Source organism: Rhinolophus ferrumequinum, chromosome 16 (assembly GCF_004115265.2).
Source record: "Rhinolophus ferrumequinum isolate MPI-CBG mRhiFer1 chromosome 16, mRhiFer1_v1.p, whole genome shotgun sequence".
Classification (NCBI taxonomy): Eukaryota; Metazoa; Chordata; class Mammalia; order Chiroptera; family Rhinolophidae; genus Rhinolophus; species Rhinolophus ferrumequinum.
In genome coordinates, this window is record NC_046299.1 from 33,069,258 (window position 1) to 33,194,012 (window position 124,755).

At 35.0% G+C, this 124,755-nt stretch overlaps 1 protein-coding gene across 2 annotated transcripts; it reads right to left on the minus strand.

Moving 5' to 3' along the window:
• Positions 1 to 18,581: 18,581 nt before the first annotated feature.
• Positions 18,582 to 102,126, minus strand: PTEN (phosphatase and tensin homolog). Of its 2 annotated transcripts, XM_033129773.1 has the most exons (9): positions 101,032 to 102,126; positions 78,199 to 78,283; positions 55,474 to 55,518; positions 49,737 to 49,780; positions 47,744 to 47,982; positions 32,893 to 33,034; positions 28,161 to 28,327; positions 25,372 to 25,596; positions 18,582 to 22,329 (listed from the first exon to the last, which is right to left on the minus strand). In XM_033129773.1, the coding sequence occupies exons 1-9, from the start codon at positions 101,108 to 101,110 to the stop codon at positions 22,144 to 22,146; spliced, it is 1,212 nt and encodes a 403-aa protein (XP_032985664.1). In that variant the 5' UTR covers positions 101,111 to 102,126; the 3' UTR covers positions 18,582 to 22,143. The 2 variants fall into 2 exon arrangements, with proteins under 2 accessions (XP_032985664.1, XP_032985663.1); XM_033129772.1 differs by lacking the exon at positions 55,474 to 55,518 and having other exon boundaries at positions 101,032 to 101,713.
• Positions 102,127 to 124,755: the final 22,629 nt, after the last annotated feature.

Consider the following 124,755-nt stretch of genomic DNA (forward strand, 5'->3'; position numbering starts at 1 on the left):
GTTTAAAAAAAAGGGGAGGGGGGAAGGATTGGAAGAGAAAGCCAAGAAAATATCACAGAAAATAGAACAAGGAGAGAAAAGAGTTTTCAAAATCAAATATGAATTTAGAAGTTCACATATGACTAAGAGGAGTTCCAGAAAGGGAGAACAGAGAAAACAGTGGGAGGGAAATTATCAAACACACACACACACACACACACACACACACAGAGATACACTTAATTCCCAGGATTAAAAACCATAAAACTATAAAGTAAAAGGGTCTACTATCACACAAAATGAATAAAACAAGGTTCTTGGGACACATGATCATGAAATTTTAGAACACCAAAATAAAAAGAAGATCTTAAAATCTTCCAGAGACAAGAAACAGGTTTCATAAAAGGAACAGAAATACAAACGCTATTGAACTTTATAACAGTTACATCAGATGTGGTGACGTAGTGTAAAAGCTGGGAATCTGATGCCTGAGTTTCAGTCCTGGCTCTGCTCTCGACTTGCAGTGTGATCTTGCCCAGGTTATTAATCTCTCTGTGCCTCAGTTTCCTCATCTGAAAGATGGCATTAATAATGGATCCACCTCATAGGGTTAGGATGAGGATTAGATGAGTTAATATTTATAAGTGCTCAGAATAATGTCTGGCACCTAAATATTTCCTATTTAACTATTTTCCAAATAAATTTAAAAAAGACAAATTGACCAAGACTACAGAATTCTAAGGGAAAATGAGTGGCCAACTTGAAGTCAATACCTAATTAGAACTCTTAAAGTAGTATGAGAATAGAGAAACCACCTTTTCAGACAAGCAAAATCTCAAAAAATTTTACTTCCTCTGCACCTTTTTTGTGGAGCTCCAAAATTATGAGCATCACTAAAAGAAGGATTAAACCAGGAAAGAGGAAGACACAGTAGCCAGGAAATAGGGAATCAAACACAAGAGAAAGGTCCCAGGATCACAGGAGCATAGCAGCAGGCCTAGAAGGCAACCAGTGAAGATCAAAGAAACGTGTCCAGGAAAATAAATGGAATGGGTAGGTTATGGCCACATTGGACCATGCGGAACATTATATTGAAAGGAAGAAGAAAAATTAACAAAGGGTACAAGGTACAAGGAAATGGACAAATGAAAATAAATTGGGCAATTACAAACTACAGGAAAACCCAAAAGTTATATAAGAAACAATCCGTATACTGCTTGGCAAAACAGAGAACAATATTTATCTAGTCCAGTGATGTAAACACTATATCGTAATTTAACTAAAAACTGTGACGTAACTGTACCTGGAGGATTGGAAAAGAATAAGAATTATAGGTTGGGGGACATGTGCACTAAATACAATTTCTAAAATTAAAAAATAAAGAGGTTGAGTATTGACATATTATTTAGAAATGTGGAAGTAAATCCCAGACCAGATATTTGCCCCAGATAGTTAGTACCTGAAGTCTCCTTGAGTCTCCTCACTGATCCTGGGCACCCTTTAAACTTCCTCTTAGATCCAACTGGAAGGCTGATGATACATGTTCTCGTAACCATTCCAAACGGAATCTACAGAAGGCTGGAGAGAACTGAGGCCAGAGGTCAGATTAGACTGGGTGTATTTGTGTTTGTTGTTTGACTTCCATTTTTTATTGTCATAAGAAGGCGATTTTCCATGTCTAGTTTATTGTTTGGCTTGGTAGCCACTCTTAGTACATCCACTTATTTGGAACAGTCTCTCATCTATCCTCTTGCTGAGAAAAATAGGCATTGATACTATTCCTGTTTGGGAAAGTCCTGATCTGCCTTGATGTGAAAGGCCTATATTACTGAAAAGATGGATTGAAGAAAATTCCCAACTTGCTTTTTGTTGCTATAAGCTGTGCATCATATTCTTATTATAGCTACATCTCCCACCCTCACTCTTAACCTTGATCACTTTAAGGGGTTGCCAATCGGGTTTCCAGGATTTCCTTTCTTCTCTGTCATTTCAGTCTGTCCCCGTTGCACCTTATCTAATAGAAATTCTTTGAATTTTGTGGAATTTCTTTGGCACTATTCCCTGGTTTCAAAACAAATTAGTTGGAGGTATTTTGCTTTTGTTTCTTTAATGTCTCTTGGCTATTTCCAATTCTGAGAAAACTTCAGAAACTTATACATAAGCTACCATCTTTCCCAGGAGTCTGTGGCAACTGGCAAGGTCTCTTGATTCTCCTAAACATGCTTAATTCATATCTAAATATTCTTGTAAAATGTATTAAAAATTGACCTTTTCAAATTCACAACCTAAAAACGAATTATGTTTTAATGTATACTAGTTCACACCACCTGGTCCTGTATTGATTTAGGAATCGCAGCAGAATTAAGAGGTGGGTAGGAAAACAGTAAGCCAGACACTAAAGTCATTAGAGAAAAACAGATAACAAGAAACGGCAGTAAGGAGTATTGGATTGTAAAGTCTAATGGCATAAACTCCAGAGGAGATGGACATGTGGGGTGTGTGTGTGTGTGTGTGTGTGTGTGTGTGTGTGTGTGTGTGTTATTTTTGTTTTTTATTTTTTGGACAAGAGAGGTAATAATGAAGAGCAAGATCTATACCTATTCCACCACTCCACCCTACCAAACCTTGAATTATCTGAAATGCAAAGGTAAAATCAGTTTCCACTTGAGAGGGCTACTAGGGAAGCAGTACATTTGGGGGGCAGCCAGATATCCTCTATAGAGTACTAATAACAGAGAATATCATGAAATAGAGGAAATCATCCAATTCGGTTGTGAAGGAAGAAGGAGAGGGTTACAATTGTGGAGAACACTGACATCAAAATCTTATGCCTAATTTGTAATTATTTTGTATTAAAACTACACATGTACCTAATTTTAAACTTCATATAATGCTAAAAGTTTTGTGATGACGAAGAACAGATTTCTATCTCTACCTGTCTCCATGCTCTGGCCCTACAATCCAAAGGCAATGTCTCAACTCATTCTCTACTATTCTAGTTTTTCTTGGTATTTGCTTTTGTATATTTAACTGAAAATTGTGCTTCTATCTCTTTATTCGTGAATTTTAGATTTTAGGTATTAGCTGTTGACTTCGTATTATGGTGGGTGAGGACTTACCTCTTCCACTTTACACTTCTCCTCACTTCACCACCCCACACTGACCATGTCAACAATTTTTGGTAAAATCATTCATCAGTGTTTAAATTATAACAATGTACAGTGATGCTTCTAAGGAACCAAAGAGTCTTTTGTAACCATACACCTTGTCTTGTTCAACCCTTCATTTTTCTCAGAGTTGATAATTACCCCATCTTTTCATTTGTTTGATTTAATGTACCTCTAACACTAACATGTTTTTCCAAAATGCTCCAACATCTCTGTCAACCACTTATTGATAAATTTTTGTATACACTCAAACACATGGATTCCATTTTTTCCCCCTGGAGGCCTTTCTTCCAGGACTCCATGTATCTGCTTCAATTGGGACTGGTTTTTCTCTAGGCCTGCTGCATAGCTTTTATTTTTAGGACTTCCCTTTGCTGCTCCCCCTCCCCTTTCCCAGATCCCATGTCTTCCTCTTTCTTGGTTTACTTCTGCATTTTGCTAGAACATATTCTCCCATACCTTCCCAAGAAAGATTACATAGAAAATGAAGTTTCTGAATCCCTAAATATCTGAAAATTTGTATATTCTACCTTTATACTTGATTGACAATTTGATGAGGTCTAGAATATTTCTAAGTTAATATAATATTTTACATATGTGATTTTTGAATATGCATTTGTAACTAAATCAATATAGTAAATATTATAAATAAAAAAAAGAGTGAATGAAATGTGAGGAAGTAGAGAAAGGGTGGATATTTTCTTCTTGAACTTGATTTTAAAAAGAGAGTAGTGATAACTAAATAGAATGCAAGACAGAAAAGGCTTTCTTTTTTTTCCCTCCCTTTCCAAAAAAGAAAAAAAAAAGAGGGATTAAAGAATATTAATAGACTCCAAGAAATGATCCAAAAGAGACTAAAATGTTAAATGTCAAAAATAGGAAGAAAAGGAGATAATTCTATAAAACATGATCTTGGTCGCAGGAAAGAGAGGAATAGAAAATTAGCTTTAAACAAAAGGGGAAATATTTCTCCTTTAAAATGAAAGACAGGCAGATTGAAGGAGGTAGACGGTTGGTTGATGATAGAAATAAGAAGGACAGGAAGTCCATGCAGTATGATAGCTTTTATTTCCTCTATTCAGTAGAAGGCAAGGGGCAAGGGCCGGTTCTGAGAGAGAACAGAGGAGGTGGAATGGATGCATTGAGCAGGGCAGTGACGGTCTGGAGAATGAGAGAGCGAGCCGGACAGAGGAGTATAATGGGATTGCCAATAAATAATCATGACTCACCATCCAGCCCTAACTTTTAGAATCCTAAGTGTCAGATAGAAGGCACATGAGATCAACACTTTACTTCCTTTTTCCATGCTGCCAGGATGGTCAGGGTCAGGTTTGGGAAATGCAGAAATAGAGAGAGAGCACCTTGGGTTGCCTTGCACCTAACAGGTCTTTAATGAGTATGAAGTTTCCACTTCCCCACAAAGGGCCCTCCCACCAGAAAATCAAGTTCCCAAGGGTGTCTGGGTAGTGTACAAATCTGCTTTCATCACAAGCACTGGGGAATTGCTTCAAAAACGTGCTGCACAGGTGGTGACAGAGGCAAGGAAGTGAGAACATGTTTAACAACTTGTTTACAGGCAAGATATTTTTTAAAAGGTTTTTTGTTTTGTGTGTTGTTTTCTAGTGAAAGATGTGATTTACATGACAGCATTGACAAACATGTTCAGTAGCATGCCAAGCTTCCAGGGAAATCTACTATGCTCTATTCAAAATTGCACATGCAAACTCCGTGTTTTACGTATGGAGAAACTGAGGCACAGAGTGGGTAAGTAGAGTCACAGAGCTAGCAAACAGTAGCATTGAGAATCAAACTGGTGGCCTGACCTGGTCCAAAGCCTGAACTGTTTTACCTGAAATACACACATATATTTGTTACGCGAATACATTCACTCAATTAATACATATTGAACCATTTTCTACTTGAATAAAGGAAGGGAGGAGAGAAAGTCCCTCATGCTCCATATCAGATCTCTCTCTTGGTCCTTTTCCTTACTCGCCACTGACAAATCCTGGGAGGAGAGCTGGTGGAGCTCTAGCATTCATCTGAACACAGACTGAGAACACGATATAGACCAAATGCATAGCAAATTGAGTCTTCTGCGAGGTTCTACTGTTGAAACTGTGACTTATGTACCTCTGCTTATGTACGTCAAAAATTAAAATTAAAAGAAAATTTAGTTTTTATTCAAGTTATTATTCTTTGTTGAAAACTCTCTTAGCTGGAACAGCACTGTCCAGTAGAAATATAATGTAAGCTATATATGTAATTTAAAATTTTCCAGTAGCCATATCTTTTAAAAAGTACAAAGACACAGGTGAAATTAATTTAATAATAATTTAACCCAATATACCCCCAAATGATCATTTAGCATGTAGTCAATATAAAAATCATTGATGAGATATATCATATTCTTTTTCATGCTAAGTGTTCAAAATCTGGTGATATATACTTATAGCACTTCTCAATTTGGACTAGTCACATGTCAAGTGCTCAATAGCCCCGGGAGCTAGTGGCTACAGTATTGGACAGTGCAGAGCTAGAAAGTTACTTATTGTGAGGCAAACTTGGCCTCTCCAAAATTCCTCCCATAAACTCAGCATATGCTCCATTGGATTGAGAGAGTACAACCCCATCCCTTTCGGGGGACTTAGCCTCTTTAATATTACAGGTATGGAACATAGGTCTAGAATTGAAGTAACTTGTCCAAGGTCATCCATTAAATTGGTGATAAAGCCAGGATGAGCACTCCAATGTTTTAACTCGTATACTGTGCTCTTCCCATAGCGCCATGTTACTTTCTCTCACTAGGCAGACTTCAAATATTTTATATTTGAAAATACCCTGGGGCTTCTGTTTTCAGTTTTCTTCATGTGTGCTTCTCAGACCTGCCATTTACCTAAAAAAGCATTTTGCATATGGTAGGTACTCTATAAATGGTTTTTAATCAAATGAGATTTGTATAGTTGGCATAAGCAGTACCTATACAAATTATTATTCAATTGTGTTTGTGTAGTTATTCAAACATTTTAGTATGTATACCATGTAAAGCATTGTGTCAGATGATCAAAAAGGAAAAATGAACTTTGAGATAACCTACCTAGCCTTCATGACATCTGGTGGTAATTGCTACATTATTTTCTAATGTCCTTAAACTACCTACTACAGAACAAAATATAGTCTTTTTCTGGGAATCAGTGTTAAACATACTGGCCTTTGTTACCCAGAATACATCCCTCTGGGGAATTAAGGCAATCTTTTCTCATTTCTGTGTGTCTGAACTCTCTCCCATTTCCCCTAATTTATCATAGATTACTACCAGTGATTCTGAGACCTCATTCTCAAGTACCTTCGGCTCCCTGAAAATTTTGTTTGGACCTTGTAGGTAAATGTTCTCTTACTTGTTTATTCCCCATCTAAACTCTTATACTAGTCACCCTCAAAGTGTGGCCTGCAGCTCCTGTAACATGTTGAGACCCTTTCAGGAAAACAACTAACAGTATTTGTTGTTAGTAATAAAATTCAAGGAAGACACAGGATGGCAGAAGAGATAAACACTGTGCTTGCTTCATGTGGTGAACACATCAAAATTACAACTACATTATAGAACAATCAACCTGAAGAACCATCTGAAGTCTGGCTGGACAGAAGTTTTATAACTAAGGATATAAAGACAAGCCACGACGAGACTGGTAGGAGGGGCAGAGATGAGGAACAGGCCCCACACCTGTATGAGGCAGATGAGAATCGGGAGGGATATTTCAGTCGCAGAGATTCCCCCTAGAAGAGCTAGGGATGCCAGCCCACAACAGGCTCCCCAGCCTGGAGTACTGGTTCCGTGAAGACAAGCCCCCATGACATCTGACCGTGAAAAACAGTGGGGATTCTGATGATCTGGAACCCTGTGGGAAGGCTACAGGAAACCCAGACATCTTCTTAAAGGGCCGGCACAGGTACTTACCCTGGGCTCCGGCGGATGGTCAGTGATTCTGGGGCGTTGGAAACAGATGGGGAGAGACTGAGTTGTGTAACTTTGTGGGGAGGACAGGAGGGGCAGTTGCCATTTTCCCTGTGTGGGGCCCTTCTTCCATGGAGCTGGCAGGCAGGCGCCATTTTTCTTGTGTCGAGCCCGCCCCCACAGGCCAAATCTGAATCTGATTGCCTTGGTGAGCTCCGCTGCTCCACCCTGCTGACTCATTGAGACCCCCCCCCACAACCAACTCCTTACCACAGGAGGTTTTTATCAGCGGCTGAACCTTGAGGGAGCTGGCAGGTGGTAGCAGGCCTTGGAATGCCCTGGCTTTTTGTGGAGCTAACCCAGAACTAGTACTGGTGGCAGCCATCCTCAGTTCTCAGCATGGCCTCTCTCACTCACCTCCAGGTACAGCACAGGCAGTGACCAACTGTGGAACGCTTTGTAATTGCTTTCGATGTAAATGGATTAAATGCTCCAATCAAAAATATAGGGTGGCTGAATGGATAAGAAAACAAGGCCCTTACATATGCTGCCTACAAGAGACTCACTTTAGATTGAAAGACACACACAGATAGAAAGTAAAGGGATGGAAAAAGTTATTTCATGAAAATGGAAACAAAACATCTGAAGTAGCAATACTTATACCAAAGAGACTTTAAAACAAAGGGTATAAGAGACAAAGAAAGACCCAGTAATCCCACTTCCTGGGATTTATCCAAAGAAACCCAAAACTCTATTTTGAGGAGACATGTGCATCCATATGTACACTGCAGCATTGTTTACTATGGCCAAGATGTGGAGGCAGCCTGGGTATCTGTCAATGGATGAATGGATAGAGGAGGTGGCACATATATTCAGTGGACTATTGTTCTGTCATGGAAGGGAATGGGTTCTTGCCATCTGTAGCAGCATAGATGGACCTGGAGGGTATTGTGCTGAGTGGAGTATGTCAGACAGACAAAGATAGATGCAATGTGATTTCACTCATATGTGGAATCTAAGAACAAAGTGAACAAACAAGACAGAAACAAAGTCATAGAAACAGAGAACATTTTGATGGTTTCCAGATGGGAGGGGAGTTGGGGTGGTGGGTGAAAAAGGGGAAAGGATTAAGAAGTACAGATTGGTTTTTACAAAGTAGTCATGGGATGTAGAGTATAGCATAAGGATTATAGTCAGTGATATTGTAATAACTATGTATGGTATCATATGGGTACTGGATTTGTTGGGGTGATAGATGGGAGGGAGGTAGGGGGCAGGGTGAAAAAGGTAAAGGGATTAAGCAGTACAAATTGGTAGTTACAAAATAGTCATGGGGATATAAAGTACAGCATAAGGAATATAGTCAATAATATGGTAGTAACTATGTATGGTGCCAAGTGGGTACTAGTCAGGGGGATCACTTCTTAAATTATATAAATGTCTAACCACTGTGCTGTACACCTAAAATAAATATAAAATATTGAATGTCAACTGTCCCTGAAAAATTAAAAAGAAAGGGAAAAGGTGAAGGGAAATAAGAAGTCTAAATTTCCAGGTATAAAACAAATAAGTTATGGGGATGTAACATACAGCATAGGGAATATGACTAATTATTGACTAATAAAATTGTGATAGCGTGGTACAGTGTCAGATGGCTGCTGGACTTACCATGGTGATCACTTCTTTAGATATATAATTGTTGAATAACTATGGTGTACATCTGAAACTAATATAATATTGTATGTTAACCATATTTTAATAAAAATCTTAAAAATAAAATTCAAGCTTATAAGTAAAAATTAACATTTTTAAAAACTTGCATCTGCCACCAGGAACTTGACAGCTTCCCAATATATAAAGATTTATCTGCTGAGCTCAGGGTGATATTAACAGACATGACTTTTTTTATTTTACATTTTATAATGAAATATGTCAACATTTGGAAGATCTACATAAGTCAGTGATCCAATATTTTCCAAATAACCCATGTGTGATGTTACAAAATCATGCATGGGTAAAAATTCCATTCAAAGACAACATAAATCAATGGATTCGAATTAAACAGAGTACAGAAAGTCCATTGAGGGTTTAAAATTCCACACTTTAAGAATTACAACTTGATGAGTTTGGTCGTATCAAATAAAATTATCTACAATTATCTGAAAATGCTGTTAAAATACTTCTCCCTTTTCTAAATACATCTCTCTGCAAGGCCATATTTTCTTCATATACTACAACAAAGACAACACATCACAACAAATTAAATGCAAGAGCTTATATCAGAACTCACTGTTTTTCACTAAGTGTTTAAGAGATGAAAAAATGTAAAAAACAAAGCCACCCTTATCACTAAAATTTTTTGTTTTGGAAAGTATAGTTATTTTTATTAAAAATGTTATTTATGTTAATATGTAATGAGTTTATTATTGTTATTTTTTAATTAATAGATATTTGTCAGGTAATAAGAAATGTCTCCATTTTAATTTTAAATATGGTAAATATCAATAGGTATAACCCGCACAAACAAAGGCTGTTTGAGGTCCTCAATACATTTTAAAAGTGTGAAGAAATCCTTGAGAACTGCTTTTTATACCACTGTTTGAAGACTATGTTCTTTAAAGAAAATGAAAGGTCTCATTAAGTTGTTATAGGAAGTAACATATATAACACTCTAGTTAATGGCCTAGGCTTGGCAATCAGTTTGACTTGGATTTAAATTCTGGCTCTACAACTTACTAGTTTTGCTATGTTCAACAAGTTACCGAACTTTTTTGTACCTCAATTCCTCATATATCAGATGGATATAATTGTACTTACTACCTTATGAAAATTAAATGGCAATGCTTGTCAAACTCTTAAATCCAGAATTATCATCACCACTATAATAATTTTTATTACCTTTTAAGAGTAACGTGCTACTATAAAAATAAGAGGTATTCTAAAGTCTTGAATTTCTTTTCTTTCATCAGAAAGTCATTTCTCCAAACATATTACCAGTTCAGTTTTTCCCCAAACTTACCTTAATGATTTCTCATAACAGATTTCTAGGTATTAGTGGCATTAAACATTGCATTTCCTGTTATAAAATTGAAAAACATGTATTGTGCTTACATGAAAGGTTGATTTTGGTATGGCATCTCTCTAATAATGTCATATCTGGGCTGATTGCAAAGGCTGAATCAAAGTATTAACATGAGCAGGCGAGCAAAGCAATTATCAGGCACTGACTCGGAGGATGAGCTTAGCATTCATTATCTAGTGATAAGTCTATTATGTGTCAAAATTGCTTTTACTGCAGGTACACAAGTTAATGGACCTGATCAGAAAACTTTTCTTTGTCAATGCATTCTTCACCTTGGACATTGTAAATCGCAGACCATTTGAAACACGTTTTTTACATATTATGCCTGTATAAAACACTGTAATAGAAAATTCTCATAATCCTCATGGTTGGACCTGTGATAATGCTAATTCTTCACTCAATGTAATTGACAAATAGCAGAAACTTCTTCATATATATCTGAGGGAGCCACATGAATGTACTTGGATTAATATCTTATTAAGCTTCCTGTAGCTGATTAAAATCAAATACATTTTGCTTTTCAAAGCCTCATCCACCTTTAAGACTTTAAAGTCATCATTGAAATTGGACATTAATATATATTTTTTTGGATTCTTTTCTGTCACCTCTTTTTCTATTGCCCATGTAGTGATTTTTATTTTTAATTTCAGACGTTGTACTTTGCTATAAAATTTCCATTTTTTTTTTTTATAATTTGTTTCTCTGCTGAAAATTTCTATCTTTTCATTCACTTCAAGTGTGTTTACTTTTATCTCATGGAGCGTAATTATAATGGGTGCTTTAACATTTGATAATTCTACATCTGGGTTATTTGTTGTCTGTAAAAGACCTGTATCTCGTCTTTTCCCTTATGGATTGGTCACATTTTCCTGGTTCTTCCTAGAAGTAATTTTAGATACTAAGTTGTATCAATTCTGAGTCTTGTTAAAATTTTCTAGGAAATATTTTTTGTTTGTTTTTGTTGTTGTTGTTGTTGTTTAAGCAGGCAATCAACCCAGTAAGGCTCAAACTGCAAATTCTGTCTCACCTTCTATGAATGGTGACTCTGATGCATTTCATTTCATTTTCTAGGACTTTGCTATGGGGCATGCCTGCTCAGGAGTGAGCCCAGAACTTTTGGAAGTTCACACACAGAATTACAGGATCCCTGTTTTCCAGCTCTCTCCTCTTCAGAATTTTCCCATACCCTCCAACCTCTGTTCTCTGGCCCCCAGAAAATTTTTTCCTGGTTCTTCTGGCCAGAAAGCTGGATTTCTCTCTGAGTTTCAGCTACTCATGTTCTCCACTGCTGTGCAGCTCTACAAGTGGGGCCCACCCTCGAGGCAAAGCCATAAGAGATAAGGGGGGAAAATGGAGAACATCCTTATGTGACTTTTCAAAGTTTTGACTCTGCTTCACAATCTGCCTGCTTCTGTTTACTTTTCGGAGTTCTTAGGTACTTGCTTTTTGTTTTGGGTCCAGACATTTTTGGTTGTCATCAGCAAAAGAGATGGGCTTGAGTGGTTTTATTCCACTTTTGCTAGAATCAGAGATCCCCTGCCTACTTCAAATTTTATCTTCCACCACTGTCCCGTCACTCTGCTCTAGCCTTTTTCTCTTACAGTTTCCTAAATGGCCAAGTTTATTCCTATACCAACCCATTGCACTTGCTCTCTCTGTGTAAAATCTGTTTCCCCAGAAACGTAAGCGCTATGACATTTTCTGACTTCTACACTACTGTCCAGTAATGTCAACTGGACACAGGAGGTAGGCAACAACATACTGGTTGGGTGGCTGTTTGGCTTAATTGAGAACCAATTACTTAAAACAGTATTCTTTCTAGTTCAAGCAAAGATAAAGTACAAGTTCATTCAATGGATTTAACACTAAACTAGCAAATAAAAGAGCTCTCATGCTGAGCCTTGATATAAAAATATGTGCCAACATCTTATCATCTTACCTGTCAAGAACTTTGCAAGATACAGAGTTGTTTTCTCTTTTATGGCTCGAACAATTGTTAAATACTTCTCTTTGCTTTTCATTTTGCAGGACTTATGCCTTGTACTAAAGTTTGTGTTTCTTCTGTCAGTAATAAAGAACATTGGTATGATTTCATTATCCATTAATTGTTTAGGCTTTTACTTTTTGTTTGCTTTGTAAATTTGATTCTGCTTAAGAGGTAGCAGACTGCCCTGGATTCAAATCCAGTTCCCCACTTACTGGTTGTGAGACCTGGGTAATTTAAGTACTTTCAGTTTTTGTGCATAAAATGAGATAAAACCACCTCCCTTGAAGGGGGTGGTAAATCATGTGAAATGTCTATCAGGGTCTAGCATAAACTGCAGGCTCAAAATGATTATTATTTTCCTATCCCTCTAGTATCTAGAGTTAGTTTGAGCTCTCCCCATGTTTCTTTTCTTACTCCAGCTTTCTTTCTCTCTGTGCTTTATTTTGGTCTCTAGGTAGCTGACTTATCACAGAATTCCCATGAATTTTAAGTATGCGTATTCAGGCTTTCTGAGGTAGAACTATGTTCAATTTTCTTGAGAAAGATTCAGATTGCTTGAGGCTTTCAAGCACCTCTTAGCCAAGATTTTACCTCAGTAAATCATGTTCATAGTGATATCTTTGTTTTAACCTTATTGGATTTTTTTTTATAGAAACAATTGACTTCAATCTTCTCCAAGGACAGCTAAACACATTACATGGTGTCTGCTGAGTCTGGCAAAAGGGAAATTTTACCTTATGCCTACTTTTTTACTACAGATTAGTTATTTTCCTCTGTAATAATCATTTAATACATAATACTATTAATCTTAAGAAGCTCAGGCATTATTCATATGAATTGTGATGACTGTACACAGTCAACAAAATATTAGCTAATTACTTAAATAATAGAGATCCCTTGTTGAGAATTAATGATGTAAAATGTTGGGCTTTCTTGCCAATGATATCTTCAATGGAATTATTGAATAAACTAAGAAGTTTGCTAATTTTCACATCCACTTGTGAAATTTTAATACATTTCTTTATAGATAAGGACTAGACAATTATATCTTTAATTTCAAAAACATGATTAAAATTGAAGCATAAACATGACTCTAATTTGCTATTTCCTCCTAATTTACATGTCATGAAGTGTTCTAATGTCAGTGAATTGAACTAGTTTAGCTCTCTAGAAGTTTTACTACATAGATAGTATTGCCATACTTAGCATTTTTATAGATATTTTTGATAAGTTTCACACTATTTACAGGTCACGTTTAACTGCAAATATTAAATCAAAAAGTATAATTCACTAAATTTTTTCCAAGTGTCAGGTATTTCAAGAAAAGTAAACACTACTGTAAAAACGTGCTTATTCTCTTTAAAATTAGGTTTGAGGCTTATTTATCAATGTTTAAAGGAGCAATCACAATACTATTGGAAAATATTTTCAAATTCCAATGAGGTAAGTTCAGGAGAAATTCCCAGTAAGTGGAGTTTAACCCTTAGGCCAAGACCAAAGGAAATTCACAGTATTTTTTTGTAAATTTACATGACAATTAATCTCACTTGAGGGAAACCCATTGAGCAATCTTAAATTTTTCCTGAAGCAAAGTAAAATGCAAAAAAAAAAAAAAAAAAAGCTTCATGAAACACAGAATTTTGAAAAATTGCCAAGGAAAATGTCTTAAAACCATCTAGAATCCTACTTTAAAATTAAGGAAAAGCTAATAGTTAACATTTTCTTTCAAAATTTAATGTCCAATTCTAAGTACCTGCTCTGATGGGAGGAAGAAACTGATTACTAGTAAATACCAGTAATGAAGACCTGAAAGTTGTAAATTTCTACTGTATCAAATTAATTCACTTATACTATTTTCCCTTGATCACAAAGTTAAACTGCTTGAATCTTAAAATGAGGTAGAAGGTGATGAGTTCTTCTTTGTGGGGGAAAAAAAATTATTTTACTATTTAGATGTTGGTACTTTCACAGAGGTTTTTGCTTATGAGTTAAGAATTAAAACATATAGCACTAGGCCATAAATTTCACCTCTCTTGTTTTTCAAGTAACTCCAAATTTATAACTTGTTTCCCATCAATAAATCATAAATGACATTTCCTTTGAGCTTTACAGAAATGATTCAGGCTGTAACATAACTTCTACTGAAAAGCAGTTATTATATATTTTCAAAACACAAACACATACATTTAGCAAGAGTATAAGAAAAACTGAAAAATGAACTTAACTCTGACAATCAGGAGGGACAAATTAACATTTTGTCAAACCAACTTAGAAAAAATGATTTAGAACATTCTATTTGGGGTGATATTCTTAAAATTTTTCCTTAGGTATCCCAGTAATAGTCTCATAAAGTCAGGAATTAATATAGAGTTGTAAAAGATGAGAAATTTTATAGGGGATAATGAGTGCTTCTTGCTAATTGAAAGGATCAAAAAATTCTACCAGCACCGTTTCAGGGGTCTGCTCAATTCTCAGCTTCCCAGTGAGGCCTATCCCAGACTTCCCGATCCAGCACGCACGCTCTGCACCTCTGCAAACCGGAGCTTCCTACTGTCCTCCATTTTCTCCCCCATAGCACTTACTACCTTATGTATGCTATGTTTATTATCATTACCCCTTACTAGAATGTAAGCTCCATGAGACCAGGATCTGCTTTTCACCCATTTGTATCCCAAGCGTCCAGAACCGTGTCTGACATATATCAAGTGTCAATAACGACTGAGTGATTTATAGTTTCTTTATTGCATCATGTTGTTTACAGATGTCACTTTTTGTTTTGCTTCATTCTTACCTCCCTGTTGGTGGCTCAAGAAATCATTCCCTGATCCCTCCAAAGAATGAGTCAGAATATAATTAATTATGCTATGGTAACAAATTATTCCAGAATCTGTGTAAATTAATTGTTTCTTGCTTATGCTAACGTCTAACACATTCAGGGGGAAGAAATGGAGGGAGTTCTGCTCCATATAGTTGCTCAAGACCCAGGCTGACAGAGCCGCACCATGCAGAACACGTCAAGTCCTTTTGTTACCACTGTAGGGAAAGAGAGAAGCTGGGTACAAGGGATTTCATTTTTAATACCTTTCCTCAGAAATGCCACATAACTTTCACTGTTATTTCACTGGAATAAACTAGTTACAATGGTCCCATTTAACCTCAAGGGGGTAGAAATTTCAGAGAGCATATGGAATGTTTGGTGATAATTACTGTAACACATGCATCTCATATTTCACAGCACATACCACAGTTTATAATTATTTTAATAAAGTATTTCCTCTACTAGAGTGGACACTCCTTAAGGGCAAGAGGTGTCTGCTTTGATCACTAATATATTCCAAGCATCTGTTATATATAGCAGGGACTTGATATCAATACTTGTTGAATAAAAAGTTTAAAACCAATTATTCAAAAATTATCCATTTTAATTTTTTTAAAGAAAAAAATACTCTCCAAAGGAAAGCATTTCTATTTTTATGTCCATCATTAGCCAAATGGAACTTGGTCTAAACATTTCCAATACACCAACTTTTGTTAAATGCACAACTTTGAAAATAATTCATTAATGTACACATCAAGGTGCTACTAACAAATTCATTAATATCCAAGATTCATTACTGCATGTCAAAGGTCATCCAGGGTTAACATTTTCATTACAATGAACTGTGAAGTTCCAGTGAGAAATGGTTGCATGAATCGAACTATTTTAATCTCTACAGGTGGAGTCTAGCACTCTCAAAAATCTAATTCTCTTTCTCTGTCACACGCACACACACACTTATAAACTGCCCGTTAGGGCATTAGGGCAATTTAATGGTAAAAGAGAAACTTAAAGCGTATTTGTAAATATGGGATATCATCTGGACAACTGTATGGAGCAGGCAGAAAATCCTAAAGATGCACATAAATAAAATCCCAAAAAATGATAGGCTACAGGAAGCCATACCTAAACATTTTGAGAATTTTCACTACAGTAAACGAATTTCACAAACTGAAACACGAGAGCCATGATTACAAGGCTCCACTCCAAACAAAATCTCTTAACCATTTTGACAGATGAAAATTCACATGCAACAAAGGAGATATAAATTATTTTTAATTAAAAAAAATCAAAAATATAAATCCTTGTTAAACATTTCATTTAAAAATATGCAGCTTTATTTTAAAATGTGGTAATGCTCAAAGATGGCAGTTGACTTCACTCATGTATGTAGAAATGTTCTTAAAATATCAATACATTGGCTTATAAGTTATGTACTGCCCTCCAGCTAAATTATTTTTCACCAAAATTCTCAAATAACTGTCATAAATTGAATATTCTGTTATAAGCCCACCATTATCCTAAACACGGTAAGGTCTAGAGCTAAAGGTAAAATATTCGTGTTATTTTTGATGCGATGGAGTCACACAAGCACACAGATTTAAAGACAACTAAGTGATGAACCAGCAGCTTTTTTTTTTTTTTTTAAACTAAAACTAACTGAATTAACTCACTCTAAGCAACTGGGAATTGTACAAACTAAAATCTCATCCTTTTCCAACCTATAAGGGAAATAGAAACGTGATGAAGTTAACTACTAGTAGTGTTTCACACAATGTTTTAACTATTTAACATATAATTCCAAAATGCAAATGTTTAAAATGGTGTTTGAAGAGAACTATCTACAATGTTAAGCTTGTCTGTGCTAAGTAAATGTAACGGTTTTATTTACTGAGACATATCATCCTGATGCCAACAATATTTAAACACTCATGATTAACCCACTTAATTGGAAAGGGCTCTCAATAACTACACATAATCTGCATCTGTAGCATTAGAATCAAACCACTGTCCATTTTCTGACATAATTGAAGAGTCTACAAACCTATGAGAGAAATGCTAAGCTTAAAGGCTTTGAGAGTACGCATGGTACAAATTATATTTTTAAAGAAAATATATACACCAATATACAAAAAAAAAAATGATTGTATAGTCACTAAAGTATTAATAATGGCTATGTCTCCAGGTGATGGGATTATGAGTGATTATTTTGTTATGGGAAAGTATTCTCAAAACAACTTAAGAACAAAAGGTTTTACCACCAATGAAACTATTTTGTTCTTTCCTGTCTTCAAGTTACAAACTTTTAAAGCTGCCAACCAATATGAATTTGTCAGAGTGGCTACCTATATTTGTAAGACTCTTGAAAGAGGAAAAATAGTAAGATCATGGCCATAAAATAATCAATTTGGTCTAAAGTTGAAAACAACTGATAAGCAACTTATTCATTAGGCTTCCTACAGTTATATAATCCTATAGGAAAATCAGTCTAACATTTCATCTTTAAAAGTTTAAAAATATTTTTCTCTATTTTTTTGCTAGTTTTTAGGTACTCCACCAGTTAAGGCTGAGTATTTATTACTGTTTCCATTCACAAACCTTTTTCTCTGTACTAGTAACAGCACTGCTAATCAAAACTTATACTTAAGTTTGCTTAGCCATTGGATAAATTTGTTAGTGGAGACTGGAAAATTTGTGAAATTCTGCAAAATTCATTTTACTCTTTCCAGTATTTGCCGAAGCTAAATAAAAAATTTCAAACCACTGATGTACTAAAATATGAAACAAAACCAACAAAAAACATACTTAAGTCATTTAAGAGTATGTTTTAGATGTGTTGTTAATTATCTGGTAATAAAAAAAAAACAAAAAAGTTTCACGTTAGCAGCAAATTAACTAGATTTAAGGGTCTTGATTTTTTTTGGAAACCTTTGGAAGCCTGCATGTTCAACACTGGTGATTTTTAAAATTCTCAATGGAAATGGTGATGGCATTCACTTAACCAAGCTAGCTCAAATTACAGCGAAGTGACAGCATGAATAAAATCAAAATTGCCAGTAAATTCCTATTTTTCAGAAATCACCTCGATCTTATAAATCATAGTTTTCAACTATACTTAAAAGAAATGTGTGTATATACTTTTCATACTTCTTTACAATATTACACATTATTCACATTTATTTTTAAAAAGTCACATGGAGAAAATGTAAACTTGAAATAACATTAAATTCCACTTTACATAAATGATCTGCTTTATTTTCAAAACATTTGTACAGCTACACTTTATTACCTTACTAATGCTTTGTTAAAAGGATATGCCTTAGTCTTTAAGCTTTTAAGAATATTAGAAATAAGATTGAATTCAAGTACACAAAGTCCTTTAAACTATTCTGGAATATCAAATTTTAAATGGCACAAGTCACAATGACTAAATGAAGTTTTCCATATGTTGATGGCAAACTACAGAATCATAAAGAATGGAAAAGCCAGAAAAGTGAAATCTGAAGTATCAAATCCGTTCTGGGGAATTATCTTTAGACATCTGGCTTAGCTAAAAAAAAAAAAAAAGAAAAAAAAAGCACAATTTTTCAAGATTAGAATGTTACGTAACATGCTGGAAACAATTTATTAAGTGTTGACTAAAGCCCTAAGAAGTGTCTTTCTCAAATACAAGTAGACTGATACTCTACTCCCAAGCTGACAAAAGCCCACCCATGTTTTAATTGTAGGCTTTGAAGGACAGTAGGGGGAAAAAAACCCCAACAACTTATTAATCACATTTGGCTGCCCATTATTTAAAATTTCAACAAATTTAAGCAATTTAAATTATAAATATTCTCATTTAATAAAACACCCACACAATGACAAGAATGAGACTTTAATCAGTTTTAAGTGGAGTTTATAACACTAAGAGATAAAGGGTTGTTAACAAACACAATAACAAATGGACATCTGATTGATATGAGGCATTATCCTGTACACATTTTTTGTGTATCCTCAGTGCATAGCATTTACACACAGAGCCACTGCTGCACAGCACAAGAGTATCTGAAGAGGCTGAATCAGAGTAAGGCTGTTTAACAGACTGAAATTTTTTAGTATATATATTCTATATGAAAACAGATTGAACTTTTGAACCGGCAGGGTAGAAGGCAACTCTGCCAAACACTGCAGTTAAAGCCCCCACTTAGTGCACAGTTCCACCCCTTCCATCTGCATGCATGACACATTAACAGTATTTAAAGGTAAACGAGGCACTTTGTGGCAACCACAGCCATCGTTATGAACATATTGCACAAATTTTCTAGAACTAAACATGTAACTTGTACCCTACTTTTATTTTTTAAAGCTGAAACATTTGATGCTGCCGGTAAACTCCACTTAAGTTTATAACCTGTGCCACAGCAAAGAATGGTGATGCTATTTATTCAACTATCCTTTAATAATTATGGCAAAAAATGTTCAAGAGGAGCTACAGAGGACTTGGGATGGTACAGGGCCCAATTGTAAGCTTCCTTAAAAGTGATGCCTTCAAGTAACTTCAGACATGTAAGCGGCTGCACATCCAAAAGGTCTAAGAAAACATTCCAGAAACTCAAAGAGATTACCTACAGAGTGCATTTCAGGCGAATTGTGAATACTGTCATAAATAAGGTTTTAATTAGGACTCGGAAACTTTCAGTCATAGCAATTCTTGTCAAATTCTATGGGGATGGTAACTGAAATAAAGAAGAGTAGTATGTATAATATATATTTATATATATATAATATATATATATAATGCCATTTTTCCATTTCCAATGACTACACCATAAAATGTAAGCAAGGCTTCTCAAAAATATTGAAACATTCAAAATCAAAACCCTCATTCAGACCTTCACATTCCAAAGGAAAAATAATAACAGTGCAAAAGCCCATTATAATGTCATTATTTATGACCTGGCCCTCCATGTTACATATTGGAACAATACAAGTGTTTTAATATACTGTGCCCAAAAACTGTAACAAATAACAGTATTAATAACTATCTTCAAAACATGAATAGTTGATTTTCATTTTAGTCAACAATTTTCAGCTTTTATGAAAGACAAGATGGCATATAAATTTCAATGGTGAGATCTTAGGAATACTTGTCGCTATCCTTACCAACTTAATTTATGAGCAGTCAATCAATTCTCTATGTATCAATGTTTAAATATAAATGTGTAATTCCTAAGAACTTTAAAAATTTAAAAATTTTATTTGTTGAATGAAACTGACGAGGTATGGAAAACATGTCAACATTATTTAGTAAGAACATTTTAGATGAAGTTCTGCCTAATCTATTTACCATCAAACTCTATAAATGCTGCTCTAATAGATCCTATGCAACCTGTATTTGTAAATTAACTAGGTCAGACCACAGCTAGTGAACAATTTCAGCACCAATAAGTTATTGAAAATGAGATTTTACACCATTAAGAAATAAATTGGTTGGATATTCAAATGTTTCAAGGTCAAGGTATAATTTGAAAGACACTAAATTTCTGGGGGAAAAATTGTTTTTAATATCTTCACATTAGCTTTATAATAGTAGCTGTACTCTGCTTAAAATCATATGCAGTCTGGGCATATCAAATATATGACATTTAAGAAGTGAAACTGAAGCCCTAGTCCTAACTCAAGCACTATGAAGAAATAATTCAACACTGCACATTAAAAAAAAAAAAATCTATTCTTTCAATAGCAAATTGATAAACGCATTATGTGGGACAATTTCTACTGAAAAAGTAAATGCCTTATTTGTGCAGTGTTGAAAATTTACTGCAACTCTAATTTCCTTTTTAACACAAATAATGTCCTTTTAAATATAAACATTATATGTATTCAGTATTCAAGTAAAATTCCCTAACAGTTAATGACATTTAAAAAATGTGCAAAACTGCAAAACTCATTGTAATAGAATGTGTAAGGTCAAAAGGGTGGAACGGCTGACAGCTATTGGATTGAGTAAGTGCATCATAAATCTTTAAAGAAAAAAACTGCTTACTGTAGAATCTCAAATTGAAATTTCCTGTGCAGCATTACAAAATATTTTATATTTAATGAGAAAAAAGAAGCTTGCAGGCAGCACATGAAGCATCCACAGCAGGTATATGATTGAAAACTAGTAAATATGTGTAAGTTGTTGACTGATGTAGGTACTAATAGCATCTGACTTTTAGCACTGGCCTTGATTACACAGGAGATGGAGCAGTCATTACAATTGAGAAAACATATTTAATAAATCATTGTCAATTTTTATGTTTCAAGCCCATTCTTTGTTGATAGCCTCCACATTTATATGGTTAAGTCATTGTTGCTGTGTTTCTTATCTATGACCACATTACTTTTATATCCCTTCATTTGTGGATTTTTAAGATGTTGTGGAAGGTTCATTCCTGTACCCCAATACAGATTCACTCCCTCTAGCTGCCTTTTCTAGCACCAATATGCTTAAAAAAAAATAAAATGCACAAACAACAAGCAGTGACAGCGGCCAATTCCTCAAATATCCAGATTAATAACTGTAGCATGCTAAAGAAAGGTGCGTGTAAATAGCTGGAGATGGTATATGGTCCAGAGTCCAGCATAAAATATATTCCTTTCTGAGCATTCCCTCCATTCCCCTAACCCGAATACATGCATTAGAATGTAGCAAAACCCTTTAGAAACTCCTCCAGCCAACTGCAAACTTATCTGTTGCCACAAGTGCAAAGGGGTAGGATGTGAACCTGTATATCATCACAAAGCTCTTTAGCCACTTCAGTTGGTGACAGAACACAAAATGAGAAATTCCTACGTATACACATCAGTCTGTCTCCACTTTTTATAAAACTGGAATAAAATGGGAAAGTGCCATTTTTATTTATCCTAATTGAATTTTAAATTTAAATGTCCTTTTGACACAAAAAGGTATATACATGACACAGCTACACAACCTTTTTTCAACTGGACAACAAGTGTCAAAACCCTGTGGATGTACAGGGTGTAAAACAAGATTGGTCAGGAAAAGAGAATTGTTCCTATAACTGGTAATCTGACACAATGTCCTATTGCCATTAAAAAAAAAAGGTCCATTTTCAGTTTATTCAAGTTTGTTTTCATGTTATTTTATCCCACTTGATAAAAAAAAATTCAAACTTTAGTAATTTGTGTATGCTGATCTTCATCAAAAGGTTCATTCTCTGGATCAGAGTCAGTGGTGTCAGAATATCTATAATGATCGGGTTCATTGTCACTAACATCTGGTGTTACAGAAGTCGAACTGCTAGCCTCTGGATTTGATGGCTCCTCTACTGTTTTTGTGAAGTACAGCTTTACCTAGAGAAAAAGGAGAAAATTTAAATGGAAAACCCATAAATCTGACTAATCTTAAATTCCTTAGTCAATATATATTTTTAGCAGATTCATTGTTAAGTACTATGACAAACATGATATTTAAAAGGCAGTAACCTTTTAAATGACACCTATCTTAAGATTTCCTACATTGTCTTTCTTGCTACATGCTGAAAAGATAAACTGGGATATTAACATATTTTTTAATAAGCATAAGCTGCAAGCATTAACTAAATATACAAAAGAAATACACTGAGACTGAAGTTCATCAATAGTTCACCAATAGTTCACATAATATATTTTCAATAAAAAAATTCAATTCACAAATAGTTGAGTTCCAAAAGAATGCTGCACTTACTACCTTTCTAAAACTCAATGTATTCTCTGATACAAACACTAAACAAATACAAATACAAATACTAAACAAATACAAATACTATATTATACTATATAAAATACTAGCTCTAAACACTTGAAGGAAGAAAAGTTGTCTAAACAGTGGATCAAGAGCCTTTATAGGCTTAGCTGAAATAATTGTCAAAACAATTCTACAAGGCAGGTAGTTCCATTTTAAATGAGACGAAGCTAAGAACTAGAAAGGTCAGGAAACTTGCTGAAGGTCACCTATGTAATAGGTAGTAGATGTGGGACTTGAATCAGATCTGACTTAAAATCCCTTGCTTGTTCTATTATATCTACAGCCCTTCCCCAATTACCTACGAGTCATTATCAATTTTTCTCCTCTTACATCCAACATCTAATCCATCAGTAAATCCGTTTAGTTCTACTTTTAAAATACCATAAACAGTTCACTCTGGTACAACACAGGAGTTAGGGGTGCCAACCCCCACGTAGTAGAAAATCTGTGTGACTTTTGATGCCTCAAAAACTTAACTATAGTTGTCCCCCACTATTTGTGGAGGATTGGTTCCAGGACCCTCTGCTGGATACCAAAACCCATGAATGCTCAAGTCCCCTATGTAAAATAGCACAGAAAAATGCATACTGTTGGTCCTGTTAGTTGAATCCATGGGTGCGAAACCTGGAGATGTGGAGGGCCAACTGTACCTTTGTTGAAAAAAATCTGCATATAAGTGGACTGGTGCAGTTCCAACCCATGTCACTAAGGGGTCAACTGTACACCTAATCTGACCACTTCTCATTACTTCTCACTGCCACTACTCTAGTCCAATCAACCACTATTTCTCATCTGAACTAAACCACTGCAAAAGCCTCTTAACTAATCTCCCAGTTTCCATTCTTATCTCCTTTCTCTACTTTCCTCTGCAGTCTATATTTTAAGAGAGTGAACAGAGTGAACTTTTCAGACAAAATTCAGATTACATCTTTTCTGTGCTGAAAACACTCTCTCTTCATATTCCGACTGGTGTGCTTTAGTCAAAATGACTTCTTATCTATCACTCCTCAAATATACCAAGCTCATTCCTGTCTCAGAGCGTCTGCATCTGCTCTTCCCTCTTTACCCATATATTTGTATAGCTCACTCATTTCACTTAGGCCTCTAATTAAATGTCACCTGCTTGGAGAGGCCGTCTCTAATCATCCAGGTAAAAAATACACCAAGATCATTCTCTATCCCACCTCTGCTTTATTTTTCATAGCACTTACCATTATATGATACTGTATTTATTTACTGGTAATTAAAAGCTTTTATTTGTAATAATAAATATAAACCTCTTGCAACATTAAAATAGAAAACAATAAAACTAGAAGTCACACTTTAAAAGCTAGGGACTGAGGAATATGCAGACTTAAAGAAAGTAAATGGAAACCTGTTGATTCTAAAAGACACTTCAACAGGTTTTAGAAACCTGTTGATTCTAAAAGAAATATAAGCTCTAAAGGTACTTAATATTGGATCTATTTTCGTTTAAAACATATAGCCCTCCCCTTTATTTTTATTATTGCAATGTTCTTATACTTACAAGCTACGGTTAGGTTATGTTATAAAAATGGAATGAAGCAAAAAAGAGAATTTTTAAAAAGAGAAAGAAGGAGGGTATGGTGAAAGTAAAGGGGAGGGAATCAAGTAGAGTAAGAAATAGGAAAGGGAAAGAAAAAAATGTCAAACCTACATTTAGGAATCTTCCTAAGTCAGATTTTTAAACCTGGAGAATTCTTACCTACACATAGAAAAAAACACACACACACACACACACACACACACACACACTCTCCCTCTCTCCCCTCTCCCCTCTCCCCTCTCCCTCTCTCCCTCTCTCTCTCTCTCTCAAATAATTCCATAACAGGAGGAAAGATTTTTAGAAAGGCAATAACAGGGGAGGATGATCAAAGAATGCCGTTCAGACCACATGATATCGAAGCTAAGGCTAGAATATGAGATGGGTACCCATGGGAAGGATACAGGAAAGGATGAGGGTGGAGAGGTAAAGGGAGAAGGAAAAGAATGGGAAAGACCAGAGGCAGAAGAGCTTAGCATTTTGAAGAAATGAAGAAAGACCAGTATGGGTTCATCTCCAGGAACAGGGAGAGAATGTGGCTAGAGCTGACGTAGGAAGTAGGCCTGTGCTAAATTATGCAAGTTCTTGCAGGTCGTATTAAAAACCACAATATCTTTAAAAACTGTCAATAGGAGTGACACAATCAAGTCTATTTGCAAGATGACTTTGAGGGGCTGAGAATAAATTGGAGGGGTGTAAGAGTAAAACTACTGAGAACATTCCGTGTGACTCATTCCCAAATGATTTAATTCTCTTCTACCTTCCCCCCCCCATTTCTATTTCATATCCTACTTATTTAACTCCCCTCCCCAACGTCTGCCCCAAATCTTACCAAACAACAACAAAGAATAAAGAAAGGAAAATGCTGTTTTCATGACTTATATCCTGGATTTCGTTAGAAACTTTCAGATTGCTGCTACATAAGTATTACTTGTAAATAATGCTTAATTTAAAAATTAGTCAAGTCCTTCATCAGCTATGTACCTAGAATAACACACACACACACACAGCCACCCACCAACTCCTCAAGATGTTTTAAACTGACCTTAAAATTTGGAGAAAAATATCGATTGGCCTTGTCTTTATTTGCTTTGTCGAGATCATTTTTTGTTAAAGTGAGTACTAGATATTCCTTGTCGTTATCTGCACGCTCTATACTGCAAATACTATCAATTTCTTGATCACATAGACTTCCATTTTCTACTTTTTCTGAGGTTTCCTCTGGTCCTGGTATGAAGAATGTATTCACCCAAAAATGAAACATTTTGTCCTAAAAAAATAAAAATGACATATTTTTAATTTTTTTAAAAAGAAAATACGTTACCTGTATTCAACATTTGCCACAAGAAGTCAAAAAAATAAGCCACGTGTCATTTCATATTTTAAATAAACATAAACACAAGGACTAGTACTTGGCAATATGTGGGTTATCTGTTACATCTAATTTACGCATGATTTTTCTTTTATTCAAATTTTAAACCAAAAATATAATTCCACAAGTTCTAAGATAACTTACTTTTGTTTTAAAACCTTAATTAAAATATCTCCTTTCTGGACTAATATTAGCTTTGAAAAATGTTGAGTTTATATGTATGTGTGTATTTAAAAAGTCAGAAAATGGATTTAATTTTCTCTATGTTTCAAGAAGTTACCTATTAACAAAATTTACTTTAACAAAAGTTCTTGAAATGTCAGTACAACTTCGTGATGAAGCAAGGCAAATGTATTTTTACTCTTGCAGTAATACAAACATTAAGTGGCTCTAGTTTCTTAAATGCCAATGTATGTTTGAAAACATTCATAATAAAATATGGTGGGGGGGGAAGAAGGTAAGTAATTGACTTTTTTCTTGTTATAGATGTCCATTTTTAAAAATCACTTATTAAATAATATGAGGTCTTGTTAACCAAAAACAATGGAAGTTCGTAACTTCAAACCTTTCTTGACCAAAAAAGAAAACGTTCTCTCTTAATTAATGGACTTTGGTTAGTATAGATCATTTGACAATAATGTATAGCCCTATGACATCTTATCTGGTGCCGATACTGCCATTTAAATCTTTTAATTTATCTTCAAGTTATATTTTTTCCCCCAGGAAGATGGTAAAACCCTTAAATATCTTATATCTTAAATGTCTTTATATCTTTTAAGAGTACCTACCTATCAAAGCAATCTTATATGTATCTTTTAAAAAATATTTAATTTTAATTATTTTAGCAAAGACACTGAATTAGTAACCACACACATATTTTACTTAGAGTCAGAAGAAAGTAAGTTAATATTTAAATTTCTAAAAATGTGGCTTCTGTATATATACATATTATACTAAAACTGTTGTTTAAATCATAGTAAACATTTATAAAAGGGCAAAAAAAAATCACATAAAATGGAAATATATGCAAAGTAATCCAAGATACACAAATATATTATAAATACTTAATCTAATCTTCAGTTTTTACATGTGTTAATGTAATATACAGATGGTAACAACTGAAATGATAAGAATTAGTACACTCCTAAAGGTACAGGGAAATAGTGATTTAAGTGCCTGTTTTAAAGAGCAAAATATAAATTTTTATGTGTACCAATCTTACAATGAATAGGAGAGAAAAAAAACTACTCACCTCAATTTTACAACATTTGCTAACATGTCTTAGATTACTCAAAAATAATTTTTCAAAGTTACTGAGATATATTAGGTTGGTGCAAAAGTAATTGCGGTTTTTGCAATTAAATTTTTACCACAATTACTTTAAACCACAATTACTTTTGTACCAACCTAATATTTATACAGACCAGGTAGGAAATGGAGGGGAAAAATCAGTTTAAAATTTTGTGATTTTCCAGCTATTTGAATTCTAAATAAAGGGAATCATGTTGCTTCTAATAAGTCAAAGTAAAGTTTAAAATTTTTGTAGTAAATGAAACTTCCTCCCCTTTTCTTTCAAAACTAAAAGCTAAAGATCAATACTATTACTGAGAATGTCTAAAGACTGGCAATACGCTATTACTATGCTTAATGAGGCAGTGACAATATACCAGAACTAGTGTTTTTACTCATTACCACCTATAAATTTTGTACCTTAGGTTCACCTTAAATGTTCACTTCATATTTTAAAACAAGATAGTTTTGTTTCGAAATGAGCCCTTGCGTTCTCTAAATATAGATCAGTTAAGAAGCAAACCTCACTAACTTTTCTAAACCTGCGTATTTAAATACCACATTTTTTCATTCTTTATTACTTCCTCTTCATACCTATTTCTCTCCTAGCTAAAAATCAAAATACTCAGTAAATTTAAGGCAACTAAATATAGAATGACCCAGTTGCAAGAAACATAAACCAAAACGGGGGAAAGTGGTTTGTGTCATTACACAAGACTATGAAACAGAGCTTATTTATACATATAGACCAAAGCTTTTTGAAACTTATGTCCCATGCCAACTTCTCAGTTAATTAATCATCCCTTCTAAGAGAATTATAACTGATTTCATTGGGTATGTATACAATATTTAAAATTTTTACAAAATTTCTTTGCATAACCTAAGTTAAGGAAAATTCATCTCAAATTAACAGTGCTATATGGCCTTTTCTTTCTTATCGGATTATTTACCATTATGATGGCTCCTAAATGCCACAGTAAGCAAAGCATGTACAAATTTAACAGAAAAAATAATTATATAATTAGGTATCAGTCTTAAAATAAAACATACCTTTTAATCACTACTTACAGATTGATTTCTGCCTAACCAAATGCCTTAAGTAAAAGATCTGAGATTACGATGAAAGGTATGGCTATTTTGGATATTTTTCCCAATAAAAGTAAAGTGCAAACCTTTTTCATCATCTTGTTCTGTTTGTGGAAGAACTCTACTTTGATGTCACCACACACAGGCAACGGCTGAGGGAACTCAAAGTACATGAACTTGTCTTCTCGTCGTGTGGGTCCTGAATTGGAGGAATATATCTTCACCTTTAGCTGGCAGACCACAAAATGAGGATCTGCATGGTTAAATACATATAAGTATCATTTCACAGGAAATGCCTTTGACTGTCAAACTGTCAAAAACTATTTTATGATTAATATTAGCAATACATACAAAACAGTAATTCTGCTTTTGTAACCCTGATCTAAAACAAATCAACGGAAATAAATTAGGTCAAAAATACAATCAATACAAGATATTCCCTAATTTGAACCTTCAACATAAGGTTCTACTACTGGTATGAAAGTCAATTCTATTTCATAAATAGTAAGTCCCAAGATTAGACTTCCAGCATTATAATAACATAAAAACTTTATCATTAAAATGAAGTTAAAATCTAATATAAATTATTTTAAGCATTAAAATGCTACAATAATTTTCTGGCACGTCTATGAACTGCCTAAAAGGTAACTTTTTAAAACAGTTATTTGCTGCAGTGTTTTAAAGTCTCTACCATGTAACAAAATACACAAAATACAAATCATTACATGTTCACAAGAGGAAAGACATATAATCCTATAACAAAACAACAGTAAATTTCATAAATGTAAGTCTCAATATTTATAAAAATATTACCATCATTCATTTTACCTATAGCTCACATTTTATTTTTAAAGATACATAAAGCCACCATGATGAGAAACAGGAAGAGACTTGAAATGTCTGCAAAGAAATGTGACAGACATCAAGTACAAACTGTAGCACACCTCCCTCTCTCTAAAATACACTCCATATTCATTCATAAGTATTTTAGCTTTGGCCTATGTTTGTTTTAAAATAACCAGTGAAATATGACCTCTCAAAATATATCATGCTTATATATATTAGCAGTGCAACTAAAATGTAGTGTGAAAAGGGAAGGATTATATTGCTTTTTAAATCTACTCAAATACATTTATACTTAATGACATTAATGATGGAAATTAGTTTAAGACATGAATGTTAAGATCCTAGGACTTTAAAAACTTTATCTAAATAACTGGACAAAATATAATTCATTTGTAGTACACTTAATTCAAAAACAGAAGTTCATTAAAAAGAAAGTGACTAAGCTTAGGAAGGTTAGAAGTGGGTCTTGAAGGTAACATGCCAAGATAATCAAGAAATAAAAAGAAGCTTGCATAAAGTGCTTGAGAAATATATATATATGTATGTATATATATATATACACACACATACACACATATGTATACATACATACATACACACACAGAGACATAAAATTCTCAGCACCAAAAGGCATCAGCCTTAAAGATGAAAAAAAAAGTATCACATTCTTTATCAATGTGACCCACAACTGAGAACAAGGCAAAAAGCTTATCCAAGCTAAATTAATTTTCCAGTTTATATAAACATCTATTGGCTCATCTATGCAATATCTGAAACAATCAATAATTACATAATAAATAGTGGGTTTGATAAAAGCATGTGGGGCTATTCTAATATGGATTTGTGAGACATTTATCATGAGAAAAAGATTCCTTAAAAAAGGGAAATATGACACTAACAATCTGTCAATAATTTTCACTTCCTTGTTAGATTCAAAGAACAATGAGCCATTTTACATGATAAAGATTATATGAGATTGAATATTTTACCAGGAAGTCTAGCTTGAAAAAACACACAAGGTATGATTTCAAAGTTATGATAAAAATCAACCAGAATGAAAATGCTTTCTAACCTTATTAATTCAAACTGCACTAATTCAGATTCTGATAATCCTGACTTTAGAACTTTAAAAAGCAAATTAACTATATAAGCCAGATTCAGTTTAACTACATCTAAAATATGTATCTACAAAAATTTTAGAATTATATAAATAATCCACAAACCAATTACAAATCATTGTTACTTAGAATTTCCCTCAAAAATTAAACTAAAAAGTTTTAATAAAAATAAGTGGAAAAGATTTCCTCAAATCACTAAAGAAAATAATTCTCTTTACAATATGAATTTCACATTTTAGATCTACAAAAAAAGTCCAACATTAGTATAGTTCTGTTGACTTCTAGATACAATTCTGATATATAGTAATATCATTTGATACAATTGACTATGCTCTAAATATTGATAACTAGTAAAAAAAATCAGAATTAAATTTTCTTGAATATATGTATATTGAGAGTATTGACAGAAAATCAGTTATCATCTTTTATTAACATTCTTAACTCTTTAAGATGTACAGAATATAGTAACTTTTCCTTTATTTAGAAACACCAAGACAATAATCAAATAAGAAAAAAGTTAACTCCTGACAACTTTGCAGAAGACACAATTTTCACAAGTTTTTCTTTCTTCCCTGATACTATCTTATTTCTCCTGAAACCACACTGTTGCAACTCCCCTTGTTCCAGTCCTCACCCTGCTTCCCTCTGAGGTGTTCCATCCTACAGCCCCACATCACATTTACATGAAAGGCTTAACTACTATGTCTCTTTCCTGATTCTTCCCCAAATAGCTGATGTATCTCTCATCTCAAGATTCAAATCCATACTTTCAAGTACTCACTGAATATCTTTATGTAAACAGCTCACCTTCAACTGATTTAAAACATGTTTAAACCAAAATATCAACATTCATGTCTCTAAGACGCAGATACACTTTTCTTTCCTTTCTTCTGTAAATTATTCACCTGACCAGTATCAGGTGACAAAAGTTCGACAAAATCTTCAGCTATAAATGGCAAAATCTCACCCCATTTGCCCTAGCAAAGCACATGTGAATTAGAGCAAGTCACATAACTGGTTTCCTTTCCACCATTTTTTTCCTCTTGTAAACATCACTTGCTATACCACTTGACTTAAAACACAGCTTAAGCCTCCAGTATTATTACTGGCACCACACTCTTTGGCAAGTCTGATATCCCCATTCAGGGTCCTCTAACAGTCAACCACACATTCCATTCCTGTCCTATTCTCTGTCTCTAGATTTCTTGTCCTTCTGTTGTACTTCAATTCAAGTTATTTCTCATTGGCTGTAATACTTCCTTCAGTTATAATGCCAGTCTAAACTGTGTTCAGTAAAGAGTTGACACTATTTGACAACCCCTAAAACTTTTTCTGGATCATTTATAATTTATATATACAACCCCCCATTATATATTACTTATAAACGGCTTCACTACATACCGTTTCCCCAAAAATAAGACCTAGCTGGATCATCAGCTCTAATGCGTCTTTTGGAGCAAAAATTAACATAAGACCCAGTCTTATTTTAATGTAATATAAGACCGGGTCTAATATAATATAATCAAATACCGGGTCTTATATTAATTTTTGCTCCAAAAGATGCATTAGAGCTGATGGTCCGGCTAGGTCTTATTTTCGGGGAAATACCGTAGTATTAAATCACAGTGCATTGAAAACTCGTAAAGCTTGAAAGATTTCAGTAGTCAGTTTAACTATAATACTGAGACCAATACAAAAACAAAAAAACCACAACATTTAAATGTAGGCAAGCAGACCAACAGATGAGATTTTTACTAGTGAAAAAAATTATACAAAATAAGATCACTGAAATGAACGATTGTTCTCTTTCCCTAATATGTTATACCTTTCTTATGGCTCTTATACTGACATCTATACTACAGGAAGAGCATGAGTTTTTTTCTTCCTTTTTCTTCTCCTCTATGAATCTGTTAAGTTCCTACGTCAATCACCTCTGACAGCCTAGTGCCTTGCACTCAGCAGTTTTTAAAATTGTACTGAGATGACAAAAGCATCAATGAGGTCTCTCAGAAGCCTTTAACATGCTACATTAATAAAACTGTGGTCTTTGATAAAGTTGCCTTGCTCTAAGAATACAGGAAATATCTGATGAAGGTGACCACACTTATCTGACAAAGATAACATCAAATAATTAATTTCCTAGATATAAATTAAATTAAGGATAGAAATTGTTTTAAATCACACCAATATTTTCAAGAAGCAATACTTAAAGCTAAAAACAAAAACCACGAATGAATTGTAGAATATCACTGAGATGTTATTAGAGGTGTTAAAAGAAATAATGCAGTAGTATCTTATCTAGAGTCTACAAAATTGCACTCTAAATACTCGGATCTAAATCTCGGTTTTCTCTAATACTTCACACTTTGACTCAGCTCTATTTAGTCAATATATTTCAGCTTGTTGCCATGTCTTATCATTTTTCCTTTGCTCTTTATTGCCCTTGTCACTATTATTATCAGTATCTGTCTTCCTAAGATATGAAGAAATTCACCTCCACCCCAGTAAACTGATGATACCTACTGCTACTCTCAAGCTGGATCTGATGGGACAGATTTTTTAGTCATCTGCTCAGACTTTAGGCTGTATTTGGTCATTGCAATACAGATTCACACCCCCCCCCCCCCATAAATACAATTTGGCTTTAAAGACATTAAAACCCATTGCTCTTGGTTTCCTTAGCCCAATGGACTGAACAACTGAGCTAATTAATTAGTTTGGATGCTTCAGAAATACATACACTACTGCATAAATTTACATGTGGTAAATATCATTCTACATTTTTATATAAACTTCTAAGTACGTTAAGGAAGGTGTTCCAATACATGGAAGAATGAGAATTTAGAGCACTTACTGCAAGTTCCGCCACTGAACATTGGAATAGTTTCAAACATCATCTTGTGAAACAACAGTGCCACTGGTCTATAATCCAGATGATTCTTTAACAGGTAGCTATAATAATACACATAGCGCCTCTGGCTGGGAATAGTTACTCCCTGGTGGACAGAAAAAAAAGAAAAGAAAAAAGAAAAGCCAAATTCAAAAGAAAAGTTCCATTATAGTTATTTCACTAAATTGTTATGGTAAGTGGGTTGTAGTCACTGAAGAACATATATACATTAGATATTTGACTTTAAATGATTAATATTTTAATCCAGCTCGATAATAGGGTAAATCAGAGTAACATCAATACAAAGGAAAATATCAAAATAACTTTTGTCCCTTAAAATACAATGATCGTAACACCGTAACACCCCCATTTGGTCAATGCTCACAACCATGCTCTGATCCATGAACCCAATAAGCAAAGGCCACTACATATCCAAAGTAACTGTCAAAGGCCTCTGCACTACACCCGTACACACAGGTTCCCCACAAGGATTTATGGGCTCAGTTCCTCACAAACTTAGTTACCTATCTTCCAGGCAAAAGCAAATCAGAATCAGCAAACCAGATAAAGGTATACTGCCTTTAAAAGGTAAAAAGAGCAGCAGCAAAAAGTAATGCTGGCCTTAGAGCCCAACAAAAACAGGAGTATGTGGTTAACATAAATGTATGAAATAGATTAACACAGGTACTTGGAAATGTCCCTGATCTACATATTATACATGTGTTTGTTGAAGAAATCGGGAAATAGGTAATGTTTTTTAGAAAATTTAAGTATTACAAAAGCTAAAAATATATATATAATTCATGTAGTATCCAAAAGGTGACTTATCTAAAGAAAAAAATCTTAGGTGTGCAGCAATGCATTCACTAACAATAGTGAATAAATGAATGAGGTTTTAGGCCATTTATCTAAGGTTTCTTTCCTATTATACAATGTGACTTTAGGAAAATTCAAGCATTTAACCCAGAAATATAAGGTAAATAAAAACATTAAGAAGTCTGACAGTTAAAAGTGACTTCCAAAAACTTAAAGTATACTCAAGAGAAAAAAGAACTTGCAATATTTCTCTTTAAGTTAGTATTGGAATCTAAATCTCCCAGTGTGTTAAAAACTCTGAACACAAATACTTTTCTTCCCTCTAATGAAAAGTACATTTATGTTAATTTAAAGACAGGTATGTTGAATGACAGGTATGTACGTATTCACTGTAGTATTCTCTTAAAGGTTAGCATAAATTTTATTACAGACAACTGAAAATATATAAAATGTCAAAAAATGGCCATTTCAAATCAGGACAAGTGCTTTAAGATTTTGGTTATGGTGCAAAGCCCATACATAAAATCAGAAGACTTGGATTTGAATGCTGACAGTTAAAACACAAACTCTGATTTGTTTCCTCAGGAAAATGAAAACAATAAGATGTACCCTACTTTCTTCAGAATATTCTTGTAAGGATTAAACACTAAATGAAGTTACACAAAACATGCTGAAACTACAAAATATTACACAAATCCTAATATTTTAGAAATTCTACCCATATTTAAGGTATCATTTTGTAATTGCAAGAATTTTAGTTGTGTATTTTCTTAAAGAAATAGTGTGAAGTAATATTACTTTGAAGAGCTGCTACAAAAATTAATGTAAAATTTATTAATTTGAAAATATCTTAAAGTTTAAAAAGTATTTATACTTAAAATAGTTTACATTATTTAATGCCACTTTAGCCAAGAACTTATCATTCATACCATCAAGATAAAATACTTGGAACTGCACAATAGGTTGGGGGAAAATAGCAGACGAAAGACGGGTGGAAGGGAATCTTTTTTGAGTCATGTAAATTTAATATCTAGTCTAAAAATTAAATAAAATTAAATACAATTTTTGAAGATTTAAACCAATCTAAGAAGACCAAGTTATTTTGGGAGGTTTAATTAAATTACAGATATTTTTCTCTTTATCTCCATTCTTTGCATAAGTTTGTATGCAATAATTAAAAAGTTCTCAAGTAGCAAATGACGGGTAGCGTATCTATAATGTAGATGTTTTTGCACCCAGTTAATCCTTACCAGTAAGAACTAGGTAAATGTGTAGAGTAAGAATATATAAATCTACTAGTTGTCAACACTGGATAAATAATTTATATGTAAGTACAAGCTGAACCAAAATTACTGACACAATTCAAAGAAAAACTCTGAGAAGGCACAACTGTAAATTTCATTCATTTTTTATTTGACTATACTATGCATAATTAGGCTTCTGTATTCTAACTTTGCAATTCTTATCTACTTGTTAGCTTCCAAGACCTCAATGTGTCCAGATTAAGAGAAATATAGTAGGAAAGTCCAAACGTGTATAGACCAGAGAGGAGAACCATGTGTCCTCCTCACTCTTTTCTTATCTCTCATAGCCACGATGTATACTTATTAACATTTGGTTAATAATATAATGAATCATGCTGTAATCTAGGATTTGAAATAAAATGAATAAAACTTCCACACTAAATTCACAATGAATTTGTAATACTTCAAATAACCCATTTCCTGCATGCATAAACGGAAAACAATGATTTATGTGCATGTTTTACCTATAACATCTTGAATATGAAGATTTAATTTTAAATATGTATCTTTTTAAAAACCTAAGTTATGTACATTTTACTCATCTTCAAAAATTTGTTTTATGCATTATGAAAAGAGGGCTGACCTTTAAAGTTCTTGAAAATTAAAAACACATTTTCAAAATTTCCATGTTTCATTTCAATTAAGACTAGTAAAAATCTGTTTTATTTTCTAACCAAGAACTTTTAAGCTAAACTGGTCTATAACTATATCCCAAAAGTATATAGTTCAACTCTCTTCTACTAATCACTCTCCTTTTCCACTCTAATTGTGAAGAAAATGACTTATATTCTTAACCTTTTTTCCTCAACTATAACTTTCAGAACATTCTAATTTTAGCTAAACTTAGCATTCTTCAGGTCGATTTAGCACCACATTCCTGGCCATCATCTCAAAAGGCAGCCACTGCTTCTTCAATTCCCTTATGTTCACAGACCAGGAGGGAGGACTCAGGAGGAGAGAGTGGGCCCTCCATATCCACGAATACAGAACCAGAGATCCAGAAGCCTGACTAAGGGACTTGAGCATCTGCAGATTTCAGTATCCACGGGGATTCCTGCAACCAATCCCCCAGGGATACCAGGGACAACTGTATTTGGTGTTCCTCCTTCTATCCCTTCCATCCCACTTTTTCACTGCCTTTACTCTCACCTATTCCAAATCTTGATGATTCCATAACTCTTCTGGTATGCACTTATTAAACTCTTGACTACAATGATTTTAGCACTTTGTTCAGCCCACCTTTCTATCTGGTCTCAGACATAATCCTCAGTGAATTCAGCTCCTACCTTACTTGGGAACCCTGAGGTCATCCAATGTGAGCACTCTCCAAATTTTCTTCTCCCCTCTTAAAATCTTTTCATTCCTGATTATTTTGTAAAAGTACCTCTTCATATTCACATAAGTTCCATTTTGGCAAGCACTCTATTAATTATCTCCTTTCTGGCATTTGCCTTTATTCTCTCCTCCTAATAATCAGCTCAGGTAACCCTTAACCTTTACTCAAAACACAGCAATAATTCAAAGACCCAAATCCCACATTCTCCCCATATCTTGTATTTCTCTCAAACTATCATCCTCTTTCTCTATCTAAACTCTTGAGAAGAAACCTCTACTCTTTAACCCATAGAAATCTGTTATTATGAGGCTTTCTTAATGGTTAATCAGTGATCATTTCCTACTGTTTTCCTATTCCCATCCTGGCTTTTTTTGGCTGCCATTTTGAAAATTCCCTGCGTCTGTCATAGGATATACTCTCTAAAGCTTTTCTCCTGTCCTTACCGGCTGCCTCTTGTTTTCTTTTCCCTAAATATAGGCATATCTCAAAAATTTGATCTTAGCTGTCCCTTCTTTATGCCAATCCTAACTACTGCAGTAGTATAATTATCAATTTCAAGCATTAACTTCAAAACCTGTGTCTCTCAATATGACTTATTCCCAACTCACAGTCCAGAATTTCCAACACTTTGCTGGACATTTCTAGCTGGAAATCGCAGAAGCACTTAAAACACATGTCCAAAAATTGAAGCTTTCATACTCTTGCATAGACCAACTTCTTTCTGTAAATGATATTCACTATTTTCTTCAGCACCTGATCCCAAAACTTCTTCTAACATCACTGCCACTGCTGCTTATTGAACCCTCATCTCAATTCTCTGCATCGCTCTAAATGCTTACATAAATGTGTAATTTAATACTCATAAAGTGAGTATTATTGGCAATACTACTTAGACAAGATGAGGTCATACATCTTATAAGTAATGACACTGGATTTCAACATAGCACTCCAACTCGAGTTTGCAAACACTATACTGTTCTGCCATCTTCTTCCTGCTATAGTGAAACAGATAGTCTGAGAGACAGTGGTGACATATATAGGGTTATAGAAAAGAGAAGTGAGGGAACCCCAGCAATATGGCAACGATCTAGACAGAGTGGAAGCAGAGATTGGTCTATCAGTGAGCACATAACTATCTGGCATACACACACTACACCCAAAATAGAAGGCAAACAAGAGGTTAAGCTTATTTAAAATATTCGTATCTGATTCCTACACATCTATTCAGATGCTAAAATCCAGATTTTTGATTCTGAAATACATTAACTCTCAAAATATGAGTTTTGGTTTTCTGTGGCTATTCTAGTTCAGTCACCTCCTGCAATTTTGTAATAGCCAACTGATGATCAGTCTTTGATTTATCTATTCTCCAATCTTTTATTTATACCACTCTTCGATTAATTTTACAAAAATAAATCATATTACCAATTAATTCAAAATGTTAAAGGTTTCCCTGTGTCTACCCAAATAAGAACAAATTTTTCACACATGGTAATTCCATTACAACATAAAAACACAGCCCAACCTCTTTTACCACTCTCTCTCTTTATTTATTTTTTTATTGGGGAATATTGGGGAACATTGTGTTTCTCCAGGGCCCATCAGCTCCAAGTCGTACTCCTTCAATCTAGTTGTGGAGGGCACAGCTCAGCTCCAAGTCCAGTCTAAGTTTTCAATCTTAGTTGCAGGCGGCGCAGCCCACCATTCCACATGGGAATTGAACTGGCAACCCTGTTGAGAACTTGCCGTTCTAACCAACTGAGCCATCTGGCTGCCCCTCCGTAAGCTCAGCAACGGCTCATTGTCTTCTATCTAGTTGTGGAGGGCGCAGTTCACTGGCCCACATGGGAATCAAACCGGCTACCCTGTTGTTCAGAGCTCATGCTCTAACCAACTGAGCCATCCCGCCACCCCTTTTATCACTCTTAACTCTCACAACTTCCTTGTGTGTACTCTTGCTTTTGGCAGAACTGAAGTATTTAATTTCCCCCATACTGTACTTTCTGGTTTTTTAAATATACTATCTTATTGGATATAAGGTAGAAGGACTACGCAAGGAGTCACCTGGGAAGTTTTACATATTTTCTAACACCTGGATGAATTCAGATAATATAATTATTTGAAGCTTCCAGGTTTGATAGGAGCCACCTGAAATGCAATTCAGACCAGGTAGTGGGGGGGTCCTAAACATTTTCATTCTTAGATGGTCTATTCAGATTTTGTATATCATCTAGAAGCATTTATGATAATTTTTTCAGTGAAAATTGCTCTCTTCCCATTGAAATTTTCAAACTCATTAGCATAGACTTAAATATAATTTTTAATTTTACCTCTAAACTGTAGTTATATCTCCTTTCTCAAATTTAACGTCTAGTATTTGTTTTCCCTCTTCACTTTTTTTCCTTTGATTGGCTTTAGAAGAGATACATTGATTTTATTGGCATTGTCGATGTGTTCAGATTTATTAGTTGAAATGGTTTACTGTTTATTAATTTACATATTTATATTTTTATCTTAATACTTCTCTCCTAATTATATTAATAATCTCTAATATGTATCTGTATTTCCTCATTAACCCAAAATTATTTAAATGATTTTAAATTTCCAAATGGTTGATTCAGTTTGGTTAAACTTTAAAAAATAAAAAAAAAGAAATAATCTCGGGGCAGCCAGATGGCTCAGTTGGTTAGAGCACGAGCTCTTAACATGAAGGTCACTGGTTCGATTCCCAAATGGGCCAGTGGGAAACAACGGCTTGAGCTTAGATCTGAGCCGTTGGTGGCGGCCAGCTGGCTCAGTGGTTAGAGCCCGGTGCTCATAACACCAATGTCGCCGGTTCGAGTCCCACATGGGCCAGTGAGCTACTCCCTCCAACTAGATTGAAAAAAAAAACAACTTGACTTGGAACTGAGCTGCGCTCCCCCAACCCCCACCCGCCACAACTAGACTGAAAAACAACAACTTAACATCCTGGGAAAACACACAGTTCCCCAATTACAAACAAAACAAAACAAAACAAAACAAAACTCTAGTTCTATTGAATTGTAACCAAGGAATGGGGTTTATATATTTCTACTAGGAGGTGAGATTATCTTTGTGGTTGGCCTAGTGAATTATTAATCTTGGTAACTGTTTTATGGGTGACAAAAAAACAACAACAACAAAAATTTTATGGGCTACATTTTTATTATATTAATCAAGCTATTTATATATCTTATTGTGTGCCTTCTTGATGTTAAAGTGTATTAAAGATTTCTACTATAGCTGCTTTTCTATCAGTATTTCCTTCATTTCTTCTAGCTTTTGCTTAATATATTTTGATGCTATGTTTAGCACATAAGAGTTCTTAATTTCTAAGTCTTCATTGTGGCGTGGACCCTCTATTAATATAAAGTGACATTCTTGATCCAGTTTTATGCATTTTGGCTGTGACTGTACTCCAATACTGATATCCTGTCATCTGCTTTGGAATTTACATTTAATTGATGTATCTTTAATGAACTATTTATTTTTTTAACCTGAGTTATTTTATGCAAATCTCTTGTATATGATTAATCTCTTAAAAAACAGAGACTTAAAAGTACAGGTTGTGCACATCTTTCAAACCTACAATACTGCCATAATATTACCAGACCAGAATACCACCCAGATACCACAGCACAAGATATGTAATGTTTTGTTCATATTCTGTGTATCAATACTCTCAGATCATCTTCTCTACGATGAATTCACAATCTAGATTCCTCAGTAAAGAAGTAATTTTCTATTTCAGTAGACTTTTCAATGGCACTTCTAAACTTAGAAATAATGTAGATGTTTTAACATAATAGTGTTTGCTTGAAGCTTGGAAATTTGTTTTTCAGAATGATCACAGTAAAATTATTACAGTAAAGTAATTCAACAAATGAAGAAATATGGCTCTGAAGAATGGCTATTATTAAGATGACAGCATATAACAGTAGTTATTGTATCTTAAGCTACATGCCAAACATTTTACATATATCCCAACTACAATTTTACAAGATAGATATACTCATCTCTATTTTAAGGACAAGAAAACAGTCCCAGTGCATATAACTATCCTGTTAAAAACCATAACCTGAACCTAAGTGTGAATCTGATTCTAAAACTTTTTAGTCCCATGTCCTGAATTTACTAATACCATCCCTACTAACTACGTCTAAAATTAAGACCTCTTTGAGCTCTTATTTTTCCTATCTATGAAGAATATCCGAAGTGGAGTACTATAGAACTTCAATTCCATGAAACTAATTAAAGTAATGTACTAAATAGTGGTGCATGAACCACAGAATCCTTGAAAATAATACGAAGCAGACAACTGGTATTTTTCTCTCTACACAGCAGCCTTTCCCCTTTGGGAAGCTATCAAGCTCCCTGTGGTTTGGGAGTGGGGGTGGGGTTCCTTCAGCTTCAGATGTATGCCCCAAGCCTCTGGCCAGAATGGTTAAGGGATGAGTACATACCCTAATCCAGGTAAATCAGGCCCTAATCGAGGCATTTTTGAGCAGACTGTAGCTCTCTTCCCACCGCAATTGCTAACGCAGTCAGAATGTAAACCTGGAGCTACTAGGAGTCATACTTTGCCATTACATTAGAGAGCCTGTCTGAAAATAAAGTATATAGAGAGCAAAGAAGAGTTGAGATTCTTGACATCGGTTAATCACCTAGATTCAGGCCAGAGCTTTTTTAGTGTTACATAAACCAACAAATGTCTCCTTTTGTTTAAGCTACTTTGAGGTGGGTTTCTGTGACTTGAACTGAAAGAGTTCTAATACATTATAATACAACTGCTTGTCCCTCCCCACCCCCTTCGAGTTTCTACTTTGGGAATCAAAATAATAAAGAAAAATAATTTGGACAGGAGAATATAGTACAGGAGAAAGAATACTGGATTTGAGGTTAGGAGGTGTGGTTTTGAGTTATTACAGAGATCAAATGACCGAGGACAACTTGATTTTTGCAAATCTGTTTTATCATTCACATTAGAACGAGTCTGAATTTAACAATTACTAAGGTCCTTCAACGTATAAAATATCTTACAATTTTATGAATATATAAATTGGATAACAGGCTTACATACCATGTATTAGATAAACAATTTAGCCCAGGAGAATTAATGTTAGAAAAAATAAAAATGTTATATTGTTTTTTAAAGTTGAAAAAGAGCATAATTATAGCTTCTTTTGTTTTAAGTGAAGAAAATGAGAAAATTTCATTAGGTAACCACATGGGAAAATTTAGTAGTAAATAGACTAGAAAAAAATAACCTGATAACCTGATTATATATAAAAGGACATGAAAATTTATTCCTCAGAGAAACCAGAAAGTCCATCTTCTTGGGATCACATAACATTAGTATTTATTATTACTAGAAGACTTAAGTCTTCATTAATGATAAGCTAATGAACTCACAGAGATCATAATATATAGCAACTTTATCTGTAATAATTGCTTTGGGAAAAAAAATCAAAAGCTCAAGTGTTTTTCCTAAAAGTTTAATCAAAAAAATAAATGTTAATGATTACATTACCTGCCACCATCTAGAAGGGGGAAGGCAAGGGAAAGAGAGAGGGATAAAAAAGATTCTGGGTAAGTTTGTCACATAATAAAAGCTTGCCTTTTGAAATTCAGAAAATTTGGGAATCTTTTCAAAATACATACTTACCAGCACTCACAGGATGTCTTAACTCTTTATTCATAGTTTACAATAAATATTGAATTATGGATTATAATTCTGAAACATTAAGTGCAAATGCAGACTGAGAGGCATAGGACTAGATGGGAACCATGCCCAGGAGTTGCCCTGTAACCACACTTTCTTGTGGGGGTGGGGGTGGGGGTCAAGAAACTTTTGACAGCTTGTTTGGGAATAATTTGCCACATGCTCAAAAAGCAAAAGGATAAACTATGCAAAAGAAGCATGACATAGTTGCATTCATATAAATTACTGAATAAAAGATAGGAGTCTTCCTTCCCTCAAGAAGTTAATCCCACTCTCAGAAAACATTTTTCTTTATAGGAGGTATTAGTTGTACTTTGACTTTTACAAGACATTCAAAACCTGAAATATTATTTGGGCATTACTAACACAATGGCACATTTTACGGTAAGCTGGAACCCACCACTCTGCCACCTAATTTGCACCAAGTCTGCCGAGGAAATGTGTAGACTGCTAGATTATTCTGAGCAAGTCTCTGCAAAGTCTACGAATTCTTCACCAAAACATGACAACTGGCTCCTTTTTCTTCAAAACAAAGGGGAGAGGGAGAAAGAGGGTGATGGAGAGGAGAAAGATGAGGGAGAGGAAGAGGGGGAGAGGGAGGGGAAAAGAAAGGAGGGAGAGAAGAAACATTTTGCTCCTACATAAATGTCCAAAGAATACAATTTTCTTCAGCTTCTTAATGTTTCTCTATAATTAAAATTAATGATACAAGCAAAACAACATTAAAGACAGTTCTAATAAAATTAATCACACACAAATTGAAAATTGATAAAATGCATGTATTTCCTATAATAGTGGTTCACAATTACAAAAATGCAAACCTACAGACTCAACCTAAAAGGAAATACTTGAAAGAGGATAAATCTATTAGCAGATGTTTCAAGAATAAAACTACTTTGGATATTTAATTATTATAAGATACTTCTCTGGAAGAATTCCACAGTTGTATATCAACAGCTTTAACATGCTCAGCTGAATTTTCTTATGATGAAATTACAGTCTTTAAAGGTTAAAAATATATTATTTCACTAATACTCCAACCATTAGGTAAACATGTAATATATTTGAATGTTTTTAACTACTTAAATCAGTGGTCATTAAGAACCTTAGCTTCTTTATAAAGAAGGGTATAAACAGAGGAGCCTTGTCAAAATGGGTCAATTTCATCAGAATTTACATGACCTTTCAGGAGAGCTTGACCCCGTACAAAAATAAATTCTGAACCTCAAAATTCTTTTGCTGTTCCAGGATTTGTGGATTTAACAGTGTAGAAAGAAATCAACAGTGTGCCAAGCTCAAATTTTACTCTGAATGCTGTCACTGACTGGATAATCTTAATCAAAGCACCCAGTTTTATCATTTATAAAATAAGCAACATTCCTGGGGGGAAAAATCCTATGACTTTTATCCACTGTATCTAGCTTTCTAATGCTCTTGCAACCTAAAATCAAATGGCACTATTTAGTAAAATAAATCTTCGTCAAGAGCATTTGTTCATAAATTTCTCTTTGTCTTTTTAAATATACACAGGGATAAAGGTAGGAACACATTAGCATACTCCTTTAGACCCTGTGAATAATACACCCAAGAAATGGTGTAGGTATATTAATTAATCATGAGCTAAGCATAGATCTCAATGATTTATTTTGATTCCAAGATGCTAAAAGTGATCAATTTTGGCTAAATCATTCAACTCTGAATCTTAACACCATGTAACAGCTATACATAAGAATTGTACTGAATCCATCCTCAACAGTATGTACAAACTCTATTTTCTATTAGCCCATCAACTTTCACTTGAAGCACAGTCCAACCTGTAAGAGGGTGAAGAATATACTATGCTTAGAGCAGTTCTGCTGATGATGTAGATACTCCTACATTCTTCCACATGATACTAAAAACTTTACATTTTATTTTCATCTTTTCCTTCTGGCCCCTGTTTCACAACTAGGGTTTCCAAGAGGGAGTTACCGCCCCTTCTCAGGAATTTTCTCCGCTTTCCCGTTTACGAATCCTGAGATATAAACTGTTTTCTGTTTTCCACGACGAATAGTTTCCACAAAGTGACGGCCGATACTACCAACCACCTGCTCTCAAGGAGCTGATTTTCCCCTTTCCCAACCAACTTTTCTCGGGATTCGGGAACAGGAAAACAAAAACATTTCACGAGAAGGGGAATTCCCGCCTGGAAACCCAATTCACAACAATATCCCATGGGTCTTGCTATTTCATCAAATCTCTCCTCACCTCTACAGAGAAACAGAAATGACAATATTGCCAGATTGTGATCATTAAAATATCTTCTAACTGACAAATTAAAATATATCCTCACTTTTTGACTATGGAGACTTCTCTTGGATCTAAGTTAAACTGGAAACAGAGAAAATAACGTATAATCAAGGTTAAGTATACTTGGGTTTTACTTTTCTCTCTCAACATGATGGATTGAAATATCCCAAGTGCTTATGTGGTTAGTTCTATCAGAAGCATTTAGTCAACCATCCTGAAAAAGTACCTACATCAGAAAGGCTGCATACGCCTATGCGTGTGGGTGGGTATGTTTAAGAGGGAAGAAGGGGAAAAAAAGAGACTGCATGAGAGAACAGTTTAGTTAAAAAAGGCTAGACCATTACAAAACCTTTATTTGTCCCCAACTCAAAATCCTTGATTAAAACACCATAAAAGGCTGTTGTTGGCTATAATGCCAAACAAACAAAAAAGTCACAGTTGAACATGGTGAAGACAAATACCTTAGAAATGGTCAAACATATCTGTATCTTACAACAGGAAAGTAAGACTGTTGCAGTGTCTCTATCAAACAATTTTATCCATTTAAAAAAAGAAAGAAAACAACTGACTTTTTTCCCTAAAACTGAAGCAAGTCATGAAAGAATTGGAAATACCATTTTCCTTTAGCATGTGGCTTCTTAGCTTAAGCCAGCTACTAGTTTCATCAAATATATGCATGATGACACAATCAAAAATAACTCTTATTTTAGAGTCCTTTTTGGAAACTTCAGGGGACATTAACATTTTCAAAATGGTGACGTTTCTTTGCAAACAAAACAAAACAAAGACAAACCCAAAAACCAAGAAAAAAAAAACCCAAAAAATTTTCTGAAGAAATCTCACTGTTCTATAGACAGATAGTACACCTTTATGCCTGGAAAAATAATCTGGTTTTGCTGCTTTGACACACAGAAGTTCTGCATGTCATTGTGACTCACTGCTTTGTTCCTCAGTACACACTGAGATGCAACTCTACCATCATCAGGCCTGAGAGAAACCTTATCTATTGTAGTGAAAGTATTCTCCTGCTTTGTGAGGGCCAAGCCTGGGATCATAGCCTGTGCAAGAAGATTTGTCATGAAAAGTCTACTGTTATGAAAGTTGCCAAACTCATAAAAGCCAAGACTTTCAATCGGGCTTCTCAAGAGGTTTTGTCAAGAAGTAGAAGCAACTATGAAATTCTTTGCTACACATAAGTTCACTGGTCTTCAGAAGACAAATTCCACAGCCACAATTTTAACTGCCATTAACTGGATAAAATATAAACTCGTTTATACAGTTTAACTCTTCAACCTTAAAACTAAATGGTGGAGTCATAATCCTTTCCTTTCTAATATAGCATTATGTCAGTATCTTGCCAAAAATGATCTCATTACCTAGAAGGCAATGAAAACGATGCAACGCGAATTTATATGAAGAGTCTTAGAGAATTCTCATTTCTTGACACAAGCCTACTCTCTCATCTGGCAAAAGAATCTACAGATTCCATTTGCTTTCATTCTTTTGCGAGAAAGGATTTTTAGCACTTGTTTTCACCAAAAACAAAAGCCAAAATTGACTGGATATCAAAGATGACATAAAAGTTGCCAAGTCAAAGACAATGAAATAGTTTCAACATGTTGTTTAAAAGCTAAATAATAGCAGCCCTTTCATTAAAATGTACTATTGAGCAGAACTAAAGCTTAATTTTGGTTAATTTGTACCACTTAGATTTATTCATCATTCTCAAGGAGTGACCGGATTTTTGCATGAAAAACAAATAAGACACATTTCTTAGAAAGGTTTATTTTACATTCTATGTTTAAAAAATAGTTCTGAGTGCAATTAAAAACTATAAGAACAATTTTACATTCATGTACACCATGCACATTTTTGGAAGAATATTTATAGCTTTCATCATATTTTTAAAAGGTGTATAACATAAATAATTTAAGAGCCCTCTAACCTAAATCTAGTGTTCTGGCTCCACATTACACAACTTTTCTATTTTTATTTTAAATTGTTTTCACCTGATTTCTTTTCTACTACCAAAATATTTGCTGCTCAGCGACCCTGGTTTACATTTCTACCACTGCTCCTGCGGTTATATTTTAATTTGACCCACTTTTGCATGGTTTTCTTCCCATTCAGTTTCTTTTCCTGTGCCGCCCTGCATTTATTCACTTAAGTGTAAAACAATTTACGTTCTTTATTTTTAACCATCAAAAGCAATTGTTTCCCTCTAGATGACAAAAGGATGAACCAAAGTAAATATCTCAAGTTCTCTGCTCTGGAAATCATTCCAGTGCTATCAAACCAGGTGCACACATATAAAGGAAAGGAAGACAATCTACCATAATCAACATTCACCAAAATCATGCACTAATATAAGATTCATTTTTTTTAAAACTACCATCAATAAACAGTACTTTGGCATCCTTAGATGCAATTCTAAAAAGTCACAAAGACAAAACAAGAAATGAAGGAGCAAAGGAAATAGGAATCAATGTAAATATCTAGTTCAAAATGATAGATATGATCACTTATGGTTCTGTTTTGAAGTTGAATTAAAAAGAAATTAAACTGGAAATCTTCCTGATTGCAAAAATTATTAAAATTAAAATAAATTTTTCACATAGGTTAGTTAACATGTCTCTCTCTAAATAGAGCTCTTTAAATGAGTTTTTCCGTCTACCTAGAATGGTTTGGTTTTTTTTTCATTTGGAGACGAGAAATTTACAAAATCTCTGCAAGAAATGTAAACATATTTTGCCATATTTACCATCCAAAGAAATGAATCTCTTTAAAATCACTGTAAAAGTTCTTGCAAGAGTTCACTTTTTGCTTTCAAATGTATTACACAAATTAAATTTGTCACTGATTTTCAAGAGTCTTTAGTCTTCTGAATAAGAACTATGACTAATCTTAACTATACATATCAATATTATTAATATCAAGGAATAGCCTTTATGTATTATAAAAGCAAAGATCATACTTTACTAGGTAATGGAATCCAAGTTATTAACCAAAGACATTTTATTCTCAATCAAGCTTCAAAAATATTAAGCTTACTTTCAATCAATGTGCCGCGTTTTAAAATGCTTTGTAAGTGTATCATGATACCAAATATGCAATACAGTTAATTGGGAAGATTTGTTAGCATGACATGAAAATGCTAGCATGAACAGAAAACTGAATCAGTCATTTGCAAATATGAAAGTTACGGCATAACTGATTTAAATGTTTATAAGAAATAAGGGCTACCAACTTTCTTTTTTTTTTTAAATGTATTTTCCAATAAATTCTTAGATCTAGGAAGAGGAAAGTAAAACACCAAATACAACTCACCTTTTTGTCTCTGGTCCTTACTTCCCCATAGAAATCTAGGGCCTCTTGTGCCTTTAAAAATTTGCCCCGATGTAACAAATATGCACAAATCATTACACCAGTTCGTCCCTTTCCAGCTTTACAGTGAATTGCTGCAACATGATTGTCATCTTCACTTAGCCATTGGTCAAGATCTTCACAAAAGGGTTTGATAAGTTCTAGCTGTGGTGGATTATGATCTTCAAAAGGATACTGTGCAACTGTGGTAAAAAGATAACTCGGAGTAAGAAAAAAATCTCTTGTGAATTGTTTATTAAAAGTTAACTTTAGAAATGCTGCGTATAAACTCAACAGATGTTTAAAAGAAAAACTGCACTCCAAAGAAAAACAATTTATTGTCTGATAATTTTGTAATTTTTGAATAAAACAGCCTCTCATTAACTCTTAAACTTATCCATTAGACAGGGAGGCCAAGTATTATTTCCCTATTTTATGAAAGAGGAAACTGCTATAGAGAGGTAGCACAGGTCCAACATATCAGAGGTGAAGGTGAACTCAAAATGAAATGTCACATAGGCCTCTTATCAGGATTCTCAATGAATTTTCTAACAAAAAGGAGTAATATTGCATCACACAAAACATATTCAAAAGAAAGTATAGATTACTAATAAATTGACAATGGAAAGGATTACATTTTACACTGCATATAATAAAAATGCTGAATATGTTGTTTTTTGCAAATGTTAGTGTTATATACACAGGACTTTCAAGGCACTTATTTACAAAAGAAACTAGAAAAACTACTTATAAAAGTATACAACAGTAAAGTTGTACTGAGTTATTAACCCAAAAGTTCTCTGTTCCCTAGTCAGAGTTGAGTTTTTTAAAATTTGTCTAGAAAAAGGACTTTAAATATGTCACTATTAAATTTTATCTTATTGGTCTCTGCCTCAGTTCCATTCTATTAAGATCCTTAAAAAAGTCTGACATCCAATGTACCTAATTATCCTGTGTCTTCTAAATACGTAAAAATCATGTCTTTTATCTTCAAGCAAATCACTCATAATGTGGGACAGGATACAATCAATTAAATCCTCGTGTGACAGGAGAGCGCTCCTGATAGACAATGACTAACATTACTAGGAGTCATAAGGACAGCTTTCACTTAGTCATCTGAATAACTATACTACCATTCTATCGTCATTTCCTCCGTGGCACACAAAATCATCTAGGAAAACCTGTTAAATGCCTGTCTAAAGCTAGACAAACCTCGACTAAAACATGCTTTGCCTAGTCATCAGTTGCCTAAACTCACCAAAAAAGAAACATTCTTAGTGAATCTATACTGACTCTCACCATTAGTACTTCTGAATTCTCAAACCAACTGAAAGTCCATGCTAGATTTTCAGGTGGGGTCAATGACAAACACATCAATCTGTAGTTTCTGGCACTCACTTTTTCTTAACAGCATCTGCCAAACTTCTCAACTCTCCAGTTCTCTCATGGCTCAAGGGGTTCCGTAAATACAAATGAAAATTTTTGCAAGCTCTGATATAGAACTGACTACCTGAAGAATAACTCATTTAAAGCAATTCCCTGCTCTCACCTATCAGGCTCTCCTTATACCTATTTGTTACACCCTTCCCCACCTTTCAGCTCATACTCCTAGATAGTTAAGTTGTTCTGCTTTGTCCCTATAATCTCTTGCTACTGGTATTATACCAAATGCCTCAAAAACTAGATATAACTCCCTGCTTATCCTATTGTTCGTCTAGAAATTTCTCCTAATTTTTAACTTCATTCTGCAACTTAGTTTTCCTAATATTACTGGCAGGTATATATGGAACTTGTTTCCTAAAACACAACAGCAAAATTATATTTTTCAAATTTTCTAAGACCATCTTTGAGATAAATATTTATCTCACTTAATAATCGAGGTTATTATTGCTATGACAGTAAGATTTAGTCTACTGGCTTTAAGTTATATAACATAATACAGTACATTTATACCTACCTCTGCAGTTAAATTTGGCAGTATCATAATGTCTTTCAGCACATCTAAAAGAAAAGTTTAAATGTCATATAAAGTTATCTTTTACAATTGAGAAAAAAATATAGTAGTAACAACATTTTCTGAACTTTTTTAATGTAGCAGGTATTATGCTAAGTGTTTCATATTAACGATTTCTTTTAATCCTAAGAATCTTATGAAGCCGGTTCTGTTTAATAGCTTCATTTTACAATTAAGGAAACCAAAGCTTAAAATGTTAAGTGTATGCAATTAGAGCTTATACATTTGCTTACAAAACTTGTGATGCCACTAATACGCAACATTGCAAATTAAGCTGCATCTGTATCTTCAAATTTCCTTCATGGAAATTTTTGAATGCTAATGGAATTTAATAACTAACTTGTTTTAATATTATCTTTACCTCACAGTTGAGCACACACAGTTTTCCCAAACTATTATACTTTAAAAGATATATGTTAAAAATAGTGAAATTGTAAGAGCAAAGGAAAAGAAACTAAATGATGCTGAACTACTCAGACACCACACTTCGTGAACTTTTTTAAACCAGACCTTTCTTCAGATAAGCCAAAGGTCATCTTTTTCAATAACCTCTCATGTTATAAATTTTAATGAAAGTCTTAGAAAGAGTAGTAAGCAAAATCAATACAGAATAGTAAAATGTTGACTTAGCACTACTTAAAGCATGCTAAAACTTGTCTTTTTAATAGTAGTGACACGTTTGTTATCATGCACTGGATTACTCATGATTAATAGGCCATGTTTATAAACATCAATTGGCTCAGAAAGGGATTCCGCATATTAGTTTGTGGTCGGCAGCATCATGGTAACTCCAACTACTAACCAAACCAGATTTAAAAAAAAAGTACTTAAAATAAAAAGAGCATTTTAAAACAAAGCCCCTTAATCCATAACTCTAAAACCCCAAAGTTTGAAACATCTAACATTTTTTCTTACATTTATGGGAAACTCAACTGCAGCAGAACCTAATCTGAATACATGAGATTGTATGCAGTCCTTCATTAACACACTTAAAATGAAGAGTCAAACTGAAATTCTAGGTACTGTTCTAAACCCCACTGGGGTGTTATAATACAAAGTATACGCTTCCATGTTATCGTTCTGACAACAGAAAAATTCTGAATGCTGAAACAACTGGACCCAGAAGTTTCAAATTTAGTGATTGGGGACCTATATTTTATGTTTAGAAATCCTGCAAATGTCTGTACAGTTCCTCTACTTTAAACAATTTTAAATCCACATCCACATGAAGTTTGAACTAATTATAAACAAATTGCAATTCACTAGTTTCTAACTGGTCAGACCTGAAATAAACAACTTTTATATTACTGCTCAAAACAAAGCTTTCCCATTTTAGCATATTGTAATTGAGTATACTGAGTTTTGCTCGAAAAGAAAATTTATTCAGTAATGACATATGCACATGTATGCATCCCTACTAAATAATTTCATACTCATACAAAAAAACATGATAGGTAGAAAGACTTACTGACCAAGAAAATAGTCATTTTGTACTTTCTTTGGTACAAATTAAAGAAGTGATATGGTCATTTCTTTATGAAGATTCCATAATGAAGTATTTTATGAAGAATCATGTAAAGATAGGGCATTGGAGGTAAGAGGGGAGATATAGGCTAGGAAACAATTCTAAGCTGATCTCATTGACAGTACAACAAAAAATAAACGTTTTGAGATTCATGCAGATTCAGTTCTCTGAAATTCTCATGCTTTCTCAGGAACTCAAAATGTATGCTTTGACAAACATATTAAGACTACCTTTGTACACTGATTCTCAAATATTACTGTTAAGAGGAAGAAATGGAGAAAAAGTGGAAATAATGAGCTACTAAATGCGTACTAGATGCACACACCTTACAAACGAGTTTCCATGTTTTTGATTCATCTTCATAACCATACAATAGTTAATATTATCTTCATTTCACATATGAAAAAGCTAAGATTCAGAAGAGCACTAAAAAAACTTGCCCCAAACCACAATATGTAAATGGAAGAACCAGGAATCAAGCTCAGTACCTCTGATCACAAAACTCAAACTTTTTCCAGTACTATTCCATAATGTCACTTACAATAAAAAAAATCGAAAACAGTTTTAAAAACAAAAGCAAAACAAGATTTAGCCAAAGCCAGACTTCTTATAAGAGCAATATTTGGGAGGATAGAACCGACCAATAGTAATAATGAAAAACATGAAAAAGTGATGAAAATCTCTACAGGTATATCGGATAGTGAGTATGTGAGAACATATCCCAGGACTGGCAGTGATAAAAGTGACCGGGGATGGGTTGGTGGGGTAAGAATAAAGACCCTCATCTTAATTAAAACCTTCTCTGATAACTGCATGCACACATACAGTTTCTTGTAACTTTTTTGCACTGTTATTAAGTCTCTCAATAAACCAGAAATGAAGACACATAAATAACAGCAAATGGGATTTGACTAAGACAAGTGTTAGATAGAATTAACCATTTATACTTCTTTATAACTAAAACTCAAAAGATATTTTCTTAATCACCACCTCATATTGGCTTATATGAGACAAGAGAAATGAAGAGGCATTGAAAGAGAGAGTTTTTATGAAGTAGTAGACAGAGAGTGAAAAAAGAGATAAATAGGAAAAGCTTCCAGTAGTAAAGTGAGACTTGCCATGGAATCAGCTAGGCATGTAGGTGTCTTCTTTATTCTCTTCAATGAAGCTACCCCTATCTCACAAAAGAAAACTTAATAGATAAAATTAACAGCTAAATTTTTCCAACAAAATGGTGGAAAGTTGTATGTCAAATAGAATACACAATAAAATACAGTATCCAGTAAACAAAAATACAGTATCCAGTAAAAGAAAAGTTCCTCAAAGGCAAAAACTATATTATGCCTTTATTCCCTCTATACTCCACTCTTCCACTTATCACCATCAGAGTACAGATTATACAGAGGAACTACAAAAATAAAATACACACACTTGCACAAAACAAACTAATTTACTAAGTACCAGTATACCTGAATTTGTTAATGATGAGCTAATTTTGTCCTTTCTTAAAATAACTTATTGAATGCCTGATACAGACAAAACAGATTCAGTCAATTATTAGAAAGTCTACATTAAGAACTCTTCTTCATCCACATTATGTCATAACTGCCACAAAAAGTTTAATATTAAACTATTAAATAGAGGTATGTTTAATGCAAATATTTTAAGATCTTTCAATTTATATATGTTTGCAAAGATATATATCACATGTAATTAATATCCTAAAAATAAAAAATAAAATAGAAACATCTGCTGCTTGCCAGACTCACTTACCCAGAGCCAGAAATATAAATGGGTAGAAAGAAGGTAAAGAAGATTGAAAAGTGACATCAACAATCAAAATATGCTACAACCTGGTAGTTCTACAAATTTCTGAAGTAAGTAAAATTTGTGGAGGTTTTAAAAAAAAAGCAAACGAATAAACAAAAAACCCAAAAAAGTAAAATTGTCATAAACGGTGGATGGTCTGCTACCATATGTACATGTGTGACCTTGCTCAACTCACTTAACTTCTCTAGGCCTCAGATTCCCCATCTGTGAAATGAGAAGGTTGGACTAAATGATCTCTTTCAGGTACTTTCCAATTCTGAAAGTCTATGAGTCCATTAAATGGAATAGAGAACGGGAGTTAAAATATATGGACCAAAAGCTACTCTCAACTAATAACAAGACAGTTCATTAACTTGGGAGTCCAACATTTGGAAATACAAAACAAACAGGCAGTCAAGTTCCCAGGCTAGTTCCCAACACCAACTTCAACCATAATAACTAACATAAGTGCCCCACAGAACTGACAGTACAAGCCTAAGTCCTAAATTCTGTAAGCAGGAAGCCTCTGCATACAGGAATGAAAAGCATTTCCTTCCCTTTCTCTGGATATAACATTAAACGCGAATAAAATTTTGAAAGAGGCAGAATTTGTCTTTAGTATCTTTCTGCCTTCCTTCTGGGACTCTCTAAATGCTAATCCTGAGAATCTAAGCCTAAAAAGTAACCCATTGACAGTTCATGTCCTATTTTTTTTTTTTTAACTTAACTTCTAAATCCAGTTGCTTTGTGGTTTTTATTTTCCTCCACAGAAACACTCTGGCATCTAAAACAAGGCTTGTTGAAGAAGTAAATTGGGAAAAGAGGAAGATATATGTATAGGTCATTTGTAAGCTGTGGCCCACCTATACTTAAGTTTCTACAGAACCTTTTACTTTTTTACATCTTGCTATCTATTTCTACCACAGCAAGCACGCACACACACACACACACACACACACACACCCCCCATAATCTAACCATAATGAATTATCTGCCATATTCTAAACACTATTATGCCAACAAGCTTCTTACATGCCATTCTCTGCCTGCAATGCCCTTTCCCCCTCCTGCTAGACCTGATTTTACTGATTCTTTTCATCCCAGCTCAAACATGTTTTTTGGTTTTTTTTTTTGTGAAACCTTCCCTTTGGGATACCATTACTAGTTCTGTTCTAGACATGAGTTATTTCTTCTACAATACCTTGTTTACCTCTCATATTACACTATAAATTACCTGAGTACTAGAAGTACATCTTATTCACCTCTGTACCGACAACATGTTTTATAATGTCTAACATGTGGCAAGCACGCGATAAATGTTTCCTTCTTTATAAATCTGAGGAAATTCACTAGGAGAAAAAGTATTAGTGTCTACTTCACTCTCAGGTCTTCTGAGGTCTTATCAGAACAGAAAGATCACCAAATGAACGATAAAAAAGCAACATCTCACAAGCCAACAAAGCACAGAGAATCTTTCAAACTTTTTTGGTAAAGATTTAAATTCCCATTGAAGGTAGAAAAGAAATCTTACATTTGATAAACTCTATAGAAATTGTAACTGAATTAGTATAAATATAGATTAAAATTTTTCCTGTTGCATAATTTATAGATATCACGTAGGCAAAATAAAAGCTAGGTAGAAAAATAACACATTTTACATATTATTTTCTAATAATTATAAAATGGTCTATATTTGGGGAAAGAAAAAATGTCTTCAAGGGCAAAAATGGTTAAATATTCTCTTTCCACCTTTCTTTTGTCCCTTTTTTCCTTTTCACATCTCTACTCACAAAGACAAACTAAAAAAATAAAAGGTTAAAGATAAAGGTGGCTAGCTGTATCAATCAGGCAATCCTTATATCTCTGTCCCAGACAAGGGAAACCACCCAATTCAACAACTTTAGTTAACTTATTCATGTTATATACAGTTAAAGACTGCCCTAATAGCTGTTTCAATCAATTGACCCAGAGACACAGAATAAACAAAATTATATCCAGTCTGGAGCATACCTCCATGGAAGATATCATTAATGCTTTCACAGAAGCTCTACTGTGAATTACACTTCAAGTTACCACATGGTTATGGGCTCAAAGATGGGCTAGATGCCAAGTCATTTAAAGCCGATCAAGTAACATGAATCTATGCCAACATTGTTTTACCTCATCACTACACTTTCTAAATGACCTAACAATGCTCTCAGTCAGACTTCTTCAACTAATTGTTTTGGGAAGACAGTTCTGTTCAAATATATCTTTAACTCTACCTCATTCTAACAAGGAAATAACTTTCACTTAATAGTTATTTTAGATGTATTTGGAAGCATACAAATAAAAAAACATACTTACAGATTGTATATCTTGTAATGGTTTTTATGCTTTGAATCCAAAAACCTTAAAACAAAACAAACAAACAAAAAGCCACCATTAACAAAAATGAGCTAACATTTGAAATTACATTAATACTATTGAGAAAAACCAAAAGACAGAATCTGTTTTTCCTAATCTCAAATACCATTTAAGAAAAATAATTTAAAAAAAAAAACTCCAATAAATATTCTCTCCATGGGTTTAAACTAGTAATCAGGTCATTCTTAAATAATTATTACATTACACAGATTTATACAATCTGAAGTAAAGCCAGAGCTTTTCATAGGATGGATATTTTCATAATCTTCTCTCTTCAGCCTAACATAATGAGGTCGAGTGTTAAGAAATAACTTCTTTAAAAGGCAGCATTAGCATTTAGCTAAAGTTCACCTAGGAGCTTATACAGATTTGCGAGAAAATGACATGCAATCAAATAATCTTAAAAATAACTCTGAAAAGGCAGTCATTATTTTCTTTCAAACTAAAAACTTGTGATATTTGAAAGATCTAAGTAGTAACTATTAACTCTGTACAAAGTTTATTATGCATTTTCACATAAATATTCTCAATTGACACAAATATCTGAGAGGTAGAGCTTATTCACATTTTACAGATGAAGGAAGTAGGTATCAAAGAAATTACAGGACTTGCCCAAGGTAATACAGCTAATAAGTCAAAGAATCAAGACCAAAGACTTCTCCCTCAAAACAATTAGTTAAGAAATTAAACAAAAATGACAATTACAGCTAACACCGGCACTTACTATATGCCGGCACTATTTTAAGTACTTTATGTTACATAAATTTATTTAATCCTATGAGGTAGGTAATTAAAGGAGTTAGAAAAGTATAAGGCTGAGAAAATACCAGAATAAACAGAATAAAAAGACAAATGGAAAACAGAAGGCAAGAATTAAAAAGATTTAAAGTCCAAGAGGTTCAACATATGAATAGGAGTTCCAGAGAAAAGAACAGAAAACACAGAAGAAAATTCAAGAAAAATAGCCAAAACTGAAGGACACGACTTTCCAAACTAAAAGGACAGAATGAGTAGCCAGCAAAAATAAAAATAGGCCCAAATAAAGGCATACACATCTTAGTGAAATTTCTGAATACTGAAGAGATAAACATAAGACCCTAGAAGCTGCCTGAGAGGAAACAGGTTTCATAAAAAGAGTCTGGAATCATAATGACATCACCCTTCTTAATGGTTACTAGCAGCTAGAAAACAATTGGGCAAAACTTTCTGAATTTGAGGGAAAATTATTCCATATCAAGAGAGACTATAAATCAAATGTGAATATATAATAAAGGCATTTTTAAATAAGCAAAGTTTCAAATAATTTTGCTTCCCATATATTCTCTGTCAGGGAGTTACTAAAAGATGTGCTCCACCACAACAAGGGTGGGAAACCATGAAAGATGATAACAAGTTCCAGGAACTGAAGAATCCAACTCATGAGAAGGCAAAAAAAGAATCCCAGAATGATGATTAAGGAACGTCTCACACAGACAGCCATACAGCAAGCCTAGAGCACAACTAATCCACATTAGGGGAGACCAGAAGACTCCGGGAGAAAATGAAATTGACATAATAACAAATATGCTCAAATATGTTGGGAGGTTTATACAACTGGGGGCAAGTTTAGGGATGAATTAAAGTTAACTTAGAAACTAAAATTAAAAAGGGGGCAGGGGAGGAGGGAATGATTTGTAACTCCAGGGAAAACAAAATGTGCAGGAAAAAAATCAGTCATAACATACCACATTACTTAATTGTGAATGGCATTTATCTAGTCATAATCACACAAAAACCCAATATTGATTTTACCAAAATTACAATACATATAACTACTGGAAAAGAGAGAGAATAGGAAGGAAGTCTGAAAATATGTGTGTGGTTGAGGTAGGGGGAAAAAAGAGTCCATAAACTTGGATATGAACAATTTATGTTACACAGTAATAACATAAGCAGTACTTGTAACTTTGTCACTAATTGAAATATTTTTGTCATACTGCAGTTGTTGCAGCTATCAAAATATTATTTACAATCAACACTTCAAATTTAAGTCATTAGACCTGCCAAAACTGTTTTTATTTACTGTGTTAATAACTATATTATTATATAAGATATTTGGTTTTTAAACATTAGCATAACTACTATAATCAAAACTAATGTATTTGTAATCCTATAAATTTTACATTATGGATTTAAAATCACTCTAAGGGGTTCATAAGCTTCATCAGACTGTCCAAAAGGTACACAGTAAAAAAAAAAAAAATTAAGAATTCTTGCCAAAGGGCAGAAGGAAACAAAGTAACTATTATACTTTACTGTGGTGGTGGTGGCTGTTAACAAACAGTGAAGAACTATTTGATTCTAACATTTCATGTGTACAACTCTTTTTTTTTTTAAGGTAAATATTTAAAGTATGTGTCACTTTTTATGACTGTTTTATTTTTTAAATTTATTTTAATTAAAAATTTTTTTTCAATTACAGTTGACATACAATATTGTATTAGTTTCAGGTGTACAATACATTTATATAACTTAGACATTTATATGATTAGACATTTATATAACTTACGAAATGATCACCCCAATAAGTCTAGTATCCATCTGAGACCACATGTACCATGTTTCCCCGAAAATAAGACCTAGCCGGACAATCAACTCTAATGCGCCTTTTGGAGCAAAAATTAATATAGTAAAAATTTATAGTAAAATAAGACCGGGTCTTACATAATATAATACTGAGTCTTATATTAATTTTCACTCCAAAAGACACATTCGACTGATTATCCAGCTAGGTCTTATTTTTGGGGAAACAGGATCGTTATTACAATATTATCAACTATATTCCTTACCATGCTTTACATCTCTGTGACTGTTTGTATAACTGGCAATTTGCACATCTAATCCCTTCTGCTTCTTCACCCATCTGCCCTAACCCCATTCCCCCATCTGGCAACCATCAAAATGTTGTCTGTATCTATGAGTTTGTTTCTGTTTTGTTCATTTTTTTTTTCAGATTCCACATATAAGTGAAATCATATGTAATTTGTCATTCTCTGTCTGACTTATTTCACTTAGAATATACTCTCTAAATCCATCTATATTGTTGCAAATGGAAATATTTCATTCTTGTTTATGGCTCAATAATATTTCTTTGTATATATGAGTACGTAGCACCTCTTCCTTAACCATTCATCCACTGATGGACACCCAGGTTGCCGCCATATCTTGGCTATTGTAAATAATGTTGCAATTAACATAGGAATGCTTATGTCTTTTAGAATTAGGCTTTGGGTTTATTTAAATAAATACCCAGAAGTAGAATTGCTGGGTCCCTCTTTTTCTCTTGTTATAGCCTTTGTTTTAAAGACTATTTTGTCTAATATAAATATTGCTACCCCAGCCTTTTTTTGGGTTTCCATTTTCATAAAATATCCTTTTCCATCTCTTTACTTTTCAGTCTGTGTGTGTCTTTCAATCTGAAGTGGGTCTCTTGTGGGCAGCTTATGTATAGGTGCGGGGAGGGCTCAACAAAGGAACAATGGCTTCTGCCAGCACTTCTATCTGGAAGAAAGCTGCCCACCCCCAGCCCTCACCCTGCAGCCAGACAATTCAGTTCCTCCTCGTATGTCTCTTTTGAACTGCGCTGGAGCTCAGAGCAAGTGAGTCCATCAGCAAGTAAATCCTCACACAGGCTGTTTAAGAGGAAAGTCTGGGATTTCAACAGCCCTACCTCTCACTCAGCCACAATCTCTGCTAGTTTTCACAGCCAGAAATTAGGAGGACTTCTCTTCCTGACACTGGAACCCTGGGCTGGAGAGTCTGGTATGGGGCTGGGACCCCTCACTCCTCATGGGGATCCTCCTTAGTCAAGATATCCTTCCCGATTTTTAACGGCCATTCTGTGGGTGTGATGCCCGCCTGTCCGACATCTCTGCCCCTCCTACCAGTCTCAACATGGCTTCTCCTGTATGTCCTTACTGATAGGACTTTTGTTCAGCTAGTCTTCAGGTGGTTGTCAACGATGCCTGTTCTGTAGTTCCGCTGTAATTTTGATGTGGTTGTGGGAGCAGAGCATTTACTTACTCCACCATCTCGACAGAAAGTTGAATCTTAGTTTTAACTGACTACGTCAACCAACCACACTGATTCTGTTAAGACATCTACTGAACTATAAACCTTCTACAGGAAAAAGTGGGATGTTACACAACTGTTCATCCCTGTCTCTTTTACTCTCTTAATTTTCTCCATTCCTGTACCTTTTTCAATTTGTACTTTTAGACTTTTCTTTAAACTGAGGTAAACTTTACATACAGTGAAATACACATATCTTAAATGTACAATTCTATGAGTTTTATAACAACCACCGCAATCAAGATAAAGAATACGTCCACCATCCCAGAAAATTCTTCATGACCATTTGCAGTCCAACAGCGCCAAATTCCCAGGTAGCTATGAATACTACCCTAGAATAGTTTGGCCTTGATTGTCATATAAGTGTAATCATATAATATGTATTCTTTTGAGAGTGGCTTTTTTCACTTAATCTAATGTTTTTCAGATTTTTCCATGTTGTTACATGTATCAATAGTTCATTCTTTTTATCGTTCACTCTAGTTGCCATTTACAGAGAAAAGCAAGACAAATTTATGGGTAAAATTCCATAAAAAGTAATATTTGAATATTATAAATTATTATGTAGTAGCAAACTTATTGTAACCAGATTAAAGTCCTATTTCTAATAGGCCTTAAGTAACTTTGTTCTGAAAATCTTTTACTATATTGGTCTTCAATCTAAAGGGGCCATCTTAAAAATTTCCTGCCAGTAGCATTTATACACTTTTGAACATTACAGAGTATTTTCCTCTTGGTACAAGAGTTTTCTTCTTGTTATAAACAACTGTAAAACTGGATAAAATGTATGAAGCAATAATTTTGGGGCATGGAACAAAAGGCATCACAAGCTTATGATCCTTAAGAGAAACAACATGTAACACCAATGATTGCCTTGCTTTCAGCTTGGAGGCTCTTTTCTGACACAGCAGAAGGAACGGGAACGAATGGAACAAAGGTTTCACTGAGGTAAACAGGCAAAAACTGGAGTTCTGAGGTGCTAAAGAAGCCAGAGTTTGTAGAACTGGGTAGCAGAAAAAAGGGAACAGAAAGAGGGTATCAGAAGTCTGTATGGAAATTCACCTCAGGTCCTTGGCCAACAGTTTGGCTGCGTATGTGCAGGATCTGAAAGCATAATGGAGATGACACCTGAGGTTGCACAATACTGGGAGGAGTTCTGGCCCAGCCAGAGTGGAGAGATTTCACTGAGAACCCCAGTATTTAGCTGAGACCCCAGAAAGGCCACACCTTAGAGGGACCATGCCCTAAGACAAAAGACAAAACTGAAATAAGACTGCCTTAAAAAAGAAAACCAAGCCTTACAATATCAGAAGATTAACCATTAATTTAAATGACTTTTGAAATAAAACTCAGGTATTAAAAGAAAATAACAATCCAGAACCCTTAAAGTAACAATCCTGACTCCCTACTACATGTCATCCACAACATTCAACATACAATTAAAATTTACTAGACATGCAAAGCAGAAAAACATGACCCATGACCAAGAAAAAAAAAAGCAGCTGATAGAAACCAACTCCAAGATGAACCAAATGTTAGAATTAGCAGTCGTAGACTTTAAATCAGCTACTATAAATATACAAGAATGTAAAGGAAAATGATTACAGTAAGTGAAAAGTTGAAAAGTCTCAGCTTTTCAAAGGATACAGAAACCATAAAAGACAGAAATTCTAGGCCTTAAAAGTACAATATCTGAAAAGAAAAATCTACCATGTGGTCTTAACAGAAGATTGGTGAGGTGACTGCAGAAGAAAGATGTGGCAGATTGTATTTTCTAAGAATGACTGCATCTCTCATCCCACATACTCTTCATACAACATAACCTTAACAGTTCACCCATCAAGTGGTGGAGTCCGTGGTTCCTTCCCCTTGAACTTAGGCACACCGTTGTGATTGCCTCAACTACCAAAGCATGGCAGACATGACATTAAGTGATTTCTAGGGCTAGATGATAAAGATGCATGCACTCCCACCTTGGACTCTGGATCTTCCCTCTTGGCACCAAGTTGCCATGCTATGAAGAAGTCTAAAAGAGCCTGCATAGAGCGACCACTCGGAAAGGCCACGTCTAGGGGCTCTGACCAACAACCCAAATGAAGAACCAGACAATAGCCAGCATTGACCAGACATGTGAGTGAAAACACCTTCAGATGATTCAGCCCCCAACTTGCTCAACTTGCTAACTCATCTAAAGTCAGTGAGTCTTTCCAACTAAAGCTCCAGACATGGTGGAGCAGAGACAAGCCATCTCCACCATGCCTATCTGAATTCTTGATTTCTTGATTCACACCCTCAGTCTCACACACACACACACACACACACACACACACACACACAGAGGTACAGCTAAAAATTCAATAGAAGAATTAAAATGGAATGCTTAAAAATATTCTATTAACTTCAAAGAGGAAAGGGAAAGAAGAATGAGAGAAAATGAGAGTGAATGAATGAATATATGCCAAGTAAACATAAATAGAAAGATAGACTTAAACAAAATATATCATTAATTATATTAAATATAAATAGATTAAATACTCCAACTAAGAAAGTCAGTGATTATAAAGCAACTTCAAAATTGACCTTCATTATATTTCTTCATGAAATACAGTACTTATGTTTACATATACGTGCTATACAAGTTGGAGCACTCTACAGGCAAATTAATATACTAGGCAGTATTCAACTCTGAAGAAGCAAGATTACATAAATCAAATGCAAAACTCAATCTGGCTTTTCTATACATTAATACCACACTACTGAACTCACTCCAATAGAGGAGAAAGTCTGTGTTGCAAGATAAACTTTATACTGACCCTGAAAAGACCTCAGAAACTCAGTAATTACTGTGGTGAAGTTACTGTGGTGGTTCAGGGTCCTCTCCTCTTCAGATATGAGCCTGTCAGCATACTGAGTTGTGCTTTTTTCAGGGACAAATTCAAACTCACATCATATGACTGATTTATAAATATCATAATGATCATAATGGCATCATATTAATTTACTTGAAACACTCAACTGCCACAAGAACTAATTTATTCCCATCTTTATGACTAGTTCAATATCTCACCTCAGAGAAACAGACCTCAGAGAAGTGAAATCAGAATTCTGCTGATTAAATGGGGAATCTAACAGAAGTTAGTAAAATGAAGCAATTTTTAAAAGACTAAGACATTCTGATGTTTCCATCTCCACAAGAGGGATGGTCTTGCCAAAAATATCTGAAGTTCACTGACTAAGGCTTCCTTTCCCTTTCGGCCATGCCTTTTCCACATTCCAATAGCTAATCATTCCTTCTTTCTACTGAAAGGCTTTATGAAGACAAAGTAGATATATTCTACTGGATTAAATTCAAGTCTTACTATAAGGACCAAAAGTCACCGTGTTTCTTAAAGGTGAATTAGTTTGTCTTTGCTTGGTGTCAGTACATACTGATACTAAAGTTCATATTATTAGAGCATTCTATAATTTTAAAGTGCTAGGGGAATTGATAAAAATTCATCTAACAAATATTTATTGAGCACCTGCTATGTGACAAGCACTACTGTAGATACAGTGGTAACAAAACTCCAAGTACTGACAACTCATAATCATAACAAGTATTCCTGGCAGCTTGAGAGAAACCAGCAGCAAACCCTGTTTTAAGATTTCCAGTTGAGAAAACAGCCTAAGAACATTGGACAGCTCCTACTAATCTGAAAATAGGTAAAAGAAAGGAAAAAAAAGAAAAATGACATCTGAAAACAAAACAGCAAAATAGTTACTTATCTGCTCCATTTTTCTGTAGCTGTTTGTTAACCACATTTATTTCCTCTGCTATATTCATGTTAAATCAACATTTGCTCTTAGAACCATAATATACCTATAGTTGCTTGCTTACTGCTCCGTGAAATTGGATTCTTTTACTTTTTAGCACTCAAATTATCTCTGCCTTAATTCCATTAAGACATTCAAGTCCCAAACATTCTAGTCCTTAACTATCTTCTTGTCATCTTCAGGTTGTCAGAATTAAAATCAATCATATATTCAGTGTAAGGAAAGTAAGTAGTATCTGATTGCAAATGTACTTTTAGCTCTTTAACTGCACAGTAGTGCTTTCTCCTCCTTTATTCAAGTTAAATATAAAAGCAAAATAAGAGTTTATTATTAAATTCTGCTCACAGATTGTGATCCCCAGTACTAAAGCAAATCTACTCTCTTTAAACAGGTATTAAGCTAGAGGAAAAAGAAAAACAGTGGAGGAAGTAACCTATAACTCACTAAAAAAAATAGAGAAGGCTAATAAAAATGAGTAAGAAACTGCCAAACATTTCTTAAAAGAAGTTGTATCATTTTGTGCTTTTACCAACATGGGTTAGAGTTCCCTGCCAACCCTATAGCCCTTTAAGCTTTAGCCATCCCAACAAATATGAAACAGCATCTCATAGTGTTTTCATTTTCATTTCCCTGATGACTGATTTTGAATACATTTTCAAATTCATACTAATCTTTTATATATCTTCTTTTGTAAAGCTTCTGTTCACATCATTTGCCCTTTATGGGTTTGTCCTCATGAATTTGTAAGGGCATCTCTATACTGTGTGAAATTCAAGTCCTTTGTCAGATATATGCATTGTGAATATTTCTCCCAGACTGTGGTTGCCTTTTTATTTTATTAATGGTGTCTTTCAAAGAACAGAAGTTTTAAATGTTGATGAAGTCCAATTAGTCAATTTTTTCTTATGTGGTTAATTTTGCACGTACTAAGAAATTTCATAGTTTTTACATTTTACTTTCATGTTTCTATCTACAATCCATTTTAAGTTAATTTTTGTCTATTATGAGAAGTAAAAGTCAAGGTTTAGTTTATTTTTCATATCAACATCCAGTTGTTTCTGTATCATTTGTTAATAAGAGTATCACTTCCCAGTAAATTATCTTGACACCTTTGTCAAAAAATGTGTATGTGAGTTCTTCTGGAATCTCTATTCTGTTCCACTGGTCTATATCCTATGACCCAGCAATTCTACTCATAGGTATTTAACCAACAGAAATGAAAATATATGTCTACAAAAGCCTAGCACAGGAATGCTGATAGCAACTTTGCTCATTATAGATCCAAACTGAAAACAATCCAAATGTCCATCAGAGGTAAATGGATAAATTATATCACATGCATACAATGGAATACTACTCAGCAATAAAAAACTACTGATAAAGCAACAACAGGGATGAAATTCAAAAAGATTACACTAAGAGAAAGAAGCCAGACACAAAGAGTATATACTATATGATTGCATTTATATGAAATTCTAGTATAGGCAAAACTTATCCGCAGTGAGAGAAAGCAGATTTAGAGACTGCCTGGAAGCACGGTTGGGGACTGATTAATTACAAAGGATCAAGAGGAAACTTTTTATGGTAACAGAAATGTTCTAAGTCTTGATTGTGGTGATGTTTATCGGATATATATACATATGTCAAAACTCACTGAACTGTCCACTTAAAAAGGGTACATTTTATTGCATATAAATTATACCTTAATAAAGTTTATTTAGGAGCAATATGATTATAACTATCAATTTGTAGAATGCAACCCATCTCAAAAGAAATCTCAAGGTTCTTTTGATTAATACCAGAGATAGCAGAAGTAGCACATCCTCCTCTGAAATGACAACTTTTTAAAATGAAAAGCAAAATGGCACTGTCTAGAAGAACACACTTCCAACAGAAGTTTCCACAATGATGAAAATGTTCTGTATCTGCGCTGTCCAACACAGTAACTATTGAGCATTTGAAATGTGACTAGTACAAACGAAAATGAATGAGTAAACTTATTTTATTTTAATTAATTTAAATTTAAACATAAATAGCTACATGTGGCTAGAGGTTACTATATTGGATAGCATTTAAGTCTAAAAGATATTATATATAGGTATGAAAAAATCCACTGGAACAGAATACATATGCCTCTTAGTAAACTGTTAGAAACAAGTATATTCCTGGAAAAGAGCATAAAATTGAAACAAAGGAAAGACACAATAATAATTAGGACTTCACAGCTGTCAAATTATTTACTGAAAAAATATTTGTAACAATATGCAGTTTTCTAACAAATTCTGATATGCTTGTTTAATTTTCTTTTATCAGTAAATTAATAAAGAAGGGAACTACAACTCTAAACATATTTCTAACTAAGAATGAAGAACAAGTTTGAGTGGAAATGCCAGGAAACAGGGAGAAAGTGTTCATATAATTTTAGAGTTCACGTCAGACAAGGGAGGAAATACTGGCATAGTTAGATATGATACAGATCAGTAAAACGGATTTCAAAAGCTTCATTTAAATAACAGGCAATGAATTCATAACTCAAAAATCAAAAAGAAAAGACTACAGAGGCTTTACAAACCAAAATTTTGTACAAACAATTACAAATAATCCACAAAAGAGGAAAAACAAAAATTATCCAAGACCAGTCAACATAGCTGCAGAGAATTTACCCACAAAGTTCAGCTTTAAAAGGTATAAACAACCAGGGTAAAAAAGGAAATAATCACAGATGAATACAAAAGGAACATATAAAGGAACATAAAAGTGGTAAAGACAAGAGAAAAGGCTTGAGTGGGGGGAAATGTTTAGACCAAAAGGAACAATAAATAAGGCAGAATTCCACAAGTTAGACAGCTGTATAATGCTAGAGGCAGAAATAAAGCAGAAACTCCTAAACTCCCTTTTCACTTCCATTTTCTCTGTCCAGGAGGAATGTTGCTCTGATTCAATAACTACGAGTGTGAAAGCATGACATTTCTCTAGATTAAAAGCATTTTCTAATTTGCTAGATTTAAGCAGGGCTGTTTTGTAAAGAATATTTCTTAACAAACAGCTATCAATGGAAAAACCGTCCGTGATTATACACCTTAGTAAAACAGATAGCAAGCAATCAATAATTTAAAACAGAGATAATCCACCAAGCTCTTTATCACTGCTTCCTTCATCTGAATGAATCTTGTAGTCATATAATTGAAATGTCAAGAGATGCAGGGCATTATAAACTTGTCTGAAGAAAGAGTACCACTAATTTCCTTATTTTTCAAAGAGTTCACAAAAATCACTAAAGGAAAAAACAAAAAGAATAAAATCGAAGATAGGGTCAGTACAAACCTACAAACCATAGAAAAAATACATAAGGCCAATAAATATCACAAAGTTGCATAACCTGCAATTAAAGGAATGCAATCAAAAATCAAATTACAACAAACTGCAAAAAGTTTAAGTTTGATAATATTCAGTTTGCCAAGGTTGTGAGAGAGGAATAATACTCTCTCACATGTTGGTGAGAATATAAAATACCATTTTTAAGAGTAAAAGTTTTAAACCAGACAATCTGGTCCCAGCAAGTCCATTGCTAAGAATTTACCTTAAAGGTATACTTGCAAAAGGACACCAAGACACAAGAGAAATGTTTACTAGAGCACTGTTTTTAATAGCAACAAACTGGAAACACCTAAATATGTATCAGAGTGGACTGTTTATTATGGTATGATCATAAAACAGAATTAAAAAATAAAAGAATCAATTATATAGAAAACTCTTAAGCATGTTTAAAAAAGCAAGATAAGAAGAGTATGCAGTATATTCGTTCCCATTCGTTTTTCTTAAAACGTGGGTAAAGATGAAAACAGTGTTTTAAAGAATATATGAAACTTTTAACTGTAGATATCTTTGGGAAGAGAGTCTGAGTATAGGAGGCATAAAGAAGAAATTTGTAAGGGATATTGTCATCTTGAGGTTGCTAAGTATTCAAAACCATTCCAAGTTGAAGAGAATTTTAAGAGGTGAGAAGAAAATACTCCCTACCCCAGCTTTCTCTTATCACACGTGCAGACTTAGACCAATTAGGTCCTCCTGCTCTGGACACTGAATCCTAGGTAGTGAGAACAAGGTACACAGTGGAGTCAGAGATTATTCAGAGAGATCTCCAGAGGAACTGAAAGTTTATGAACAGTCATCAACATCCAGTAATGGCAGCAGTACCTGGGACAACAAGTGTCCAAACAGCAATGTCTTAAGCAGAGACTACTCTTATTATAACCTCCTGACCATGTCTTGCTTCCCTTCGCTTCTGGAATCTTAGCCTGGTTCTCCAGTTAGGAGCTATGAGCTAATAGGTTTCAAAAAATTATTTTCTGATTAAATTAGTTACTTTCAGTCATGTGCAACCAAGAACCCTGAATTCTTTCTTTTTACAGTATTTTCCTATAGGTTTTGTGTGTGTGTGTGTGGTTTTTTGGTCTTTTTTTGTGTTTTTTTTTTGCTTTGTTATTTTTTGTGAGGGCTGGTGAAATCATACTTTTCTGTGTGTTCCCTTTAATATTTGAACTTTACAATTTCTAATCTAGCACTATGGGCAACAGTGAGACTAGCAGAAGAATAAACAATCTATTTAAAAGAAAATATCACAGCATTTTTTAAAAGGGGGGAGGGTAAGTTCTCTCAAAGAACTTGAATATTACTTAGAGAAACATTCACTATGGCTGCCCCTCCCACTTCCTCTTCTCTCCTCCCAAGGATTTCATGCCCATAACTGGCTCATTGCCTTATAAGTTTGATACAATGGAGAAGCGGAAAAACAAGAAAACAGCATTTCCAAAGGGAAATGGGAAAATTTAACTGTAGATATTTGGAAAGTAGAGACAAAAACTTGGATCCAAGAGCAGACAGGTAATACCCACAAAACTTGGAAAATCTAGAATACAAATCTTTCTAATGCAACTATACTGTACTTTTCAAAGTATTAAAATCTGAATTCTCACAGTAGTGAGAACAGTCATTTTTTAAAGTTTTTATTTTCCTCAAAGAAATTCTATGAAATAGTTCTAAATAAGCTGCCAAAGTGCACATTAGAATTATCTGTCAAAATAATATGTAAATATAGATATTTCAAAAGACACAAAAGTTTGCAATAAAAAATTAGTCAAGGAAAGATGGCAAAGCAGGAAGGACCAAGAATCCATCTCCTCACTTAGACAAAAATTGTGCTGGCATAATCTATCTGGTTAACTATTTCAGAACTCTGGAGTCTATTTAAAAGCTTGTAGGTTCCAGGGGAAGGCAGTTAATTTCAGTCAATTTCAACTTTTTAGTGTGGTAGCAGCTACCCACCTAAACACCCCACCCTCACCCCCCACCTGCAGGCAGCCATGCATATATTCCTAGAAAAGCCCATACCAACTTGTGGGTCTCTGTCCCCCAAATATCAGGGATCTATCTATGTTCCGATTCTTAACTTCTGCTTCTGATTACAGATGTGCTGATACAGAAGCAGGCTACTGTTGTTGCAATCCCCAATGACTGACACAGCTTCCCGGGGATTTTTATATCCAGAGCCCATTTTTTTCTTACATTTTTCTCCCTCTTCTTCTTTTGGGAGCCAGACACTTAAGAAGTGTGACTTCTACGTACAGGTGCTCATTTGAACATAAGTGTTCAATTCCTTTGGGTAACTACCCAAACGGATGCAATTTCTTGAGTGTATGGAGTATGTTTAGTTTTGTACGACACCACCGTCTTCTAAAGTGGCTGTATCATTTTACATGCTGTGGGTTTTTTATATACTGCTATATTGTATAGAAGTAGAGTTTTTGTACGCTACCATACTAGATGATTCCAGCTATATGACATTCTTAGAAAAGCCAAAACTATGGAGACAGTTAAAAGATCAGTGATTGTCAGAGGCTGGGATAGGGAGGGATGAAGAGGCAGAGCACAGACCACTTTTAGGTCAGTGAAACTATTCTGTACGATACTATAATATTGTGGATACACGATAATGACATGCATACATGTCATTATACATTTGTCCAAAACCCACAGAATGGACATCACCAAGGATCAACGCTAACATAAACTACGGACTCTGGATGATAATAATGTGTCAAAGTAGGTTCATCAATTATAACAAATGCACCCCTCTGTGTGAGTAGGAGTAGGGGGTGTACAGAAAATCTCTGTACCTTCTGCTCAATATAGTTGTGAACGCAAACTGGCTCTAAAAACTAGGTCTATTAAAAAAACCCAACACTCCACAGGTAATAGGATGTGCAATGGTGACACACAAAGTTTTTTCTCTAAGGTGAATAATGAGACAGGAGGCCTATTTTCACCATTTCTATTCAACATAGTACTAAACATTCAAGCCAGAGCAAATAGGCAAGAAGGAAAAAAGGACATCCAAACTGGAAAGGAAGAGGTAAAATTATCTGTTTGCAGATGACATGATCTTTCTTGTATGTAGAAAACCCTAAAGATTCCACACACAAAAAAATTTGTTAGAATAAACAGATTCAGCAAAGTAGCAGCATACGAAATTAACATGCAAAACTCAGTTGCATTTCTATACACCAACAACGAACAATCAAAAAAAGAAAATTAAGAAAACAATTCTACTTAAGATAGCATCAAAAGGAATGAAATATCTAGGAATCAATTTAACCAAGGAGGTAATATACTGGTATACAGAAAACTGTAAAACACTGTTGAAAGAAATTAAAGATCTAAATAAATGGAAAAACATCCCATGTTCATGGTTTGGAAGACCTGATATTAAGATTTCAATACCACTTAATGCAATCTATAGATTAATGCAATTCCTACCAAAATCCCAGTTGTTTTTTGTTTTTTTTCCAGAAATAAAAATTCCATCTTAAAATCCATATAGACTCTCACAGGACCCTGAATGGCCAAAACAATCTTGAGACAGAACAAAGTTGTAGGACTCACAATTCCTGATTTCAGTATTTGCTACAAACTTACCAAGTGTGGTACTAGCATACAGACAGACATATACCAATGGAACAAAATAGTGCCCCAAAATAAACTCTTTTATATATGGTCAAATAATTTTTGACAAATGTGCGAAGACCATTCGATGTGGAAAAGGTAGTCTTTTCAACAAATGGTGCTGGGAAAAGTGGATATCCACATGCAATGTATTAAGCTGGACCCTTATCATACACCACGTATAAAAATTAACTCAAAATGGATCAAAAACTGAAATGAAAGACCTAAAAATAAAACACAAGGGAAAGCTTTATGACATTGGATTTAGCAATGATTTCATAGATGTGACAGCCAAGGCACAGGCAATAAAAAACAAATAAATTGGACTGCATCAAAATTCAAAACTTTGGTGCATCAAAGGGCACTATCAACAAAGTATTTGTAAAAAGGCAATCCACAGAATGGGAGAAAATGCTTGCAAGTCACATATCTGATAAAGGATTAATATCCAGAACACATAAAGAACTCCTAAAACTCAACAAAAACCCAAACCATCCAATGCAAAAACAGGCAAAGAACTTGAATAGACGTGTCTTCAAACATATACAAATGGTCAATACGCACACGAAAAGATGCTCAACATCACTTATTAGGGAAATCAAAATCAAAATCACAAAGAGATACCACTGTTCACACCCATTAGAAAGGCTATTAAAAAAATAAAGTCCAGAAAATAACAAGTGTTGACGAGGATGTGGAGAAATTAAACACTGTATATTGCTAGTGGACATGTAAAATGGTACAGCCACCGCAGAGAACAATATGGTAGTTCCTCAAAAAATCAAACAGAATTACCATTTGGTCCAGCAATTCTACTTCTGCGTGTATACCCAAACCAACTGAAAGCAGGGACTAGAACAGATACTGTGACACCCATATTCATACCAGAATTATTTACAATAGTCTAAAGGTGAAAGCAATGCCAGTGTCCATCAACGGATGAACGGTATATAAATAAAACAGAAGGAAATTCTGACACGTATCACAGCATGAATGAACCTTTAAGACATTATGTTACGTGAAATAAGTCACTGTCGTGTCCTGCACGACAAAAGCTGTGGGAAGCGAAAAGGGTGGCGCAGGGTTAAGAAAGAATAGAGTGCAAGTGGGGCCAAGGGACTCAAGCCTCAAGGCCTGAGCCCCGAATCGGGGCCAACGCATAGCTTTTATTGGTTAACAAATGAGGAAGTAAAGCTTGTTAATATCAAGATCTGTGAATTATGTGCCTGCTGGCTGTCTTTCTGAACGTCCCCATTGTGCTCCAACACGTACTGTGCCTTCACACACGCATAACTCCAGGGGACCCATTAAAGGGCAGGGACCGATATTACTTCATCGGGGTCTCAGCTTGCTGAGACATCCCCTGAAGGGAGCTTTATCAATGTCTTTCCATTGAGCCTCAGTTTGCTGAAACACTCCCTTGTGAAATCCTGGCAAGAGCGAGGGGGAACAAATGGTTTGGCAGCTGTAAGGCAACAAGTCACAAAAAGACAAATACTGTTATGATTCCACTTATATACGCATAAGGTACATAGTGACAGAAAATAGAACAGTGGTTACCAGGGGCTGGGACTAGGGGGAATGGGGAACTACTATTTAATGGGTACCCTGTTTCCAAGAAAATAAGACCTAGCCAGACAATCAGCTCTAATGCATCTTTTAGAGCAAAAATTAAGATAAGACCCAGTATTAAATATTACATCATATTATATTATATAAGACCTGGTCTTGTATTATAGTAAAATAAGACCGAGCCTTATATTAATTTTTGCTCCAAAGGACGCATTAGAGCTGATTGTCCGGCTAGGTCTTATTTTCGGGGAAAACAGTAGGTACAGTACAGTCTGGGATGATAAAAAATTTTATAGATGGATGCGTGGTGATGGCTGCACATTGTGAATGTACTTAATGCCACAGAAGTGTACTTAAAAATGGTTAAAATGGTAAATTTGATCTTATACTATATATTTTGCTACAATAAAAAAATCCCCAGCCCTATTCATCCTCAAGCCCATATTCCTGCTTCTTCCCTAAAAGCAACCACACTCAACTACTTGGATTCTTTTTCCTGGTATTTAATTCAGTATCTCTATGATATACTATAATACTGCTTCTTGTACATTCATTAGTTACTTACATATTTTCTGCCATGGTAGAGCAGGCTTACAAAGCCAGTAGTACCTACAGACATGCTTCACTTCTCTTAATTCCCCTTTATATAGTAATATCACAATTGCGGGTTAAATCAATCAGATGTTAATAATTGCTTCTGTTTCTAATTCACTTATTTTTCTAAAAATCTATTGCATCTTTCCACCCAAATATTTCATAATCAACCTATCAGTTCTTTTTTTTCCCCAGAACCTCTCTTTTTTCCTAAACTAGTTGCTCTTCAGTTTGTGACACAGTTGTCATCCTGGGACTTATCTTTGTTGCTTGAGTTGGATCCTCACTTTACTGAAGCCCTTTTATTTCATGGTTTATTCCCTTGTTTTGCTGGAGCACATCTTCCAGTAATCTGCTAAGAACTGTTGCGTGGATACTTTTTTTCAGTCACTGAGTGTCTTTTTTTCCTACTTTTGCACTTGATTGATAGTTTGGATAGATACAGAATTCTAGGCTGAACGCAGAACTTTAAGTGCTACCTCTCCATTCTCTATCTTTAATTCTACCGTGTTTCCCTGAAAATAAGACCAGGTTCTTATACTAATTTTTGCTCTAAAAGATGCATTAGGGCGTATTTTCAGGGGATGTCTTATTTTTTTATGTACAACAATCTACCTTTATTCAAATACAGTCATGTGATCTTCTTCTGGAACATCATCATAACATCCTACATGTGTCGGCCTTGCTGATGGTCTTAACTGGGGCTTATTTTCGGGGAAACACGGTACTACCAAGAAATTAGATGCCACTCATATTCCTAATCCTTCCTAATTGATTCTGAAAGCTTTTGAAACAGTCTCATTATTTCTGGTATTTTCAAAGAAATTTCATAATAATTTGCCTGGTATTGGTCTGTTTTCATTTATTGTGCTTGGCAATATATAGGTCTTTTCAATCTGTAGACTCAGATCTTAAAGAAATTCTCTGGTATAATAATACCAGAAAAGACCTTCCTTGGTGATTTCCCAACAATGTGTGAACCAACACTGTTTACGGCCAAACAAATGACAACAGGCTAGATTAGTCCAAGAGTTTCCAGGTATTGTCCTCTGATATACAGGAGTTATTAGGATATATATTTATATTTATATATATATATATTTATTATATATATATATAAAAAATATATATATATTTATTAGGAAAATGAGCTTTGGAGTCTGACAGACCTGGGCTCATTCCTCAACCTCATTACTTGCCGGTGTGGCACTTGGGAAAGTTAACTTCTTTTAAACCATCTATGGAATGGGGATAGGTTTACTGTAGAGATTTAATAAGATGACACATGTAAACTGTGTATATAATAGCATACATATATATATAAATGTACAATGAACGTTATCTATTACTAAATATCAAAAGTTGTACTGGTGCAGATAATACAAACCTTGTCAAATCCATCAAAGCTTTGCTATTTATAAGAAAACAAGACTAACAAAAGAAATGGGAGGCATCTAATGGGTACAAGATTTTCTTTTAGGATGATGAAAATGTTTTGGAACTTGATAGAGGTGGAGGTTGCAAAACACTGTGAAGGTACTAAATGTCACTGAATTGTTCACTTTAAAATGGTTAATTTTGTGTTATGAGATTTTCACCTCAATAAAGAAAAAAGGCAAGATGAGGGAAGAAGTCAAAAGTTGTTGGAAAGGGAGAATAGAATTGATATTCTTTCCTCTATTTTGAATAATCTATTTATAATCTCTAAACATTAAATACTCTAAATAATTTCCTTTCAATTCTTTTTAACAGAATAGCTAACAATGATAATGTTGGCATAACAAACACTTTTTTATTGAAAATCAACAATTAAGGTTGATTAAAAGATTAACATAATTAAGAGAAATATTCCTTCAGTGAGAAAATGTACATAAAAAACAGGAACAGAGAAGACGGACTCTTGAATCTGTAATACAGCTGCTTACATATGGGTAAGAAAACTGACAGTATACAAGACAATGGATAATGTCTGTTTTGTAAAATCAATGTGTATCAGAAGACTGAGCTCTAAGCATTTCTTTATACAATAATAAATGTAGGAATCTCTCCACATCTAAAAATTTCCAGTAAAAGAGGAGGAAGTAGATTATTTCCTACTAATTCAGAGTAGGGAAAAATATTGTTATATGCATCTTTTTTCGTTTTCAACATATCTCAATTTGTGCTCCCTAAAACACTATTTTGAAAGATGTTATTTGATATACAATAAAAGCAAAGGAAGAGACAAGGGGAAGAGAGGGAGGGAAAGAAAAAGGAAAAAAAGAAAGGAAAGCAGCATATTAGAATTTCACTCTTGGAAGACTTACAGTGCACAGGAGCTTATTAAAGGTTCTGCGGTAAGAAAGCCAGTTCACCTCTATTAAACCTACATTTTCCTGATTTAGTTGGTACAAAACAGTTCTTAAGCTATGTCTATTAAACACATGAAGCATCAATTTGTTAAAGACTGCTTAGATTTATACCCGATAACATATAAATTAGATACCTTCAATATTAGCCTGAGTAGTAAGACATACATATGAAAAAATAACTAATTATCTGAATAAAACATTGTTTCGTATTACCAGCTAGTCAGAACAAGAGTTTAGTAGCAAGAAAGAAAGGGGAGAGAAGGTGGTAAGAGGAAAAGAAAAATAATATGGGAAGAGCTAACTTTTCAAACTTCACTTCTATGAACTGTCCCAGCCCTGCTCTGTCAATTCTGATTGGTTATTTTTTAAAATTTGCAATTACGACTATAAAAAATTTCAGCTTCATTCACTTTTCTCCTCCTCTCCCTTTATTTTTTACATTAATTCCTGATCCTAGGAGGTAATCTAGAATGAAGAAGTTAAATAGTTGTCACAAAAGTACTCTGAGTACTTCAAGTATAAGATTCACATTGCCATAACAAATCATATCTCAAAACAGTTAAATAATACTGGATAATTTAAGCATGCAGGTATTTGCAATATGAGTTTATTTTACTCAAGGCAATGAAGTACAACAGCAACAAAGTCTGAGCTCTGTTTGGGGGAAAATCATAGGAAAAATATGGAATTAGAAAAAAGATAATATTCTTCAGCCATCCCAGTAGAGAGGGCAAAGGAAAATCCAACTGAAAACAGTTTTGTTAACAGGAAAGGTACTGAGATGTTATCATCTTTGAACCAAAAAGAAACCACTACTGATTATTACCACTGTCTCCAATACAGTGTGAAGCAGTAAGGAAATCCATCATTCGGGTATTGGAGACAGCCAATACCCTGGAAAGTTTAATTCTAACAGGCAAATTATTTAGGAATTATTTATTTTCATTTCAGTTCATAGGAAAAACTACATCTTCATTTCCGGTCACTGTTCATCCTTTCTCTCATAAAAGAAGGGCAGTGGGATGAGCAACTGAAGCCAAAGTCCTACCAGCCATTTATCACCCAATTTAAAAAAAAAAGAAAAAAAGATAAACAAAACACAGCACAGCTATTATATTTAGCTGATAATTCATTTTTATATGCTATTCCCATTACCATTACCATAGGGTGAAAAGATCAGTCAGCTAAAGCAACCATTAGCTAAATAAAAATCCATACACATAAAACTTTTTTTAGGAATAACAAATTTGAAAAAGTTAAAAGCTAGATAAACTACTAACATTAAAGCAGACAGAATAAACTTCAACCTCGGTTACTAATCACAAACTAAATGTGTGAAATCTTAATTCAGAGGCATAAAAGCAGTGGTTATGAAGTCAGAAGATGACAGATCAAAATACTTCACAGCATAGTATTTTCTTAGTGAAATATTACAATCTAAGGTCTGATAATCAAATTTATAGATCCAGAAACTGGACTTTATCAGTAACCTAAAAGATGATCATTCAGCCTCAGTGACTAATTCACAGTCAGAAGAGAACAATGAAAAAACTAGCACAACAGAATGACCACAGAGATGTCCTTACAGTAATCAGACAACTTATTCTTACTCCAAAGTACTCATACTCTTTCCCAGTATGAGTACTAATCTGACTTGGTTGAATTAGTAGCTGGTTGAATACAGAATTATAGTAATGTGAAGTAGATGATCTTATGAGATATTTCATCTAGGCCATAAAGAGGCCTGATAAACATTCCTGCACCATAGTAGAGAATACATGTCTGGTGACTGCATTACTCATTTCCCAGATTCCACATCTTTCGATTCAAAATTTACTTCCCTCATTCTTTTTCTATCACCCACTGCATTTTCTGTTGATGTGTAGTATCACTGACTAAGCCATATCAAGCTGTTACCCATTGATCTTTGATGTTAAGCATTCTTCCACTGTGTCCTGCCTAACTATGAAAAGGCAAACTCATTTCCCTATTTTCAATTTCTTAAACAGTACTTCTGACAGCCTATAACTGCACCACCTATAATTGTAATAGAAAACCACAAAGAAGTAGTTTTGGGTTCTTACGTAGTTTATGTAGAAACTGAAATTTAATTCTGAACACAATACAAACACTACAAAAATCTAACTGGACACAACTCAGAGCTGCAAAAAATGTAAATATACTTTGATTCAAAGCAAATTGCTTAAAATCAACAACTTATGGCTAAACTCATTTAAGGGTATATAGGTAGGCTTATATACTTAGACAACTACTATAAAAAAGATTCTACATCTGTAAAGCACTTTACAAAGTACTAATCATCTATTATAACATTCAACACTTATAACCACCAAATATTTAAATTGAAAGTCTCCAAGAAAGATACTTTACCTTCTAGGTAAAGGGAATAATTCAAAATTTCAACTTTTAAAAGCCATTAAAGTTCCTACTGATATTTTACAATTAATTTATTCATACATATATATACATATATATATATTTGCTCTGAAATCAGAAAATATATTAAGATTTACACAGCAGATAAAAATTCCTTCTCTCATAAAATATATACGTTTACGTCACAAATACACTAAAAATACTTTAAGTGGGCCTTTGCAACGGGCGTTCTTCTGAACTGAATAATTACACTAAGAAAATTATGCAAAATTATAAAACAGACAAAGTTAGGCTTTGGTATGTGCAGCAATTTCTTTCTAGATCCCTTGTACCAAATACTTTTTTATTCTTTAGGTGCTTGGTATGCTTATGCCCCATTATAAGATGCTCTATGTAAAAATTCATGGTATCAGTTATCTATACCTTAAGATAAATACATTTAAGTGAATAAATGCACTCAAGGATTTTAAGCCTAATCCCCAATTGTAAAATAAAACACAAAAAATAAAAAATAAAAATCATAATGGAATCCAGGCATTATATTAACCTGCTGAGGGGCACTTTATGCAGAGTTCATGAAATCATACCACATATACCTGATTATGTAAAAGGTCCATTCTTATCAAATGAGTTATATCCTATTGAAATCCATTAGGTACATTAAACAACAACAACAAAAAAGCAGCTATAGAGCACCGACACAATAAAAATAAAGTTTACATCACAAAGTACATCCTTTTCTGTAGTTTAGAAATGTTTTCTAAATGAAAATACAACATTAATATAATACATCAATATTAGAAATAGAAAATTGAAGAGTTCTTACCTTACTACATCATCAATATTGTTCCTGTATACACCTTCAAGTCTTTCTGCAGGAAACCCCATTGCAATAATGTTTGGATAAATATCTGAGTATTTAAGTTAAGGAAATATCGGAAACAAGCAACAATGCAATCTAAATGTACACATTTTAAAATATTAGCTGACAATTAAAAAAAAACTTTCCCCACCACGGCTGTATTGTCAAATGTGTTAATTTATAAACCACCATGTGTAATTAAGAAATACAAATAGATACATTAATTCTAAAAAAGATCCTCAAAATGATTACTTGGCAAAATAACTTCAAATCCCTCTACTTAGAACATTAAAAATGCACCCAAGGTAAAAGGTAGCTTCCATATTTACAATATTTAGGTACATGTGAAAAATAAAAACCTCAGACTTCATAAATCACAAATACTAAAGAATCCTGGGGCAAAAATCAAAATAAAAACCAATAAAAGCTACACAACTTCTAATTTTTTATGGTTATAAAAAGCACCACGGTATAGAAAATAGATACAATTAAGAGTCGGAACATCAGATTTAAAAGCTGGCTATGTCTCTAACCAGTTGTACAATTTGGACAAGTCACTTAACCTTTTTAGATTTCAATTTCCTATTCCACATGATAATTAGGTTGAGACAACCATTAAGATCTCTTCTCACTCTTACTATTTATGACTTAATAATACTGAACTGAGGTAGAAACTTATTCTCATTTCTAATCAAGGTAATCAATATTTAACATGACTATTTTATTCACTTGTTACACACTATAGTTAGCGTAAAAACAAACTTCTACAGTCAGGAAGAATGTATATGCAATTAACTATAAAAAACCACCAACAATCTACATTTCAATGCACTGTGTCCATCATAGCAGCTCTCTTCTTGAGCTCCAACAATCCTCTCTAATCTCATAATTTTGCCTCGAATCTTCTAAAGGAGCCAAGCTAATCTGCCTAAAGCCTCCCTTGAAGACCATCACTAAAGTTTGCCGCCCGTCTGCTTCTGGACCTATTCATCTTCCAAATACAATTCAAAATTCACCAAATACAATTTTCTTTTCCAGATCATTTTTTCTTTACTTTCTCCTGTATTTGCATTATTGAGCTAATTTCAGTATTAGTTTTCAATCCAAAATTAATTATCAAATTACTGAAAGCTTTTATTTTGATATAAGAAAATGTTCTACTCTGTTCTATCCATAAAATTACTATGTACTGATTAGACAAATTTACAGAATACCTTTAAGAAAAAAATGTGCACAACAGGGTATACATTCTGCTATCTTTTGGATAAAAGAAATAATATATTATAAAATAACATCTTTTTGGATAAAACATTTACACGTATATTTGCTTGAATTTGAACTTCCTCAACACAACACCACACACACACACACACACACACACACACACACACACACACACGATAACTGAGAAACTACTAATAAAAATGGCTGCTTTGTAGAGACGGGAAGGGGAAAGGGAGAAACATACATTGCAAACAGCCAGAAATAAATAAACCCGATTAATATGAAATTGGTAACCAGGAGAAAGAATTTATTTCAGGGCTTATTTGGACTTTGTAATTTTACTGTACCTCTTTGTAGGAAGTATTCTAAGAACAAAACGAACTACAAAGAAATTTTCAACTTTCTCTGAGAGTTTGTTTTTAGTAATATCAGTATTGATATCCTCGAACTTTTTTCTTTATATTGTAGGAAAAAGCAGTGAAGTTATGCTAATAATGTTAAGATTCACGATTTATTAGTGTAACAGAAAAGAGGTATCATTATAAAATCAGAAATTCAGGTAAAACTATTCATTGAAAATATCAATATGAATCCACGTTTATAAAAATCTGATTTTTCTAGGTCTTTTCATTTCAGTGTTCAGTCTCAGCATCACCAAGAAAGTTGAGATCATATAACTTTGGATGTGATACAATATGAAGGATACAGTATCAGCTATGATAGCTAAGTAATCTTCAACCTGAGAATCTACAATGCATTTAGATATGTAAATTTTAATTTAAAGCATTTAGATATATAAATTTTAATTTAAAGAAATTGCATGTGATAAAAGAATAAGGTAAATAACATAATGAGAGAGTAAACTGAACAAATTCAAAAGGTCTGTAGGACATGACCCAGTCTCTTTTCAAATACCTTTTTAAAAAGTCAAAATATCATTTCAAAAGGTTAGGAGGGGAGAAATGGGTAACTATCCTTGATTTAAAAGGACTTAAGGAGTCTAACAGCCAAATTCACAGGTATAATACTGTTCTGGATACTGTTTTCAACAAACCAGACATAAAGGACATTTTTGAGCCAACTAGATAAATTTTAATATGATCTGGGTATTGAATGAGATGAAAATTTACTGAAATGGTTAAGCAGACATTAATTACTGGGGCAAAAACAAAGGTTTTAAAAGAGATATTATTTTGGTAAATACATATATACCCATATAGTGACATGTAGGTAAAAAGATAACAAACTAGGTACTAAAAGTATAATCTCTAGGTTGTTGGGATATGTATATTTTTTTTCTTATTTTTGCTTGTTTTGTATTTTCTATTTTTGGTACAATGCCCCTGCACTGTTTCTATTAACAGCTTTTTAAAATTATGTTTGCTTTATAATTATCTCCAAGTCCATTTACAAATTACTGTCTTGTCCTGCATGACTAGGAATCAGCTCTGTATACAGTTTTTAAAAATGCTGAATTTCTACCCCAAATATTATAATAATAATAGTATCTAAGGCTTAAATAGCATTTATCATGTGCCAGGAATAATTTTTGTCACTTTAAGAATACATACATCTTGACCAGAACTCCAATAACTTTATTTTTTCCAAATATTATAATAATAATAGTATCTAAGGCTTAAATAGCATTTATCATGTGCCAGGAATAATTTTTGTCACTTTAAGAATACATACATCTTTACCAGAACTCCAATAACTTTATTTTTTTGCTACATAATTCCCACTGTCTAATAGTCTTATATTTAAATGTGAGTCTAAAGGAATTCCCAATATCATATAATGACAGGGAATTTTTGTTTTGGCTTTTCTGCAACACATTCATAAGAATAAGTGGGCTATGTATGAGTATGTATATAAGTGTATGATTATTCATGTATATGAATATGTAATATTTAATTTCACTTATTTGTCATTATTATCATCCTAATATAATGAATTCCTGTAAGGTACAAGTCGTTTCTCCATAAATCTAATATTCTATTTTAACTTTAAAAAAAAAAAAGAATACATACATTCACCCAAACCTCAAAGCGTCCTTCTACTATAAAGATTCCAAAAGAAAACTACTAGGATGATCATTTTTAACGTCACAAATATTAGCTATAATCTATTATGCTCACATAAGAAAGTAAACCCACCTAAAAATGTAGCTCTTGGTCAATTATCGAAATGTTTTAGGGTATTATGCCCCTTCGTGAGAATAAAAACAGAAGAAAATGGAGGCTCAAACGAAGCCTATAGCAGTGTAATTCCTGAAAGTGAATAATCTTTACTTTTTACCTCTGTCTTGAAGCACAAACATAAGAAAACGAAGAGTAACAGTCAGGAGAAAAAAAAAATGAGACAGCAGTGGGGAACCCAAGGCAGTGGCAGTTACCACCAAACCGGAATTTCTGTCTAAAAAATTATATACACATTTTAGTCAAAAATATCAATTCAAATCATCCATGTTTTCCGGAGCAATGCAAAAGAAAACTATTTTTACTTAAAAGAAATAATTATTACTACTATCAAACTTACCTAACCATTAATTTCAATGAGAATGCTAGTAAGATTTTAGCCTTACAGAAAAACACAGAAGTATAACGCCCCTTGAAATACAGTCATTTTAACCAGGACTAAACTCAAAACTTACTCTTGCACTTATGAATACTAATAAAGTAAATCAATTTACCAAAGACTTGGTTAACTTAATTAAGAAACTATTTGTCTATAACTATACATAAATGGGAATGTTATATACTTATTAAATTCAATTGGCCCCCTCCTTCATTCACTTAATTATTCATATACATACAGAACATTCTGTGGAAGGGGCACTGAGAATTTAAGGCTAAGTAAGCAGACTACTGCACTCAGGAGCTACTTATTCTATCAGAAAGACAGACACACCAGACCTACAACTGTGCCAAAGGCCCTATTAGGTACACATCAAGATGTTTTAAGAGCTAGAGAAAGAGGGATTAATGCTGTAGGGGCACAGATAAAACTTCACAAAGTAGGGAATAGGTTAGCTAATCCTTAAGAAATCAGACATCAGTAGACAGAAGAAACAAGAGCAATTACAACATTCTAAGCAGAGGATAGAGCAGAGATATGAAAATATTAGGAAAAAGCGGGCAGTCCAGTACAGGTCACACTACAAAGCTTTATGGAGAAGGCGGCAGGACTGACAGAAGATTAGGTCTAAAGGATGCCATGGCAGGGAGTTCAATTTAATCAGACAGATGAGTCAAACAAGGCCAGGATCAACATGCGAGTTTCTTGCAGAGCAACAATCCATTGCCCTGCATGCAATCTCTTGCAGAGTCACAATTCTATCCTTTTAAATAGAATCTTCGAATTCAGTCTTTTAGAAGTTTCATTTTCCTTAGCTCCTCACCTTCCTTATTCATACAGTTTTAAGATTTTACCCAAGACTCTGGCATCCATCATAAATTAGAACATGTGCCAGACAGTATGCCAAATATATCCTCACTTAATCCTAACAAACCTACGAAGTAACATTACCATTTCACAGACGATAAAATTGAGAGTCAAAAAGATTAGGTAATTTGCCCAAGGTCCCAAAGCCAATAAGTAGTAAGCTATAATTCAAACCCATTATGTACATAACTTCAAAGCTCAAGCTTTCTGTAACACTCTGTCTCACAAAAGATCATGGTTTATATTTCAAAGTCATTAACAAAAATATAAAATTTTCATGAAAGCAGGTCCAAATGAAAGTATTTTACTAATCAAACGCTGAAACTGAAAAATCTAAAAGACAATACAAAAATCTACCAACGTTTCTAAATCAATGTCAGCAACTAATGAGTGCTGAATTTTGAGGCAAATATTTATGCCAAGTATTATATCAATAAACAAAACCTTTGTTTTGCTTCTCCTTACATTAAAATTTTTATGGCATGTTTTTACACAATTTAAACCAAGTCAGACCGCCACACACACATACACACACACACACACAATTTATAATACATAATAGTCTTAACCTGTACTTACTGGATATAGATTCAAATAAGTAGTGTTTAATATGAAATTTTTATCTAGTGCCTTATAAGTACTAAGCATCATTATACTAACTAGATCACTGAAGGAAGCCAAGTATTTTTGCCATCTAGTGAGTGATCTGTGATCTACCTGCAGTCAGTGTGGCACCGTGGTTAAGAACATACTCGTATGCTCCAGAGCCAAGCTGCCTGGACTTGAATCTCAGCTTCATTTAATGTGTAATCTTGGGCAAGTTACATACTCTCTCTGTGCCCCAGTTTCCTATGTAAAATGGGGCTAATAAAAGTACCTAACATATAGGGTTGTTATGAGGAATAAATGAGTTAATATATAAACAATGCCTAGAACAGTGATAGTTGTCTATTAATTGAACAATGGTACAGGCCTAGGCAATAAGAGCCCACCATAACTATTTGGCTTTTTTTCAATGACATTGACTTGTTATATAACAATCTTCCTAAAGAGCATTGAAGCCTAACAGAAACTTTAATTCTTTCAAATCTTTAATGTATCAATTTGTTTTTCAAGTACTGATTTTAAGAATATACATAAAATATTACTCCAAAAGGAAAAAAAGCTTTCTTCCCCCCATAATATCAGTAGCTACTTACTACACATTCAGTAAGAATTCAGTAAGAGAGGTAAAAAGAATGCATACATGGTGTTTTCTATCTTGCCTAGGTTGGATGGCCACCATAGCTATGGGCGATCTGAGATACACTAGACAGTCTTCCCGTGCCTCCCCCCACCACCTGAGCAAACATGTTCGATGTGTTTTGTTTTAATTGAGGTATACCTTACATACAATAAAATACATAGATCTTAAGTGATTAGTTGATGAGTTTTGAAAATTAGATATATATCATTTGGACAGTCTTGATTCAAGTGCTACACAGTCCCTTCTCATATAACAGAATACTGTCCCAAAGAAAAAAATTAATAAATGATAATTAAGTTCTAAATCTGTCCAAAGTCAATTTAACCTATAATGTAACTGACCTATTATGAAACAATGTAGCTACTATATGAGCTAGATACATTTTTATTGTCTGTTGTAAGCATCCAATCATAAAACACTAAAAATATGCTCCAAGTTACATCCAATTAACAAAACACCTTTTAGAAAACAACTTAAGCTGAGATCTGATGAGTTTATCTCAAAATTTTACTTGAGCCTAAATTAATGGGGTTTAGTACTATAAATTTAACTAGAATTTTCAAGTAGAATAACCAAAAATAGTTCCCTAACCTTATTTTACAGGAATGTATTCCTAACATACACTGAATATTTTAAGTATGATGATTACTGAAAGTATTTTGTAGTACTCTATATAATATATAGATATGCTTATCCCTCAACAGCTTATAAACTCCAATGGAGTGCTAATATAGAAACCAATAACTACTGTTTTTTCCTGCCATAATTATTTTAAGGAAAATTATTTTCATAAATCACATATAACTATTCTTAAAATTCTGGTTAACTGAAAGTTACAGTAACAAGATGAAGCTATAACATACACCAAATATGACTGGCCAAATAGAAAGAGACAAATTGAGAGAAGTAGAGTTCAAAAAGCATCAAACGCAAATCTGAAGGTGCCTGTTCCACAAGAGGAACACTGAGCTATACCAGCAGCAGGAATGAAGGGATAAAGCAGACTAACAAGAGAAGACAACAAGAGTTGAAGCAAGTTAGCAAATACCAATACTTCACTATTTAATTTTATTTTCCAGGAATTTCTGGAGCCTTTTCTGTTTTTTGTCAGTGCTATAAACCAACAGACATTTAAGGCTGAGGTGAGAGGAAACAAAATTCAGTCATTGATTCATAAGCTGCATCAGGTTTACAATTCCTCTCAACAAACTTAACAAGTTTAAATATAACAAATACTTTCCAAGTATGTCCCAGTTACATCCATATTATCATCTCTTCTAATCAAATTATGCTTTAATAACTACCCACTCTCATGGACTTCTATGGCTTTCCATTTAATGATTTTATACTTCTTAATATTTTATTTTTCCCTATTAAGTGTACTAAATATTTGGATCTGGTTTCTAAATTAAAGATTCATATTGGGAGAAAAGCATAAATAGGAGTTCCCTGAATTTTCCAGTTGATAAAGTGCTGATTGTTCATTATTTAGGAACAATTTGTCCTAATGTATAAGGCAGGGCCAGCCCGGTAGCTCAGGTGGTTAGAGCTCCTAACTCCTAATATGTAAGGCATATAATCATTCCTATACATACCAATTAATGTACCCTAAAACCTTATTTTCTAAAGTGGAAGTATACATAGGTACAAAAGCCTGAACTACAGAAATCTTAAGAGGAAGAATGCGCCAAAAAAACGGGATTTTTAAGAAAAAGAAGGAATGGCCAGATACAACACAGGAACATTTAAGTATTTACTCAGTGCCAGGCCCTATATCGAGGACTTAATGCACAGTCTTTAATAGAGAAGACTAGAATTTCACTCTCAGCTTTATAAAAGCATATGACTTCAGATAAGCTAAATATCTCTGGGCCTTAAATATTCCTGTTTTGTTTTTCTATAAAATAAGGATAATAACACTTGTTGCAACTTCTTCTCTGGCTGTTTCAAGGATCAAATGAGATATCTGGAAATATCTCTAAATCTATAAAATTGAAAGGGCTCTATAACTGTAAATAAGGGGTTGTTCTTATTTGAGGTTGCAAGAGTTAGAAATGTCCTGTTGTTTAATTTTAGTTTAAATGTCTCATTACAAGGCAACTCAGTATGATTTAATAAAGAACTCCAATATATTAACTTACATTCACTTTAGCATAAATTTTAGTTTCCTTTTAACACTTTTTAATTATCTGCAAGCAGTGCCAAACCAGAAAGGAAAAGTGACTACCAAATAATTTACGAACTCTACTGGAAGTTTTCTACTTCTCCAAACAAATCGAACCTCACAACTTTCATGTTTTTGTATTATAGAAACCCATCTTGACTGAAAAGTTTACACATACTTTTGCTTTGAAATAGAAATTTAGATCTTACTTTCTAAATGAAAACATCACTCTTCAAAGGTAACATCAAGAATTTCTAGTAATTCTTCCACTTAGCAATACCATAAATTGGTTCATTTGGCGAGAAATCTGTAACTTGTAACAGAGCTAAGAAACTGTTGAACCTTTTATTCCAGCAATCCCCCTCTAACAATATATTCTGAAAACAAAAACAAAAGTAAACTATACAAAGATATTCACAATAGTAGTTTATAAAATCAAAAAATGAAAATAACGCTAACACAGTGCCCTAGCAAAGCATGGTAGCTAGCCTGATGAAATATTAACCCCATAGCTTTAAAAATGGCAAGTACCCCCTGAGAGATAAAAATTTGTGAAAAAAGAACACAGAACAGTATGAAAACACTAATTACAAGTATGTAATTTTGTGTACATGGACAATAACAAACGGGAAGATAATTTCAAATGACAGACATTTGAAATAGAATTAACTTTTTTTCTATTAAATTGTTTAAATTTAAGAATCATTTTGAAAGCCTTTCAAGCCAGATATAGTAAGATTAGACTCAGTTAAAAAAATTTTTTTTAAAGGAACAAGGCACTCTAAACTTGAATTATTTAAATTCAAGCAAATTACAACCACAGAAAAATATCTTATGAAGTCATTGAAAAGGCTAGTAATACTCTACAATCTAAAGTACAATTTTTTAGTGTATTAGCTGAAGTATTATTCCCCTCAACAAATTCAATCAATTTTTCTTCAGAGTAGTTGTTAATTCTGAAATAATGTATCTACTACTGTTCAAGCCTACATCTGTGAAACTGAAAATTTTGGTTGCCCAACTAACTGATTTCAACGAGTATACCAAACAATTACCTTCTTCCTAGCTCTCTGGATGAATACGATAAGACTGATTTCCTGTTTCAGAACACTGCTGCTGTTAAAATACACACACACACACACACACACACACACACACACACACACACACATTTTCTCTCTCTCTACCGTTTTGCTCCCACTAAAAAAAAAAAATCTAAGATTGACTACCAATAACAAATCAAAATATGGCTATAATTTACCTAACAACTTTCAAAAAGATTATCAGTTCAACATTAGACATATTTGTCAACATTATATTCTTAACTGCGCCAAATGCTAACTGTAATCTTCTACAGCAAAATCATAATAAAGCACATGAAAGATTATAAGTTAAAATTATAATATTGATCCAGCATTACTATAAAGCACACAAGATTGTATCTTTATCCTGTAATCTTTATAATGTTAGATTTATAGGTTACTTCTGTACTATCATTCAATTACAAAAACCGTGCCTTTATCATTTATTTTACAAGTGACTACCTAAAACACTAGGTTTTAACTAGTCTAATAGCTATGCAAAATGAAAAAAGGCATTAACTTTTACAGAAAAAAAGACATTCAAACAGTTAAGGTACAGAAGATGCCAAGGGATGTGTCAGTAATTTGAGAACAAAAGCCTACTCATAATAATATTTAATGCCAATTCAGTCAATATTAGCAAACTGCATTCTAAACAAAATGATTCCAAGATTTGCAATTGTATTGATCTTTTAGATGCAACCATGAACTAATTTCCTATTAAAAAACTACTACACACACAGGGTACTAAGAAAACAAAGTTCTAATACAACTGTGTCTCTGCCAAGTGGGTTCTCTTTTCCTGATTAAACCAAAACTACAAAAAATTTAACTTCTTACAATCAAATTTATGTTACAAAGAAAGCCATTAATTTGAACCATTTTAAAAAGAGAAAAAGCTCCAAACATGTGTGCTACACTTACACTGCTTCATTTTGTATTTGGCTTTAACATAATCAAACCAAGTCTCTTCATTTTATATCTTAAACCAGGAAATCATTTGCCTAAGCGTAGTATTTTACTCTGGATAAGAACAATAAGAACTAGAAATACATGTGGATTTTAAAATATGAAGGCACATGTAATGGCATTAATTACTTTATTGGTAAAATCATACTACTGATTTTATAATTGCCTTATCCTCATATTGCAAAATGACTCATATTCCCACTGAAGATATTTTAATCATTAGATCACTTTATAATCACTTGAATAAGTGATTTATAAAGCAATCTGAAATTACATATACTAAAATACCAGTTAAAACTCGTATTTTAAAATTTAATATGCAATTGTAAAATATTCTAACAGATGAAAACCTACATTACTTGGTTTGAACAGATTACACTTAATTTTAGTCAGCTACCTATAAACGTGTTTCTGGAGATACCATTTTAGTATAAATCCAATTATTTCAACTGGGGAAAAAAGCACAATTACTAATCACGATTAGTTGTGGAATCTTCATATTCAAAGGAGAACATACTAAAATTCTTTGAAAATAATTAAGATGAAATGTAAGAGAAAAAAATTAAGGAGTCAACTTTTTCAACCAGTAAACAAACTTAAAAATCAAAGTTTAACATATAGAAAGACAAAAATACCAATAGTTAGATGGGAGGGATAGAAATGAAAACAAGGAAAAGGAACTCTAACACTTCACACCCTTTAAGTACTACTATAAAGCAAACAAAACAGGTAAAGACTTTTAAACTTTTAGTATTTGTACAAAAATCTCATCTACATATGTGCTTCACTTAATATAAGTGATATAATTTATTTACACAGTATCTGTCTAGGTAAAAAGGTGTAAAAGGCATCATTCTTTTCAGGGCCTGTAGTTCAGGCCTGAACAAATTCTATAAACTGATGCTAGTAAAACAATCTACTTTCATCACACATTAATTTGAAATTGGCAAGATGTTTCTCATACAAAAAGTAGAGGCCCCAGACACAAAGTTGCATTTGAAAACATAAATTCAAAATCACATCTAAACTGAAATATTGTATCTGATCGTATTAATCATTTGGCATGAAAACAAACTTCACAATAAAAAATGTCAACGTAATAAATAAAACAAAGTAGATTAAAATTTATCAGATCTTCTTAAGCCAAATATATGATTTTAAAGACTCATGCAACTTGGCAAGACCAAATGCTTGGGGGGTAAAAAGAAATTAAGTTACAGAAACAGCCTTTCTAGTGGCTCAAACTACAACAGCAAGATTTTAAATGGGGCAATTCATTTACTAACACACGCACAAGAAATGAGTTGTAAAAGAAGAAAAAAGAGAACCTGAAAAATATTTAAAGCAAATTTTTAAGGAATACTTATTAAATCAGTTACCTGATTTTTATAATAATGAATTCTGAAATATCAACTGTTAAGAAAACCACTTTAAAAATATCAAAATCTTATATAACTTAATATCTCAAGTTAAAACGTGTTTCCACTTAAATATCTAAACAATCTTGTAAATGACTAAAACCCAGACTTTTATTACATAATCTTTACTTCTCAACCAGTAGATCTTTGCATTTTAGTAAAAATTATAAACCCTGGCATAACCATTAAGTTTCATTTTTGTAATACCTTAAAATTTTGATTAGTCTTTAAAAAATCATAATTAATAGATAATTCCAAAAACAGAAGTGCCAAAATCACTTATATCACTAGATTATCTTAACTTTTTCCTATATTTAAGTAACAGATGGCAAGCCTTAGTTCTTGGACACTACACAATAATCACAATCTGTGTGACCTTTTCAGTATTAAAAAGAATCCAAAATAGCCTTAATAATTAGCACCTTAACGCATTTAACAGTATTAGATATAATCTTAATCACACTGGACAGAACCTAGGTATGCAAAGTTGTATCATACTTTCAATGTACTAAATTATTAATTTTATATAGATTTCCTACAATTAGCCCATGAAAACTATTCAGATGTTAGGTTGTTTCGCTAGTTTTCAAAAAACATACATGTATACACTCATAAACAAAATATTTTTGCCTCGATGATGTTTTCATTAGCACCCAAGAAGATATATATACCACACCTAGATCAAAATTTTCTTAAGAATTAAAACAACTTTACCTCATCTGGAAAAATGTTACTCCAACAATTTTATTTGAAAAAGAATTTTGTTCTTCCTCAATAGTTTTTATTCTAACTACAATAATTAATAAATTCACTGTGAAAGAACTGTCAGTGAATAAGGTTAAAATTATTTCCCTTTTTTATAATATCTGACACTTAAAAAAAGTATCTGACATAAACTAACATGGAATTTTGACCACAAAAGTTAGTATTAATCATAAACGCAAATACAGAGCAAACCTTCATCAAGTAATATCACTAATTACCGAGGCAACTATACAAATATAAACTATATCATTCAAAATATGCTCCAGGTAACAGTAACATCGTGACAAGCTATATACCCTTTCTCATTAAAGACAGGAAAGCAACAGGTTATAACTGCTTTAGTCTAAAATGATGTGGTAATTTATTTGAATTATTTCTATATCCACTTTAATTTCAACACAATATTCCTACAATAGCAAAAAGAATTTTGACAGATCGAAAGTTTAAATTTGATTTCATTTCATTTAAATATGTAAAATATGCTTAAAACTTTAAATATGCAATAGCTTCCTATAAATAAGAAATAAAAGCTTCAAAACTAAAACACTTAGCTATTTTTTGTGTAACTGATTACAATTTTGTGACTCAAAATCATGAAAACATTTCCTAGTATTGAGGCCATCTTAAATACACTGTAAAGAAAAATCAGAGAATAGCAGAAAAAAATATTAGCCAAATTTTGGAAACAAGTTTAATGCATAACTTCAGGGGAAAAAATATTGTTGATGATTTTGTGATTTAAAAGTCATTATTTTAGACAATTATGAAGTTGTGCTTTGGAAATTCTTCAAACACAAATCCCCCGCCCCCTTTAAGTTCAGTATAATAAATTACATTTTAAAACAGACGCCGAGGAACAAAACTAGAAGCTAATATGGAAACATGAAGTTTCAGAGAAGTAGAACAATGGGTACTTTTTTTTAATTCTCTTTAATTAATCATGTTTTTATTAAAAAAATTTCTTAAGTATAATAAGCAAGTGGAGTTTTTTATTCATATACTAAAATAAACACCATAAGCCTTATTCAATTAAAGTACAGCAATAGATGCTATCTGTTTTTCTTAACAAATCTGAAGGTATCATGTGATTAGCAATCTCGGTCTTAAAATAGGTATCAGTATCTCTGAATATCTCTTGTAATTTCAGAAAGAATCATAACACTGAGTCAAAACTTAAATTTCATTAAGAATTTTAAAAATAGGCCTTGGCATTTTATTCTGCTTGTGCAAAGTGACAGGCAAAGTAAATTGTAAAATCAAGCAAACTGAAAAAAACATAACAAACAATCTATTCCTAGAACACTTTCGTAATTATGTTTGTCTGCCCTTAAAAACAAAACAAAGCAAAAAAAAAAAATCTGAATCCACTAAGCTACTCCCTTGGCATCTTCTCATATCTGAACCAATCTGAGACTCCATCACAAACCTTTCTAAAAACTTCACATTAATGCAAGTTTTCAATTTAAATAAATAAAGCACTTTAATTCAACAGGCTAACATAGCAAATTAGGGTCTAGAAAAGAATGTAACACATGCATCAGCCTTAGTCAACCCTACTTTCTTTATTGGGAAAGATATGAGAAGTTTTTCTAACTTGTCGAAATTTGCCATTTTCCATCAACACATTTAATTCCATCAAATCTGACTAAAACAAAAGCAGCTTTAGAATAAAAAAGTAAAAGGGTAAGGAATGCATTAAACAACAAAAAACAAGTATACTGGGAGCAAAGTATCTCCCCAATACATAAGGAAACAAGCTAAGGGTTATTTTAAAAACTACTGGCAATATAAAAAGTAAAAAAATAAAATAAAAAATAAATGCTTTCTTTTCATAAAGCATACCCATCCTGTTATAGGAGTTCTATGCAACATCCTTCTCAATAACTCATGCAATGCATTACACTTACACGTTTGTTGAAAGCATCCTCAGCCCTTTCTAGCAGAATTTGAAAGCAACAATTTCACAATCAGCCTAATAACACATGAGCCTTCTTCAAATAAACCTTTTTTGTTACCAGGGATATCCTTCGTGGACAAAGTATTTATTATAAAGAATACTGGCCTAGCAACAGTCAGAAAACCTAGATGTTAAAAGCCTAGCTCCATCATTTATTGGCAATTTGATTTTAAATACCACAACCTAAGGGCAAAGGTACTGACTTTTATTGCGTATTATACTTATTATCTACCAGATACTTTATACCTCTAAACCAGGGTTTCTCAACCACAGCAGTAATGGCAATTTGGGACAGATATTTCTTTGCTGTGGGAGGGGCTGGCCTGTGCATTGTAAGATGTTGAGCAGCAGCCCTGGCTTCTACCCACTAGATGCCAATAGCATCCCTATCTACCCTCTTGACCCCCCAGCTTCGACGATCGAAAATGTCTAGACATTGTCAAATGCCCAGGCAGGATAGGAGGGGATCACCTCCAGTTGGCAACAAATCCAAAAACATCTAAACTATTTTTCTAACAAACCTGGAAAAAACACCTACAAGCTAAGGATTTTTACTATGTTAGAGATGTGAAAACTAGGGTTCAGAAAGGTTAAGTGGTGCATCTTTTATTACATAACTGATAAAGTGACTGAGCAAGGATTTAAAGGCCTAGCTGATTCCCAAATCTAGTCTTCTTCCATTCCACTATATTGCCTTTCTAAACTCAATGCCTCGTCTACAAAATCAGGGTAACATTTGCCATGCTGAACTATTTAGGGTTTACAGATCAAATCAGAAAATATATGTGTAAATTCTACTAACCTAAAAGAGCTAACACATTGAGGATTTGCTTGATGGGATGGATACACTGTAATACAATGGTTCACCAAGTGGGATCACCGACCATCAGTATTACCTGGGAACTTGTTAGAAACACTAATTCTCAGGTCCCAACCCAGACCTAATGATCAGAAACTCTGTAGGTGGGGCACGTAATCTATGGTCTAACAAGCCCTGCAGGTTATTCTGTAACCCCTAAAGGTTGAGAACCACTGATGTAACATAATCTGAGAAATACTGCACCAGGTGCCCCAAAACCCTGCATCCTTCTCTGGACTCAAATCTTCTACCAGCTTTCAACAAGCAACTGATTCTATTGGACCTACGATTCCTATACCACCAAAAAAAAAAAAAAAAAAAAAAAAAGTAATGCTTGCCTTAACTCTTAGGTTGTATCTTTTCTTCTTTGCCAAATCAAATAAGCTTATGATTAAGAAAAGGCTTTGATAATAAATAAATAAATATATACATATACATATTTAATACAAGACACTGTTAGATACATGCTAGCTAATTCTATTACATTTAAAAAGAAAAAAAAATCCTTCTGACCCAAGTCCTCATTTTTTCATATTTCATAAAATAAAAATGTTAAATTTTACAACATGGCTAAATTAAGTCCGGCAAAGCACTGTTCTCACTTATGAAGGAAAAACAAAACAGAAAAGCCAAGGCATCATCCCATTTTATCTCTGAAAAACTCAAACTAATTCATAAATACAAATTTTAAAAATAAATATCTAAAATCACCCTTAGTAACATCCCCCAAACTTCATTTTAAAAGTAAAAAAAAAGTTTTCAATTCTATTTATTTGATCTCCAATCAGTTCAGAGTAACCAGAGCCTCACTAATTCATGAGGAAATGAATTTTAAATGAAAAAAGTTGCATACATTTTAAAGCAGTTGTTTGCAACTTTCATCATATATGCTATATTTATAAATCACTTTAAGAATACATCTGATTTGAAGAATACCTAATTCAAATCACAATGCTTTAATCACATCTTCTTTAAAAGATCAGAAATATTAAACATATAAAAATAGCAGAGTGCAATCCTTGCAATTATTACTAAAGAAAAGAGAACCTTATCATATTTTAGCCTGAAAATCTACAAAAATCAAAGGAAACAAAATTCAAAATTATTCTGAAGGGCTTTAACAATAATAAATGAACTCGAAGTTTTGGGTAGTGATATAAAGCAAAACATAAGTACCTGTAGCATTTAGAGAGAGGGAGAGGGAAGGAGCAAAGGGGGGGGGAGAGGGAGGGAGAGAGAGGGAGGGAGAGGGAGAGGGAGAGGGAGAGGGAGAGGGAGAGAGAGAGAGAGAGAGAGAGAGAGAGAGAGAGAGAAAGAAAGCGTTTCAGACAACTCAATTTGCCCAGAAGATGTCAAAATGCACAGTTCAATTCTACAACCTAGACATGGATCAAAATATAGCCAGTTTTTACAACATAACAAAATATTCAAAAATCACATAATCAGATAGTCACATATGTAATTAGACAGGGCACCATTCATTCCGCAATGCTAAACAAATAAAAAAAGCTCACTGGAAATCAAGCGCTTCATTATTGAGGGTACTATGACACAGCTGGGAGACAGCACAGGCAAAGGAAAAAGAGACTGACCCTTACACACTCGTAATAGTCTTTGCTAAGCAGGTCTCCATCCTTCGCCATACCTTGTAAGAATACATGAAGAAAAAAAATCCTTTAGCTCTTTCTTCCCATTTCTAGGGCTTAAAATTGTATTGAGAATCTTGATTAAATGTGAAATGGGACACAATAATACAACAGTTTAACACTAAAATTAAATTCCTATATTAATGCACTACCAGATTACATTAAGTGTAAATTGTATTGTAAAAATGTAACTGACATTTCAAGTTGCATGACTCCTCCAAAATCTGAACTTGGAAAGAAATGCTAAGAAATACACCTTTTTTGATAAAAAGTTTACATAACTCTTATATCATACATTAAACATTTTCTTTCGTTTGAGGCAGAGATTACTCTTTGTGAATAAAAATATATATTAAACTTGACCTATCTTTAACACTAAGGAAAATTTAATATTGTAACAAATTTTTATTCTAAAACTTCAATTTTAGTATGCCATAATAGGAAGTTTTCATTTTCCCTTAGTATTTTAAAACAAATACTTTTTGATTAGCATGATTAACTTCTTTGGTCAATAGTATGAGTAAGCAGAGCTTTACATTCTATTTGTGATTAAACAGCAAAATCAGACTTTTTATACTCAGAGCTTCTAAAGGAATACCCCTAGTTTAAAAAATACTCAGAGCTTGAACCAATTAAAATTCTAACATACCAAAAACTGAGGAAATTCAGTTATAATCACTATTCTTCCCATAAATGAAAATACAAATAACTTCTCATACATGGGTACTCTGAAATTATAATTTTTAAGAGAAGCAGTTACCATTTAAGTAGTATTTACAAAGTGGCAAGTACTATGCTAACTGAATTACTTGTATTATCTCATTTATTCTTCAAGAAAAACTTTATTTGGGTAGCTACTATTATCTCCATTTTACAGATAAAAATAGATTAAGAGGGTTAATTAACCTATTCAATGTCATCCAACTACTAAGGGGCAGAGCCAGGATTCCAACACAGGCAGTCTGGCTCCAGAGCTTACCCTGCCATCCTAAAATCTAAAATGAAACAGTGTATACACAATGTGTAGATAAAACAAATGCTCAATATTTTAATATAATTTAAAGTAGATTTAACCTTATTTGAAAATTCTAAAATAATATCCACCAACGTATCCTATTCTATAGAGAGAAAAAAAATGTTCCCTTTTAAGAAATATTATGGTAGTTAACTTTGTATTTATTGACACACATTATTTATAAACACTGTGTTTGAATGTTCTGTGTATTCAGTCTTCTTTTCCACACTATGTACAGACAGGTTAAGAATATCCTTTTGCCGGCAGGTGCGGCCACAGTATCCACCTGCCGATATTCTCAACACTATCAACAAGTGTATACCTAATACCTGAAGATGTCCACTCATCTCTTTAATGCCAACTGTTGCAAATGAAGACAATCTGCCTTAACTACACTTGAATTTCCCATCCAAAATTAATTCCCATCCAAAATTAATTCATCCCTAAATTATGTTTATTCTTCTTAGATTCATATTTTTCCAACAGCCTTTTTATTTCCAGAGCAAATTATTTTAAAAGAACCAAACTGCTAATACCTGTTCTGTAACCAATGAAAAATAAATTTGAAAAATTAGGGGATAGGTAAATACAGTCAAATCCAAAATACCAATTTCACCTTTCCTGACAAATGAAGAGTATTTTATGTTAGTAAGTGCATACATTCAACACTTACAAGGACTCATTATTCACAGACCAAAACACTCTGACCACCTAGCAAAGAATGTATGTAGCAGTAATGTGGCCTATGTAAAAGAATTAAGGATACCAAGTTGCTCAACAAATCCTTACTAACGTAAGGTTATTAAGTCTAACCTCAACATTACTGATGCCTCTGATAGCAAATACACTAATTTCAAAGACACCAGATAAAAAGCAATTGTGAAACAGAATTGAATATTTACTGAAATCATTATTGACCCCAATCTCACAAGATGATACAAATGTCAAAGGCACTATCCTTAGAACAAATCCTAACACCTTTTCTTAATGAATTCAGGCCACAAAAGAATTCTCCAATACTGACTTTGCTTAAAATCAAATTTATCCAACAAAAAAACAGAGAGAGAGAAAAAAAGATAAGAATGAAGGTTCTACGAAATAGAAATAAAAATTCAGAACTAATGGTCTCTATAGGAAAAAAATATACCAAATACATTTCTTATACATATCTTCTGGAAGCTAAATCCTTATAGTACAGCCAAGAACTAACATCTTAAGTAATTGAAAACCTGTCATATGCATGCACACTTCTAAATTTCTAAATTTCTCTTTACAAACTCCAACTTCACATATGACATTAATATGAAAACATTTCCTATACTTTTCCTTTACTAAAAAGGCCGAGGTGAAAATTTTAAAAAAGAATGTTTATTGAGTGTGAATTAATGGTGAAACTTTATGAATTGATTTTCCCGTAACAAATACTCCTGCATCACAAGTCACTGAAGTGATTACTTAAGTGCCTTAAAAATTATTAAAAAGTATTAAGCTATCACCAAATAAACAAATACCAAATGGGGCAAATTTCAAAATGAGAACACTTGAAAATAAGAACTGAAGACTTCACTTCCAAAAAAGTAAGGAATTTTGTATCATTAAGAGATCTGTATATTGTAGGTGGTTATTGGAAAAAGCAGATGTACTGTTCCACATAAAAATTAAAATAACTCACCAGCTACCTTTCTCCTATTGTTAAAATTCTAAAAATAACACACAAATGCAACTTTCTCTACTGTCTTTCTAAAACTAAATTTACAATTAAGATGGTTATATCTCACATATTTTACGTCGTTTTTTCATTTAGTATTTTAGTATATTATAAGCAATGTAAATCTGCATTGATGATTGTACTACTATGCAAACATTTACAATGGACAGCAATAAAAATCCCTTTTTCCTTATAGTAAGAGTCATATAAACTATAAATTACTCTCCTTTCAGATGGGTTTAGTCTAGAATAAGCTTTATAAAAATGAAGTTTGTAAATTATCATATAGCAATTAGGTGGGCCAGTCATATTTGTTCAGGGAAGAAATACAACTTAGCAGATACATAACAGTGTAAAATAAAAATTGCAAATAGAATTAAAAAAAAAAAAACACTTGAAAATATAGTTGCTTCAGTAATCACTAATCTCAAAAGATAATAGTTAATTTCAGTAGTCACTGTACTCTCTACAAATTAAAAATATTCCCTATGAAGGTTAATATTTGAAGACATAAACTTATCAAATGATAAAAACACAACAGAAGCCTAAAGTTTCCATGAAATCTAAAGACACTAAATATTTTATAGCCTCGTGTTCAGCACTACTTTCCAGACTAACATTAGGAATAAAATCCTACCAACAAATTATTTTTAGAATAATTCAATTTTGCAAAAATCTTTTACAACTGAATTACAGTCTTCAATTTTCCTTTGAGAAATCACAGATGAAAATACTCCAGTCACTACTTTCATAAAGGAAGTTAACTTTTTAACAGGCTAACTATTGAAATAGATCCTACAACCTGCCAGGGACAGTCTTCAATGGCCATTTTAATCCCCACCCCGACCCCCACAATAAACACAAAACACTAAGGGAAACCAAGCAAACCAAAGTGCTTTGGTGTATCAACATTATTGGAAGTGTGAAAAAGCAAGTCCTTCACTGACTTTTTCCTAAGTGATTTTTTTTTTCTTATCAACATTTGGCTCAATAAAACCACAACTCTAGGAATTAAGTGTTATTAGTCATTTGATGCAATATTTGATACTGCTTTCTCTGCATACGATAACGAAAAATACAGTTTTAGAGAAAGTTTTAAGACACATAAATTTCACACATAGAGAGGTACACATACTCTGAAATGAAGGGAGAAATGGCCAACCACTTACTTCACTACTCACATATAAGAAGAACCTGATAGAATAATTTTAGTCTTATAATCCAGATAATTTTAAATCAAATGGATAAAGTAAAAATAGCATACATATACTTTGATTACTAAAATAATCTGTCTACCCAACGGGATTCTAGAAATTTTTTAAAATTGGGGCTTTTAAAAAAAAGTTAAATAAGCATTTAATTAATTTGTTCTTATATATCTAGATGACTGTCAATTCACACCAGTAGTACACTACTTTTGCATTGTTACAAATCAGAACTTCTGAGTTTTTACCTAATATCTTCTAGGCAAGCGGGTCAAGTTCAGCCTTAGCAAAGTTTTCAATTAATGCAATCTCCCCCAAAATTTCCAATTATTTTTTCAATATTATTTTTAACTTAGAAACTGTTACATTTTGTATGTTGTAAAGCTATTTCTTCAGTAACTTTTATCATCATTTTAAAACAAAAACTCAGGCAAAAGTAGCTATGCACATTTATTTATGTGCACCTACATAATCCAAAGGAATAAAACCTCTTCAGATATAAAAAGTTTTAAAACAAACAAACAAACAAAAAACCTCCCCCATAATTTTTAGGACATACACACGTGTCACCTTTAAGCAAAATGTTTACTGACATTTGCTAAGAAATAATTTTTACTGAGACTACTCTATTAATACTTCTGCAATTACATAATTTCAACTAAATATTGTCCATTGCTACAGTTCACACCACCAAATTTGAGGCCTTAACAAAGTGCTCCAGTCACCTCAGATCAATAACTTAATTCTGTTTTTCATGCCTTGTACACTGACCTACCAATAATTCAATTACTGTGATACTTCCCATTGTACAAAAAGGAGAGCTCCCCATCCTTGATTAAAACCAGTTTATTATATCTGAAACTACAACGATTAATGCCTTTCAATAACCACTACCTTTTGAAGTACAAAGGCCTAACTTTTAGACAACCAAAACTGTACAGTTAAAATTTCTGGGGTTTCTATCTTATTCAACAAGCTGACTCAGTAAATTTAACACTATGGAAAAAAGCTAACACACCTACAATCTGAAGCTGGAGTAATCCACTCTTGCCAGCATTTCTGGTCATTAGCGGGTAAATCATAGTTGACATTCTACACAACTCGGAGTAGACTTAAGGGAAACCCAAAGGTGTCAGAGGACCTGAAGTCTACAAAAGGTGAGTAGCAGTTCTGGCATCACAATACTTAAATTTCAAGTGAGAACTGAAATTTAATCTCTGCAATCACCATTTGCCACAGTCTCTTGAACCTACACATTATCATTGGGATCAAAAAACACTCAATCTCCATTCTATTACGTGTGACGAGCACTGAATATAAAATACTACTTGAACTGCAAATTTCATGCCCTATGCTACATCACCCCATCAAGAGAGAAAAAGGCAAATTTAACAACGATGTAATAAAAGCGCCTTATGAGGGATGACACTATTGATGTGAAACGACACAACTCCTAAATACAGGTCAAAGTTGTAATTAACTTAGTTTAAACATACAAACCCTACTTTTGTCCTCCAATGAGCACCATATATGCTAAAAATGAGTCTGCTTCTAAAATTATGCAAATCAGCTCCCAAGTCACATTTTAAGAGTCTATCAATGCAACCCAGAAAACTAAGAACAATCACTGCAAGATTCTGATGCAATATGCGTACGTGCAACACTAATTTTCATTTTAATCTGATCTATACCCTTGATCTAGGGCCTAAAGCCAAAATTTAATCGAGATAGGCTCAACCTCAAAGCGTCTATTTTTCTGCTCATTTAGTAGACCGGATTACCGAGCTCACTAATCCACTAACAGCGTACTGTATTCTGTATTAACGGACAATAGCCCTTAGGAAGAGACCCCATACATAGACTAAGAAACCAATCGGTGCTTTTGACACTTGCAACCAGGCAAGAGCTCCGTCTAGCAGAACACACCCTCCGTTCAATGCATTCAAAAGAGGCACAAAATGTCCATAAGCTAGAAATTCGACCAGGGTTAAATGTTATAGTCACCCAGACTATGGAAAATTTTTCGCATCTGTCTACTCCCACGTTCTAAGAGAGAGTGACAGAAAGGCAGAGGAGCGGCCGCAGAAATGGATACACGTCAAGTCTAAGTCGAATCCATCCTCTTGATATCTCCTTTTGTTTCTGCTAACGATCTCTTTGATGATGGCTGTCATGTCTGGGAGCCTGTGGCTGAAGAAAAAGGAGGAGAGAGATGGCAGAAGCTGCTGGTGGCGGGGCTTCTTCTGCAGGATGGAAATGGCTTTGGACTTGGCGGTAGCTGATGCCCCTCGCTCTGCTGCCGCTTGGCTCTGGACCGCAGCCGGGTAATGGCTGCTGCGGCGGCTGCTAGATGGTTGCAGCGACTGGGCCTGCTTCTCCTCAGCAGCCAGAGGCCTGGCAGCGGCGGCAGCGGAATGGGGAGAAGATGAATAATCCTCGGAACGGCTGCCTCCTCCAGCGGCCTCCGGAGCCCGGGCCAGGGGGGGTGCGGCGGCGGCGGAGGGGAGGTTTAAAACCGGCCCGGGTCCCTGGATGTGCCGCCGCCGCCGCCGCCGTGTTGGAGGCAGTAGAAGGGGAGAGACCAACTCTCCGGCTTTCCCAGCCCTGGAAATGGTGACAGGCGACTCCGACTCCCTCCCCGGAGCTGTAGTCGCCGCGGCCGCCGCCGCCGCTTCTCCCCCCCGCTCCAGGAGCGGGAGGTGCCGCCGCCGCGCTTCAGCCGGCTCCCGCCCGAGCCCACGGCTTCCACCTTCCCTTTCAGAAGCCGAGGAAGAAGCTGCTGCACGGTTAGAAAAGAAGACGAAGACAAGGCAAGGAACGCCGCCGCTGCCGCCGCCGCCGGCCGGCCGGCTCCGCGAGGGCGCTGCCCCCGCGGCTGCTCACGAGCGCTGAGAGGGGCTCTGGGCCGCGGCCGCCGCCGTCTCTCATCTCCCTCGCCTGAGCCCGGCCTCGCCTCACAGCGGCTCAACTCTCAAACTTCCATCATGGCTGCAGCTTCCGAGAGGAGAGAACTGAGCGCAACCGCGTCCCGGCGTCCGAACGTGTATCCTGCCGCAGTGCACAAAGAGTTCCGCCACATCACCGTCCGCCGGCCTGCCCGCCCCCTCCGCCGACGCGCGGGGAGCCTGAGCGCCTCGGGAGTCCGTGGGGGAGGCGGGAGGCAGGCGCGATCGCGCCGGGGGAGGGAAGGACGGCGTAGGGCAGAGGGAGCAGGGAGGGGGCAGGAGCGGCAGCTCCGTGTACGAGCTCCGAGCCCCCAACCTGCAGGCGCCACTGAGCATGCCCAGTGTGACTACCCAGGGCTCGCTCGGGCATGTTCCGAGGCGCCCGCCAGTAGCAGCACTTGCCTTGGCTGCTGCTTCAACGCAGGACGGGGAAACTAGCTAATCCTTGATTTGTGCCCAGAAACCCAGCCAGAGGCAGGGTAGGCTGTTGTGGGGGGAGGGGTGGGCTGAAGGTGAAAGCTGAAGCGGGTGCATTGAGCGGTGTCACTGACTCGAGTCTGAGGTTACCTGTGCACAAGTGCAAAGGAGCGGGTGACAGCGCTGGTCAGTGTACAGGGAAACGCAGGAACGGTCCCTGCAGCGATGACACCCCCTCCGCTTGCCTCCGCCCCCAGATTTCCCCGACACGGCCTGCAGGCAGCCTCACTCTCCTTTTACACCGGTGTTGGATCACTGTCGTTCGCAGGGATTTGACTGCAGCAGCCTTTCCCAGAAAACCCATCTCCATTCCCCTCCTCCCCCGCCCCCGTGTTCTCAAGGTGTCAGTCTCAGCACAAAGAACAACCCCCTATTGTGTCTCCAGTGTGTATCACCTCATCCGGCTCTCTTTCACCGCCCCACCTCCCGCTTCCACGGCAAGTCGGCTCGTTTGCCCTAAAAGTGAGAGCTCCCGTCCAAGCACGTTGAGTGTGAGCGCATCGCCCCTGAATTTCCAGTTCCCAAAAGACAACTGTCCAAGCGGACTGAAAGCGGATCCCCAGGTGGGCTCCACCATGCATCGCCCCCTGGAGGGCTGAGCACTTCCCGCCCCCCCCTCGGGGTTCCAGTTCGGTTCACCGCGTCGAACTCAAGCTCGATCCTCCGAGGCTACCTCGCCCCGCCCCTTTTGGGCAGCTGTGAAAACCCGGACGGGATCGCCCCAGGGCCAGGTTCCGTGCTCCCCAAGCCGGGTTGTGCACGCTGCAGGCCGGGGTTGCTGGCTCAAGTGTGAAGTACCGGACGGTAGGAAGCTGCAACCCCTGCGAGTAGGCGGGGCCAAAGAGACAGAGGAGGGTTCGAAAGGAGGTGGAGGGATACACGGCCACAGTCGGAACTACTTTCAGGAGGAGGTCACGTGTGTTCCTAGTTGGGGAACTTTCCAAATTCCCACTCCCCTATGATAGCTGGACGAGGCGAGTGGTTCGCTTATTTCGCCCGGGGTGCTCCCGCTTTGTTCGGACAAGGGACCCCAGAGCCTGCAGGGTCGCGGCGGAAAAACTGATTCAGGCGAGCCACCCACCGGAGCGCTGTCGGGGCTGACGCCTGGGAGCTGGTTACACAAGCACCCACATCCAAGCACGTGCCCCCGCCTCCCGCACCAGTGGCTGCCGCCGCTGATTCTTGCAGACCACAGAGCGAGAGTTCCCAAGTTGGTCCCACTCTCCGCTTGCTACCCACAGAACAAATTAAATGGCCGAGACCTGAGACGCCTAGCTCTGAGTCGACTAAAACTGCGCGTTCCCAACCGTGGGAGAAGGGGCTGGGCCACCGGGAGTCTGGTGCCTCTCCCTTGCTAGTGCCCGATGCTCCTTAGGGCGAACCTTTTCCTTAGTGCCTTGCTCGCGGGGCAAAAGGGTATCTCCTGCTGCAGCCCGCTGCTTGGATTCAACGATGTTGCAACAAACTTCCAGTCACTACCCTTGAGCTGATGAGCTGGTGAGCGCGCCCCACCTACTGTAAACTCAGCCAAGTGACTTATCTAGTCGGAGAACCTAGTCAATGGCCGTCAGCCCAGAATAAACTTGTCAAATCTGGTTACAGCTTCGATTTAGTTGCCCTATCCCGGTGAGAGAGCTGGTTCAGAAATGCTGAGAACTGGAGCGTATTTATCCCGACATTGATCAGCTGCAAAGCGAGTTGATGCCCATTTTCTCTAAGCACCTCCTGCTTAGAGAAAATGGTCATCAATCTAGGAATTTCTTCCTTTTCTTTCCCCTGGGAAGTAGAACTCAAGGAGACAATCGGAGTCCAAAAGTATCTGAGCTGAGATCTAGGCTGAGGCACTGGTTCTTTCTTTTCTTAGATCTGGAAGAATGGGGATCAATTTGCATGTGTATTGCAGTAATTGAGAATAGGTGCCTGGGAAGGTCTGAAGAGGATTTTATTCAATTTATGAGACAGAAGATTGTATGAGCACATCATAGTTGCATGCAGCCCCTGAAGACTAGAAACCCCAAGAGACCTAGCTTAGAAGCCACAGGCCATTACCTAATTCCAAAACTACTAATTAAACCAGGGATATTTAAAGTGTTCTTAGAGATCTCTGAGTCTCCATAAAACTTGGCATTTATATACAACATCCTTTCACGATAACTCTGCAAGAGTTAGCAACCTGCTGAACCTTCAATGTTGATATTTATTGGAAGCTGATTTTGTGTATGGTCCTGGTCAGCTTGGGGGAAGTAAGGGCCACAGTGGAAAATTAAATGGAGAGCAATTTGGAAAGAGTAGGAGAAAGGCCTACTCCTACTTTGGTTTACAAAGATGAAAATCCTGTCCACACAGCCTAGTGTGAGCTAGAGATTTCTTTATTTTACAAATAACCAAGGACAAGGACTCCCTGATTTCTAGGTGCATGGTAAGAACCTGAGCTGTGCTCAATTGAATATCAACTACTACTTGGTGGGAAAAGGCAAAGTGAAGATGAAGTCAAATGAAGGGAAATAATAGATTGAGGAGGGATAAAATGTCCTATGTTTGTTTCTGGGTGGCTGAGCTTGTCCCCAGAGTCCCTGTTATAAGAATGCCCTTCTTTGCCCCTCTCCTGGAGTCTACCTGAGGTGAGGATTACTCTTCCATCATCTGAGAAGTTCTGAAATCCACTTCCTGGGAAGAAACTGGGTTCACTTATACCCTGTTGATGTTAAGCATGAGGAGGGATCCTTTCCAATTCCCATGGCACAGAGTTATTTTGGAGCAAAGAGGATGTGCATCACCAGCACTAAAGTGCTGGAATATGAGACTGGCCCACAAACACCTCCATCGGCTGAAGAAAGAAAACGGGAGATAGTTTTGCTGCTTCTCGAAACATCATGTCCCTCTATTTTTCTCTAGTGATGAATGAGGGGATCAGCAATGTTGGCAGATATTTGGCCAGCCTGACAGCAATACCAGGTGATTATTAGGAGCTGCTGAAAAAAAATCTCCTCCCTTTCCCAGGGTCAAGTAGGTTCCTGAAGGAAATACTAAAGCATCCTTTTTCATTTTTCGTTTTTCTTCACTTTTTCCTTCTACGCAAGAAATCTCCTTACCCAAGTGGTAGAGCTTAAACCTCTAAGTAGCAGAACCCATCTAATATACCGAAAGATTTGTGGGTTTTTTTTTTAATAATTTTTTCAAGTTCAAAGGCAAATATCTGCTTGGCTGTGCATATAACACAATACATGTTGGTTTCCAAGCACTTCAGTTCTTTACCTGTCTGGATTCAGAACGCCGTAGGGAGAAACAAAAGCTTGTAACAAAGGGAGAATTATATAAAGCTTCTGGGAGGTTAACTATATAGAATAGTGAACATGACAAACCAGCTTTAATTATCAGTTTCTAACAACTGATTCCCAAACTGCATTGTTATTATACTCAAAGAATGTCCAAAGAAAATACATTTGTTACTTTTTTTGATAAGTGAAATCACCAGCAACCTGATGTGAGTGATATAAATAGCTGATGTGGTCTTTGTAGGTTCTGCTGCTAACATGTCTTTTGCTGAACACTCTGCACACTACAGTGCCTTTCTCATCTCCCACACATTGACCTTTCAAATAGAGATCTAAGTCAATGGTTTTCATCTTTAAGCCATCGTCTCTATTTTTAATCTGTATAAGCACTGTTTTCTTAATAATGCAGAATAGAAAAATGTAACAATTATAGGTTTGACTTTAAACCACCCCATTCTTCAAATTGTCCAAAGGCTTTCCCCTTATTTCATTTATCCTACTTTATCCTAATTACAATAAATATTGCTGTTCTTTTGAATAAAGATATTTTGTCCAAGACATTTCCCCAGAAGGCACTGCTATGGATCATATAAGTAACTATAATCGCAAAGTTTCCATTATTATCTATGAGCTCTTCCTAAATCTCCATTATTATCTATGAGTGTCCTAAATCTCTCCTGGAGCTATTTCAGATGGCACCTATGTCTCCTTTCACATCTCAGCAGAGAGGTGTGCTGTATGAACTTATAACTCAGAAATAAAAGTTGGGCTGGGTGCTTCTGGGAGAACCACAGAGCAGACCAGGCACTTATTGTGTCCAAGTGACATTTAGAAATTGTGACTCGGCCTAGAAGGTGATAGAAAAGAAGACCTAATATGAGAAGACAGCTTTGCCTTTTTTAGTCTCCAACCTAATTGACTATTGGATATTCTACTTTGGTCCCCTTAATACTAACTCTAAATCTAGCCCTATAGAACACGTATTTGGCTTTTTAGCTCTTCCACTAATAGAAAAATACAATAATTTTATATATTAGGCATTGGGGCACTTACCAGGTGCTTTGCAGAGTAAGCCTCATTTGTCTATGTACAGGAAGAACACTAAAAAAGAGTTAAGATTGACCATTGCTTCACTCCTATAAATTTTTCTCTTTACAACATCCTCTGGCTTCTGAGATACCACTTTTTCAAAAAACAAAGAGTAACTTTTTGAGAAAGAAAATGCAATAGACCAGACTCCATTCAAAGTATCTTCTTTTTGTCTGACTTCTTGATGGCATGGGGTCTTGTCTCCAGTTACTTAATGATTCATTCAACAAATATTTGGGTGTCTATTATGTGCCAGTACTATGTTAAACTCTGGGAAAAGAACAAGGAGTGTGTCATATGAGGTCCAGCTCTTATGAAATTTAGTCTCCTTGAAAACTTTGCTACTTTGTCTGACACTTGCAACCTCTTCACAGACTATGGAGTAGAGTTAAAGAATAGAAAATACGCTGAAGCTTGATAACTGTTTCAATTATCTATTGCTGCATAACAAACCACCATAAACGTAGCGACTTAAAAGAACAACCATAATTTATTTTCTCACAATTCTTCAATTTGGGAAGAGCACAGTTGGATAGTTCTTCTGCTCCCCCATGATGTCAGCTGGGGTCAAACATGTGATTGCATTCAGCTGTCTGTTTGGCTGGGGCTAGAATGTCCGAGTGGCTTCACCCACATGTCCAGCACCTCGGCTAGGGGAAATGAAACGGCTGGGGGCCTCCCTCTCTTCATGTGATTGATTGCTCATCATTTAGGGGTCCAGCCCAAGCTTCTTTACACAGTGACTGGATCCTAAGAGGAAGAAGGTGGAAACTACAAGGTCTCTTAAAGCCAGGGTTTAGAACTTCCAGAATATCACTTTCATTGTGTTCTCTTGGCCAAAAAAAGTCATAAGGCCAACCCAGATCCAAGGGGAGAGGAAAGAGACTCTACTTCTTAATGGGAGGAGTGGCTGTGACAGGAATTATTAGCAGTCATATTTGGAAACACTATCAAATCCACCCTCTGGCAACAAAAATTCACACATACACACCCACACACAGACATGCAAAATACACTCACTTCCTCCCCCCAAATTATCATTCTGGATAGCCTTGGCTCTAAAATCCCGAATCTAGTCACATACACGAGGCCCAGATGTGGATGAGGCATTTCAGATGCTGCTCCTCTTTATCTGGAGACCTGTGAACTAAAACGACAAGCTACATACACAACATTCAATGCTGAAACAGGGATAGGATCACTGCAATAGACACTTCTGTTCAAAGGCGGGGGCAGGGTAGGGGCAGTGGAAGGCACATAGTAGTCACCAGTCCATGGCGTTCTGAAAGCTAGCCAAGCACTGTCATCCTGACTCCAAGGATCGGTTCTCCATGAGGGCCTGGTTGTTCTCCCTCAGTGTAGTTCCCTAATCTAGTGTTCTTGGCTCTGCTCGAGGGGTCCAGGCTATCTATCACCTCTGAATCAATCTTCCTTTTCCATAAGAAACCTCCTGCCCTTTACAGTTCAATTGCTCCCTCAGATTTCTCCCTGCCTATAGAACTTTAGGGATGCAGAGGCTTTTTAAAAAAAAATTTTTTTTGAACCATCTCCTTCTTTTGTCTAAGCTGGTGGTGGTTATATCAATACAATTCTCTTTAAAATTTTGTGGGTTTTCTATGATACTTATTAATGAGTTTACTCCTTGCCCACAAAGCAACATACTTAATTCTTTTAAAAACAAACCTCTACTGTGGGCCTAATTAAGGTGGCTGCTGTTGGACTGCCCTTAAGATTCCTAGAAGCCCTTTGGTCTAGATAAGGGGGTCTCTAAGACAATAGCTTACATTTTTTTGAGGTCTTAATACAGAATCTTGATTAGATCTTTCCCTTCAGGCCACATTTTACAAGCAGGCCCCTGAGACCATTTCTTACTTTGAGGCTCTTGCTAGCGAAAAAGACTCTCCTAGGCCCTGTATATTTCCCCTACATTCTGCTGGAAATAGCTCCTTTTTTAAGACATCACTCTTGTGATACCATCCTACATAACTAATGAAAGCCAACGGAAACTTTGAAAGTTCATTTTGAATTAGGTACATTTTCTATCTTCTGTGTTTTACTACACACAAGTGTTGCCAACCATTTTGCCAGTACGTAACACCAATTCTCTAGCTTCTAGCTTCTAAAAGCAATTTCCTCACTATTCTTATAGCCTCCATTAAGAGTCTCCTCCCTCCACCCCCCAAAAAAAGAGTCTCCTCCCTAGACTAAGGAGACAGATCAACTAAGTGCACATGACATGGGATCCCATATTGGATCCTGGAACAAAAAAGAACAACACTAGAAAAACTGATTAATTTCATATAAAGTCTGTACTTTATGTTAATTTCCTGATTTTGATAATTATTCTATGGCTATGAAATTTATTAAGATTAGGTCAACTGGATGAAGAATATACATAAACCCTGTATCATTTTTGCAACGTTTCTGTAAGTCTGAAAATGTTTCAAAATAAAATTTTGAAAAGCTAAACTAATTTTTTTAGAGAAAAAGTTAGCGTTCCCTCATGACCTTTTCAATCTCTGTCCAATGCACAGTCTCAAAGCCAGTGCTACATAGTTTAGATTTTTGTTATGCCAGCAACCAACTTTCAGACATCAACTTCTGTTACCTACTGTGCATAACACATTATCCCGAAATGTAGCAGTGTAAAACAGCAACAACCATTTTCTTGCTCACCATTCTGTAATACAGACAGGATGCAGGGGTTACAGCTTGTGTCTACTTCATGTAGTGTTTGTTGGAGTGGCTTGACTTGAGCTGGAGGATACAAGATGGCTTCAATCACATGGCTAGTGCCTCAGCTAGAGTGGCTAGAATGGCTAGGGGCTGGCTGGACTTTGCTCCCTCCTTAGTCCCTTATCCTCTAGAGCAGGGGGTCCAAACTGCGGCCCGTGATCCATTGTTAATTGGCCCGCAGCAAATTCCAAAAATATATTTAGTTTACTTAAATAAACCAGGTGAGGCAATATGTACTTGACCTCAAGTGAGTGGCCCGGCTGTTTGTGTATTTTACCGCATATGGCCCTTGGTGAAAAACGTTGAAAAAAGTTTGGACACCCCTGCTCTAGAGGAACACTGCCTCTAGCAGCCCTTTCTCTCCAGCAAGGTAGCCAGACGTGGTGATTACCTTCCAAGACAGCAAAAACTAAAGTTGCCATTTCTAGGGCCAAAACTGTAATAGCATCATTCTTGCCTCATGACATTGACCAAAGCAAATAACAGAGCCTGTCAAGATTCAACAGAGGGGAAATAGACTCCACCTCTTGGTAGTAAGCATGTAAAGAGATGGAGGAATTATTGGTAGTCATCTATGACAATGACCCTGTCCCCTACAAATGACACCTTAGAGCAGACAATTTTCCTTGCTCAATTCTGCCTAGAATATCACTTAAGAATCATCACTATCCGTTTTCAATTTGATTAGCAACTGAAATGTTTTCTGTTTATTATCTATTGTATTCCTTAATCCTGTAATCTCTTCATTTTCTTACGTATTTTACATATATAATTCTACTCTAGGATCAATACATGTCACAAAAAGGGGTCATCAAAATAGTGAAATAAAACAAAAGTGATAATACATATATGTATATGTGTTTGCATAAATACATGGCAAATATTTGGAAGAATGAACAAGAGAAAAGATAACGCTGGATACCTCTGAGGACAGGATGGGGAGGGAGGGATTCAGAGGGAGAAGAATTTCTCTTTTCATTTATTGCTTTCTGTATGGTGTGAAAATTTTATACAATGATCATTTATTATTTTCTTAAGGTAAAAAAGTGATGTCATCCAACAGAATTAAGACTAAAAATAAATTTGATTATTATCAAAAAATATCAAATAAACCAGGGTGAGAGTTCAACTCTAATATTTTTTAATAAATGAGCACACTAAGGTATTTCCAGCATTTAAGGCTACAAGTCTGTTTGTTGTCTGCTCACCAGAGAAACACAGAATATCTGCCCTAAATGCTGTCTAACAGAGATGCTGAACAGTAGACAGGTTGTATCTTACCCTGAATAGCCTCTTGCCCTAAGTCAACTCTCTCCACTAGACCCACTCTTCACTCTATGCACTATTTAATGACTTTTGCGGCTTAAAGCAAATTTCCTCCAGAAATAATCATACAGTCCCACCACCATTCAAGGCAGTGGCAGACTATTTTATGACACAAGAATACTCAAAGATCCCTTAGTTCACCCACCCCATTTTACAAATGAAGAAACTGAAGCCCAAAGGGTTTACATGTGCAGATTACACAACTACTCAGTGAGGGATCCTAGATTGGAGCCTGGGAAATTTCCTGATATCCCTTCAGTAAATAAAGATGGGAATAAAATTGCACTTTTATAGAAAACTAAAAAAGTTAGAGAAAATTTGACTAGAGATGGCTTTTAATGGAATTTCAAGCCTTGGGCACTGGTAAATGAAGGGAACAAGAAGACTGCCTAAGTAGAGACAATAAACAGGGATTGGAATAGGGAAAGACAGGGACAAGTAAACAATACAATTACTGGTGCTCACACTCTGCCCTGAACTGTTGTGAAAATTAGACCATGAGAATTAGGGCCTTAAAGATCAAAAATGAAAACACAAATTGCTGCATATTGCAAATTTGGTTCTCAGCCTCAGTTCCTAAGATCATTTGGACATTATCTTCCAAACATGGATATAAAAGAGGCAGCTGATACATGTGCACTGAAAAAAAGAAAAGGGACCATACTCTTTTGAAAGGAAGGAAACGCCAAAAGTAAGGAAATGCCAAAAGCCACTGGAAATAGAAGAGAACACTGCCACCTACTGAAGAGTGGGAGTCAATAAAAATGGTGCCATGCATAGAAGACACAGCATCTTCGGCAGGGCTCAAAATCAGTTAATCTAACAACTCAACATCAATAAAACAAACAATCCAACTGAAAAATGGGCAGAGGACCTGAATAGACATACCTTCAAAGAGGCCAACACCACATATGAAAAGATGCTCAACATCACTAATCATCAGAGAAATGCAAATTAAAACCATAGTGAGATGTCACCTCATACCTGTCAGAATGGCTATCATCAATAAATCAAAAAACAACAAATGTTGGCAACAAAACTGAACCCTCCTGCACTGTTGATGGGGTTGCAAATTGGTGTAGCCACTATGGAAAACAGTATGGAGATTACTCAAAAAATTAAAAATAGAACTACCTTATGACCCAGCAATTCCACTTCTGAGTATTTATCAAAAGAAATCCAAAACATTAATTCGAAAAGACATATGCATCCCTATGTTCACTGCAGTATTATTTACAATAGCCAAGATATGGAAGCAACCTAAGTGCCCATCAATATACAATTGGATAAAGAAGATGTAGTACATATATACAATGGAATATTACTCGGCCATTAAAAAAAATTAAATCTTACCATTTGTAACAACTTGGGTGGACCGAGAGGGCATTATGCTCAGTGAAATAAGTCAGACTGAGAAAGACAAATACTATATGATCTCACTTATACGTAGACTCTAAAGAACAAAATAACAAACAAACAAACAAAAAACCCAGAAACAGGCTCATAGATACAGAGAACAAACTGATGGTTACCAGATGGGAGTGGGGTTGGGGAGCTGGGTGAAAATGGTGAAAGGATTAAGAAGTACAAATTAGTAGTTAAAAAATAGTCACGAGGATGTAAAGTACACCATAGGGAATATAGTCAATAATATTGTAATAACTACGTATAGTGCCAGGTAGATACCAGACAAATCGGGGGGATCACTTCATAAATTATATAAATATCTAACCATTATGCTGTACACCTGAAACTAACATAAAATAATGCTGAATGTCAACTGTAATCGAAAAAAAAATCAGTTAATCTATTTGCAGTCTGAGCTGACAGTGCAGAGAGAAAGTTTAATTCTGGAATCCACCAGGCCAATTTGTGCTGGAGAATGGTTAGTTTGTTTCTGGTATGAAGGGTGTAGAGGCCTCAATCCCTGCTTCTCTTTCTTCCACGAATAGTTATGACTATCAGTTCTGAATTTTTTCCCAAAACCTAAATCTGAAAATAATAAAATGTACTTGGTGAAGACTAGATGAAAGTGATATGAAGAGAAAAAACAATACAAAGAAGTTTATTTATTTAACAAATACATGGGTTAAAAATTCCCAGTGGCTCACTACTATTAGTACTTCCTCAGATAAGTGATTTCTATTTTTCCTTTTACTCTTTCCATTTCTTCCTCTTCTATTCATATACAAATACACATACACACAAAGGATAATTGCAAGAGAGGGCTGGTAGAAAGTTGCTGATTCTTTGTATAAAAGCTCAGTCTTTCCCCTCTGCTATGATCTGAATGCTTCTGTCCCACCCCCTAGCCCCCATTCTTATGTTGAGACTTGACCCCCAAGGTGATGGTATTAGGAGCTGGGGCCTTTGGGAAGTGATTAAGTCATCAGAGCAGAGCCCTCATGAATGAGATTAGCGCCCCTGTAAAAGAGGCTAGTGGAGCTCCATTTCCCTTTCCCCATGCCACATGAGGTTACCTCTAGAAGGAGGCCGTTTATGAACTGGGAAGCAGGCCCTTAGTAGACACAGAAACTGATGTCAGACTTTCAGCCTCCAAAACTGTGAGAAATAAGTTCCCATTGTTTATATGCCACCCCGTCTGTAGTATATTGTGGCAACAACCTGAACAGACTAAGAAATTCTCTTCCATCCATTCTTCTACTCTCCTGTCTCCTGTCCTCTTTCTGGCCAGTCTCTTTGGTCTTACCCCATTTTCCTCCTCCTCACCTCTATGTATCAATATAAAAAAAATTGATATGGCTAGGAGACGAGGTAGGAAGATGACATTTTCAAGACTGCTAAGTTACACAACTCCAAAGGCCATAATTCACACGGTATGTGATTGCAGTTATTTCATGCTTTTTGATTTTTCAACCCCATGAATGTAGTATCTTTAATTTATATTTAATTTTTTAAAAAAAGAATGAAATCTCACCATTTGTAACAACATGGATGGACCAAGAGAATATTACGCTAAGTGAAATAAGTCAGACTGAGAAAGACCAAAAGACAAATACCACATGATCTCACTTTTATATGGAATCTAAAGAAAAGAATAAACAAGCAAACAAAACAGAAATACATTCAAAGATACAGAGAAAAAACTGATGGCTGCTAGATGGGAGGTGGGTAGGGAGATGGGGGAGAAGGTGAAGGGATTCGAAAGTACAAATTGGTAGTCACAAAATAGTCACAGGGATGTGAAATACAGTATGGGGAATAAAATCAATAATGTTGTATAGATAATGTAGGGTGCCAGATGGGTCCTGGACTGATTGGGGATCACGGAGCGTAAAGTACAGCATAAAGAATATAGTCAATGGTATAGTAACAGTTATATACGATGTCAGAGGAGTAGTAGACTTGGTGGGGTTATTACTTTGTGAGGGGCGTAAATGTCTAATCATTATGTTGTTTTATACACCTGAAACTAATAATAATAATTTTTTTAAAAACCTAACTGTAGTGGCCCAATGGCAGGGCACTGTTTAGTTCCATGGTTCCACTTAATGATACAGTAAAGCAGTTCTAGACCTACCCAATTATGTTATTTTATTAACAATGTCTTAGGATTAATAAGTTCAAAAGATATACACGTTGTGATTTAGGTTTTTCGATCTTGTAGGAACATCAGAAAAAAATACCATGAGAAAACCTAACATTGTCAAACCTAGCTTAAAAGAGAAATTTTATCTTTCCTAAATACAATCAATGAAGAGTTCTCTTTTGTGGATTTTTGCTGCTTAATTCTACTTAAATGCATTGCATTTCTTACGCAATATACATGTTTTACATTTTAGGAAACCCTAGAGGAAAAGGAGGTCTGTAAGCAAAGGTCATGGTATTAAAACTTAATTTGAAACTATGTCAAATCATTAACATAAATTTCCTGAAGTTGGGGAACTGGGAGAAACCTAGTGGATAGAAACAGTCTATTTTCTAAAGAGGGTGGAGGACCCATCATTTACCTAGCTCTGACCTATACTCTTACCTGAAATTTCTTTCCTGGACATAGCACCTCTGTTTGACTATCTCCCAGAGTGCAGTCCCAGGTCATTGGCTGCTATAGCTCATGGGACCACCCCTTTCCTGTATCACCAGTTGAAGCAGGTAGGAGGGAGGTCTTAATTAAGATGTGCCGTATTATTAATGTGTTCTGATGGACTTGCTAACTGTGAAATATATTTTATTATTGTCTTTATGATTTTTAAAATAACTTCTAACTGTAAAAAGAGGATCATTTGTGTTTCGAATCCTGTTTATTTCACAATGTAGAGGCATTTGTCCTATTAACCAGTTAACTTTTCCTTATGATTTGAATTTGGCACTTAAAAATCTTCTGTCTTTCAAGTATTATTCTCCTGCCTGAGAATGGCTATTATTCTATTTTCAAAATATACAGTCCTTTTCAACTACATCCAGACATTTGAAAATCAGAAATTTTCTGCTCCTTAGTAGCTTACTTACCTTGGGCGCTTTCTTGGCTTGGGTTTGCTATCAGAAGCTAGGTCAAGCAATCCTAATTTCTAGTTCTCCCAAACTGCATACAATATTTCTAATAATCTTCTCCACGAGACATCTGTTTATTCTGCAACTAACAGAGAGTAAAAGTATTTTTGCTTCAGGGCACAGAATGTAACCAAGTACAGTGCTGACTTTGTACCATCTTGGTTGATGTAGACAAAGGATGCCCTTTAAAGAAAGCCATGAATAAAAATACTTCCAGAGGTTGTCATAAAGCAAATTATAGAAAAAAAATATTAAGTGTTTCATAGAACTCTGATGGGTTACTACTCGTTGGTCACCAGTTATTTAAATAAAGTGACCATGGGATTTTCCCAAAGTTAGAAAACTCCCATGACTCACATAGATGGACATTCCGAGGGATTTTTCCCGGGTCCTTGAGAGGTATAGCAATGTTTTCAGTTATGTGGGTCCAGTGAACCAGTCACACAGCTTCAAAGACGCAACACTAGCAATTGTACTTGTGTATAAACCTGAGAGTAGTGGTCTTCAAACTAGAGAACTGAATTAAGTCAGATCGTTAACCTCTCTCTATATTCCTTCCCATATGTGATTTACCTGAGAAACAGCGTAGTTGAGTGGCTTTCATGGTTCCTAGTCCCTACCCTTTTACAGTAGACCTTTCTCCCACTTTAGAAGAGAAAGGTGTACCTCTCTCCATCTGAATGCTAAAACAATGTACTGCCCCAAGAGTAAAAACATGCAAGGGACTAAAGAGACAATCTGAAATAATGATATTGGTGTTGAGAAGCTAAGTGATCCTATTGACCTACAACACTTTTGAACGTTATATTGTTTAACATTACTTGTTTTCTAGTAAACTGAAGGAAGACCTATTCAATGGTCCCTGGTAAATCATTAAAAATAAGATTACTAAGTGATGTGTAGCATATAATTTGGAAAGCTTTCAAAAAGTGAGTGACATCACTAAAACAATTTTTTCTAATTGTCATCTATTACTTATCTGAATAATATTCCTTGGTGTTTACAGTATAAAAGCAAAAACTAGGTATAAACTGAAGCTGAACATATCTCCTTCTAGAAATAAGTAAAATTCATTTATGATATACAGACCAAATTTTTAAAAGGACCACTGATTTCTTTTTTATGTTAAATACTTATCAATATTTAAAATTATTTAACCGATCAATTATGAACTAAAAATATATATTTTTTAAGATTTTATTGGGGAAGGGGACAGGACTTTACTGGGGAACAGTGTGTACTTCCAGGACTTTTTTTCCAAGTCAAGTTGTTGTCCTTTCAATCTTAGTTGTGGAGGGCGCAACTCAGCCCCAGGTCCAGTTGCCACTGCTAGTTGCAGGGGGTGGCAGCCCACCATCCCTTGCGGGAGTTGAACCGGCAACCTTATGGTTGAGAGGACACGCTCCAACCAACTGAGCCATCCGGGAGCTCAGCAGCAGCTCAGCTCAAGGTGCCGTGTTCAATCTCAGTTGCAGGGGGCGGAGCCCACCATCCCTTGCGGGACTTGAGGAGTTGAACCAGCAACCTTGTGGTTGAGAGCCCACTGGCCCATGTGGGAATCGAACCGGCAGCCTTTGGAGTTAGGAGCGTGGAGCTCCAACCCCCTGAGCCACAGGGCCGGCCCCCTAAAAATATTTAATAACTCAATTCAGAAAAATTTTTAACACTTAGGAGTTGTATGGTAAAAGGAATTTTACATAATTTAATTTAAATTTCTATATAAAATTTGTTTCAGAGAAATATGAGAGTGACCGATAAAAGATATTCACACATAATACATAATACATTCAGATAAAAATCTGTGGGGGAAAAAATTCAAGTTCAAAAAAAAAGGAGTGACGTGAAATTCCCCACTGTACAAGAAGAGCTGTTTGTGTTGTTGATGTTTTGATGGGTAATGGTGAGTATCAAATCACTACGGTATTTGTATTCCATTGGATGCATTTAAGAATTCTACTTTTAAAGTTAATGTTTACATTACAAGGAAATTACTTCCTTGACAACTACTTAAATTTATGATGAAAAAATTTAATTCTAATTCTAAAATATATAGAAGGTGGAAAAGTTTTTCCAAATTGTTTGTGGGGTAAGCTAACAAAAAAGTTTAAAGACCCCTACTCCAGTGGAACTTTCATACATGTGCATAGAAAACATATAGGAATGTTCATGGTAACATTACTTGAAATAGCAAGAAGTTAGAAAGAACCTAAATGTACATCAATACGGGTAAAGAAAACATGATGTTTTTATACTTTTATATGATGAAATATTATACACTGATGAAAATAAATAAATTAGATCAATTTATCAATATGGAAATATCTTAAGATTTATCAGACCTTAGTTAAATCCAATCCTGAGCTTTACAGTGGGCTCATTCTCTCATATCCTATCCTCTCACAACAAAGAAACCAGTTCAGGAAGCAGGAAGTCCATAAGCTGTTGTGACATCACCCAAACCTTGGCCCTGAAGCCAAGAACTTTGAATGGGTGTGTAACATGATCATATCACAGTTATGTTCATAAATGCTCCACAGTTGTCTGAGGCATTTTAATGACTACCCCTGCCGGGAGTGGAGGGAAGATTAAAAGGGCCAGAGAACCAATGAGAAGGAAAAAGAGTTCTTCATCATCTTTTTGAAATCTCTACTTGCCTTGAAAGAGGAAGTAAAGTACTTAGTCACTTTCATAGGAAGGATAGATAGAAGAAATAGTGATCTAGCAAGTAGCCAATGGTGAGATAAGCAGAAAGTGACTCCTAGCACGAAATTAAGTCTATGATAATAAAATCACAGTTCAGGAGCTCAATTTATTAGAAAGCAAAATCCATAATGCCCAGTACTGACAATTAATTGGATGTCCATACATATGAATTGCATTCTCCTTTTTCTGTTTAGAGAAATGTACTTTAATATTTGAAAAGTTTGAAATTAAATCCTTTTCCCCACAGATCCCAATATAAAATTAGCGATAACATAAAAATGGGGAGCTAACAAGAGCAATAATAACTACAAACATTTATTAGCAACTAACATTTGTTAATAACATTTAGAAATGGATAGGATCATTAAAGGGCATATGTAAGGTCTTATGAAGACCCCTGGCATATTTATATTTTCTTTCTTAGGGCTCCGCAAATATTTTCCTATAAGGACAGTCTGGGTGAGCTCTGTGACCCAAATATTATTGATTACATACTACCACTAAATGTTCAACAGGAATGATTTATAGAAATACATTTTATGTATTTCTTACAATTTGACCTTATACTGCTTCTCTAACGCAAGAACTGAAATCATCGCTCTCCTGTAACAGCTGAGGCTTTATTATCATTTCTGCAATTTTCCACCTTCAGGAATGTTCTCCGTAAGGTTCCCACTATTCCAGAAGTACTCTCCCAGTAGATCCATGCCATCAGTTCAATTGACATGTCCATACAGGTCCAAACCTCCACAGTGAAGTAGCCTTCATACAAGTACCTCTACCAAAAGGAGAAAGCGTTATCTGATTGATTGTATTCATTGATTCTCAAAATGTATATGTAAAAGGAAGATGCAGGGTTGTACACTTGGATATAAAATTAAACTAGATTGCCATCTGTCGATAAATATTTCAAACTTTTTGCTGCATTTAATACTTTCGTATTACTCCATTCTTCTATTTGGAACACAGACTGAAGCATTTCTTGAGTCAGACATTCTTTTTTTTTTTTTTTTTTTTTTTTTTTTTTAAAGATTTTATTGGGGAAGGGGAACAGGACTTTATTGGGGAACAGTGTGTACTTCCAGGCCTGTTTTCCAAGTCAAGTTGTTGTCCTTTCAATGTTAGTTGTGGAGGGTGCCGTTCAGCTTCAAGTTGTTGTTCTTTCAGTCTTAGTTGTGGAGGGCGCAGCTCAGCTCCAGGTCCAGTTGCCGTTTTCTAGTTGCAGGGGGCACAGCCCACCATCTCTTGCAGGAGTCGAACTGGCAACCTTGTGGTTGAGAGGATGCATTCCAACCAACTGAGCCATCCGGGAGCTCAGTGGCAGCTCAGCTCAAGGTGCCGTGTTCAATCTTAGTTGCAGGGGGCGGAGCCCACCATCCCTTGCGGGACTCGAGGAATTGAACTGAACTGGCAACCTTGTGGTTGAGAGCCTACTGGCCCATGTGGGAATTGAACCGGCAGCCTTCGGAATTAGGAGCATGGAGCTCTAACCGCCTGAGCCACCGGGCCGGCCCCTTGAGTCAGACATTCTTGGTGTTATTTTACAAGAAACACTTCACCTGAGTCACTTTTTGCTTCCCTATACAATACTCCCCCACTGCCTTCCCCTGAAAGGAAAGGTATTAAACTATGTATATTCAGATCATAAATTTCTTGAGATACTATTTAGCATGGAGGCTAAAAGCACCATTTCTGGATCCAGGTTATCTGCTTTCAAATTTTGCTCTGCCATTTATCAGTTTTAAGATCTTTGCCAAATGACTTAAGCTTTCTGTCTCCCAGTGTCCTCATCTGTAAAATAGGGATAATAATAGTACCTGCCTAACAGAATTGTTATGGGGATTGAGTGAGGATTATATCACTTGGATCTTATTCAATAATACTTTCCTTGTTGCCATCTCTGACACCTTCCATATTGTTTGACATATGGTAAACTTTCAGTAAATGCTGGATGAATGATAAATAGTTATGACCAAGTGCAAGATCAGAAATGACAGGAAAATGATTCTCCCAGTCCTTCAAGATGTCCCCAATAAACAGTACTTTTTGAATAACTGTATCTCTTTTATTGATATAATCTTATGTCATACCGGTGTTTCAATTAAGAGTTTAAATAAGCTGCATTAGCCTCAGAGACACTCTAGTGTCAAGGTTTGGTAAAGAAATGCTCCAATCACATTGACCTGACACATGCTTCTCTTAACTCATATGTCCAACATTATGACATAGGCAACAATGCACACAGCCTTCTTTTCCACCCACTCAAAGTTCTCTGTGGGGGCCAGGTTCAGGAGATGTCACCTCCCCTATGGATTACATAGCTTCCTGGATAACATCTCTCACAAACTAGAAGGATGCTAATCCCAGCTGAATTGTGCAAAGAGCAAACCAGTGCGAGCTTCCCAAGAACCAGCCTCATTCACAGTTGTCAGAAGGTACAGTAACACTTAGAATCAAAACTTCCTCTAGACACTCTAGTTTAAGGCCTGACAACTCCTAACAATATCTCAGTTTTCACTTCAGTTGAAGCTACTCCCACTTCCCACTGAAGTTTCTTAGAGGTTACAAAACAATTCTTGTGTAAACCTTTGTACTTCTTAAAATGCCTAGTAGTTTTTAGGCATTTTCAGTTAGAACATCAGTTAAGTATTTATAAACCCAGTAACTAAAAGATTACACACTTTTTCAAACACATACGTAAACATACAAGTATAACTTATCATTTGGATATTATATAATCCTTAGATGATAGTATCAGCCACATATTGCATTATATTAACATGTCATGTTATATAATCCTTTTCTTTCTATTCTTTGGTATGGGATATTCTCAAGAAAGACATTAATCACTATTTCCATGTTTTGTTTCCCAAAAGGAACATCAACAACAGAAATGTCAGACTTAGTTAATATTGTATCCTGAAGGGATAAATAAAGGTTTATGAAGGCTTTTTAGTTGTAAAGTAAATACAGTAAGCAATGTACCTCTTCCTCAGTTGCAGCATAAATAACCAAAATTCCCCGGAAGGTAGACTCCTAATTTTATTCAAAGCTAACTTTTCTTTTTCAAACAAATTTTGATAAAATTATTATTTTCTAATATTTCTCTTTTAATTTTCTCTAAAATGGAAGTAGCCAAATCACAACTGAGACTTAATTTCACAAATTATCCTTATTAACTCTGGGACAATGTGAGGCTTTAATAAAACTTTAGTATGGGAGGGGAAATTTATTCTCAAGTGAGCCAAGCCGAGTTAAATCATGTCTTCTGGTCAACAGTGTCAGAGCTAAAGAACAATATGAAGAGGTGGGATAGTAAAGGGAATGGAGCAAGCATACAAGGAAAAGATGGGAGATTGAGGTGTACAAAGAGCAGGCACTCCCTTCAAGGGTCAACAGCTTCTTTAAATCCTGGTCGTCCAGTAACCCAAGTTCATGGACGTAAAATGTTATGAAGAAGGTAAAAAGAAAAAGGAATGGATGAGATAGAAAAGATCAGTGGGGGGAGAGAAAAGAAGTCCATCTGGTGGACAGCAATAGAGCATAGCTTGAAATTGCTTAAGGTACTTTAAAGCTCACTGATCCTATTCTAGAATCTTCAGCCCACTTGAGATAATAGCCTAGTCCTAGCCTAGTTCCACTCCAATTATGAGGACTTGCCCTTCATTTTTGATGGTCAAGAATTACTAGTGTTTGTTTATTTTCATATATGAATTTATTTAAAACTATTATCTGCAAAAAATAAGCAAAATTGTTTATCTTCCTTCCACTCAATTATATGAGTATTTATTCAGCATTACTCTCATTTCTTATATTTATCATGTTGTAAGTGAAAAAAATAGACTGTGGGCTTCTTACCATATGTTCTTTGAAGTAAGCTTCTCAAAGACAAAAAAACAAAAAGAATTAGCCCAAAGAGAACCTAGATCACTTAGTCTTGACATTATTTACAGTAAAATATTAAGTAAATTTAGTCAAGGGTACCAGAGACCAAACAATCAAGCACTAAATTAATTTAAAACATGGACATATCAAAATATATATTTGAGGTGTTATAACTAAACAATAAAATAATTATTCGGATCACTAAAGCTACCAGTCTAGTTTGGGGGGATTGTTTCTTTTTCTGTGTGGATATTCAGCTAAATATAAATTGTTAAAAAAAAAAAATCTTGTGAAAAATATGTTCAGGTAGAACTATGAAGAAATGTGGTGATTGAATTGGGAAGAGTAACACAGTATGTAGTGCCATGAATTTTTTTCATGAATATTTTGGCAATTGTCTTAGCTCAGGCTATCATAACAAAATGCGGCAGACTAGATGGCTTAAACAACAGAAATTTATTTTCTCACAGTTCTGGAGGCTATGAAGTCCAAGGTCAAGGTGCTGGGTAATTCAGTTTCTGGTAAGATCTCTCTTACTGGTTTGAGAGAGCCACCTTCTCACTGTGTCCTCACATGGCAGGGTGGGAGGGAAGGAAAGAGAGTGAGTGCTCTAGTATCTCTTCTTAAAAGGGCATTAATCCTGCCATAAGGGCCCCATCTTCATGACCTCATCTAAGCCTAGTTATCCAAAGGTCCCATCTCCAAATACCATCTTATGGGGGTTAGGGCTTCAACATATATGAATTGTGGAGGGACAATAACATTCAGTCCTTTACAGCAATTAAAACATGCTATATTGTTCCAGTCCTGGGTAAGATGATATACTCGTAAGCACACCTCACTCTGTCTTTCTCACTGAATGTAACTATAAATCCTAGATAGAACACATGGAACAGCTATTTGAGGACTCTGGAAAGTAAATAGTAGCAGGTGGACTGGGGAGGAACACCAGAATTCAAACCACCACTGATTCAGCAGTGAATTTCCTGTTTTGCTTTTTCACCCCACCAGAATCCCCCGGTCTAGACTTAAGGCAGCCTGAAACTCAGAATGGGCACCAGGACACAGAAAGAGAGAACTCTAAGAGACGCCTTTCAGGTTTTACTCAAGGAGCAATAAAGCATCTCTTAATGCTCAGAGAGTGTCAGGGATATCTGATAGGTTTTGTTCTTTTACCTGTTCCCTAGTGCCCCGGGCCCCAAGAAATTCTGGCAGTCAAGCAGTGGCAATGACAGCAATGGCAGTGGGGGCCCATAGGCATCAAAATTTCTGAGGGAGGGAAACCTTCCTCTATGAAGAAGCTGTGGCCCAATGAAGGTGAGCAGAATGCCAGTTGCATTATTTCTCTCTATACTTCTACTGATTGGCTGTGGACATGGCACAGTCCCAGAAAGTACGCAGTAGAACAAGATAACTGAAGCACTAGCTTTTTGGCTGTAGGTCTAAAACAGGAAGACCGGGGAATCAGAAAGTATCAGAGATCACGGAGAGGGAGGAACTCAGGAAAGTAACATATAAAGTTGATTATAAACTCCTTGAAGGAGAACAACAATTCAAATGACTGAAGATTTCTCATCAGAAGCCATAGAGGATAGGTAGAATGAAGTGGAACAACCTAAAGGGCTAAAAAACAAAATAAACAAAACACCAAAAACTCCTGAAAACCCAGAGTTCTAAATCCAGCAAAAATATCTTTCATGAATAAAGCTTAAATAAACACATTCTCAGAGAAGAAAAAGAGAATTCATTGCCAGCAGACCTACTCCAAGGAATTACTAAAGGAAATTCATTAGACAAAGGGGAAACTTATACCATAAGGAACATTGGAACACCAGGAATAAAGGAAGAACAACAGAAATGATAAATATCTAGGTAAATATAATAGACTATTCTTCTCTTGAGCTCCTTGAAATACATTTAACATTTGAAAGCAAAAATGACAACATTGTCTGATGGGCTTTTCAATGTATGTAAATGCAACACGTAAGACAACTACAACATAAAGAGGTGTGAGGGTAAAGGGATCTAAATGATGGGAAGATTTTTATATTCCACTTGAAGTGGTAAAATATTTTGATTCCAAGTAGATTGTGGCAAATTAAATATTCATATTTTAATCCCAAGAACAAACATTAAAACGTTTTTTTACATAGACATATAGTCAAAAACACAATAGATAAAATGAAATTCTAATAAAATATTCAAATGTAGCAAATGAAATGAGGAAGGGAGAAATAGAGAAAAGAAAGAAAAAATTAAAAAGGAAACAAATGAAAAAATAAAATGGTAGACCTATATGCAAATACATTAATAACTACATTAATGGAAATGATCTAAATATACCAATTAAATCACACATACTGGCAGAATGGATACAAAGAACATGACCCAGGTATGTATTATCTAAAAAAACCTCAATTCCAACATATTGACATTGGATGTGTTAAAATTTTTTTAATGGAATAATATATGCCATGTGAACACTAATCAAAATAAAGCAGGAGTAGCTATATTAATACCAGACAAAATAGACATCAGAGCAAAGAAAATTACCAGAGATAAAAAAAGACATGACAAAATGCAGAAATCAAAAACTGACGGAACTTAAAGAAGAAACAGACAAATCCATAATTCTATTTGGAAACATCAACACTCCTCTCTCAGTAATGGATAGAACTAGTAAACAGAAAATCAGCAAGGATATGGAAGAACTAAACAGTACTGTCAACCCAATTGGGCCCAATAGATATATTTAAATTACTCCATCCAACAATAGCAGAATATATATTATCTTAAATGTGCATAGAACATTCACCAAGACAGACAAAATCCTGGATCATAGTACCAGTGAAAGAAAATGTGAAAGAATTG

Excerpts from the sequence above, each read along its gene's own strand:
- PTEN (XM_033129773.1), bottom strand. The coding sequence starts at position 101,110 with ATGACAGCCATCATCAAAGAGATCGTTAGCAGAAACAAAAGGAGATAT. Across the intron at positions 47,983-49,736 it reads TGCCAAATTTAACTGCAGAG|TTGCACAGTATCCTTTTGAA; the intron begins GTAGGTATAAAT and ends TTTTTACCACAG. Across the intron at positions 33,035-47,743 it reads TAAGGACCAGAGACAAAAAG|GGAGTAACTATTCCCAGCCA; the intron begins GTGAGTTGTATT and ends TCTGTCCACCAG.